Here is a 121,896-nt window from a genome sequence, read left to right on the forward strand (position 1 = left end):
CTGGGTGAAGGGACATTTGCTACTATTAGGGACTGGTTTGCAATCTCCAGGTTTAATTCCAGTTTTTCCAGTTTGTTGTTGGTGGTATTTGTTTGTTTGTTTGTTTACTTCCTATTGAGATAATCCAATCCTGGGGGTTCTTTTTAGTGTCAATGCGAGTTTCAAGCTTTAATCTGCTTTTCAGAGAGCCAATGAAAACTGAAAATCCAGAGGAATTATTACCTTGGTATTTTAACTTGTAGACTTTTCCTTGCCACTCCACTTCTGTCCATCTCACTAAAACAAAACACTGCTGAGAACAGGGAAATGTTAATAATCTAAGAAAATTGCAATGATCATGCCTAGAGCATTGGCCCATGGACTAAAGGTCCCCAGTTCCATTCTGATCAAGGGCACCTACCTTGGTTGCAGGCTCAATCCCCAACCCTGGTTGGGGTTTATGAGAGAGGCAACCAATCAGTGTATCCCTCTCCTCCTCTCATCCACTCTCTAAAATTCAATGGAAAAATATCCTCGAGTGAGTTTAACAACAACAAAAAAGTAACAGTGCTCCCCTCTTCTAAATATTGTCACTTAAATCTATTGCTCTTATATTTTAGACATATGAATATGAAAAAATACAGGTTTCTTTCATTACATTTATTAAACATATACACTGAGTGGCCAGATTATTATGACCACCTGGCGTTTGTAGGCAAATTAGTTATAATTTTGCTAGAGGGCCAGACCATTATAAATAGGGAAGCAGTTGCCGAAACCGGTTTGGCTCAGTGGATGGAGCGTCGGCCTGCGGACTGAAAGGTACCAGGTTCGATTCCGGTCAAGGGCATGTACCTGGGTTGCGGGCACATCCCCAGTAGGAGATGTGCAGGAGGCAGCTGATCGATGTTTCTCTCTCATCGATGTTTCTAACTCTCTATCTCTCTCCCTTCCTCTCTGTAAAAAAGTCAATAAAATATATTTAAAAAAAAAAAAAAATAGGGAAGCAGTTTGTTTACCACAACGGTAGAAGTGATTTTTTTTCTGAAGATATTGGTAAACAACGCGATTTAACAGCCTTTGAATGTGGGATATGTATATACATATAAATATACATATCCCACATTCAAAGGCTATTAAATCTTCAGAAGATATTGGTAAACAACGCGATTTAACAGCCTGTGAATGTGGGATATGATTATACATATATACATATACATATCCCACGTTCAAAGGCTATTAAATCTTCAGAAAAAAAATCACTTCTACCGTCGTGGTAAACAACCTGCTTCCCTATTTATAATGGTCAGTCCCTCTAGCAACTTCAGCGCGAAATTATAGCTAATTTGCCTACAAATGGCTGGTCAGGTGGTCATAATAATCTGGCCACTCAGTGTATATTGATGATGACAATAACAATATTTTAGAAGTTGACTCACCATTACCAAAGTTCAGAATCAACAAATAATCCTCTCCCTACACATATAGAAGGAAAGCAATCATTAGAAAAATAATAGCTGAATCAGAAATTACTGTCTAAGTTATTTGTATTTTCCAGGATCAGCTTGCCCTTCCAAAAACTGATCTATAACTTGCTGGCTTTGCGTTGGCTGTGAGAAACTTCCAGGACCAAGTCTCTATACTGATCCATACTCACCAGCTGCTGTTTCCAAAGTGCTTCCAACTGTTGACGTAAGAAACTTCCAAACCTGTAGAGAATCTTTATAAACATTTATTTGAGCCAAACTGACAACACTTACTGGGGAACAAGATTTTAACTGCTCCAGAGAATAACAGTTTTGTAGCTTCTTTTATGCATTTGAAATTAAGGAGGGGGGACATAAGAAAGATTGGAAAAAGCAAGATGGAAATTAGACTACAAAACAGTTAATAAGATTAAGTGCTCCTTTGAGGGTTAATACCCCTTTCTGTGGGTATTACTTCTGGTATTTCAGAGGTATGTTAACCAAGATGCACAAGAACAATGGATAGAGCTGGCTTAAAACCCTTCACTAAAGAAGCAATGGCACCCTAGCTATGTAATGTGCCCAATGGATAGAGCATCGACCTGCAGACTGAATGCTCTGGTGGAGTAGCCTAATATTTTATTGTGGTTATAAACACAACTCAGACTGAAGGATCCTGGGTTTGATTCTGGTCAAGGGCACATGCCCAGGTTTCTGGCTTGATCCCCAGTAGGGGGCGTGAGCAGTGATTCTCTCTCATCATTGATGTTTCTATCTCTCTCTCTCTCTCCCTTCCTCTCTGAAATCAATAAAAAAATATATCTTTTAAAAAAATATAATCATAACTATGAAAATAAACATAAGTTTTCAGGATGATGGGTTTTAGGATGCTATACTTTTACTGTGTTAATTAGAATGAGAGTAACTGAATGAGAGATACCTGTCTAAGGAATTTCAATTAAAAAAGACTCAAAAAGTCTGTTCTTCATTTCAGCTAATCCACTATAGGCATAGCTTGCTTTATTGTTCTATGCTTTGATGCCTGTCATGGATGTTGCTTTTTTTTTTTTTTTTTTTTTTTTTACAAATTGAAGGCAAGACCCCGCACCAGCAAAAGGATTACACCTCACTTTATTGGGATACTCACTTTATTGCAGTGGTCTGGAACTGTGCCCACTCTCTCCAAGGTATGCTTTCATAAAGTTTTCCTTTCAGCAATAGGATAGTGATCTCTTGATCTCTCTGTGTACCCCCCACCTCCTCAATTCACAGGCTCTCATTTTATTGATGGTATTAGCAGCTATTTCATAATTGGTAGTTAGAATTGCCATGCGGTGAAATGTAAGTGGTTGTTGAGATCTTTGTTGATTACAGATTTTTAAGTTAAATGCCAGTTTGGTATCTGGTGCTATTTGAAAGGGCCAATCTTCCACAGCAGGGATTTTAGTGGAAGAATGCCAAGCAGTGCTCACTTGGTGTCTTGTTTCCAACTCTCGCTAATGGTGCCAAGTTTATTATGGGTTAGAAACTGAACATGATCAAGTAGCCCATTTCTAAAATGTAATCATTTAATTTCCACATAATGTTATGAGGGAAGTTTAATTATTTTATAATTGCATAACCTGAACATGATATAATGCAAGGTCATAATGAACACACTATCTTGCAACCTGAAACATGGAAAAAGTTGTCAGCAAATCATATACAGAGATTCAATTAAAGTAATACATAATCTGTGTTGGCATCTCTTTCTCTCCTTTCCAGGTGGGCATTCACTCGGAGTTTTCCTGGGAATATAGTAATTCTGGTTTCTCTTAGTTCTTGAGCTTTCTAAAAACCTCTAAGACACTATTTATTGTGTGCTTTTCTTAAAGTGTAATAATGATACCCAACAGTGAGACAGAATAGCATCCATACATGAGAGGATCCTCTCAGTACCTGTCTGCTCCATTCTTATCAACGACATGCAAATAGAATAGGCTTAGATGCTGGGCAGTAAGCTGCATGGCCTCACACCATTTCTAAGTAATAAGAAAAACATGCCTATGTCAAAAAACATTTCTAGAATATATAGATTTCTAAATTAAAACTTCATGGGTTTTGCCCTGGCCAGGTAGTTCAGTTGGTTAGAGCATCATCCTAATACGCAAAGGTTTTGGGTTCGATCCCTGGTCAGGACATATACAAGAATCAACCAATGAATGCATAAAATAAGTGGAACAACAAATTGATGTCTCTCTCTCTCTCTCTCTCTCTCTCTCTCTCTCTCTCTTTCTCTTTCCCTCCCTCCCTCCCTCTCTGTCTCTCAAATTAAAAAAGAAAAAACTTCATGGGTTTTATGGATATAATAAGAGGCAAAAGGACATTTCACCTTATGAGATTACCTCAAACTCAGATAACTCTAAAGTACTAATAATTCCTTTTGTTATAGTTCTAATTCTCAGAGGGGTTTTTATGCTTCAGATACTAAAGAGAAGTTGACTGATAAGGATGAACATAAAAAGATATTTGTTCTTCATGATCTGGAATCCACAGTCTATAGTTATATTGTTTAAAGAGGCCATTTAACTGTGTGTTGTTGTTGTTGTTGTTTTCAAGGTGATAGGGTGATCCCTGTGTGTTAGGAATACAAGTGAGAGGAAGATGCATGGGCAGGTACTGGGAAGGACTGATATTATGGGCTCCTTTGGGAAAGAAATCAGGACTTCCTTAGACACCATGCTCTACAAGGAGAGACCTTAGTGAGAAAGTCAGTGGAGGAGAAGCTGACAACCTCAGTGCTGGGACTGTGGCACTGAGAGTCTACCTGAGGTGTCTGGACTGAACATAGGTGTTGGGGAGGCATAGACTGTCAGATTTGTATATCTATGAGCAGGAGTTGTCTGCATTGCTATCAGTTCTTCTACAAATTTTAGAGTTGTAAAATAGCTCAAAGACAATGAAAGGCCCAGTGGCCCTAGCAAATGATCTAATTCACGTAGTTTTCTACTCAAGTCATCCAGTAATCTTTTTGGTCCATTTCAAAGTCTTTCACAATTTTTCCCTACATTGGCAATCATGGAAATAAGCAATCGCTTTTAGATGCTCCACAAAGTCCTATTCATTACTAAATTCCTTCACAAATAATTCCACTTAGAAGTTTTTTCCGATCCCTTCAACTGATTGTGATCTCTCTCATAGCTCTACAATTCCACTGTGTCTCTCTTATGGCAGTACTGTACTTCATTTTACCATCAGTAATAGTTATATCTCAGCGATTTTTAACCGTTATGCCATGGCACACTAGTGTGCTGCAAGAATTTTTTATGTATATAAAGTATTTATTTTTATACACATATTTACCTACAAAATTTACAGAAAATAAAACAATGCAGAATACAGAGAATACCTTCTTAAGAATTCTTAGGAGCAGAGGGTTTTATTGCTACAGTTCAAAGAATAAAATCTGATGCATGTGAAAGCCAGGATGAACATGTCTCCATGAAATGGTAGCCTGGTTAAAAAGTTTTTGTCCTGTTACTGAATTTTCAGCTTTATGTCAAATGAAATTTAAAAGATTGCTCTTGAAATTATTTAAAACTTCTCAAAATCTTCTAATAAACTGGTAAAAGTCACCTCCAGTTCTTTAAAATATTTACAGCAATCCCAATAGTTTAATTTTAAGTTATTATAGTACCTGTGGCCAATATGCATACACAGTATGTCAGTAACACTCTCTGAACAGTGAGAATTGTAGACTCTCATTTGTGACCGCCCCCCCACCCCCCCAAGTTCTCCTTGTGATGGAGTGGATGATCTAGTGCACTGTACAATACTGGTGCAACGGCATGTTTATCACAGCATAAAATCCAATTATCTAAAATGATAACTGTCAAATTCCCAGACAATACAAAATTTATAACTAAACTGGAATTTTGAGAAGTCTCTGGAGTGTTCTTAAAATTAATTTAAAAATATAAAGTAAATTTAGCATTAAATGAAAACAATGAATAGGAAAATATCTCCCCAATAGTGGCTGAAGTTCACTCTCTGGTTTAACAAAAATTGTTTCTCAGAACATCTATGATTTCTTACAACATAATGAAGATGAGTTTTCCTCAGTCCGAGCCCAACCCGATGGATTCCTGCATTATGATTAAAAGAGAGGAGTGTAAGAACGAAAGGCACCGCTACACTTAACAGTAGGTTTTAAAGAGCTCTGGAGATGGCAAGCTCATGTTCCTGAAGAACTGGTGCAGGAGAACCAAGTCCACATAAGGCTTTCCTCTTTGACACTTGGCATTGATTTGCTATTTACAGTAGTTTGCAAAAATACATGATAAAAGCTGGATGAGTTTCTGTGCCTGTGCTTAACTTACTAACATACACACATACTTCATCTGCAACCATCTCTGCAGGATCTGAAGTCCTAAAGTGACACTAATACTGATACGCAAATAGCCCGCGGTACCAGCGCTGTTAATGTGAGTCGCCACCGCCAAGCTATCTGCGTAAATATTGCTCACGTCTTGGCGGCTGTTGCTCTGACCGTCCACATCCAACTGCACAGGGAATCCTGCTGGCTTCTGCTGCGCCACTTCCCTGAAGAAAGGCTGCGTTAGGTCCCACTACAGTGACTGCAGATTCTCACTGCACATGAGGCCTCGGTTTCAGCATCAGTTTTCCTGTGTCATCACAGGACATGCTGTACTCTGCTAACATAGTTCGACATCGAGCGGCTATCATGGATGGAGCAACGTCTCTCTTGTGTATTCTAGCAAAGAACAAGCCGATTAGAGTGATGTAACTACTGGTGGGAAATGGGTGATTCCATAAGGACGTGAGGAAGGACACCTTTTGTGTCTCGGGATCTATTAACCAGTTCCAGGCACCAGTAGCTGTACAGACAGATGCCACTATAAGAAGCATTCTCCAGCGTCCAGTCAGTGGCAGGTTGCAAACAAAGAATATATTCAGTAAGTCTCCTCTCCAAAGCCTTGAGATCTTTCTCCTGTTCCAGCGAGTTCACGTCACTGACGCGCTCCCGCCCGCATCGCAGCTTCGCGGGAGGTCACCACCGGCCTCCCCAAACACCCACTCCCACTTCTGCTGCAAGAATTTTTAAAACATGCATTATCTGGCTGTTTAGTCAGGGCCACTGACCTACTTTCCCTTAGATTGCCAAATAAAAAATGACAACAGCCAACACAACAATAGTTGTCCGGTATGAATGAATCAAAATTATACCTATTTTTTTGTCAGATTGGCAAAAATACTTTGTGTGGGTGTGCCACAGAATTTTAGTAATTAGTTTATGTGTGCCATGAGATGAAAAATGCTGAAAATTGCTGCTCTATCTTATTCCCCATAATGGATGACAAATTGAGTTTTAAAAATTCTGTGCAGTAACTATCAGAGGGCCTGCATATATAATGTGCCCAATAGATATGCCACATGAAGTTTAGTGTAATTCTTACATCCATTCAGCTACACCTAATTAGCTTTGTTTAAAAGTAAAGATGGCAGCTTCCTGCAAAGTAAGATCTGAGTAGCTGATGATCTCTGTATGGAATCATCTTTTACTTCATTAATATAAATTGAATAACTCTAGGCTTTGCTTGCTTCAGATCCAGTCTATTCCCAAATTTCTCTCTCTTGAACTACTGAGTGCCTAAAATAATTCCCACCATTGAATTTACTAGTGAATTTAGTGAATCTCTAAAGCAGTGGTCCTCAACCTTCCTAATGCCATGACCCTTTAATACAGTTCCTCATGTTGTGGTGACCCCCAACCATAAAATTATTTTCGTTGCTACTTCATAACTGTAATTTTGCTACTGTTATGAATCGTCATCTAAATATCTGATATGCAGGATGTATTTTCATTGTTACAAATTGAACATAATTAAAGCATAGTGATGAATCACAAAAACAATATGTAATTATATATGTGTTTTTTGATGGTCTTAGGCGACCCCTGTGAAAGGGTCGTTTGACCCCCAAAGGGGTCGAGACCCACAGGTTGGCGACCCACAGGTTGAGAACCGCTGCTCTAAAGGCTATTTTAGTACTCTGCTAGCCATTAGCTCCCATTGATAGATCAGCATGGAGTAGTTTACCAATTTGATAGGTCTCAAAAGAAACATAAGAAAAGGAAGGGTTTCTCCCCTCCTTATACACAGCAAATGAAGAAATAGAACATTGAGAGTTAGGAATATGCTGGGTCTATAATTATTAAAGATGAACAGATGTCTTTCATGGTCATCCTTGTGAAAAGACTTTACTGCTATTTGCTCCAGTGAAATTAGAAGTTTGGAAAAATATTTCCATGAAAAGTGTGAACAAAAAATGTTCTAAATTTTTAAAAACATTTTAAGGGTGCCTCTTAATTGTTGAAGTACAGGTTAGATCATGCTCACCAGCTGATATTTATGGGTTGGTATTACACTGAAATCTTCTTTATGTCATTGGGTATAGGAACACGTTGAGGAAGTTTAAAACACTGCCTTCAAAACTAGAAATGACTGTACTGGGACCCAGAAGAGTTGGCATCCTTGCATAAAAGACACTTGGTACCAATTATTTAGGCACTAAATGGGTGTAGAATTTCAGATTAAATTACCACCGTTTTGATTCAATTAGCTTTTGATTCAGTGCCTCTGTTTTTAATGACAAAGTTATTCCAGGAAGAGCTGAGCCGCAGAGAAATTTTACCCAGCTAAGTTTCCCAAAGGGAGGAAGTGACTCACACATTACTTGCATTGACAAATAAAACCATAGTGCATATCTGTTCCCTATGGATTTTAATTTGCAGCAACAATAAACTGCAAGTAATAGGCTTTAGGTTAAATGGTTGAATATGAAGTTCAAATCAGAATTAAGAGGACTTGTCTTGAAAAAGGCGAGGTAAATGTCATAGGCACAAGTCTGAGAAGCCTTATAGAAATGTCTCCCTTTTCACATCTCCATAGCTTGCCAAATAAAAAATAGAGCACCCTAGATATCTTTATTTGAATCTTTTCACTTTAATTTTTTTTAACTCAGGTTATACCTTGCACTTACAACACCCAGCGGAAAGGGACAGTGAATATGACCAGGAGAGAATTTTAATTTGTCAGAGCATGAATTTCCCAATTGAGGCTTTCCCTTTGAGAACACTTTCTTTTCCAAATACACGCTGCTTTTCTCCCTCGTCATTTATTCACCAATTTATTCTCTCGTGTTTATATTTATTTATTTATTTATTTATTTATGTTCATTTGTTCACTTCCTGAATAAATGAACACCGACTGAGAACCTCTGGTGTTTCTAAATGGAGATACTATTGGCATTTTGAGGGGGATAATACAGGACTGTCTAGTATATTGTCAAACAGTTGTTATCTTTAACAAATCCACAAAGCAGTTCTCAGTCCCTGAGCAACCTAGCCCACTCCTCATTTTCATTTTCAAACATTGCAGGAGAAGAACCCTGGGTATGATCCACTGCCAGAAAGTTATCAGGATAAATAAGACAAGGTTGTGGACCTTAAGAAGTTAGTAACCTTACAGAGAAAATAGACAAGTAAGTACAGTACAGTAATACATGCTATGAAAGAAATAAACACAAACTGATGACTCTTGGAGATATACAAGAAGTCTTCTCAGAGGTAGAAATGCTTAAGCCAAGTCTTCAAGCACAAATAAAAATTAGCTAGATGAAGAAGATTTCTAGGCATCAGAGGAAGTCCAAAGGGCATGCCAGAGTTTAGAAAAATGCTTTAGAAGAGCTGCAAGGAAATGCATGCAGGCTGGTGCATACAGCTGGAGTTGGGGAGGTGGTGATTAAGAAGATAGAAGGTGTGATTGTAAGGTCAGTGTCATAGGCCAGGGTAAAATATTTAAACTTTATTCCTAGGAATATGGGGGCATGGAAGTGACAGGATCAGATCTGAGTCACAGTAATTCAGAAGAGAAATGAAGGCTACTTCAATGAATTTCAGTGAATACTGAAATGGATACAGCAAGGAATGCTAACACTCTTTAGCCAAAAACCACCAGGAATACACCTTTAGTTGAACAAGTTGGTTTTGTTACTTTTTGCAAGAACACTGTGAGGAACAGACGGGTGTTTTACTAAGAGGGTGTTAGAAAGAACCTGTTCATCAGATTTGAGTTTTAGTTGGGTATTATTAGTTAAGTGGCATTGGTTTGAGTGAGTTTTATTTGTTTATATGTGAAGAGAGATTACTCGATCAAGTTAGTAAAATGAGGAAAAGCATTTAATAGAGAGTGAAATAGGAGGGGGGAGAATAATTAATGGAATTAGAATTCTGCAGACTTTGGAGACCACAATTTTTCATTTGTGCATTACAAATGATTGTTTGCTTTATTCTACTAACACCTACCAGGCAAGATGAAAGAAAGTAGAGAGAGAACATGTGTTAATTATTTCTATAGTATCTATTTCCCTCTTTTCAATAGCTACTAATCTCCACTTGGGATCCATGTGATCCTAGAGAAATTGATTCCATTCCAGCTTCAATATGGGAGCACAGAACTGAGTTTAAGCCCATCAGTTTTTCCAATTTATCTGGCCAGAGTGGTTGGTTCAATGGTGGGCCTGTCACCTAGTACTTTCACTCTGAATTCAGGGACACATATTTGCATTTTTCTGCTGGATATGAATGAAGAAAAATTATTTTGAAATTTTAGAATGCAAAGGCTTTTAATGAGGAAAAATAGGTCACATACCAAGGACTGGGAACAAGAATGGCATCAGAATTCTCAATAGCACTACTGAAAACCAGAAGGCAATGGAGCAATGCCTGGACTGAGAAAGAAACTGACCCTGAGGGAGGCAGAATAAAAAAGAAGCTTGGTCTTGCTCATATCATTTTAGCTGCAAGATCAAGCCCCATCTGAAGCCAGTTTTACCTTTGAATATGTTAGCCCAAATACCCTTTGTTATTTAAGCAAATGTATGTTCATCTTTCTGTTGTTTGTAATCTTGTCTCTAGTCTAACCAAAGTAAGGAGTGAAGAAGGCCAAGTTGACTGTAGGTTGATCTGGGGATGTGATTGAGTTCAGCATGTGCAACAAGAAGCTCAAGGGAATTAAATGTCTTGGCAAAAGAATGATTAAAATGATGGTGTTGGACTCAATAGGCACAAAAGTACCTGGTCTACCTCCACTAAAATTCTTCTTTTCTTTGACTTATCTTCTTAGGGCCACATGTGTATTTTCCATGCTGACTATTACCTAATCTAATACATTCAAATAGATTATTTGTAAGCATTGTACTGTGTTAAATTTTGTGAGACTGAAGTCTAGGTTTCTGTTTCTAATACCTGAGCTATATAACTAGGGAGCGCGCGCACACACATGCACACACGCACACACATCATTCTCCCATTCATTTATGAAACTCTTAAAAGGAAGACAAGTCAAAACAGGAGGAAGAGCTCAGGTGAATTTTACAGATGGCAAGTACAGTGGGATTTGAGAGGAACTGGAATGCAATCTGTGACATTCAGCTAATGTGGGGTGATTAGAGGAAGTTCCCCAAGGCTCTCTTTTCTCTCATTTAACCTGTTAGCATTAGGGCGGGCAGAAGGTTTAATAATCTGTTTCCTGATGTGAGAGATAAGGGATCTTGTTACTTGCTCTGTGACCTTGAGCAAGACAATTAACCCCTTTGGGTATCATCTTTTTCATTTTAAACTTTTTGGTAATAATTTGAGTCCCTACTTCTTTCTCAGTGTTGTTATGGCAAACCAAAGTACTAACGGGAAACAAAGGATATTAAAGTACCTTCTAAACTGGAAAGCACCAAAGAAAAGTAGGCAATGATAATAATAATAATAATAAATGGTGGCACACCCAGAGCTATCCCAACTTCCCTGTTTTTGTTTTTTTTTTGCTTTGCTTTGCATTTTTTTCATCAAAAATCTAAAATGTAATGTTGGAATTTTAGAAGATACAGAAGGAACAATAACAAAGAAGAAATAATTGTTATACAAGTCATTGCGTGCATACCTCTGATGATCCTCTCTATCATATTCATTTTGGGAAGGCTCATTGTGCAATTGTGTAAAATTTTAGAAAGTGCTTATTCAGTTACATTTTACTCACAGATGTAAAACTAGTGTCAAGATAGATGTAGAATAAAACTGGCCATTTCGGTTTGGGATCAAAGAAAAATTCCATTCATATCAAGTTGTTTGTGTGGTTCTGCTTTTGTAAACCTTGTAAATTAATTTCTTCATGTTATAACGTGAGTGAATTGGGTACAAGTCCCAATACCAACAAGGATCCCAACCCCTATATACATTTAGTAACAAGCAGTCACAAGGGTAATAGGGGAAATATTGACTATGGGGTCCTTAGAGATCCTGCCCTGGTTCTCTTCCTCGTTCTTCTTTCACTTAGGTTAAGACAATTTCTATATGTCTTCTTCTCCCCCCGCCCCGCCCCCCCCCCACCCCCGCCTGAAATAGATGTTTCATTTTTTTCTCGTGCTTTCTTCTCTGGTCATTTGTTTGTCCTCTTATCCATTCCTGATCTTATAATATAGGGTATTGTGAAGCCCTTTTCAACACCCTCCTTTTCAGAGCCCTTACTGAAGCTGTACATAATAGCAGAGGGTTTTCCAGGCAGTCTTCCTACCATCTAAGAACCCACATGGCCCTCTCCGTCCCTCTCCTAGAAGGTGTGAGGGAGAGCAGTACTCTATACCATTAGTGAGGTATAGAAGAAAAATCTATGTCCTGGACACAGAAGTCCACACCAGAGTTCGTTTTGTTTTGTTTTTGGTTTTTGTTTTTGTTTTTCAGGGATTTCAGGAGAACAAAAAAGTCAGAAGGTGAGGGCCATCAGTAATTGCAAGCTAGCACAGGCTTCAATTCTCTCGGCTTCTAGAGGTGACAAGGCAGCTATAATCAGGCTCATAGCAAGACATTCTTGAGGAGTATTGCATATCTATTTATTACTGTCTAGCGCTAGCCTGATATCGATTTCTTAGTGGCTTCAGTGTGCAGAGATATGTTTTAGAGTTGTTTATCACTCCTCAAAATCCCTCAGAAATTGAAGATATCCAATTGAGACTATCAAAATAAAAATCAGCCAGCTTTCAAAGCTGCAAACAACAGAGCCCACATTGCCTAGTTTAATAAAAAAAAAAAGGAATGTGTTAAAACGTTGGGCACCTTATCCAATCTCCAAGAGGGCTTTATAATCAGGTTTACAGTCTGCGTGGCCTGTAAATATTAGGCTGCTGGGCTTTCCAGTGAAGACTACCCTTTCCTCTTCTAGAGGAATGGAGCTTGCAATGTTGCATTGTCAACATTGTCAACTGCTAGGGCTTCTACCCTTGCTACCATTGGAATCGGGATGCCTTTAAAAAAAATTATTTCCATTTGTTTGCTTTTTAGAAAACTTTTTTTTTTGCAATAATTATAGATACCCAGGAAGTTGCAAACACCTTTCACCTAGTTTCTCCTCCTAGATACATTTTACGTAACAATAGCTCAAATTCAAAACAAATTGATATTGGTAACATCCATAGACCTTATTTCAGATTCAGATTCCACCACTTTTATATGTATTCATTTGTGTATGAGTGTGTATTTTTGTGTACAGGTCTGTGCAAATGTGTAGTTTCATGTAACCACCACTATAATCCAGATACAAAAATGGTCCATTCCCACAAAGATTTTTGTCATGCTGCCCTCTTATGGTTACACCTACTTCCTTCTGTCCCTAACCCCTCACAACCATTAATCTATCTCCGTCTCTATATTTTTGTCTTTTCAAGATGTTATGTAAATAAAATAATGTATGATCTTTTAAGAATGCCCCCCTCCCCACCACACACACACACACACACACACACACACATAGCATATTGCCCTTCAGGTCCTTCCAGAGCCCTTACTGAAGGGCTATTGTGTATACCAATAATTAGCTCTTTTTCATTGTTGGATAGTATTCCAAAGTAAGGATATTCCATGGCTTGTTTAACTGTTCACCTATTGAAGGACATTCTGGTTGTTTCTAGTCTGGGGCTATTACAAATAAGGTTACTGTGGCTATTCGTGTGCAGGTTCCCTGGTCAACTTTTGAACCAATGCCTTCCTCAGGCAAGTCTGCTTGGCCTGAGGAACAGAGCTCAGGCTAGAGTTCCTGTCCAGGCCTAACAGATCTTTCCTCTTCATTAGCCTTTACAGATCATTTTCAGTACAATTTTGAACATCCACAACATGGACAGATGTGTGAATGAACACCCATGTCCATCACTGAACTTTAACAATTATCATTCTGTCACTTTTTTATCCATCTATTCTCCCTTGATTATTTTAAAGCAAAACCTAGACAGTATAACTTTATCTGTGAATATTTCAATGTGTATTTCTGAAAATTAAGAACTCTTTTTTACAAACATAACTAAAATGTCAGTATCCCAATGTCACACTTTGGGTTCCTCCAGAATCTGATACTGAAACTAAGACTTGAGTGCAAATAGTCTATTTGAGAGGGGGTGAGGCTGGGGGAATTGAGACAGAAAAGGAAAGGTTGTAAGTTAGACGTTGGCAGAAGGCTCCTGCAGCAAGCATGAATTCCTCAGCACTTGCAGGCAGCCACATGAGTAGGCAAAGGGGATTTCAGCAAGCAGAGAAAGCCCTCGGGCAAAGATATGCAGGTGCTGGCAACTGAATTCCGGGTAACATGCACTGAAGTGGGAAGGGCAGGGACTGTGGGCCCTGGGGACTGACAGCATCGCCTACACATGCCTGAAAACAATTAACAAGGAACTAGTCAGTATTCAAATTTCTCCTAGTATATCATAATTTTTATTTTACAGTTTATATATCTAATTATGATCCAAATAAAGTTCATACGCTGTCATTGATGTTTTTAAGTCTCATTTCCTCCAACTTTTTATTTTTAAAATTTTAAACATACAACAAACATGGAAGAATTTTACTGTGAACTATGTATCCACCAAGATTACACCATTAACATTTTTAATATACTTGCTTTATCACATATCTATCATTTTTTTTATATTTTATTGATTTTTTACAGAGAGGAAGGGAGAGGGATAGAGAGCCAGAAACATCGATGAGAGAGAAACATTGATCAGCCGCCTCCTGCATACCCCCAACTAAGGATGTGCCCACAACCAAGGTACATGCCCTTGACCGGAATCGAACCCAGGACCCTTCAGTCTGTAGGCCAATGCTCTATCCACTGAGCCAAACCGGTCAGGGCCACATTTCTATCATTTATTGATCTCTTTATTCACATTATATTTCTCTTTTTAAATACATTTTTACTGATTTCAGAGAGGAAGGGAGACGGAAAGAGATAGAAATATCAATGATGAGAGAGAATCATTTATTGGCTGCCTCCTGCCTGCCTCCTACTGGGGATCCAGCCCACAACCCGGGCATGTGCCCTGACTGAGAATCGAACCATGACCTCCTGGTTCATGGGTTGATGCTCAACTACTGAGCCACACCGGCCGGGCTCAAATTATATTTCTTGATGCATTTTGTAGTATGCCAGCACCCATGAAACAATAGAGGCTAATTTGTTAGCTTTGCAAGTATGATACAATCTCAAACCTTGGAAATTGTTCACAGTTTTCATTTTTTTTCTTCCTGATAACTAACTATAGCAAGGGGTTCATCAATTTTGTTGATATTTTCAAAGAACAACTTTTAGCTTTGCTATATCTCTCTATTGTTTTTCTATATTCATTTTAATTGATTCCTGCTCTTGTCTCTATTATTATTTTCTTTCTTCTACCTATTTTGGATTTCCTTTCCTTTCTTTTTTCTAGCTTCTTAATGGGGAAACATTAGGTCATTGACTTTAGATGTCTCTTTACTAACAAGTATTTAAAGCTATAAATTTCTGTATATAAATCATGCACATTTTGATATGTTGTGTTTTTATTTTTATTTAGTATGAAATACTATCTAAGGTCCTTTGTGATTTCTTCTTTGACCCATGGATTATTTTAAATATCTTGTTTATTTTACGAAGAACTGGAGTTTTCCTAGATCTTATTTTTATTGATTTCTAATTTAGTTCCTTGTGATCAGAGAACATACTCTTCAATTTATTGAGTTGTTTTAAGATGCAGTATATGGTCTGTCTTGCTGAATGGACCATGTACACTTGAAAAGAGTATGCATTCTGCAGTCATTGGATGTGGGGATTTATAAATATAAATGGAGAGAGGGAAAGAGGGACAGAGAGACAGAGAAAACATAAGACATTGGCTCTTATATGATTATGGAGGCTGGTAAATTCCAATATCTGCAGTGGGCAAGCTGTAGACTCAGGAGAGCCAATGGTGTCCTTCCAGTTCCAGTCTGAAGGCCTAAGACCCAGGAGAGCAGATGGTGTGAGTTCCAGACTGAATGTTGCCGGCTTGAGACCCAGGAAGAGGTGATGTTCCAGTTCAAACTCAAAGGTAGGAAAAATTGCTACCTCAGCTCTGAGGCAGTCAGGCAGGAGCTCCCTCTTAGCTTTTTTGTTCTAATCAAGCCTCAGAGGATTCGCTGAGGTCCACCACATTAGGCAGGGCAATCTGCTATCTTCAGCCTATTGATGGAGATGTTAGTCTCATCCTCACAGAAACACCGCACAGAGCACCCAGAATAATGTTTGACCAAAAGTTTGGAAAACTGATGGCCCAGTCAAGTCAACACATAAAAACTAACCATTTCAGAGGTCTAAGTGGTTCAAATCACCTACAGACTTTCTAATTTTTTGTTTAATTGTTCTATCTAGTGTTGAAAGATGGGTTTTGAAAACCTCGTGCTATGATTATGGAATTGACTATTTCTCTTTTTAGTTCTGTCAATTTTTTCTTCCTATGTTTTGAAGCTTTATTATCTGTATCATACATATTTATGATTAGACACATACATTATTTGTTCCTGACAAATTTAACCTTATATCATTATTAAATATATTCTTCTGAAGTATGGTAGTAATCATCTCAGGTAGAAACTATAGTTTAACTTTAACCCTACTGTTTGGTTTCTGTACTTATTTTCTTGCTAAAATAATAGAAAAGTTATTTTAATTTCCTGAATTCTATAAATCACCCCATTCGATTAAATACCCTATTGATTGTAATGTGAATATCCCATTAGTTGTGGTCATACTGGTCTTAGAAAGCACATTTTCCTTTACCTGGGAAGGACAGCACAATTATCCCAAGGTCAGAGGGCTCCAGTTAACATGTCCCTGTTGACCCAGTGATCCGGAGACACAAAACTATAATTTAGATAACATGCTTAAGTAAACTGTTTCTGCTTCTGTAAACTGCTTTTTTGCAAATCAGGTTCCTCATTCCAAACCTTGGGATGTAATCAATACCTTTGTGATCTTTGCCTATATAAATCTGGTGTTGGGGCTGGGGCAGGCACTATGAGATCTGGGAGAGCGAAATGCCCCTTCTTAGTCCCGGATTTGCAATAAATGTGACTATTTATTTATTTATTTATTATTTATTTATTTATTATTTATTTATTTATTTATTTTTTGCTTAAAGCATTACAAAGGGTATTACATATGTGTCCTTTTTTCCCCCCCACCCTTGACAAGCCCCTGCCCTCCCTTACCCCCCAGTGTCTTATGTCCATTAGTTATGGTTATATGGATGCATACAAGTCCTTCGGTTGATCTCTTACTCCCCTCCCTCCTGTCCCCCAACCCTCCCTGGCCTTACCACTGAAGTCCGACAATCGGTTTGAGGCAGCTCTGCCACTGTATTTATTATTGTTCAAAAGTTTGTAATGGTCTTAATTATCCATGAAAGAATGAGATCATGTGGTATTTTTCCTTCATTGACTGGCTTGTTTCACTTAGCATAATGCTCTCCAGTTCCATCCATGCTGTTGCAAATGGTAAGAGTTCCTTCTTTTTAACAGCAGCATAGTATTCCATCGTGTAGATGTACCACAGTTTTCTAATCCATTCATCTACTGATGGGCACTTAGGCTGTTTCCAGATCTTAGCTATGGTGAATTGTGCTGCTATGAACATCTGGGTGCATATATCCTTTCTGATTGGTGTTTCTGGTTTCTTGGGATATATTCCTAGAAGTGGGATCACAGGGTCAAATGGGAGTTCCATTTCCAATTTTTTGAGGAACCTCCATGCTGCCTTCCATAGTGGCTGCACCAGTCTGCATTCCCACCAGCAGTGCACAAGTGTTCCTTTTTCTCCACATCCTCTCCAGCACTTGTCGTTTGTTGAATTGTTGATGATGGCCATTCTGACAGGTGTGAGATGGTACCTCATTGTTGTTTTGATTTGCATCTCTCGGATGATTAGTGACTTTGAGCATGTTTTCATGTGTCTCTTGGCTTTCTGAATGTCCTCTTTTGAAAGGTGTCTATTTAGATCCTTTGCCCATTTTTTGATTGGATTGTTTATCTTCTTTAATAAATGTGACTATTTAATTCGACTTCTTGAGGCGTCCTTGTGTGATTCACGGGGTACATTACAACACTTCTTTATCTTTAGTGATACTTTTTATTTCAAAGTCTGTTTTTCTGCTATAATAATAGTCTGCTTTATTATGTCCATGATATATCTTTTTCCATTCATTTACTTTTAATCTATCTGCCTCTTTATATTTAAAGTGAGTCTCTTTTAGACAACATATCCTTGGGTGTTTTTTTTAATTTATTTTATTGGTTTTTTTACAGAGAGGAAGGGATAGGGATAGAGAGTTAGAAACATCGATCAGCTGCCTCCTGCACATCCCCTGCTGGGGATGTGCCCACAACCAAGGTACATTCCCTTGATTGGAATCAAACCTGGGACCCTTTAGTCCGCAGGCTGACACTCTATCCACTGAGCCAAACTGGTTAGGGCTCCTTGGGTGTTTTTTAAAAAGTTCATTGGGCCGTAGCCGGTTTGGCTCAGTGGATAGCGCGTCGGCCTACGGACTGAAGGGTCCCAGGTTCGATTCTGGTCAAGGGCATGTACCTTGGTTGCAGGCACATCCCCAGTAGGAGGTGTGCAGGAGGCTGATTAATGTTTCTCTCTCATCGATGTTTCTGACTCTCTCTCTCTCCTTTTCTCTCTGTAAAATCAATAAAATATATTTTTAAAAAAATAAAAAGTTCATTGGGACAATCTCTGCCTTTCCATTGGAGTGTTTAGCACTTAATTACTTAATATGATTATTGATAAGGCTGTATTTATTTCTATCCTGTTATTATTTGTTTCATCAGATTTTTGTTACACTTTCTGGTTTCTTGCTTCTTTTGGATTATTTGAATCTTTTCTATAATTCTGTTTTAATTTATGTGTGGCTTTTTAGCTATACCTCTTTCCATTAGTATTTTTTACTAGCTGCTTTAGGAATCACAATATGTATTATTAGCTTTCCACAGTCTACTTGAGTTAGTATTGTACCAATTCACATAAAATACAAAAACCTTGCCTTTGTATAGGTCCATTTACCTACCCCACTTTGTCCTTTAGGCTATAGTTATCATTCGTGTTGTGTCTAAATTCATTATAAACTAAAAGGCAATGTCATAGTTTTTGCTTTGGAGTCATGTGTTTAAAAGTATTGATAGGAAAACAAACTTTTCTATGCACAGATTCTCATTATTTACAGTAGTTATGTTCTCTAAAGTCACTACAAACAACCAATTAGTAAAACTGAGCCATCACTCCTTGGGGGAAATACAAGGTTAGGTTCCTGTGAGCCTCTGGTCACAATATTGCCAACTGATCAACCTTGTTTTATGCATGTTTCTGTTTTAAGACACATTATTTAATTTAAATTATTGAATCATTAACATTGAACTGATGGCTGACAGCACTACAATTCATGCTTGAACAAAGCTTATCTAACACACATTTTCCCATAAAGCACTTTACAGCCTTCTTGGGCTTAGAAACTAGATATCACTTCAGCATTACATTTGAGGGCCATTTTAAAGAGAAAAATCATCAAGAAAGAGCATAGCCCTAACCTATTTGGCTCATTGGATATAGCGTCAGTCTGCGGACTCAAGGGTCCCTGTTTGATTCCGGTCAAGGGCATGTACCTTGGTTGTGGGCACATACCCAATGGGGAGTGTGCAGGAGGCAGCTGATTGATGTTTCTCTCTCATCGATGTTTCTAACTCTCTATCTCTCTCCCTTCCTCTCTGTGAAAATCAATAAAAATATATTTAAGAAAAAAAAGAAAGAGCATTGAAAGGGCGAGGGCTAGGCCTTCCACCTTGCCCCAGGGTAAAGGCTAGGCCCTCCACCTTGCCCCAGGGTAAAGGCTACACCCTCCATCTTGCCCCAGGGTAAGGGCTACGTCCTCCATCTTACCTTGGCCACGGTGCTTGGCAAGAAGGTTCTTCCCGGAAGTCTAAGACTCTGCTAGCCACACCCAGGAACAAGATATCGACTTGTGCCTGGCCAATCGGCAGAGCACAGTCCTTTCTCCTCCCCTTACTCCAACCCCCCCTTTAAAACCCGGCTCTAGGCGGGGTTCTGTCTCTCGGCCACTTGGTTTGCCGTTGTGTCGGTGAGTCTGGTGGAGGGGAGCTCAAGCTAGCTTGAAATACAGATTCTTATGCTTTTGCATCGGATTGGCTGGCTCCCTGATGTGGTTTCTTGGGAATCTGAAATCTGGGCATAACAAGCATAAATATGCACAAAATATGGCACTAGATTGACACAGAAAGACACCCGTTTACATTACAGGAGCTGAAACAAGAAGGCAGAGCATGGCCTTGTTTGAACTCAGCTGGGACTGGACTGGGAATCTGTGCACTGAGCAACTATAATTTTTCACTGTTCTGCACGTGTCCCTGAATAACTGCGAAAGCCCTGAGTATTGATTTGGGGGGTTACAAATAAATTTTAGCGAGTAGACGAATTCATGAATACAAAATCCGTGAAAAATGAGCATTGACTGTATTACCTTGAATATTTTCCATTTCTCATGTTCTTCCTTCCTTCCTGAAATTTTGAGTTCCCCTTTGGCAACATTCCCTTCAGGCCAAAGAACTTTCTTTAGCATTTTTATGAGGCAGTTCTGATGGGACTAATTCTCTTTGGGTTTTTTTTTTTTTTTCCCCTCTGAAAATAGCTTCATTTTGCCTTCATTATTGAGGAGCATATTCTGGATTGACAGTTTCATTCTTCAGCTCTTTAAAGATACTGATATCCTGCTTCACCAGATTTTTGTTACACTGTTTCTGGTTTCTTGCTTCCTTTGGATTACTTGAATTGGTGTGGCTCCATTGGTTGGGCAATTGTCTTGTGCACAAAAGGCTGCTGGTTCAATTCCCGTCAGAGCACATGCCGGGGTTGTGGGCTCAATTCCCAATTCAGGGGCCTGCAGAAGACAGTTGATCAATCTCTCTCACATTGATGTTTCTCTCTCTCCCTTCCTCTCTCTCTAAAAATCAATAAAAATATATATTTTTAAAAAACAAAACCTTTAAAGATATTAATATGCTGTCATCTTCTTAGTTTCTGATGTGAAATCCATAGGGTTTTGAATCATTCCATTTCTCTCTGAATGCTTCCAGGTTTTTCTTCATCTTCGCTTTTCAGCAATTTGACTATGATGTTTCTAGGCATACTTATCTTGGTATTTATCATGCCTAAGTTTTGCTGAGCTTCTTGGATCTGTTATTTTATGTCTCGCAGGATGTTGGCTTTCCTCAAATATGTGGTGATTCTTGGTTTTGTGATCATCTGTGTCTTTGAGATTCATTTGTTAAAAATTGCTTATAGAGGAGGCTATGTCTGGTTTACACTCTCCCTGAGGGGAGGAATAAGATCTGTTGCCACCACTGAATTCCTGTCATCAATGGAGGTATGGGGAAGGGTGTGGGGAAGGGTGCGGCGAAGGGTGTGGCCTGGTGCTGAACGGGAAGAACTAGTAGCTAGGATTCTGAGTATAAGAGTTTCCTGATTATTCCAGGTATCACCGCCACAGAGCACTGTACTTTATTCTACCTAGAGACAGATACAGATGCCTCTGTTGCTACTGTGGAATGGGGGATGAAGAAGCTTCAGTGGGCTCACTGCTCCTGCTGTGATACTCCAATTAATTTCTTTGTGGTTTAGTCTGGATTCCTTCCTGCTCCTAATAGCCACCTCTAGATGTGAAACCTTTCGGTGCTGCTACTATCTTTCATAGCAGCCTTGTCTTCTTTTTGTTTGGAACTGTCAATCCTTCCTTCTGACCCATCCAGCCTTCTATCCATCTTTCAGGAAATCCTCATACATTCTGTTCTGGACCATCAATAGCTAACCTTCTTATTTCCCAATGCATTTGTGAATTTAATTATTTTAAATATATATCTTCTACCAGGTCTAGGGATTTGAGGCATAGAGAGAAAGCTGCAGTATGTGTCCAGTCTGCCAATTTATTATTTATTTTTAAAATATATTTTTATTGACTTCAGAGAAGGAGAGACAGAAACATCAATGGTGAGAGAGAATCATCAATTGGCTGCCTCTTGCATGCCCCCCACTGGGGATTCAGCCTGCAACTACAACCAGGGCACATGCCCTGACCAGGAATTGAACCATAACCTCCTGCTTCATAGGTCGCCGCTCCAACACTGAGCCATGCCAGTTGGGCCAGTCTGCCAATTTAAATCAAACTTGTTTTTCTTTCTTTATTTTTAAGCAAGCAGTGGTGATAACAGTCTGTTTAATTATGCAGTTTGGTGTGGGGGTTCAGAACTAGTCACTCCAAGATGTGCCTCTGTGGTATACGGATTGTTTTGTGCTAAGGGCAACTTTACTAGTAGCTGCAGGCTTAAGAGAAACTTCTGCCTCTCCCTTAACTACCTAGAACTGTGGTCGGCAAACTGCGGCTCTCGAGCCACACGCGGCTCTTTGGCCCCTTGAGTGTGGCTCTTCCACAAAATATCACGTGCGGGCGTGCACGTACAGTGCGATTGAAACTTCGTGGACCATGCGCAGAAGTCGGTTTTTGGCCTGGGCGAGTCTATTTTGAAGAAGTACTGTTGATATTTGGCTCTGTTGACTAATGAGTTTGCTGACCACTAAGGTCCTAGAAGACCTTGAACTAGGGGCCTTGCTCATAATAAGAGATTATCAGAGATAACTTCTTTTGACCTTTCTGTAGGACAGGACAAACTTCTATTTTCTAAACATCTGCTCTTTATATGGCCTTGCAGTGACCCTTTGAAACCCCAAAGCACCTTACCTCATTCCTAGCTCAGAATGTCGTGTGTACCCATTTTTCCTTCCTGTTTCTTAACTTCTCCTGCATGTGGGGTCTCTGACTCTCATGTACTAGTATTTGGGTTTTATATATATGTATGTAATAAACTTGGTTGTTTTCTCTTCCTAATCTGTCTCATGTCTATTTGATTATTACAGCCAAAAGAACCATGAGGAGAAAGGCAAGTTTTCTCCTCACCCCACATAAGTAAGGAAGGAACACAAGCAATTCTAAGTAAGATTCTCAGTCACAGTCAAGGAGAGAGAGAGTTTGGTGAGTTCAGATTGTTCTGATTCTAAAAGCATGCTACCCTTACCAAATTCATAGGTTTGATTTCTTACAAGTTTTACTTGTTTCCTGTAGGCTTTGAATTTGCCTTGAATTTCTCCTCTGTTTGCCTTGAATTTTTAGATGTGTTGGTGGACTCTTGCTTTCAAGCTCGTACAGTTCTCAAGTTATATTCAAACACTGCCATCTTGTGGGTCATTCCTGGTGTCTTTCATCCCACCCCTCACAGGATCTCATGCAAATATATCCATCCAGAAGAATAGAGGTATGTCAACTTCTATTAAGTGCAAAGTGTTCTACTAAGAGCATTACAGATAGTCATCTCATTTAAACCTCATGAAAGAACTTTATGAAAGAAGTGTTACTGAAACGGGGACCTGGCCCTGAGCTGGCTGCCTAGGGCCAGCTGGTAGTGTGTGGGTTCTTGACTTCGTGCAGGAAAAATGTCACAATAGGAGTCCGGGTGAATTTTAGGGGACGTTTATTAAAGCTGGGGATATGAAACAAGAAAGGGCTGGGGAAATTAGCTTAGGATGGTCTGCTTTGGCTCACTAAGAAGTCAGAGGAAAGGCGGCCTTGGGGACAGGCTCAGAGGGTTTGTCCGGGATGAGCTGATGCTGCCCATTGCTACCCATTGCTGCCTTGATGGCACGCCTGTGGGGTCCATGCCTGTCGGGGAACGAAAAGGGGAAGTGTAAGGAGGAGGGAGAGCTTGCCCTGAGTCCTTTGTTTTGAGAGGTTTTAAAGTCTGGGCATTTAGAAGAGATTTTAGGGGACTTTATGCTGATGTACCAAAATGAGATTTATTCCCTTAATTTCATCTGTCCTTTGGTGTGGTTGGCAAATGGCACTAATTGGAATTCTGCTGTCTCCCTGAGTACGATGATTTAAACTATTTACCCGCTGGTTGGCGAGGAGAAGTATAAACCATTTACTCTCAAGTGTTCCTGGTTTAAGGAAGATAGGATTTACTAGATGGCTGCAAACTGCTGTTTAACTATCTGTCTCAGTTTCCCTATTCCGCTGGTCCTGGCTTATTGATCTGTCTCAGAAGTACTATTAATCCTATGTTAGAGATGAAGAAACTGAGGCCTCAGGGGTTGTGCAACTTGCCTGAGATTTCACAGCTAGTAAGGATAGAAGTATATTTTCTATCTAGGCAGTCTGCTTCCAAAGCCCTTGCTTTTACTACATTTATGTGAAACCCATAAATCTAAAAACAATATAGTGTGTAACAATAATATGAATAAGTTATAGAAGTAGTAGAGGGGAGGGGGCAACTGTTAAAAAAGGGCATCAGGAAGATTCAGTTTGGTGAGAAGGTGGTCTCCTCTAAGTGAGGATTTGGAAGATAATCATTATAGAGGAAGAATGCACCTGGGGGCATATCTCCTGGATCTAATAGTATAGAAACACCCAATACTTGTTTATTGTTTTGTCTGCCCTATTCCTGTCTTCTGTGGGTGAACTATTCTTTACTCTGCTTCAACCATATGACTCTAATAGAGATTGCCAATCATGATATCCTTGACGCATCACCAATATGAACCCATCCAGGGCTGCTGGAATTTCTGTGCTTGAGGCAGAGGGCTCAGTGATATCTTCCCTAATGGCAAAGTTCTGTATCAAAAAGCTATTACCAGCCAAGGTTTTTCATATGGGAGACAGTCTGGAGCAGAAGAGAATAAAGCCAAACAATAACATTTTAGTCCTCTCTAGGCCAACTGTACTACTAACCTTCCTGTAGTAATAGCCATTCTTGCAGAATCTAATCAGGTTTGGGTTTTGGTCTACTGAAACCATACAAGTTCTAATATTCTCTGTCACCAGTTGAAGTAGGGCCAACCCTGGCAACCTCTATACAACTTGAACCACAGCAAAATACATTTTGATTATAGATAGCCCTTTTTATTTATTTTGGAAAAAAGGCATTTAGGGAGTTTACTGCAAATGCTATGTGGCTTAAAACCAGTTCTGCAGTGCTCTACTCTGGCCTCTTCTCCAACTCCATGCCTGTTGCCTGGGCTATTCTTTTTTTATTTCTCCCTTTATAAATCATTGGAGTCGTTGAAAGCCATCTCTAGATTTATTTCTTTAAGTCTTTTTTAGAAATTCCAGTCAATTATTTTTCCAAATTTTGATTTTTTAAATCAATCAAGTAACATTTAATTATTGCCAACAATAATAAATTATAAAATTCAAAATGATAGGAACTAAGAATCATTGATACCTTCACACAGACATAATCATTGTTATTGGTATATTTATCTTCTATGTGTAAACACAAACAGAAATTTTTAAAAAGCCAAACAAAATCACTAATTTTAATGTCTTCCTCCCCTACCCACATTTACAGTGCATTTTTCATTTAATTGTATTTTGTTTGTACTATTTCCTAATCATTTCATATGATATTGTCCTGAAAATATCCAATATATTTGAAGGCACCTAATTTTCCAAGGAAATGGGGAATAATTAGACATCCTTTGGTCTGGAATGTTCTTTTCTTTCCTGCTTCATCCAGTTATCTCCTACTCATTCTTCAGATCTTAGTTCTTTGGGAACTTCTTTGGGAAATCAGATTAAATTTAGCATAATATTCTCTGAAGTCCTTGTAAAAGTTGCAATCTATTCTTTTTAAAAATTTATCTTGATTTTTGAAAGTATTACAGATGCTCCCCACCACTTTCCCCCAACTGACCCCTTCCACCCACAATCTATTCTTATTTGGGATTATCTGGGTCTATTTTCATTTTTGTTCACTATTGGATCCCCTGTGCTTACCACAGGAGTCTGACACCTAACAATTGTTAAAATGAATGAATGACTGGGATAATTCCACTGCTACTTCTTTAGTTATAAAAAGTAACATTTACTATTTATGATGTGTCATAATGTGGTAGGCACTCTACCAAGTGCTGTATATCTCTATCCATATAATCACATTTTCACAACTCCAAAATTCATTATTGCCCCTATTCTACAAATGAGGAAACTAAGGCTTCTGAAAAGCTAGTTAGGTGGGTGGAGGTATTAAGCAAAAAAGAAAAAAAGAGAGAGAGAACTTATGTACATGGACAACAGTATGGTGATTGTGGGGGGAGGTGGAAGAGGGCATAGAGAGGACAAAATAAAATAAATTTAAAAAAAAGAAAAGCTAATTAACTCGCCAGGATCCAAATAAGAGGCAGATAAAAGGTTGGAAGTTACATCAATGCATTTATTAACATTATTAGCTTTACTTGACATTATTGGCTTCTTTGTTCATGAATATAAAAGTCATTATACAGGGTGTGGCAAAAGTAGGTTTACAGTTGCTAGTACTCGAAACAGTTTATTCTTATATTATTATTAATTAATCGTTGTATTATTTATTGTTATTTTCTATACAAACAACCGTAAATCTACTTTTGCCACACCCTGTATTTATAGTTTATTTTCAAAGTCACTCAACTTGTACATTACACACTGGTTTTTGTTACATGTTAAAATGGGAAGTAGGGCACCTAGAATAAGGGGTGAAGAGCGAGAATATTGTATTGGAAAGGGCAACAGGAGAGCTAGTTATTCTCCCCAATCAGCCATATGGCTTTGGGCTTCCACAAGGAAGGCTACCAAAAAAAAAAAAAAAAAAAGTCAAGCTGAACAGGTTGCCCTTAAGACATCTAGTTCAACTCCTGCGTGTTATAGATGAGAGCCAACAGGGTTTGCATAATTGACAGCGTGGCAGAGCTGGATGGCCAACCAGCTGCTAGTGTTTGTTCTGAGTCACCCCCGCCCCCCCCGCCCCAGCCCCCCGTGAACAAACATTTACTGAGTGCCTACTGTGCGAGGCATTCCGCAGCGTTCCCATTCGGTCTCAGTATCGATTACTGGCTATTTTCTTTCCTCCCTAATTTTCTTTTTTCACTTTTAAAACGCTCCGTTGGGTGCAGTTAAAGGGGGAGTGCAAGCCTAGCGTCAGGCACTGAGGGGCGTGACCCGGGTTGGCAGCCGGTCAAGAGGGCAGTGACAGGGAGCGACTCCCCGGTAATCTACGTGCATGAGCAAGCCACGGAGGGCGAGGCCGCGTCTCCCCGGGACCACGCCTAGGGCTTTCCGTGACCCCACTAACAGGCCCACGGGAGGAACCGCTTCTGTGCAGGATCCCGGCCTTTGGCTTCTGCGGCGGTGGCCGGCTGCCCAGTCATTCAGCCAGGTCTCCAGAGCTGGCTCCCCCCGGGTTTATCCGGACTTCCGAGTCTCCAGCTGTCGGGAGAGCAGCGTTCCCACTCGGGCGACAGCAGACCCCGAAGGGGAATTTCCCCGCCCTCCGCCCCCCGGTTGGCCCCGAGCCCCGGCCACCGCCTTTCCCCGCCCCCGGCTCGCGCCCGCGGCCCCAAGGCCCGCAGGGTCACGCTCCCTTCGGGCTCCAGGGAAAGGCCACGGCTCAGGGGCTGCCACGCGAGGCCTGCTGGGCAGACGGCAGCCAATCCCCGCGAGGCATCCACGAGCCCCAGCCAATCAGCGCCCGTCTTATTCCTGGGTCCAACCCGCCCCGGCCTTTTCTCCTTGCCCCCTCCCCGGTGCCGGTAGTCGCGGCTGTAGGTGCAGCCGCCTCTGCATCTCCCCTGGTCCGGGGCCCGGTGGCCCCCTGGCGCCCTTGGGTTCCTCCCGTCGCCTTCACTGAGGATGTGTCCCTGCGCGGCCGTGTGCGCACCCCGCGGAGACCGCCGGCGCACTTTCATCTAGCGACTGGTGAGGGGGGCTCGGCCGGGCCGCGCGGAGCGGGCCGAGGCGGCTGCGTCCCTCCAGGCGGGGGGCGATGGGACGGCGTTCACTCTCCGGAGGGTGCGGGCGGGCCGCGGGGAGGGGGCCCGGCGGCGCCCAGGCTTCGGGCTTGGTGCGGGCCGGGCGGGAGCCCGGGTCCCCGGAACCGCCTTCCCGCCGCTGCTCTCCGCTATGAATGGTCCTTCTGGGCGGTGCGCTCTTGGAGACCTGCCCGCCACGCCCTCTTACGCTGTGGCTCTGCGAGTTTCAGATAGTTGTGCCGGGTCCCTTCCCCGGGAGCCCTGAGCCTAGAGTTTGAGGCCCTTCTCCCGGTGTTTTCCCCTTCCCGGGGCTGCCCAGTTTGAGCCCACCCCGCGGATGCTAATTCGGGAATTCAGTGTGAGCTGACTGCGCGAAAGGGAGCGGTTCCTTTTGCGGAGAAGGACCCAGAGGACTTTTGCTCTTGTATCCTGTTGTCAGGCCCTAAAGTAGCTTTGGGCCAGCGGTTCTCAACCTGTGGGTCGCAACCCCTTTGGGGGTCGAACGACCCTTTCACAGGGGTCGCCTAAGACCATCGGAAAACACGTATATAATTACATACTGTTTTTGTGATTCATCACTATGCTTTAATTATGTTCAATTTGTAACAATGGAAATACATCCAGCATATCAGATATTTACATGACGATTCATAACAGTAGCAAAATTAGTTATGAAGTAGCAACGAAAATAATTTTATGGCATTAGGGAGGTTGAGAACCACTGCTTTAGGCGGTGGGCACCCAACTCGGTGACTACAAGTAGGGGTAATTTTTTTCAACAGCAATATTCTACTTCTAAATCAAAGGTTTCGTAACTTCATGTGAAGAGAGTATTTTGGGAAGAGTAAACTAGGTAGAACCTAGAGTCCTCTTTGTGTGATTTTTTTTTTTCTGTGTGATTTTTATATGAGTTACTTCCACACCAATTTCCTCACTGTGAAATGGAGCTAATTGTATAGACAAGGGCAGTACTGGGGCTGAAAAGAGGATTGCATTAAGTTATGTAAAGCATTGTGCTTTTACACATGAACTTTTAAGAGCTGGTAGGTATTATGTTTGTAAGCCATGGGCAAGTTGGCAGCCCTGTAAAGGTTTGGTTGAAAAGCATTCCAAGCAGAAAGAACTCTAATATAGTTAGGCCATTTTCAATGGCCTGTATGTCAATATTTGTTAGATGCTTACATATGAATGAATTGTCTCATTCATTTTTCAGAAGGAGATAGTTTTTACCCCTCTTTAGTACTTAGGAAATGGTGTTTTTCCCAAGGTCATTTAGCTAGTTAGTGGTGTACCTGGGTTACCAGCTCAGGTGTTCTGAATTCAGAGTCTGAACTTTATATGCTCCATGGTCACCAGGCCTAGTTGGAATCCTCTTCCTGAAGTCACAAAGCTATTCTTAGGACATGAAATACAGGCATACCTTGTTTTATTGCCCTTCACAGTATTGCACTTCACCAATGTGTTTTTTACACATTGAAGGCAAGACCCTCCACTAACAAAAAGATTACCACTCACTTTATTGCGGTGGTCTGGAAGTGAACCCGTAGTTTCTCTGAGGTATGCCTGTGAAGATATTGGTTTATTTTGGTTGGATATGTCAGAGAAGAGCATGATCAGATTTGTGTTTTAGAAAGATAACTGAACTCTTAACCAAGTGTCAACGTAAAAAAAACCATTGAAACCTGTAAAGAATTTTTGTGAGTTTATTTGAACCAAACTGTCGACATATGCCGGGAAGCAGAACCTCAACGAATTGAGATAGTGCTCCAGAGAATGGCAGGGTTACACCCATATTTATACATGAAATTCATTGGTGACAGATTTAAGGAGGCGGGATTAAGCGAAGGGGGGGGGGGGGCGGAGGGGGACCTCTGTGATAGGATAAAAAGTAAAATGATGGACACATACTTAGGTGGGTCAGGAACAATTAACATGATGATGAAGGAATTTGTGGTATCTGTCCTGGGACCCAGCACACCTGGTTGTGCCCCAGGGGCTCCAGATAAAGGGAAGTCACAAGTTACCCAGACATCCCAAGGACATGTTATCTTAGATGCAAAAAGACAGACAGGCTCAGTTACGGTAAAGGTTGACCTTATCAGTGAAGATAGCGGCTTAGGACTGTAACTGCCCACCATAACTGCTTTTAGTTAAGGTTTAATTTCAGACCATCCTTTGTGGTTACTTTAGGCCTCCGAGTCTGCAAAACTGCCATGCAGGCCTTTCCTGAGCTTGTCAGGTCAGCATGCAGCCCCTTTCGTCCACACAAGCATAAGTAGAATTGTGAGCCATTGTGAGGGCTCAACCACCACTGGCTATAGTGGACCAGTCTTCAAGGTTGAACAATTGCCTGTAGCTATTCGCACTTCATATGCATCACATATAAAACAAATTTTCAGTTTTAATTTTTATTTATTCTTTTCTTTAAATTTTTTTGTTTTTTGGATTACCAAAGAATTTACATAATCAAGAATTTCTGTAATTAACCCAGAAACCTGGGAGTTATCACCACATCTTGTCAATTCAAGATCCTAAATTTGTCTCTGCATTGCTCATTTTTTTTATTCCTAAAAAAGGCAGATAAGGCTGTCTATTCTCTAGTTCTTTCTTGTGTATATATTAGGCCTCACTCATTTCTGTCTTCTGAATTACTTGGAATTTTCAGAATGGACCAGGATAATCCTAGTGCTTTTATATTTACTGGTCCCTCTGCCTCAAATGCCTACCCACCCTGAATTTCTCAGGCATATGTGCTTATCTTTTTTTGATTTTCCACAGAGAGGAAGAGAGAGGGACAGAGAGTTAGAAACATCGATGAAAGAGAAACATCGATCAGCTGCCTCTTGCACACCCCCCACTGGGGATATGCCTGCAGCCAAGGTACATGCCCCTGACCGGAATCGAACCTGGGACCCTTCAGTCCACAGGCCGACACTCTATCCACTGAGCTAAACCAGTCAGGGCATCATCTTTTTAAAAAAATATATTTTTATTGATTTCAGAGAGGAAGAGAGAGGGAGAGAGAGGTAGAAACATCAGTGATGAGAGAGAATCATTGAGCGGCTGCCTCCTTCGAGCTCCACACTGTGGACCCAGCCTGCAACCCAGGCTTCTGCCCTGACTGGGAATCAAACTGTGACACCCTCATTCATAGGTCCATGCTCAGTCACTGAGCCATGCCTGCCAGGCACATGTGCTCATTTTAAGTCTCAGTTTAAACATCTCCTGTAGGAAATCTTCCCTAGATCCCTCTTGTGCACTCCCCATTCCTATGAGTCATTTGCTTTATCTTCACCATAATAGGTTTATAATCATGATACATTTTTATTACCTGCTTAAATAAAATCAGACTCCTTTACCAAACTGCTATCCTTTAGTAGTTGAGACTGGTTAATAGATAATAAGTCTTGTTCAATCAATGCAGTTGTTAAATGAGCTATACTTTCATTTAAGTATTATCCTTGAACCTATGTTTATCATCTTATCTAAAATATTTAAGTCCTATTTATTTTTGTATTCCCATTACCCTGTGCCCTTTTGTGGATGCACTGGAGAAGCAGTGTAGTATTGTAGAAATAGCTTGGACTTGACTGTTAAACAGATCTGTATTTGAATTCTAACTCTTCTTCTACTGGTGGTATGATTTGGGTGGCTTACTTATCATCTTTGCAATGTAAAATACTCAGTATGTATTAGATGCTTAATATTTATTTCCTTTTCTTTGTCTTTAATAAGCATTTGTGTGAATGCATAAATAAGATTTACTAGGCATCCTGTATAATAAAAAGCTAATATGCAAATCGACTGAATGGCAGAATGGTCACTATGATGCGCACTGACCACTAGGGGGCAGGCGCTCAATGCAGGAGCTGCCCCCTGGTGGTCAGTGTGCCCCCACAGGGAGAGCACTGCTCAGCCAGAAGCCCTGAGCTGGGCTCACAGAAATGCTAAGTATGTCTGGCTGCCGGCTTAGGCCTGCTCCCTTAGGCCTAAGCCATCAGTTGGACATCCCCTGAGGGCTCCCGTACTGCGAGAGGGCGCAAGCCGGGCTGAGGGACCCCCCCCCCCTCCCCTGAGAGCACAAATTTTGTGCACCGGGCCTCTAGTTGGAAATATGGACCTGGAATTTAAAAGAGACATGAGGGCAGGAAACAGATTTGGGGATTATGAGCATGTAGGTTAAAGTCTAACATGAGAGATTGAACTTATTCAGGGAGAATACCAAGTAGAGAGGAAAGAAGACTGAAGATGAAATACTAAGAGAAGCCCAACATTTAAAGGTTAGGGCAGTGGTTGGAAACCGCGGCTCGCGAGCCACATGGGGCTCTTTGGCCCCTTGAGTGTGGCTCTTCCACAAAATAACACGTGCGGGCGAGCACGTACAGTGCGATTGAAACTGTGGCCCATGCGCAGAAGTCAGTTTTCAGAAAGGAGATAGATGAAACAAGTATTCAAGATGAGTGTGGATGGGAGAGTTGGAAGGGGTTGACCTCAGCGAACGTACCTCAATCAGATTGAGGACGTTTATAGCAAAGGAGTACCCTAATTAAGTTAATAGCAATGTACCTACCTATATAGTTTAAGTTTAAAAAATTTGGCTCTCAAAAGAAATTTCAGTCGTTGTACTGTTGATATTTGGCTCTGTTGACTAATGAGTTTGCCGACCACTGGGTTAGGGGAAGGGATGATAATGCCTTTGAAAGAAGTGATAGGAGAGATATCCTATGCTTTCAGCATCCCTTTCTAGATTCCTTAGGAGAATGTGGTGTTGATGACTCAAAAATAGGGAAGTCAAGTAAGATAAGAACTGAAAGTACCCAGAAGTATTTGGCAATTTGGAGGTCATCCGTTTCATGATTTCATTGTGGAAACCAGGTTGTGGAGGCACTGAAGCTCAAACATGGATTTTGGTATTAAAATGTGTTATCTTTTTGTTGCTGAAGAAATAATAGTAATAAAAACTACTGTTTCTTGAATGCGTATTTGGTGCCAGGCACCATGCTAAGCAGTTTTACTTATTACAGTAACTCTGAGGTTGGTGTTATTGTCTCCATTTCCAGATGAAGAAATGAGGGCTTGTAGAGATTATGTAATTTTTAGTTACATAATTGGTAACAGCTGGCATTGCTATATTTGAATCCAATATGTAGGACTCTAATAAACACTAACTATTAGTCACTTCTATGTTAATGTTCATAGTATTCTCTATGTGCTTCTCTCTCTCTCTCTCTCTCTCTCTCTCTCTCTCTCTCTCTCTATATATATATATACTAGCCATCAGTCAGACATCTTTAGTGCTGCCGCGGAGGCAGGAGAGGCTCCTGCTACTGCCACTGCACTTGCCAGCTGTGAGCCTGGCTTCTGGCTGAGCAGCGCTCCCCTGTGGGAGCGCACTGACCACCAGGGGGCAGCTCCTGCATTGAGCGTCTGCCCCCTGGTGATCAGTGTGGGTCATAGCGACCGATGTACTGCTGATTGGTCAATTTGCATATTAGCCTTTTATTATATAGTACTAGAGGCCCGGTGCACAAAAATTTGTGCACTCGGGAGGGGGGGGGCCCCCAGCCTGGCCTGTGCCCTCTCGCAGTCTGGGACCCCTCGGGCGATAACGACCTGCTGGCTTAGGCCTGCTTCTGGGTGGCAGAGGGCAGGCCCAATCCCTAGGTGCAGCCCCTGGTCAGGCTCAGAGCAGGGCCAATTGGGGAGTTGGGGCGCCGCCCCGTCATGCACAGAGCAGGGCAGATCAGGAGGTTGCGATGCCACCCTCAGTCACGCTCAGGGTAGAGCCGATTGAGGGGTTGGGGCACTGCCCCCTGTCACACTCAAGGCAGGGTCGATGGGGAGGTTGTGGTGCCACCCCCTGTCACGCACAGAGCAGGGCCAATCGGGGTTGGGGTGCTGCCCCCTGTCACCCACAGAGCAGGGCCGATCAGGGGGTTGAGGAGCTCCCCGCTGTCACTCACAGAGTAGGGCCGATAGGGGAGTTGGGGCACCGCTCCCTGTCACACACAGAGCAGGGCGGATCAGGGGGTTGGGGCGCTGCACCCTGTCACACTCAGGGCAGGGCCAATGGGGAGGTTATGGCTCTACCCTGTCACACACAGAGCAAGGCCCGTGGAGGGGGGTTGGGGCGCCACCCTCTATCACCCACAGAGCAGGGCCAATCAGGGGGTTGGGGCGCCGCCACTGTCACACTCAGGGCAGGGCCGAAGGAGAGGTTATGGCTCTACCCTGTCACACACAGAGCAGGGCCCGTGGGGGGGGGTTGGGACGCCGTACCCTGTCACACTCAGAGCCGCAAGGCGATCAGGGGGTTGGTGCGCTGCACCCTGTCAAACACAGAGCCGCAGGGCAATCAGGGGATTGGGGAGCTCCCCCCTATCAGGCACAGAGCAGGGCAGATAGGGAGGTTGTGGCCCCGCCCCCTGTCACACACAGAGCCGCAGGGCGATCAGGGGGTTTGGGCGCTGCCCCCTGTCACGCTGATCCCGGTGCCGGGAGCCTCGCTGCTCCGCTGATCCCAGTGCCGGGAGGCATATTACCCTTTTACTATATAGGATAGAGGGCTGGTGCATGGGTGGGGGCTGGCTGGTTTGCCCTGAAGGGTGTCCTGGATCAGGGTGGGGGTCCCCACTGGGGTGCCTGGCCAGTCTGGGTGAGGGGCTGAGGGCTGTTTTCCAGAAGCAAGTGACTGAAGCTTCCAACCGCTCCTTGTTTTTTTTTTTTATTCTGGGCCAGCTTTAGCTCTGAGGCCTCGCGGCAATACAATGTTGCTAAAGCCTGGCTGAATGAAAGCCGGTTTCTGGGGTTTTATCTTCTTATTTGCAACATAGTACATAGTTGCTTAGAGTTGTAGCTCAGAGGCCGGCAAGTAAGGCGGGGAACGTTGGAGTCCTCCTTCACTGCAGCAAGCAAGCCTCATGTTCGCTTCCAGCTGCCTGGCTGCCGGCCGCCATCTTGGCTGACAGTTAATTTGCATATACTCACTGATTAGCCAATGAAAAGGGTAGCAGTCGTACGCTAATTACCATGTTTCTCTTTTATTAGTGTAGATACTTTAGAATGGTACTGCTTTTATATTTAATATTTTTTTATATTCCCTTTAAATGTTTAAATTACATATCATAATAAATGGGAATTATTTTCTGCTGTATCTTAAATTCTTTCATGTAGGTTTGAGTGATTCACCAATAAGTAGTTCATTTCAGGTATTATGAAGATACTGAAAACAAAATGATGGCAAAATTTTAGAGCCTGAACGGATTGAGATTAACAACATTTGAATTTTGCCATATACTGTGTGTTCAAGTTTTAACATTTTTTTAAAAAATATATTTTTATTGATTACAGAGAGGAAGGGAGAGGGAGAGAGAGATAGAAACATCAATGATGAGAGTTATTGATCTGCTGCCTTCTGCACACCCCACACTGGGGATCTAGCTTACAACCTAGGCATGTGCCCTGACCTCGGGAATTGAACTGTGACCTCCTTGTTCATAGGTCGATGCTCAACCAATAAGCCACACCGGCTGGGCCATTTTTAACATTTTTAAACAGCTTGAGGCTTTGACACCTTTTCCTTTTTTGTCAACTAACTCCCAAACACTTTATTTCTGGTTCAAATCAGTACTTTAAGGGTGAATGATTTTTATAAGGACTGTCAAATTATAAAACTTATAGATTTAAAATGGAAATGGAGCTAGAAAGATAAGGAATCATCTAGTTCTATGCTATCATTTCCGAATGGGGAATCGAATAGTTAAAAACTAGTTAGATTTAGGGCTTCTGACTTTTTAGTGTACTTTGAAATAGGAGTAGACAATGCTGATTTGGGATGTTTCATATCTGTCTGACACATGGAAGTTTCCCCTGTACATATAGTAAACTCATTGATGTCCCTTCAAATAGTCATTCAGTAACTTTTTCTCTGTCATTTCAAGTATTATAAAAACAAAATGAAAAAAGTATTTTGGGGAATATAAGTATAATAGTTGATATCTTGGACAAGGGACTTAGCATAAATTTTTACTATAAAGCAATGATGGCGAACCTATGAAACGCGTGTCAGAGGTGACACGCGAACTCATTTTTTTGGTTGATTTTTCTTTGTTAAATGGCATTTAAATATATAAAATAAATATCAAAAATACGTCTTTGTTTTCTAATAGGAAGTTAAGAAACTGAAGAAAGTAGGTTATCAAATAGTTGACAAGTGATATTTCATTTCTCCAGCTCTGAATAGAACAAAGCAGATAGGGTAACATACTGGAAAAAAGGAAGCTTAGAGGCTCGTATATGATGGTTGAGTTTTCTATACGTTTTATGGTCTCTCCAATCAATATATTAGCATTTATATTTTTTAGACATTTATTTTTGAATAGGTATACATGCATATGGTAAAGCATTAAAATGGGGTTTATAGTAAAGAGTAAGTCAGTCTTACTTCCATTCCTATCTCCAACCATTGGTGCCCTTATTTAGAGCCACTATTAACCATTTTCTTGTGTATTCTGGACATCATTAATAAACCTGTACATACATATACATTTTTTTCTCACAAATAGTATTATAATTGCATCTCATTTTTAAAAAATCTATTTTTTAAATATATTTTTATTGATTTTAGGGAGGAAGGGAGAAGGAGAGACAGAAATATCAGTGATGAGAGAGAATCATCAGTTGGCTGCCTCCTGAATGCCCCCTACTGAAGATCCAGCCCACAGCCTGGGCATATGCCCTGACTGGGAATTGAACTGTGACTTCCTGGTTCATAGGTTGATGCTCCACCACGGAGCCACACCTGCTGGGCAAATGCATCTTGTTTTAAAATACATTTTACAATATATCTTGTAGATTATTTCATATCAGAAATTATATAGCTGTTTTATTTTTGATACATGAATAATATTCTGTTGCATGGACATACCATATTTCCTCTAAGTATTTAGGTTTTTTCCATCCTTTACTATTCTAAATAATGATGCAATGAATGTTCTTGTTCTTAGGCCATTTCACACATGAATGTATATATATATACACACACACACACACACACACACACATATGTATACATATGTATACTAGAGCAGCGGTAGTCAACCAGTGGTTCGCAGACCACTGGTGGTCCATGAGGTCTAAAAGGTTGGCGACTGCTGTACTAGAAGCCTGGTGCACAAATTCGTGCATGGGGGAGGTGAGGGGGGGAGGGACCATGGGAGGTTGGCGGGCGGGTGGGGAAGGGACCACGGGAGGTTGGCCGGTAGGCCCCTATTGGGTGATTGGGGCCAGCCGGCCAGGGGGAGGGACTGTGGAAGTTTGGCTGGCAGCGGGATGTTGGCTGTGGGAGCGCACTGACCACCAGGGGCAGCTCTTGCATTGAGTGTCTGCTCCCTGGTGGTCAGTGCATGTCATGGCGACCAGTCGTTCTGGTCGTTCTGTCATAACGGTCGCTTAGGCTTTTATATATAGATATATAGATATAGATATATATTTTTAAATTTATCTTTATAGTTGAAAGTATTACAGATGTCCACCTTGACCCCTTCTAGACCACACCTGTCCCCCTCACATGGATATATTTTTACAGGATAAATTCCTAGGAGTAAAATTGTTTGGGTCAGAAGGAATGTGTATTTTACACTTCGATAAATATTACTAAACTAGAGGCCCGGTGCACAAAAATTTGTGCACTGGAGGGGGGGGGGGGCGGGTCCCCCAGCCCGGCCTGTGCCTTCGCGCAGTCTGGGACCCCTTGGAAGATAACGACCTGCTGCCTTAGGCCTGCTCCTGGGTGGCAGAGGGCAGGCCCAATCCCTAGGTGCAGCCCCTGGTCAGGCTCAGAGCAGGGCCAATTGGGGAGTTGGGGCGCCGCCCCGTCATGCACAGAGCAGGGCGGATCGGGAGGTTGCGATGCCACCCTCAGTCACGCTCAGGGTAGGGCCGACTGGGGGGTTGGGGCACCGCCCCCTGTCACACTCAAGGCAGGGTCGATGGGGAGGTTGCGGCGCCACCCCTGTCACGCACAGAGCAGGGCCAATCGGGTTTCGGGCGCTGTCCCCTGTCACTCACAGAGCAGGGCCCATCAGGGGGTTGGGGCTCCGTACCCTGTCACACACAGAGCAGGGTCGATAAGGGGGTTGGGGAGCTCCTCCCTGTCACTCACAGAGTAGGGCCGATAGGGGAGCTGGAGCACCGCCCCCTGTCACACACAGAGCAGGGCGGATCAGGGGGTTGGGGTGCTGCACCCTGTCACACTCAGGGCAGGGCCAATGGGGAGGTTATGGCTCTACCCTGTCACACACAGAGCAAGGCCCGTGGAGGGGGGTTGGGGCGCCACCCTCTATCACCCACAGAGCAGGGCCAATCAGGGGGTTGGGGCGCCGCCACTGTCACACTCAGGGCAGGGCCGAAGGAGAGGTTATGGCTCTACCCTGTCACACACAGAGCAGGGCCCATGGGGAGTGGGGGGTTGGGGCACCGCACCCTGTCACACACAGAGCAGGGCCGATCAGGGGGTTGGTGTGCCGCACCCTGTCACACACAGAGCCGCAAGGCGATCAGGGGTTGGGGAGCTCCCCCCTATCAGGCACAGAGCAGGGCTGATCAGGGGGTTGGGGCGCCTTCCCCTGTCACGAACAGAGCAGGGCGGATAGGGAGGTTGTGGCTCCGCCCCCTGTCACACACGGAGCCGCAGGGCGATCAGGGGGTTTGGGCGCTGCCCTCTGTCACACTGATCCTGTGCCAGGAGGCCTCGCGGCTCTGCTGATCCCGGTGCTGGGAGGCATATTACCCTTTTACTATATAGGATAGAGGCCTGGGGGCTGGCTGGTTTGCCCTAAAGGGCGTCCTGGATCAGGGTGGGGGTCCCCACTGGGGTGCCTGGCCAGTCTGGGTGAGGGGCTGAGGGCTGCTTTCAGGCTGGCGGTTTTGACTGAAGCTCCCAACCACTCCTTTTTTCTTTTTTTTTTTTTTATTCTGGGCCAGCTTTAGCTCTGGCTCTAGCTCTGAGGCTTCCGCTGGTTTGTTTGCGTTCTATAATCGAAACAATGTATAACTTCAGCTCTGAGATCCTGGCCGTTTGTTTAGCTTCTATATTTGTTAGAATGTTTCAAACTGCCGGCTCAGAGGCCGGCAAGGCAGGCGGGGAACGTTGGAGTCCTCCTTCACTGCAGCAAGCAAGCCTCATGTTCGCTTCCAGCTGCCTGGCTGCCGGCCGCCATCTTGGCTGACAGTTAATTTGCATATACTCACTGATTAGCCAATGAAAAGGGTAGCGGTCGTAGGCCAATTACCATGTTTCTCTTTTATTAGTGTAGATTGTTCTCCATAGAGGTGGTACTAATTTATACTCCAGCCATAGTGTAGAGTTCCTATTTTCCCATAACTTTATCAATACATAGTAATATCAACCTTTTTAATCTTTGCCACTCTGATAGATAAAAAAAAATGGTAGCTCAAAGTTTTAATTTGAATTTCTTTTGTGTGAAGTAAGCCTCTTTTTTTTTTTAAATTAATCCTCACCTGAGGATATTTTTTTCTTTGATTTTAAGAGAGAGTGAAAGGGAGGAAGGGAGAGATAAATAGATAGATAGAAAGATAAACATTGATGTGAAAGAGACACATCCATTAGTTGCCTCCTACACCAGGACTTGGGATCGAACCTGCAACCCAAGTACATGTCCTTGACCAGGAATCAAATCCTAGACCAGGGGTGGGCAACCTTTTTGTGAGTGCGTGCCAAAACCAGCAAAATCTCTGACTCAAAATTCTTCTGCGTGCCAACGCTAATTTTTTGAGAACATGTTACGCCTACTTGATATCTCTTAAGGTGTACGTATGTGAAGAACCTTGAAGAAATAATAAAATTCATTCGAGCGACAAAAACACAGTATATGAGGATGAAAAATACATTTATTTTTTAATATATACATGTACACTGATAGTCCGATAGAAAACTTTATGACTCCGTTTGGTATTATCAGTGGGACTTTTGCTGCTGCATCATTGATGACAGAAATTTTACATCAGGTTTATATTTAGTGACCTTCAGAGATATGCACGAGCTACTACTTTCATCCGTCAGGCTACTCCTATTACGAGACTTAACAAAATTCATCACTGAGAACGAAGATTCACAAGCGTATGTGGATGAAACCAAAACACTGGTCGGATCTAGGAAGGCAGGGAGAGTTAAGGCAGAGGCATAGAAATTGCTCTTCCCCTGTTTTGTCAATCGATGTCTATGGTCTTTAAGATAACTTGTTATGTAAAACTGGAGGCCCGATGCACAAAAATATGTGCACTGGTGGGGAAGAGGGAGGTGGGGGGGTGTTCCTCAGCCCCACTTGTGCCTTCTCAAAGTCTGGGACACCTCGGGAGATAACCACCTGCTGGCTTAGGCCCGCTCCCCGGGTGGCAGATGGCAGGCCCGATCCCTCGGTGCCTGCCCCGCCTCCCCGGGTCGGGCACACGGCCGGGCCAATCAGGGGGTTGGGGCGCCGCCCCAGGTCGGGTAGCACACGGGACGTTCCGGGTGGGCTGGCGATCGCTGCTGCACCACCCAGCTGCCCCGGGTCGGATTGCACATGGACACCCACCGCCCTGGGTCACAGATAGCAGGCCCAGATGGCGGCAGGGCAGGCGGGATGGTGCTGTCCCACCCTGCCTGCAGTATGCAAATTAGCCGCCATCTTTGTTGGCAGTTAATTTACATATCATGCTGATTAGCCAATGGGGGTGTAGCGAAGGTACGGTCAATTACCATGTTTGTCTATTATTAGATAGGATTATTTATTTATCTAAGATGCACCTACACTGAATTTATCTGAAAAATAAAAAAGTCAATATTCAGAAAAAAATTGTAAATGGAAGATTATAAGAGAGGGTTTCGTGTGCCAGCAAAAGTTACTGGCGTGCCATGTTTGGCACGCGTGCCAGGGGTTGCCCACCCCTGCCCTAGACCCTTCAGTACATGGGCTGACGCTCTAATTACTGAACAACACAGGTCAGGATCCTCTTTTCTTTTTAAAAATCCATTTAAATTTTCTCTTTTTAGAGAAATGTGGTCATGTTTTTTGACTTTTATTCTGCTGGTTTCCTAATGATTTGTAGAGACTATAAAGGAAGATTTTCCTCCTTTTTTTGTCTTTAAAATGTTTTTCCTGTAGGTTTTAAACTGATTGCATTTATTAATTTTTTGTTTATAACTTTTATTTTTTCCCCATCACTATTTATCCCCCTTACACCCTCCTCCACCTCCACCCATCCTCCCCCACCCCAAATCACCACACTGTTATCCATGAGTTCTCCTTTTTTTCCTTTTTTGCTCAATCCCTCCCCCCCTCCATCAGAGCTGTCTGCCTGCTCTCTATCTATGAGTCTGTCTCTATTTTACTTGTTAGTTCAGTTCATTAAATTCCAAATATGAGTGAAATCATATGGTACTTGTTTTTTTCTGACAGGCTTATTTCACTTGGCATAGTGTTCTCTAGGTCCATCCATGCTGTCATAAAGGGTAAAATTTTCTTCCCTTTTACAGCGGAGTAGTAGTCCCATTGTGTAAATGTACCAATAGCTGTTTTAGCCACTCATCTACTAATGAACACTTGGGCTGCTTCCAAATCTTGGCTATTATAAATAATGCTGCAATGAACATAGGGGTACATATATTCTTTTGAATTAGTGTTTGGGGTTTCCTCAGATAAATTCCTAGACATGGAATTGTTGGGTCATAAGGCAGTTCAATTTGAATTGTTTGAGGTAACTCCATACTGCTTTCCACAGTGGCTTTACCAGTCTGCATTCCCACCAACAGTGTACCAGGGTTCCCTTTTCTCCACATCCTCACCAATACTTGTTTTTGTTGATTTATTGATGATAGCAATTCTGACAGGTTTGAAGTGATAATCTCATTATGGTTTTAATTTGCATTTCTCTGATGACTAGTGAGGTTGAGCATCATTTCATATGTCTCTTGGCCGTATGAAGAAGTAACTATTCAGATCCTTTGCCCATTTTTTAATTGGATTGTTTATTTTTTTAGTGTTGAGTTGTATAAGTTCTTTATAAATTTTGGATATTAACCCCTTATCAGATGTATCATTGGCGAATACGTTCTCCCATTTAGTGGGCTGTCTTTTCATATTTTGATGGTTTCATTTAGTTTGATGAAGTCCCATTTGTTTATTTTTTTCTTTTGTTTCTCTTGCTGGAGGAGATATATCAGAAAAAATATTGCTGAGAAATGTGTGAGATTTTACTTTGGATCATACTTAGAAAGTCATTTTTTACTTTGAGATTATAAAAAAGTCTTCTCTATTTCCATCTAGTTCTTTTATGTCATTATTATGTTTGTCTTTGAGCCATCTAGAATTTATATTAGTTTAAGGTACAAAGTAAATATTTAAAATTATTTTTTTCCATATAGCTCTCTAGTTGTTTTGATACCTATTCTGTAATTATTATCTCCTGTGTTGAAGAACTTAGTAGAGAAAACGTTCATTAGCATAGTGCCTGGGACTTTAGAAACTAAATGATGAGAGTGTTGGTTATTGTGGTGGTGGTAGTTTTTCAGTTTTAAGGGGAAAAGGTTTGGGATGAGATTCCTATAAAGGTGGTAGATAGAAGTGCGTTTATAGCTTGTGGAGACATCGCCAGAATAGTGTAAAAATATAGGAGTGAAGGAATGACAGTTTCGTAAGGCAAAAGGTGAACTCCAGAGTGTGGACTAGAGGTTAGCCTTAATTGGAAAAAAGAAGGACTAGACTGGAAAAAAGAAGGTGAGGATGACTGAAGTAGGTATAGAATACTATAGATGTGAAGGTGAAAATTGTTAGACTTTAAGAAAAAAGTAATTAAAGGCACTTAAATATGATGGTAGATGTATTGTAAAATACTTGAGGAGAGTGAGAGATTTTGTATGTTCACTTTCTCTTCCTTCTCCCTTCTCTTACAGGTCACCCTTGCAATTATGGATATTTAAAAGAATCAGACAGTGTGGAGGGGGAGTCCCCCTCCTCACTCCCCCTTGGTGCTTGACTCCAGGAATAATATATAAACTGTGGAAACTTACTTTTAAAAAAACGAACTTGTATTTAATATAAATTTTATAGCGCTATTTATAATTTTTTGATTAAGTGCCAAAACCAATTGTACAAAGATTTATAGTTTTATATTGTTGCCATTAGGGTTTAAATTATAATCCTAAGCAGGCCATTCTCTATAAATTTTTCTGAGTAGCACCTTTGTGCCCTGTTTTTCATTTTAAAAAATTAGTTTTATCTAAAGAAATAGCAGTATAAAAACAATTAGGATGAATTCTTCCATCCCTGACTGCACATTAAAGTGTCGATCCCTGAAGCATGCTTTCGATGTCCTTTCTGTGGTAACCAAAGGGAGTGAAAACCAGATTAAGGCCTTTCTCTCCAGTCATTGTTATAACGCTGCGACTATCAAGGATGACTTTGGCAGAAATGCCCTCCACCTTGTTTCCTCCTGTGGGAAGAAAGGAGTATTAGAATGGCTTATTGAGAAAGGAGTGGATCCATTGGTCAAAGACAAGGAGTCAGGATGGACAGCGTTGCACAGAAGCATCTTTTATGGACATATTGACTGTGTTTGGTCTCTGTTGAAGGTAAGTGTAATTTGTTTATTTAAAACTATTATGTTTTTCTTGAAAGAAGGAGAGTAGAATACATCCCTATTCTATCCCATTAGAAATTATTTAGTTTCAAGATATTCTTTTTAATCCTAACTTTTTTGGTAATATATGGGCAGCAGTAGCCAGATAGCCATATTAAAGTAATTCAACTTAGCTCATAAGCAGTTTGGAAATATTAATAAATCTGGCACTTCTGCTGAAAACAATTCATGTCATCTTGGCCTCTCTTATTCCAGCCACAGCCATGGTGACCAGTTGTGCACAGGCTTCTAGCAGCTTTGTGTAGGTGTAATCTGCATTTCGTTTCTGGCATGTATTGCATGCCTCTGATTTTATGCCCAGGGCTTTGCAAATGCATGACCAGGTAAAAGTTTGAGTGAGTTAAAATCCCTGTAAGAGCAGCTCTCCATTAATGAAGAATGGGAACCTGGGAACCAGTGGTAAATACTTCCTTCCTCCTTTTGTTCCTTGATAGGACAGTTATTCTGTGGTATATTTTATAAGGTCCTGGTAGGATCATGCACTAGCCTCCTTAACAGTGGCCTATTCGGTAACACATCCTTGTATTGTTTTTTCATCTTCTGTCCTTGATTTACTCTCCTGGTCTCGGTACTGCTTTCTAGGATGTCTTCCCAAGGAAATTACCTGTGTGCCAGTCTAGCTTATGCTTTGCTTTGGGGAAGACAGTAAAAACAAACCATTTCCAGTAGTGTTACTAGTGGAATAGATGTATCTAAAGTCCATTTGCTCCTTTAGGGCATTGGCATGAAATGCTCAGGCTTATAAACCTGGTATATACTTAGATGCTTTTTATTATGCTAATGGATTTATCTACTGTTTTGGGGCTCTTTAAAGAGTTGTTTTTTAATCCTTACCAGAAGGTGTGTTTTTATTGATTTTAGAAAGGGGGGGGGGGGTGGGGCTGGTGATAAAGAGAGAAACTTCGATGTGAGAAAGAAACATTGATTGGTGGCCTCCTATATGCATCCTGACCAGGAATTGAACCCGCTACCTTTTGGTGCAGGAGATGAAGCTCCAACCAACTGAGCCACACTGGCCAGGGCAAGAGTTGATTTTTGAAGAAATGGGATAGAGTACACACTGGTCGTCCTGCTACTTTTAGAATTTAAGATAAGCATGTTAAAGTTTCAGAGCCCACCATTTCTAAAGCCAAAAAAATGTCCCTAGTCCTTTATGTAGGTTGGGCTACTTAGGGTAACGCAGTATATGTAGTCTTACTAGTGTTCAGTTGGTATAAGTAAAGTTTAGAACAAATTGACAAAACTTTCAAAATAAACTCTCCAGGCATCTAAGTCTCTGGGATCCCATTTGTCATTCATAGCTTGCAACACTCTGCCCTAGAATCTACCTGCCATACTCTGAAAAAGGCCAAGCTTAGTTCCCATATGGATTTATTGTGTCTAATTTTTTTGAAAGCAGTAAGCAACATAGTTTTAAATTTGTTATGATCTTGGATCACTTCTGATTTTTGTTTTACTTATTTTCTCACTAACTTGAATGTTTTTTGTTCATTGACAGTCCTTGTGAAATCAGGTATAACAACCATCTGGAACATAATAAAGTTCCAGATGGTTATAATTGATTTTAGTTTATAGAATCCATTGTTACGAGGTAATAGGGGATTTCTCTTTCCTGAGTAACCCAAAACCAAGCATGCCAACACGTTACAGAGTTTAAAAACTTCATGGTTCATCTCAGCCTATAACTATCCAGACAAACTCTGTGTGTGGACACGCAGTGATGATTCGCACCAGTTAAAATAGAGGTGTTAGTAATTGCTTAATGCAGCAGTTCTCAACCTGTGGGTTGAAACCCCTTTGGCGGTCGAACAACCCTTTCACAGGGGTCGCCTAAGACCATCCTGCATATCAGATATTTACTTTATGATTCCTAACAGTAGCAACATTACAGTTATGAAGTAGCAATGAAAATAATTTTATGGTTGGGTCACAACATGAAGAACTGTATTTAAAGGGTCAGAAGGTTGAGAACCACTGGTTTAATGTCTTATAAAAATACCAAAAAATATTAGAAGTTATTCTTTAATTTTTTAAAACTATATATTTTTAGTGATCAGAGAGAAAGGGAGAGGGAGATGGAAACAATGATGAGGAAAAATCATTGATTTGTTGTCTCCTGCACGCCCCCTACCGGGGATCAAGCCACAACCTGCCTATGTGCCCTGACTGGGAATCAACTGTGACCTCCTAGTTAATAGGTTGACACTCAACCACTGAGTTACACAGGCCGGGCAGAAGTTATTTTTGAAAAGGAGTACATTTTATATTTTATTTATTTATTTATTTATTTAAAACATATTTTTATTGATGTCAGAGAAGAAGGGAGAGGGAGATAGAAATAAATATCAATGAGATAAATTGATTGGCTGACTCCTGCATGCCCCCTACTGGGGATTGAGCCTGAAAACCGTGCTTATGCCCTAACAAGGAATCAAACCCTGACTTCCTGGTTCATAGGTCAATGCTCAACCACTGAGCCACACCGGCTGGGCATACATTTTACATTTAAGAAACTGTAATGAAGTAACAGTAATATGATTTGAACATAGCTCTCTATCACCCCTTACCCTCATTATGATTTAAAAGACAGAAAGTGTGGTGATAGGAAAAGGGTGTTCTATTTCATGTTTGAATTTTAATTGTAGAGATATAAAACTATATAGATTACTTTAAATTCACCCTTAAACACACACACACGAAACCAAAATTAAACAATGCTACAAATTTAAGGAAAAACATGAAAACACATCACAAAAATAGAAATACAAGAATATAATTGTCTCAATGTCAATAATAGATACAATATTATTCAAGGCAAAAAAATATGGAACATAGTTGATCACATTATGTTTATGTACAGAAAATCCTATAAATATTTTTCTGCCATTGCCTTGATATCTTTTTTTTTTAAATTCTCACCTGAGGATATTTTTTCCATTGACTTTTAGAGAGAGTAGAAGGGAGGGGGAGAGACAGAGAGAAACATCGACGTGAGAAAGACATACTGATTGGTTGCCTCCCACTTACGCCCCAACTGGGCCAGAGATGAGCCTGCAACTGAGGTATGTGCCCTTGACCTGCATTGAACGTGGGACCCTTCAGTCCATGGGCTAACACTCTAACCAGCAAGTCACACTGGCCAGGGCTCATTTTGATTTGAAATGTTACTTATTTCTTCATATTTTCTGTCGTTCCTTAGTCCACAAGAATTGGATATTTGATTTCTTTTAGTTCTCTATGTGAGAAAAATAATGTGTTTGGTCATAGGAGATCCTTGTTATTCAATGTTTATTTTTTAAATGTTTTTATGAGCCTAATCTGTATTTTTGATAAGAATAAAATTAATGATTATAGGTAAATGGTTAAAAATACATGCATACAAATATGTGTGTGTGTGTGTGTGTATATATATCTAAATATATATATATACACAAACACATATTTTTTTCTTTTCTCTCTTTTTTTTTTTTTTTTTTAGCATGGTGTTAGTCTGTATACCCAAGATAAAGAAGGCTTGTCAGCTTTGGATCTTGTAATGAAGGATAGACCAAATCATGTAGTATTCAGAAATACTGGTAAGAAAATTCCACACATATATATTCCATTAAGGTGCAGCTTAGAAAACTTTAATGACATTTTTTTCTTGTTAAATATCTGAGGAAATTTGTGTTTATATCTCTGCAAAGAACTTCTACTTTGGTAAATGTGGATTGATAATTTTGGTTCTCCAGAACACTTCTATTTTGCATTTTTCAATTTTAATCTATTTTATGTCTATACAAGTAAAAACAGCCTACAAGAGGAAAGGCATTTAGAATTTTAGCTACTGTAAAGTCATTAGTGTGCATCTAGAAAATAGCATCAACATTTAAGGTAGAGGGAAATAGGAAATGATTTGTCCACCTACACATTCTTCTAATTCTACTTATCCCTCCAATTTGCCCTTTGAGCTCTGGAAGTAGAAATTGGCTGAAAAAAAAAGATTTTAATGGGGCACTCTATAATTTTCATTTAACTAGTAATCAAGCTAAGAAAGGACTCATTCTTCATTTTATTTCTACCTTGGATACTATATTATAAAGGAATTATATGAGCCTTCTAAAATAAAAGTGAAGATTCATATCATAAACTTAGCTATGATTAAGTTTTATCCTAGTTTAATGGGTACCTTAATCAATACAGACAGTACTCGGGTTACGTCGGACTCGACGTATGTCTTTTCATGGTTGTCGCCATCTCCCATTTATTTATTAAAAAAAAAAAAAGTTCCGTCATTTTGACGTATGTACATATGTGCTTTATGTTTTTTAATTATTTATTTACCACAAGTAAAGGTCGGGAATTGTTATCTTTCTTTTCATTTTTTTTTACTGTTTCACTTCATTACTGCTGTGTATGTGCTCCACGTGATGGGTTCCCACTTATGGTGAAAAAATCGCGTTATGTTGTGCAGTAGTAACGGATCTCCGAGGTAACCCGAGGACCTACTGTAGTTTTATTTACATCAATAAGGAGCAAGCTATTGAAAGTTAATATTTATAGCCTGGCTGGGCATGGCTCAGTGGCTGAACCAGGAGGTCATGATTTGATCAGGGAACAAGTCCTGTTTGCAAGCTAGATCCTTAGTAGGGGGCGTGTAGGAGGCAGCCAATCAATGATTCTCTCTCATTGATGTTTCTCTCCCTCCTTCACCCTTCCCCTCTGAAGTTAATAAAAATATATTTAAAAAAAGAAAGTTAATGTTTCTGTAGGAATAGTAATTAATATCACATTTGCTTTATTTAGTACCTTTATATATATGTGTGTTAACATTTTATGTTTTAAGTATTATTTTCATGGAGACTAAGTGGTTATGGCAGGTGCTGTTTTACTCATTTGGCAGTTAAACTTTAAACTTTAGTTAAACTTTAGAAACAAAGAACAAATATTAGATTGCTTACATTGAGGCAGGCCTATGCTGATTTGGATTTTCTGATTTCTGTTCTTAGAATTATATAATATATTAGTAGATTCATAATTTGAAAGAGAATGTTGGCAACATCTTTTTAAATATGGTGGTTAAATTTCTGTAAAGAGTTGTGTGAGAGGTAAAATGATTAGTGGAATATATCTATAATTTAACTACACTAATATTTGTTTTAAAATATAAAAGTATAAAATTAATTTTCTTTTTAGATCCTACAGATGTCTACACTTGGGGAGATAATACAAATTTCACCCTGGGTCACGGAAGCCAGAATAGCAAACATCATCCAGAGTTGGTGGATCTGTTCTCCAGGAGCGGGGTTTATATTAAACAGGTATTTTGAAGTACAATCTAAGTACTTTTAGAATTAAAAAGTACTTTGTATTTGATAGCTCATCTTTTCATTTAACTTATGTTAACTTTGTTGAAGGTGTGATAATCTATTTGAATGAAGGAATCAATCAACAAATTTACTAATTTATTTTAGATTTTGTTAGCCTTAATCATATCTATACTGTGTAAAATAGTGTAAAACTGAGATCTTTTTCGAGCACTGTTAGAAATTCGAAGGCACTATACAGATATTAATTTAATTTTAAAAAGGTAGAGCTTCTGTTGATTTTGTAGCTTTTGTTTCTGTGTAACATAAAATTAGAATTTTTCAAGTTGTTTCTCAAGTGAATTCATTGTTGAAGCTCAGTATTACTAGTTTTAGATAAGTGAACCTGAGTTCTTAAATATAAGTAATTACAAAATTAATTGATATAATTGTAAAGATTTTATCTTGAGTCTTTTATCATTATGCTGGATCTTATCTTTCACTTCCATGGATTTTACTACTGTTAACATATTCATCTTTCTCTTACCACTTTGTGTGTGTGTTTATATCTCTCACTCTCCCTTTCTCTCTCTAAAATCAATTAAAAAATATAAATGCAAATAATTTTTAAAAATAAGAAAAAAGATTATTAAGTGGTATTAACATAAAATAAGTATGCTGCACATTAGATGCACTGAAAATATCAGTGTGGCCTGGGGGTTATGTATGTAAGTACATGCATATTTGAAACTTCTATTGGTTTCTAGTTATTGCCTTCTGCTGATGCAGTTCAACCATTTCAGTACTCTTGTCTTCTGGTAAGAATGTGTTGATATGTAAGTGTCCTATTAAAGATATATTAGACAAAATTAGAGAAATAAAAAGGACATACTGTCTACCCCACATTCCCCATGTATAGCTGATGTTTTAAGAAATACTTTTACCTTAAAACATTTCCATAATTTAATAACATATATCACTATTTGATGATCTTTATGCTTCATATTGCACTCTGCTCAGTTCTTGCTGTTTGGGAAACAACTGGCTACTACTTTTTGTAGTTGAAGACTTAAGATTTGCATTTTTCTTTGTTTAGTCTCTTCTATGGGTAACCCGTGCTAATTTCTTCTTTGTTCTTTTTTTTTATATGTCTTTTTTTAGACATAGTTTTAAAATAAAATATGTATATTTGTAATTTTTATTACAGAAAACTTGAAACATGTACAAAGTAGAGAGAATACTCTGAATACCAATGTACCCATCGTCCAGCTTAAACAGTTAGCAATAATCTATTATTAATTTTAAATAAAATTAAGGATGTTTTATTTGGAGAATTTTAATAATATCCTCTTGTTGTCCCACAGGTGGTGCTTTGTAAATTTCACTCAGTATTTCTGTCTCAGAAGGGGCAGGTCTATACCTGTGGTCATGGTCCTGGAGGACGATTAGGCCATGGAGATGAACAGACATGCTTGGTAATTGATATATTTAGGTAACTTTAGTAAAATTTTGATAAACTGAAAGCTTGCATTAACCAAAAAAATTTTTTAGCCAAATACCAGTATAAGGAGAAAATAATGTACCAATTAGTAATAGATTTTTAAAAAATATATTTTTATTGATTTCAGAGAGGAAGGTAGAGGGAGAGAGATAGAAATATCAAGGATGAGAGAGAATCATTGATCGTCTGCCTCCTGCACGTTCCCCATTGGGAATTGAGCCTGCAACCCAGGCATGTGCCCTGAACAGGAATTGAACCTGTTTCATAGGTTGACACTCAGCCACTGAGCCACACCGGCCAGGCCCCAGTTTGTAATAGATTTTTAACAATCGATGATTTTTCTAGTATATCATGTTCAAATTAGATATGATGCAAAATTGTGAAGCATCAAGGAAAAATTTTCTTTTTATAGCAAATATTGGGAAGGGACTACTGGTATGTTTACTGTCGATTAAAGGGTACTTTAAAAAGGAGAGAGAGCCCTAGCCATTTTGGCTCAGTGGATAGAGCGATGGCCTGAGGACTGAAAGGCCTCAGGTTCGATTCTGGTCAAGGGCACATGCCTGGGTTTTGGGTTTGATCCCCAGTGGGGGCTGGGAGGGGCATGCAAGAGGCAGCTGATCAATGATTCTTATCATTAATGTTTCTAACTTTCCATCTCCCTTCCTCTCTGAAATTAATAAAAATATATTTTTTTTAAAAGGAGAGAGAGTTATTATCATAGCTCCCCCCCCACCCCCCCATTTATTTTTAGAGAGAGTGGAAGGGGGAGAGACAGAGAGAAACATCAGTGTGAGAGAGATACATCAATAGGTTGCCTCCCCCATGCACCATAACTGGGGCCGGGGATCAAGCCTGCAACCTCGGTATGTGCCCTTCACTGGAATTGAAACCTTCAGTCTGCAAGCTGACATTCCAACCACTGAGCCAAAACGGCTAGAGTGTAGCTTCCTTTTTTGGGGGGAGTTTATTATATAGTTTATTCTGTTAAGGAATTGTCATAAAGCCTTAACAGCCCTGTGAGTTATAGGCATTATTATCCTCATTTTATATACAATGACAATAGTAATAATAGCAATCATTTATTGGTTGCTTATTCTGTGCCAGAGACTGTAGTGTTATATACTTAACAACTTATCTACTTCTAAGACCAATCCAGTTATCATCTAAAATACTATTATGGCCCAGTTGGGATGGTTGAACGTGACCTATGAACTAGAAGGTCATAGTTCAATTCCCAGTCAGGACACATGCCCTGGTTTCGGGGTAATCCCTAGTGGGGGAAGTGCAGGAGGCAGCCGATCAATGATTCTCTCTCATCATTGATGTTTCTATCTCTCTCTCCCTTCTCTTAAGTCAATAAAAATTAATAAATAAAATGCTATTACAATTTTGTGTTCAGGTGAAGAAAATGAACTACTGAGAAGTTGAGATTTGATTTTCAAATAGCTAGCAAATGTCTCATGGAAGGGATGCATTGTTTCCTGTATATTTATTTTTTCAATATACCAATGAGTTCTTTGGCTGAAGAGCTCCCTTTATACCAAACAAATTTGTACTTGGTGTATACTAAGCGCTCAAAAATTATTTTTTGCGTTAAATTATTTTGTTTAAGTGTCTTACTAGGGGTTTTGTGTTTTACTAATAATTCCTTGCTGAATTGTAGAATTTATCATGATAGAGCAATGTACCAGTCATGTCATTTTACTAGACATAGTATTATCACATTCTATTTGTATATCTATATAAATGCTTATTAAACTAAAGTTAATTTTATTTTGTAGGTCCCTAGGCTTGTGGAAGGGCTGAGTGGTCATAATTGTTCCCAAGTGGCAGCTGCTGAGGATCATACTATTGTATTAACTGAAGATGGATGTATTTATACATTTGGTCGAAATACTTTTCATCAATTAGGAATTATTCCTCCACCTTCCAGTTGTAATGTACCCAGACAGGTAAACTTCTCTTTTTTTAAACAATAAGGTGGCTATTTGCTATAAAACCTGTATGGACAAAAGGATGGAAGGTATTGACAGAGCAACTTACTTTACTTACACTGAGTGGCCAGATTATTATGACCACCTGACATTTGTAGGCAAATTAGCTATAATTTTCACGCTGAAGTTGCTAGAGGGCCAGACCATTATAAATAGGGAAGCAAGTTGTTTACCACGACAGTAGAAGTGATTTTTTTCTGAAGATATGGCTAAACAATGCGATTTAACAACCTTTGAACATGGGATATATTTGAACGTGAGTGGCCAGGTTATTATGACCACCTGATGTTTGTAGGCAAATTAGCCATACACTGCATCGCATGGGATATGGAAGCCGAAGGCCTGTTCGAACACCTTTGCTGCCTGCAGTTACCAAGATAAAACATCTCCAATTCGCACAGGAACACAAGGATTGGACAGTCGAGCATTGGAAAAAAGTCATGTGGTCCGATGAATCACGTTTCCAGTTGCATCATACAGATGGCAGAGTGAGAATTTGGCGGAAACAGCATGAAAGCATGCACCCCACATGCATGAGTACAACCCTTCAAGCCGGTGGGGCAGTGTTATGGTTTGGGGCATGTTTTCCTGGCATGATTTGGGCCCTTTAATTCGTGTGGAACAACGTCTGAATATCACAACATACCTAAGTATCGTTGCTGATCAACTTCATTCTATCATGTTGATGGCTTATCCCAATGGAGATGGCTTCTTCCAATAAGACAATGTGCCATGCCACGCTGCTCGTATTGTGCAGGAGTGGTTTCAAGAACATGAGGGAGACTTTACCTTGCTTAGGTAGCCTCCACAATCACCAGATCTCAATCCAATTGAGCATTTGTGGGACGAAGTTAGAAGAGCCATCAGGCAGCTGGTTCCACAACCATCAAATCTCACAGAACTGGACAGTGCTATTCATCAGGCATGGTGTCAGATTCCTCGCATCACCTTTCAACATCTCGTGGAGTCAATGCCAAGGAAAATCGCCGAAGTATTGAAGGCAAAAGGTGGTGGCCCAACGAAGTACTGATGGGGTGGTCATACTAATCTGGCCACTCACGTTCAAATATATCCCATGTTCAAAGGCTGTTAAATCACATTGTTTACCCATATCTTCAGAAAAAAATCACTTCTACTGTCGTGGTAAACAACCTGCTTCCCTATTTATAATGGTCTGGCCCTCTAGCAACTTCAGCGCGAAATTATAGCTAATTTGCCTACAAACATCAGGTGGTCATAATAATCTGGTCACTCAGTGTATATTCAGTGATATATATTTTTCACAGGAGAAATTAAACATGGTACAAATTAACATTTTTTTTGGAGTAAGAAAGAAAGCACTTGGTAAATTGGGCACCAAACTGCCTTAAACTTCTAAGTATTCATAAACCAAGGGGGACCCAGATTTTGGGGGTTTAAGGCCCTCCTTATAAAAACAAACAAACAAATAGCCCTGGCCTCTGTTAGAGCATCAGCCCACACACTGAAAGTGTCCCTGGTTCCATTCCCAGTCGAGAGTACCTGGTCCCGGTTGGGGTTTGTGCGGGAGGCAACCAATCGATGTGTCTCCTACATTGATGTTCCTCCCTCCCTCTCCCTCTCCCTCCCTTTTTTCCTCCCCCTCCCCCTCTCCTACTCTTTTTAAAAATCAATGGAAAAAATAATCCTCAGGTGAGGATTAACAACAATAACAAAAAACAATTTAAATAATAAAAACACCAAGTTTATAAATACAAAATGGGCTATGCAAGTGAGGCACCTAGAAGCCTAAGCATATTGGCTTCATGATAAATCTACCTCTGCCCAGAAATCACACCTGGCAAGCTGATGTGATGGAATATAGATAAAAACGCCACTGTTCTTTGTTCTACTTTCCCCCTCCAATTTGTACAGCTACCACCAGAAAGTACTCTTTCCTCAACTCAGGGACCTAGTACACAGAAGTGGGACTGATGTTCTAAATTAATGTTACTGGAATCATCACCCATAATAAATGTGTTTTCAACTCACAATATTATATATTTCAAATGTCAAATCTCTTCACTGGATTTAATCCTCTGGAATTAAAGTTATTATTAGATACACGTTTGTAATAAGCTTTAAATCCAATGATTTCCCATTTGGGATGATTAATGAATCAATAAGAATTAACCCAAAATAATTGGAGGTAGTTTTCAATCTGTGGTACTTCTTTTTTTTTCCCAATCCTCACCCGAGGATATATTAGAGAGAGTAAGAGAGAAAGAGAGGCAGGCATTGAAGCAAGAGAATCATGGATCGGTTGCCTCCTGTACGCACCCCGACCAGGGATCAAACCCACAACCTAGTGCTTTGACCAGGAATTGAACATGCAACCCTTTGGTGCACTGGACAGCACTCCAACCAACGGAGCCACCCGGCAGGCACATCTAATGTGTGGTACTTTTTAAAAGATCGTATTCTTCCCACTGCAATCTGTGGATATTTAATCATTTTGTAAGACTTCTTTAGGAATGGTAGACACTTCCATTTGTATTCTCATTGTCGGAGCTCTAGGTTGATAGGACCATATCTGAGTATTCTCAAGTGGGGGCAGTTTTGTTCCCCAGGAGCTATTTGGGGGACATTTTCAGTTACAACTGGGGGCAGGAATGGGAGTGGTGCTACTGGCATCTAGGAATGCCTTAGAGTCTAGGGATGCTGCCAAATCTTCTACAATGCCTAAGACAGTCTCCAACAGCAAAGAATCATCTGGCCCAAAATGTTATTAGTGCCATGGATGAGAGACCCTGGATATATCAAATTTAAAAGCACCATATTTTCTAGCAAGAATGAATATGCCTGTTTTGTATATTGCTTTTTATATATTAAAACTGCTGACATAAAGTGGCTGCATCAGAATGTCTTACATTCTGAGAAGAGTTGGGGTGTTAGTGCTAACATTTGTTAGGGACAATTGCCACGAGCACTTGAGGGAGCACTGGTAGCACATATGCCATATATTTGCTCTGTTTTACTAGATCTTTGCAAAATTGTACTAGTTAATAGATGTATAGTAAACTGCAGTCTTATTTGTCTTTTGTAATAGATGCAGGCAAAATATCTGAAAGGAAGGACAATCATTGGAGTAGCAGCAGGCAGGTTTCATACAGTGCTATGGACTAAAGAAGCTGTTTACACTATGGGACTAAATGGTGGACAACTGGGTAAGAAATCTTTGATGACACTATCTGAAAAGTAAATTGGATTCTTAAAATGGATATTTTGTGACTTGTATGTTTGTGTAACTTTTTAGGTTATTTGCTAGATCCCAATGGAGAGAAGTGTGTAACTGCTCCTCGTCAAGTCTCTGCCCTTCATCATAAGGACATCACTCTGTCTTTGGTTGCTGCAAGTGATGGGGCCACAGTCTGTGTTACTACAAGGGGAGATATTTATTTACTTACAGACTATCAGTGCAAGAAGATGGCTTCCAAGTATGTGTATTTCTCTGAAAGAAACATAATTCTTGGTTTGTGATACAATCATCATTGGTTCATGTGTAGTCTTGTTTATATTGTGCACTTATTTATTTTAAAAAGATGTTAATCATATATCATGGACCCAGTCCAAGTGTTTTTACCTGACTGGTATATTTTTAATCTTTGTATAGCCAGCCTATTATTATCTGAAAGCATGTTATAGTAGCATTCAGTAAACTAGCAGTTGGCCAATCAAAATGCCAGTTAAAGTGGAGAATCATAACATGAAGGTTTTAAGTATGGATGGGTCCACCAATTAGAGTTCCCTGTGTTTCCTGCATAAGTCATACTTACTAGTTTAATGTGTCATCTATGATTTCATTTTGAATGATTTAAGGAACAAGTGCTTAGAAACAATTGTGAAGTAAGTTAAGTGCAGAATCCTATAATATTCAAACATTTTCAATCTTTTACAGTTTATTAATCCATATCTGATATAACAACAGCTTTTTTTTTTGCTACTGATATTTATCATGTCATTCCTAAGTATTTAACTTTTATAGAGAACATTCTTTCAGACTAATATCTTATTAGTTTACATAATATTTCTTTATATGCTATAATAATAACAACAATAATAATAAAAAATACAAGTAGAGAAATAGATCTTTGACCCTGGAAGAGTATAGCTCAATTAGTGGAAGCTGTAGTGTGCAGGAATTCTAGAGAGTAGCCATCTAACTTAAAAAGTAATCAGGCATTGAAATTGAAATACAATGAAATGTGCTTTTGCTAATATAAATAAAATGGTAACTTTATAAATAGATATCATCCCTGAAATTAACTCATGAGCAGAAAATGTCAATCATCAATTTGTTACAACTTCTGTGTATAACAATTGAAAGGTTATCTATTGTAGGTTATATTTGTTACAGAAACCTGAAAATGTGAGCATACATGTTCCTTAGAACTGACTAGGTTTTTTGTCAGTATGAGGTGATTTGTGGAATATTAAGTTTTAGTTAACACTTATAAAACTTGCCCTGATGACATTAAATTACATAAGTATATTATAGCCAAGTTTTCACTAAGAAAATTCTTTTGTTGCAGATAGTTACAACATAGTAATTTTGAAATGAAAAAAATCTTAAATGCAGATAGAATATCTTAGAGGGAGGATAATCATAGGAGTAATAACAGGTTTCACACAATACTATAGGCATATCCCATGTGCAGACATAATGAAATGTGTGGTTAGTGGGTGAGTTATTAAATTAATAATATTGATAATTTTCATGGTTTCTGTATCTATTTAGGGTTGTCCATATTTGAAACTAAGGATTTCTATTTTGTTTTGAGGTTTAAAATTTTTCTTTTCTGTTAAAATGCAAATACACTTAGGAACTTTTAGCGTTATCAGTTATTTAAACTAGAATGAATGTGTGCATTAGCAAGCTGGGCATTAGGTATTCAATGTGTGTATCTGTATGGGGAGAGGCTTTTGGGAGAAAAGGATTGCCATAGGAAAAAACAGCTGTTGTATAGGGGAAACTTACAGAAAGAGAGGGACTAAGAATACCAAAGGCTAAATCATCTTCCCTCCCTTTCACAATATCGCCCTAAGTTATTATTTGAATAGTAATTTCTTAAAAATTGAGCATGTGTATTTTAGAGAACATAATGTAGATTTTTTTTTCCCCTAGACAGCTAAACTTGAAAAAGGTTCTTGTATCTGGGGGGCGTCTGGAATACAAGGTTGATCCTGAACATTTGAAAGAAAATGAGGGTGAAAAAATTTGTATTCTTGCAATGGATGGAGCTGGAAGGGTGAGTATATATTTATGCAAAAGTGTAGTAATCTTAATGTCAGTTGATAGCTGTCGAGGACCTGATAATATGTAAACGTATTTCCATGATAGTGATGACTTCTATTGACTTTGTTTCTCAATTTGTTTTGACATTCAGTACTAATTAGTATGGAGCTGGTATTTTAAAGAAAGTAAGGTGACGTTTAATGTTGCATAGTACTGCTTTGTTGAACTGTAGTTTAACATATCATTTACTGTGCTTAAAATGGAAATAAGTAAGGGATTTTGATGGGTTGTTTTATATGTACACAGTATTGATAAATGGAATATTAAACCCTAATGTTCCATTTATCAATACTGTGTAAATGAATTACATAGATATGAGCTATGTTATGTAACTACTCTTTAAAAAAAGTAAAGCAGGCAATATTAAAAATTTGTTGCATAATTGAAATTTTTTTCCACAGATTCAGTTTTAAACAAATGTATACATAATCTATATATGCAGATATTATAACTATCGTATATAAAAGATAATGCATTTCTAGATCACTATATAAAGAATCTTTTTTCTTTTCATTGAAGTAAATACTATAGAGTTTTAAGTTTAGTTCCCTTTGTAAACATACCAGTATATTTCTTTAATAAAACTGTTAATTAAAAAATATATATTATACATTAGTACACTGAAAAAATTTTACACTGACTAGAAAAACACAGATTGCTTTCGGCTTTTTGCTATAAAACAAATCATACAATTAGAATGTTTTTCTGATGTTTATAAAGTGCTGTGAATTTTGACATTTTAGAATTTGAAGAATTAAAATCATAAGGCTTCACCTACAGGTACACTACAGGCATAAACCTATTGTAGTTGATCATTTTAATAGAGGGAACTACTCTAATTTGTAGATGGAAGGGAGCAGAGGCATGGGATTGCATAAAATTTTGAGTATAAAAAACTTACTTTGACTTTGGGGTGTGTTTCATTTATATTAATATGACTTATACTTCTGGATATTTACTTGCTTACAATTAGTCTTACATTAAAAACCAAACTGTGAAGGAATCAATATAGTCTTTTTGTGTGTGCATAACTTTTGAGTAATTTTGGTAGATATCATTTTGTGCTTTACTTTCTTAGTTATGAGAGGATTGCACTTTTAAAATCAGCACTGTTAAAATATTTCAAATGAAATCTTATTTGAAATGCTAATCTATGAAGCAGATAAAAGGGTAGCTGTTCTGGATAAAGCTGTGTTGGGAAGCCCAGCATCTCATCTCTTTATTTTCAATATCCTTGAGCAGCAGCCCTTAAGCCATTTCTCACAAATACTACGGTTTGCAGAACCACTAGGAAGCCATTAAACCAAGCATGTCAAACTCTATGATGATTATTTCTGTCTCTAAAGTTTTGTGTTAGTAATATAATTTAGTTATACTTTTGTTTTCTTTAGAATCAAGTTTAGATTTTCACAGGATGCTTTTCATTCTTCTTGTAAACAGATAGTACTACAGCAAGTTTGATACCTAAGTTTTACCTGTAAGATTTTTGTGTTTCTTTAGTATTATAGCAGTTCTATATGCCCAAAACAAACAATACTGAAAATTAATTAAGAGAAATGTCTTTGAAGGATATTTAATACTTACTGTTTGCTTGATGTACTTTTTCTGAAAGACATTTCTTAAAAACCATCTTGACCTTTTTTTTTTTTAAATCATATATGACAGTTTATTTCAGTATTGCCGGCAGTATGGGAGAGCAGCAGGTCATCCACAAAAATCTGCTCTGCAGACCCCCATAAGCCAGCTGCTTATATAGACTAGGACAAAGATCACATGGGAAAGTAGGAGGCTGGAGTGGGAATCCATTGTTGGGCAACAAGGTTGTTAATCTTTCCATGATAATAGGCAGTTCTTGAATGAGAATGGTTCCAAGGTTGATTCCAGGTCCAAGGTTGACTCCCAGGTCCTAGGTTGTCTCCCAGGTCCTGGAAGGCGTACAACTCCCAGCCAGGTCAGAATGTCTTTACTTTAACCAACACAAGGCAATTATGGTTTACAGCATGATTAATATTTCCCCTAATCATAGCTAGTCCCCAATATTCTATTTTTGCTCCTAACATTTCCCCACTGCTATTTCTATCATCTCATATCTATGAGATTAGTATTAGATGAAAAAGTCTCATCCTGCTGGACTGCATTTGCTTCTGCCTTGAAAGCAGGACCCAGGGATGGAATACACCAAATGCAGGATCTTGGATATATTTTCTATTTACTGAGAATTGTCAGAAAGATTAAAACCGTACATTCCTTTAAATTTCTCACAACCATGATTATGCTGCAACAGCAAATAATCTATTGATGCCTGATTTTCTAGAACTGCCTCCCTGACCTGGCTCAGCTCTTGATTTATACCATGTATAACCCTGGAGGTAACATTCAGGGTTTTTATTATGCTACAAGCCAGCCGGGTCACTTCCTACATTAAGGGAGCCTACCATTACCAGCATAACAAAAATGATCAAAGCAATATATGCAGCAGGGCTCCACCGGTGGAGATCGTCATTGCAGTCCAGTGCCACGGCCTTGAGAAAGTCTCTTTTGGTTCAGAACCTGTGATATTTCTGAGACATAAAGACAGTCATTCGTACTAAGGAACAGGGCCCTCCGATGCTGTTACCCCAGATATCAGAAAGCAACCAGCCAGCAGCTTAGTATGTCCATTACTATAAGGGAAGGTGAAATTATCAGAACAATTCGTATTGTAGTTATTAGATACTGAAAGACAATAACTAGAACACTTAGTAACGGTCAGACATTTGCTACAGGGAACTACTATAGTAACCTTGCATCCTTTTCCCAGACAGTGGGTCCCAACATATAAAGGTCCCTGTGTATGACTTCCAAAATGAATGGAATAGTTCTGTATATTATCAGTACGTGTCCCAACTACTCAGCAAAATGTAAAGGTCAGATCTACACAGATTCCTCCACTACCAGCTTCAGAGCAATTGGAGTGGTGAGAAGCACACCTCAGGATCTAGTCCATTTCTCCCCTAGTTGGCCATTGTCCTTGCTCTGCTCAGATCTGTCTAACTGCCTACCACATTCCCAGGGACCTTGGCTCAGTACTTTCAGAGAAAAGGGACACAGGGTCTCTTGTGTAACTATTTCGTGCTGAGTAGGGACGAAGTTTTTCCTTCAGAGCCAAGAGATCCTTACTCTCTGTCAGAGGGACGATGAGGCCTGGGCACAGAAGGAGGTGGCAATGGTGCCTAGAGGTGGTATTCCCAGAGTCTGAGTAGGGCTTGTAACCTGAGAAGACTGCCATGAACCATGTGACCAATCAAGGTACCAGGCTTTCTCCAAGGTGCTCTCATTGGCTTCATTCCTTAAAGCTTTCTGGTGACATCCAGAGTCTGGGCATGTCTCTCTCAGACATGACATTCCAGTCAAAGTCTTGGTTAGTATAGCCACAGTTGGAAACAGGTATTACTGAATTCATGCAAAGAAACATACTGCCACTTATTAAAAGTTCTGCAGAAGAAACATTGAAACATATTATTCGGAACTTTATTTTAGAAACATTACCTCTTGATTTCAGTTTTTGGTTGATCACATGCTATAGTGTTTTATATTCCAACTAGAGGCCCGGTGCATGAATTTGTACATGGGTGGGGTCCAGCTGGCCTGCCCTGATTGAGGGGACATGGGAGGTTGGCCGGCTGGCCCCAACCCCAATTGGGGTGGGGGGACAATCGGCGGGGCCAGCTGGGGGGAGGGGCCTTGGGCGGTTGGCCAGCCAGCCCTGCCCCCTGGTTGAACTCCCGGTTGAGGGGACAATTTGCATTTTAGCCTTTTATTATATAGGATGTAATTTGGTTTATTTTAGGTATTTTGCTGGAGATCAGTCAGCAGTTCTCTGAAGCAGTGTCGGTGGGCTTATCCACGCCAAGTCTTCATTTCTGATATTGCTTTAAATAGGAATGAAATTTTATTTGTCACCCAGGATGGAGAAGGATTTAGAGGGAAATGGTTTGATGAAAAAAGAAAGAGTTCTGAAAAGAAAGGTCAGTTCATATATGTGAATGGCACATAAAGGTTCCTTTCAGGTAACCTTTAATTTCATAAGATTTACCCTTATCTCTCTTTTGATTTTGGTTTGTGTATGTGCAGGTAAGCAGAAGGAATTTGATTTACTTAAATTGGAGTTTTCAACTTTTCATCTATCTCAGCATACCCTGAGGTCATGGTACATTCTCATCAGTAATAGTGGCTCACTATTACTAATTGCTAGACTTTACTTTAGGGCTAGGGAAGTGTAAAGTTAAAAAATAAACAAGCAAACAAAAAACAACTCCCCAGATGGTTGTGAACCATCTTCTAAGCTCACTTTTCTGTCTTTCTCCCCAAAATGAGAATTTAGTAACTTATGCTTTTTGGTTTTTTTACATACTTATTAGTGTGTGTGTGTGTGTGTGTGTGTGTGTGTGTGTATACACACACACACACACACACACACACACACTAGAGGCCCAGTGCATGGGATTTGTGCACTGGTGGGGGGTGTGGCCTGCTGGGATCAGCCCGCTGTGAGAGCACCGCTCATCCCCGTCAGCCGAGCAGCACTCCCATTGTGGGAACGCACTGACCACCAGGGGCAGCTCCTGCATTGAGTGTCTGCCTCCTGGTGGTCAGTGCACATCATAGTGACTGGTTGACCGGGTGTTCTGGTCGTTCTGCTGTTCAGTTACTGGACTTTTATTATATAGGATAAAATTAAAGTTTCAAAAGGTATGTTACATGACTTAGAGAAAAATCATAGGAAAAATAAAGTTTTTATGTTCATTGAGAATTTTAAAAAGTACATCTTTTTAAAGCAATTGCTGAATAATTAAAAAATTTTTTTTTCATTTTTTGATTAATATAAAGGATAGTTTTAAGCTGCCACCAGTGGAAGTAGAAATTTTTTATTATACAGTTCATTCTTTTTTTTTTTTTTTAAATATATTTTTATTGATTTCAGAGAGGAAGGGAGAGGGAGAACGAGATAGAAACATCAATGAGAGAGACACATTGATTGGCTGCCTCCTGCACGCTCACCACTGGGGATTGAGCTCGCAACCCAAGCTGTGCCCTGACCGGATATCAAACCTGGGACCTCTTGGTCCATGGGCTGATGCTGAATTCACTAAGCCATTCCATCAGGGCTGTATAGTTCATTCTTAATTACCTGATTACTATAAATTTATAATCTTGTCAGTTAATTGCATTGTTTTTTTAACTTAGGTTAGTGACTTTTTCTTTCATCCATAATTAATAATCAGTTGATTTTTTTTTTTCTCCCAGAAAAACTAGAATTTATTTACCTCTTCATATCTCATTGCTCCCACCCTAGCCCAAGTCACATGGACTACTGAAAAAATAATTTTCTTATTTCCACTCTTGTTTCCTTTTATCTATTCTCAAGTGATTACTAGAGTGAGCTTTTAAGATCAGATCCTAATATGCCTGTGTTTAAAAACTCTTTAATGGTTTGCTCATTACCAACACATGGCCTGTTAGGCACCTGCCCTGACTCTTGGAATTTCTTCCTTTTACCTCTCCAGTCACGCTGACCTTGAGGGTTTCAGTCTTGTCCAGTTGTGATTAGTCCCAGGGCCTTTCCTAATTTTTTACATCTCAGCTTCATTTAGACTTCATCAAAAATATTTTTTACTGATTCCTCAATCTAAACTGAGTTACCCAGTTTCACTTATTATATTCCCTTTGTATTTTCATCATGCAGCTTATTTTTACTTGTTTTTATGTATTTATCTTTGCAATTACTTTTTAAATACGTGTCTCCTATTAGACTATAAAATGGCAAAGACCATGTCTGTTCTATATTCTTAGCATTCAGCATATTTTCTGGCACATAGACATTGTCTGTAGAATGAACAAATCAGTTATTGTATGCTAAAAATGTATAAATTACATTTGTAATTATATAAATATATTTTTCAAAATTACAAAGCCACAAAAGAATGATTTTGGGATAATTATTTGTTTTCATTTCCTTATAAATTAGTCAATTCTGTTGACATTTACTATATGCCAGATATAGGGCCAGGTTTTAATAATACTAAAATATATAAGATGGGTCCTTGTTTTGAGACACTCATAAATTTGTAGGGGCATAGTCATGTATATAAATATTTGCAGTCATGGAGACAAATACTGATACTTATTTGAGAATGTAGAAATTGGAATAACTGTGTGTTGGGGGAATATTAGTAAATCCCTGAGACTGAAATAGAGTGAATTTGAGAGAGTAACCAGAATTCAGGTTTGACTTATAAATGTTGAAGTCCTTAAAATGGTGTCTTACTTACATCATATTTAGTGGTCTAAAACTGAACTCAAACACCCACATCTACTTTTCAGTGTTTCAATTTAAGTAAATGGTTATTTTGACACCCCATATTCCCTTACCTGCTGTATCCAATTGTCACCAAGTTTCTTCACTTTTGTCTCAATATTTCTGAAATCTTAATACTTTTCTACAGTTTCATCTCTACATCCTCTATAACATTTATTTTTTCAGGACTAATCTCTGTCTTTGGTTTCATATACTTTAAATATACTTCATACTGTAGGCAGAATCATTTTTTTAATGCAAATATCATACTTTTATAGCCTTAGTATGACTTGTAATGATGTTATCATTGTTTAATGTTTGTCTTTTCTGCTAGAAGTGTATTCAAGATGGTAGGGACATGCCTTGTTCACTACTGTATCACTATGGATAGACTCATGATCACTGCATTACTAGTATAGTAGCATAGTGTAATCACTCTGATATTTGCTGAATAAGTGGAAGAAAGGGGGAGGGAAGAAAGGAACAAATGAGCAATCAATTATGAAGATGCCAAGTTTATATATTTGTAATGCAAACAGGAATTTTAAAATCCTGTTTAACACTAGATTTGCTTTTTAGAAAGATAGCTTTGGTTGCAAGTGGAGGATTTTTGTCAAAAGGGAGAAATTCATGGATAATTGAGAATTGACCCACCAAAATTTCATGTATAACACAACCAATATATAGGGTGCAAATTGTGTTTAAGAGAAAGAGGATGTAATTTTTCAAATGGACTTAATACATATGAAAGATATTTTTGTATTCTAATTGTTTTTCTGTTTTATTCCTAAATCATTTTAATAAAACCTTAATTAATTGGAATTTTTTTCTTTTTAGCAGAGATTTTATCAAACCTTCATAATTCCTCATCAGATGTGTCTTGTGTCTCTGATACAAATAGTGTATATGAAAGAATTCGACTTGAGAAACTTACATTTGCCCACAGAGCTGTTAGCGTCAGCACAGATCCAAGTGGATGCAACTTTGCAATCCTGCAGTCAGATCCTAAAACAAGGTATACTTGTGTATATATTACATTTCGTTTTTAGAAGGAACAGTCACTGGAGTTTTTTGTTTGTTTGTTTTCCATAGCTCCTAGACCAAATTTAATTGAAGAGCTGTTGCCATGTCTTGTAGAGACTTTAGACATAGAATCATGCTACCAGGATAACTCACAGGTAGAATTTGTTATACTGGTAATGATGAAATGTTCCTTTTAGTTTGAAAACTGATATTTATTGAAAATATTGAAGATGTATACATATATGTTTATGTATATACTAGAAGACCAGTGCACGGATTCGTGCACTGGTGGTGTTCCTCAGCCTGGCTTGCGGGGATCGGGCCAAAACTGGCTCTCTAACATCCCCCGAGCGGTCCGGGATTGTGAGAGGGTGCAGGCCAGGCTGAGGGACCCCAGCGGTACACGATCAGGGCTGGAGAGGGACCGCAGGAGGGCTCTAGGGCGTGTCCGGCCTGTCTTGCCCAGTCCCAGTCAGCTGGACCCCAGCAGCGAGCTAACCTACTGGTCGCAGTGTCTACCCCTGGTGGTCAGTGTGCGTCATAGTGACTGGTCGAATGGCCAAACGAACAGTCGGACACTTAGCATATTAGGCTTTTATTATATAGATAGGCACACAAATTTATTTATATCTTTAGAACTTTGTGATGTACTCTAAGGTCCCAGATCCTGAAAAATATAAATATTTGTTATGTAGTTTGCAACAATTTCTGACCCTTGAATATGATGAGAATTGATAATAGAAGTAGTGTAGAGTCACCTATAGGGTAGTGTGAATCTCTGTACAAATCTTCTAAGTCACATTAGTAGAGAGATGACAGATTAAGGTAAATATGAAGTATTGAAAAGGAAAGAAGTCCTAGAAGGAGGGTGACCATCCTGTTTTGCCCATGCCTTTTCTGTATTTAGCACTGAAAGTTTCATCTCCTAGGAGACCCCTCTGTCTCAGGCAAACCAAAAGGGTTGGTCCTCCAGACCTGGAAGGATAAAATGTAGATTGGGTAGGTGTGATAGCATTCTTAAAGTACTAAAAGACTCAGGGTTACAGACCAATTGTGTGTGTTTATTTTTACTTTCTTGAGTTTCTGACCTATTCTAGGATCTGGGACCCAAAGTATTTACTCAATTCTTTATATATTTTTCTTTACTTGTAAAATAAATGGACATAAAGGAGGAAGAGGTTAGGAACTGTATCCTTTTGTGAATATTTCTAGTTATTTTTATCATTTAAAAATTTTCTGTGAAATAGTCATTTGAAATTTATATTTTAGTGTTTCTTTGTAGAAAGAGAAAACACTGCTTTCAAAGGAAAACTTAATTCTTATTATTTTAGTTTAGGAGAAAAAGGAATAGAAAAAATTTAAAGGTTGATACAATATCTAAGACTGTGCAATATTCTTATATTTTAGGAAATGCCAAATGTAAAGTTTTCTAAGGTTAGCAAATAAAAAAGAAATTGCACTTTAAATGGAGAATTAGCTAGGGATGTTTCAATTTTTTTTTTTTTTTTTTTTTTATTGATTCCAGAGAGAGGAAGGGAGAGGGAGAGAGAGATAGAAGCATCAATGATGAGAGAGAATATTGATCCACTGCCTCCTAGACACCCCCTACTGGGGATTGAGCTGGCAACCCGGGTATGTGTCCTGACCAGGAATCAAACCGTGACCTCCTGGTTCATGGGTCGATGCTCAAGCACGGAGCCACACCAGCCGGGTTAGGGATGCTTTTTAAAAGTTTTTTCTTAAAAGTAAAAATGATTTTTTGTTTCATTTCTAGCCTTTATGAAATTCCAGCTGTGTCTTCATCATCCTTTCTTGAAGAGTTGGGCAAACTCTTGAGGGAAGCAAATGAAATGGACAGCATCCATGATGTGACATTTCAAGTTGGCAACAGAATCTTCCCTGCTCATAAATATATTTTGGCAATGCGTTCTGACTTTTTCCAGAAATTGTTCCTTTCAGATGGTACTTCTTTAGACTTTACAGATGTTTACCGGAAAGACGAAGATTCTGTAGGATGCCCTCTCTTTGTGGTAGAGAAGGTCCATCCTGACTTGTTTGAATACCTTTTACAATTTATATACACAGATACTTGTGACTTTTTAACTCATGGCTTCAAACCAAGAATTATCTTAAACAAAAAACCAGAAGAATATCAGGGTACTCTGAATCCTCATTTGAATAAAATGAATTCCCATGAAGATAATCAGAAGTCAGCATTTGAAGTTTATAAAAGTAATCAAGCACATACAATTAGTGAAAAACAGAGAAGCAAACTCAAATCTTCCAAAAAAGTAAAAAGTGTTGGGGAAGATGATCCTGTAAGAATGTTGCAAAATGTTGCAAAGAAATTTGGTTTCAGTAATTTGTATAGTAGGTATGGCTCCTTTATATCTATTCTTGTATTTTATGTCCTCCTTTTAAAAATTATCTTTTCCTTTGCTGTTCTTCTCTTCTATTCCTCCCTCCCCACTCCCTGTTTTGTGGGCAGGTACGTGTTTGTTTGTTTGTTTTCTCCATTTTCTGCTAAAGCTACCTTTATGGGATTCCCTGGAATAAAACATTCACATATGGGAAGACTGTTACTGGGTTTGAACTCTCTATGGTGTTTGTGTAATAGAGATCTAGAATGGCAGGCAGTGTGGTTGCTGGAAAGAGTACTCTCTTTGGAGTTACAAAGACCTCTGTATGTCTCTTAGCTTTACTATAACTAGCTGGGTCAGATTTCTTAGTTTCTTTGAATTTTAATTTCTCAGTATACAAAATGGGAGGGATAATACCGACTTCATATTGTTTGTGTAGTTTTGTCATATAACATGTAAAGAGGCTAACAGTATTTGTCATACTACAAATCAGACTTTTTGGAATTCTCTATTTTTTAAGGTATTTATATTGCCTATGGCAATGTAACCTTAGTTGTGGGGTGGGAGCTGGAGAGGAGTGCATATTTTCTATTTAAAAACAATGAAGGGCTTTATACCATACCTTCGATTTTTTAAAAAATTATTATTTTTTGGTCAGTAGTGATATTTTAATACATTTTGAATTCTAAGTAAAATTGAAAGAGAATGTATGGTTATTTCTTTACCACAGGGTGGGAGTTCTTTGAGATATTTTTGTAGGTGATACAAATTATATAATCATGTTCAGATTTGATTTGTTGGATTTTTGTTGCTTGTTTGTTTTGGTAAGGGAATATATACACTGTTAATTTTTATCTATTCTTGTTGATAGATTAGATGGAGTCAGATTTGAAAATGAAAAAATTAACGTTATTGCCAAGAAAACTGGTAACAAACCAAAGCTAAATCAGAAAAAATGGTAAGTTAGGAAATGAAAGTAAACTTTTTATGTCTAGATTTTGGGACCTAAGTGTGGAAATAGAACTCTTCTTACATATGAAGCAAAATGTATAGGAAGATACACTTTTACCTTTACTAATATTCTTCATTTTTGGAAATAGTGGAGAATTGTTGAAGTAAATGGATAAAATACTGTTTAATAGACATTGGTACAATTCATTTTTCTGATTACTTTCTAATTAAGAAAGGAATTTTTAATTATTTTTTTCTTGCCTACATTTTGTGTTTTTTGGATCAACAGGAAATGATGTTAACTCCAAAACCAAACTGATTATGCCTCTTCATCATTATGATGATTCCTTTGTAAATCTTTTCAGTGATGAATATACTATACTGTTAGTATATTATTAAATATTTTGTTTTTAGGTATTTACTCTTTATAGGTGAAGTTTTTAGAGAAAGAGAAACTGGAGATATCTGGATTATGCTTAGAATAGAATGGGTTGTACAAATAAGTGAATTAAAGACCTTTGACTGTGCTGTCACTTCCCATTATATTATTGGCCAGTAATTAAAAAAGAAAAGTGAGAGTAAATATTTTTGAATATTTATCTGAATTCAGTTTCCTTTTTAAATATTTTTATTGTAAGGCCCTTATTGTCTTCCTTAAAATGGAAGGAGATGAAGTACTTCATTGTATACCCTCATGTTGTTTATTCTCTGCTGCCTTTAATGAAAAGAAAGTCAAAAGCCAAGCCAAATTCTATAAAGAATTTTCTTATTTGCTAAACAAGTAAAGAAATTGCTCTTGGTTTAATTAAACATTTTTCTTGCAGTTCATTTGTGTATGATGTGACCATGAAATCAGTGGATGGAAAGGAATTTCCTTGTCATAAATGTGTTCTTTGTGCTAGACTTGGTAGGTACACTTTTTCTTAGTTGCTGATTTATTTGTTTCAGTATTGTTTCACTATTCTTACTGATTTTTTTTTTCTTTCAGATTATTTTCATAGTATGCTAAGTAGCTCATGGATCGAGGTAAGATTTAAGTAGAAACCAATGAGGCTGGTTAACAAAACTTCTTTCGATTTTGAGGAGGTTATATACTAAAGAGAATAAAAATGGGAACCTGATATTTTAACTCAGTTTTTCTTTTGTACTAAACTTTATGCATAAGCCTGCTGGAAAATAGCAATACTTAGAAATGAAAATTAGTGTAGAAAAGCTACTTAAATAAAAAATTCCCCATTATTTGGAAATTTAGAATGCAGTGTGTTTTTTATCTAAATTTGTCTTGATCCTTTTTCATGCCTATTTCAAGGCAATTTAAAATTAAAACTATCTTATGTTAGCTTTGTGTTTTATAAATGTTATATTCTTTTGCATTTGATACAATTCCTCTTCAAAATTTTTGTACCAATCTCAATCAGTATATAGTTGTATTTTGTAGTTTAAATTGTTTTGTTTTATTTTATTTTTATTTAGGCTTCCAGTTGTGCAGCTCTGGAAATGCCAATACAGTCTGACATACTGAAAGTTATTTTGGACTACCTCTATACTGATGAAGCTGTGTTGATAAAAGGTATTAATAAGAGTTAGGGTATTTTAAATCTTTAAGATATAATTGAATAATCTTAAAAACATGAATCTTAATTTCTACTCTTAATTGAAATAAGTCTTCAATGCAGGCTTAATTTAGAATTAGAAATAGGGATGATTACTAACAGTAAAGACATAGAAAAAGCAAGTTTTCCTTACCTATGTGAAAATGAACTCTGTAAGAATTGTATTTAATGGTTGAGATTGGATTTAAAACTTCAGACATAACTACTTCTGTGACTGAGATGAATTGACAACAGAAAGTATAGTTTTGACCAAGACTAAAAAAATTCTGTCTTGCCTGCTTTTCCCCTTGTTTAAAGTACAGATATGTCTTCAAGATCCTGATTTCAATTCCTTAGGCTAAATACCCAAAAATAGTATTGCTGTATCATTTCTATTTTTAATATTTTGAGGAACCTCCATATTGTTTTCCATAGTGGCTGCACCAATTTAATGCCCAACAGTGCACAAGTGATCCTTCTATATCCTCATCAGTACTTTCTGTTTTTTGATAGTAGCCATCCTAACAGGTGTAAGGTGACATCTCATTGTGGTTTTGATTTGCATTTCCCTCCTGATTATATACTAGTGACATTGAGTACCTTTTCATATACCTCGTTGACCATTTGTATGTCTTTGTATATTATCTGTTCAGGTCTTTTGCCCATTTTTTAACTGAGTAATTTATTTTTTACTCTTAAGTTTTAGGAGTTCTTATGTATTTTGCATATTAACCCCTTTTCAGATATGGTTTGCAGATTATTTTCTCCCATTCCAAAGGTTGTCTTTTCATCTTGTTGATTGTTTCCTTTTGCTGTGCAGAAGCCACCCCCCCACACATACTTTCTTTTTTTTTTTTTTTTTTTTTTTTTTTGCTGTGCAGAAGCTTTTTAGTTTCATGTAATCCCACTTGTTTCTTTTTGCTTTTGTAGTATGTGGCTTTGGTGTCATGTCTGAAAATTTTCACCAAGATCAATGTTTAGGGTTGTGTTTTTTTTCATGTTTTCTTCTAGGATATTTATGGTTTCAGGTCTCACCTTGAAGTCTTTAATCCATTTTGAGTTGATTTTTGTGTATGGGTTCACTTTCATTCTCTTGCATGCAAACATTTAATTTTCCTAACACTCTATTGAAGAGACTGTCCTTTCCCCATTTTGTATTCTTGACCCCTTTGTTGACTGTGAAGGTTTATTTTTGGGCTCTCTAATTCTGTTTCACTAGTCTATGTGTTTGTGTTTATACTAATACATTACCATTTTGATTACTATAGCTTTGTAATAGAGTTTAAAATCAGAAGTGCCATGCCTCCATTTTTTTTTTTCTTCAAGATTGCTTTGGATATTCAGGGATTTTTTGTGATTCCATATGAATTTTAGGATTGCTTTTGAATTAATTAATATTATTATTTAAATAATTCTTTATTGTTGAAAGTATTACACATGTCCCCATTTATACCCCCATAACCCCCTCCAGCCCACACCAGTGCCCCTCTTTGCCCCCCTTCCCCCCTCCAGCACCCTATTGTCTGTGTCCATGGGTTATGCATATATGCATACAAGGTCTTTGGTTGATTAACTTCCACCCACCCACCCTCCCCTGCCTTCCCTCGGAGATTCCTTACTCTGTTCCATGCTTCCATCTCTTTGAATCCACTGTGTCGACAGTTTATTTTGTTACTTCTACATGAGTATGATCATGTGATACTTGTCGTTCTCTGACTGACTTATTTCACTTAGCATGATACTCTCCAGGTCCCTCCATGCTGCTTTTTATTTTATCTTTTTATTTCCGTGAAAATGCCATTGGAATTTTGATGGGGTTTTATTGAATCTGTAGATTGCTTTGGGTAGAATGGACATTTTAACAATATCAGTTCTTCCAGTCCATGAACATAGTATTTCTTTCCATTTATTTGTGTCTTCTTCTATATCTTAGTCCTCAGTGTTGTGTATTTTCTAGCATACAGATCATTCATCTTCCTGGTTAAATTTATTCCTATATTTTATATTGATGTAATTGTAAATGGGATTTTTTTCTTTATTACTTTTAAGGATAGTTCATTAGGCATAGAAAAGCAACTGATTTATTTTTATGTTGGTTTTGTATCCATCAACTTGACTGAATTTGTTTATTTTCATAGCTTTTTAGTGGAATCTTTAGGGTTTCTGTATATAGGATCTTGTCATCTGCAAATAGAGACAGTTCAATTTTTTCCTTTCCAATTTGGATGCCATTTATTTATTTTTCTTGCCTGATTCCTCTGGTCAGGAGTTCTAATACTGTGGTGAATAGATATTCCTGATTTTAGGGTGATTATCTTTCATATTTTTACTGTTGAGTATTATGTTATATTCATATATGGCCTTTATTGTGTTGTGGTACATTCCTTTTATACCTAATTTTGTTGAGAATTTTTATCATGAATGGATATTGAATTGTTTCATATGCACTTTCTGCATCTACTGAGATGACCACATAATTTTTATCCTTTATTCAGTTAATGTAGTGTATCATATTTATTGATTTGCATGTATTTAAGCTTTGCATCTCAGACATAAATCCCACTTAATCATGGTTGTGTAATACTTTTATATGCTGTAAATTTGAAGTACTAATATTTTATTAAGGATTTTTGCTTGTATATTAATCAGGGATATTGTTCTGTAATTTTTTTGTAGTGTCATGTGTGCCTTTGGTATCAGGATAATACTGACCTCATAAAATGACTTTGGAAGTGTTTCTTTTCATTTTTTGGACAAGTTTGAGAAGGATTGGTGTTAATTTTTCTTTTAAATGTTTTGTGAAATTCACTTGTGAAGCTATCTAATCTTTTTGGGAAGAGTTTTGATTACTGATTCAGTCTTTTTACTATTTAATTGGTCTGTTCAGATCGTCATGATTCAGGCATGGTATGTTGTACACTTGTTGAAATTCACTCATTTATTCTAGATTGTCAATTCATTGGCATATAATTGTTCGTAAAAAGTAGTCACGTATCAGTTGTAATTTCTCTTCTTTCATTTATGATTTTATTGGAGTCCTCTCTTTCTTTATTCCTTATTCTACTTAAATGTTTGTTAATTTTGTTTATCTGTTCAAACCAACTCTTAAATTTGGTGTTCATTTTTCAGTATCGTGTTCATTGATTTCTGCTGTAATTTTTTTTTTCTTCTAACTATGGGCTTCATTTGTTATTTTTCTTGTTCTTGTGCAAAAAATTTAAGGTTATTCCTTTGAATTTTTTTTTGTTAAGGCATTTATCTGTATAAACTTTCTTGTTAGAACTTTTTTTTTGCTTCATTCGATCAGTTCTAGTATGTTGTGTTTCCATTTTCATTTGTCTCAAAAGATATTTTTTGCTTTCTCTTTTACTTCTTTTTTTAACTTACTGGTTGTTTAGGACTGTGTTGATTAATTTCCACCTATGTGAATATTCTAATTTTTCTCCTGTTATTCTAGTTTTCTACCTTTTTATTAGGAGAAGATACTTGGTATGATTTTATCTTTTTAAATTGCTGAACCTTGTGGTGGCCTAACATATGATCTCTTCTGTAGAATGTTTTGTGTGCACTTGAGAGAAATGCATATTTGCTTCGTTTGGATGGAATGCTCTGCATGTGTCTGTTGGGTCCATTTGATCTATAGTGTTGGTCAGGTCTGCTGTTTCTGTACTGATTTTCCCATCTGGATGATCTATCCATACTTTGAATATGAAGCCATACTTTATTATTATATATTGATGTCTATTTCTTTTTAAAAAATATATGTATTTTTATTGATTTCAGAGAGGAAGGGAGAGAAAGAGAGAGATAGAAACATCAACAATGAGGGAGAATCATTGATTGGCTGCCTCCTGCACGCCCCACACTGAGGACTGAGCCCACAACCCAGGCATGTACCCTTGACCGGAATCGAACACTGGACCCTTCAGTCTGCAGGCTGACACTCTATCCACTGAGCCAAACCAGCTAGGGCTATTGATGTCTATTTCTGCCTTTCGTTCTGTTAATAGTTCCATTATATATTTAGGTTCAATGTTGTTTGCATATATCTTTATAATTGTCATATCCTATTGCTGTATTGACCCCTTTTCCTAGCTATTGAAGTGTTTTTTTAATTTTATGTTTCTTGTTTGCTCCATCCTTTATCATTGTCTCAGTCAGATTCAGTGTGAGACAATTACTGATGATTGTTTTTAATAAATGCCCCCAAGGAAGAGGCTATTCACATTGAGCAACTTTGAGTAGGTCCATTAAAGACAAGCCCTGCTAGTGAGTGGGGTTTCCAGGGAATAGACAGACATGTCAATGACTTAAAAAAAAAATAATGTTGCTCCACAATAGTTCTGTCTCCTCCAGTGGCTGTAGTTGTTCATTTCCACTGTAATTGCATGATTGTTGGTTTTAAGACTACTGTGAAAGAGGGGAGAGGAGGATATAAGAAGGAAAAGCTGCAATGTCCCAAAGCTCACTGTCTTACCAAGGTTTAGCTAAATTTCTTTGAGTCAGCACTCCCCGGATCATTACAAGTATTTGGCTAATTTTTAGAATTCTGAAAAAGTTGATTTTTGACAAATTTTTTGCAGTATTCTCATTGCCTTGTTGGAGGAGAGAAATTTTGGAAATAGTCCTTAGTTTGCCATTCCCAATGACTTAATTTCTCCTTCATTTTCTTCTTCTTAACCATTTCTCCCCCTTTCTTTCTTTTTTTTTTTTTTTTCCTACATATGTTGTTATTCTGGCAGTGGCTCAGGGGCATAGCTTACGGCCATTAATATGTTGGACCAATAAGGTTATTTTAAATTAAGGAATTTCTGTAGTTTAAAAAAATTGTACTCTTAGATAACCAGTTTTATGTTGTTTGTTTTTAAATATATTTTTATTGATTTCAGAGAGGAAGGGAGAGGGAGAGAGATATAGAAACATCAGTGATGAGAGAGAATCATTGATCGGCTGCCTCCTGCACACCCCCTACTGGGGATTGAGCCCGCAACCCAGGCATGTGGCCTTGACTGAGAGACTGAGAATTGGACTTGGGACCCTGCAGTCTGCAGGCCGATGGTCTATCCACTAAGCCAAACCAGCTACAGCATCAGATTTGTTTTAAATAAGGGAGCCTAAGAGCATTATTTATCCTTAAACCCCTCCCTCCCCTCATATATATACATAGATGTATATTTGTATGTTAACACATACCTATATTAAACTTGAGGTCGAGATTTTACTTTTCCTCCTATTTATTAATTTGAGAAATGTCTGTTTAACAACATGGGAGATTTTAAATAAGTCAGGCATTGTAGTAGCTCTCTCCACTAAAAAGATTAACTCAGGTTGCCCATTTTATGGTCTTAGCGTGAACCAGGGTATTAGGGTGTGTTTCTTTCTAAGTAGAAGTATTTTTATATTATTACTATTTATCATAGTTACAATTCCAACATTGATAAAATAATCAGTGGAATTCTCTTTTACTGTCTTAATTACTTTAACTTGTTTTTTCTAGGTGTTTATAAAGCAATGAAGAGTAATGCTTATTTCCTTTTTTTTCCTTTTAGAATCTCAAAATGTGGATTTTATTTGTAGTGTTCTTGTGGTGGCTGATCAGCTTCTCATAACTAGATTGAAAGAAATTTGTGAAGTAGCATTAACTGAAAAACGTGAGTATTTTTGAATTAGGATATTAGTATGTTTTCAAGTTGGTCTAGGATTGCTGTATTTTATTGATTTTTGATGCCATTTATGGTAAAATGTACCAATATTTTTTGTATCATGAAAAATGTGAAAACATTTACATTATTTCATGTCATCATTTGTAAGCATATCTGTTTCAGAGATGTTAGTATGTGAAAATATGTACATTATAATTGAAGTATATTATTTTTTTAAATGTCACAAAAATTTGAATAATAAAGATGGTGTGATACTTAATTTGGAATTTCAAGGGTGAGTTTGGAAACAGAAACTTTTTACCCTTTTCCTGGTGTTGACTGTAGGTCTATGTTTAGCTACCCATTTCCTACTATTTGATGGAATGTTTATGTAACCATTCCATTAATATATTTGAGCAAAACCCATCTTTTTTCTCTTAAACTTTTATTTCTTTCTCTATTCATTATTTCAATTAATTGCATGGCTTTTCTCCTGAACACTCAACTTTGAAACTGCAAGTTTTTTTGGTTATTTTTTGTTCTGAGTACCAGATTCTTTTAGTTGTCAAAACTGAATCATCTTAACTGTGTTGATCACATTTCTCCCACCTTTTTATTCTCTCTGTGATCATGCTCATTTGAATTCACTGTTACCCATCTCTTCTGTGTAATGTCACAGTAGTCTTTTAAGTCCCCTTTCTCTCTTCTAACTTCTCTTTAATCTTTCTGTAGGAAGTAATTATGTCTTCCCCTGTTTAGATATTTTTAATTGCTTATCCTAGGATAAAGGTTAAATTTCCTTAGCCTGATATAAAAGTTTTATGACTTTCTAATCTAATATTTGTTCTCCTTCATTGCCACTTGAGGGAGTGTGAAGTGATTTCCTGTCAAGTTTTTCTAATTTGTAAATGCTAGTAGTTTGTCTTAGCTTTAGTGTCTTATTTATATTTTTCTTGAGCTCTATGGAGTATCTTCTCCTGGGTTATCAGAAAGAGAACAATAGCTCTGATTTTGTAAGCAAGAAAGGGAAATATATATAAAATAAAGGATGCAACCTGCAACAGGCATAAAGTATACATATAGAAGACATTGTTAGTTGTTCAATTCACTTTCCTGGGATCCCTTGGATATTTTTTTCTTGGCCCTTGCTGCACATTTGCCTTGATTAATGAATCTCTAGATCTTCCTAGAACCTAGCAAGAGAATGGTTTGGTCTTCATTTACTGGGCAGTCCTTATTCCCAACTGAACAATTCCAAAATTTTTATATGATCCATTTTGATGTCTTTGAAATAGGAAACTCTGCATTCATTATTCATTAGTTGAAACTAGGTTAGTCAGAAGTGAGACAGAGATGATTATTGCTTGCTTGCAGTTACAACTTTTGACAGAGTTACAAGGGAGAAAGAAAAAGGAAATGGTGGAAGCTTGGCATAGAAGATAGTTCTGTTTCTCTGGGACTCAGAGTAAATAAGAAAAAGAATGGAGAGGTTTGAGAAGGCAGAGTTACATGCTAGTATATATGAAGTATGTTTTGCTAGAAGACTGTCCCAGAATATCCTACTTCATATATAAAGTAGTGTATATTTTGTTACTGGCATTTTAACAAAATCCAGAATCTCTTGTATGGAATGCCAGGTTCTGCACTGGCCTGAACAATATGTTAAGGTATAGATATATTTATATTCCAAAATATATAGTGTATGTGTTTATATATGCCAATATACCCACATAAATTGATATTTTACTCAACATATATTTGATAGATATTAAATATATTTCTTTTTTTTTTTAATATATTTTATTGATTTTTTACAGAGAGGAAGGGAGAGAGATAGAGAGTTAGAAACATTGATGAGAGAGAAACATCGATCAGCAGCCTCCTGCACATCTCCTACTGGGGATGTGCCCGCAACCCAGGTACATGCCCTTGACTGGAATAGAACCTGGGACCTTTCAGTCCGCAGGCCGACGCTCTATCCACTGAGCCAAACCGGTTTCGGCGATATTAAATATATTTCATAATTTTCTCTTAGTCTTAAGAATAGCTTTAGTTTTATAGGAGAGAGAATGACTTCTGTGCTATATAAATGAAAAGGAAAGCTGGTTATCAATTAAAGTAAAAAATATTCTAAAAATATTAGGTGGAAGATTATTGATTCTTATGTGTTTGCTTTTAGGTGACTATTATGCACTTTCTGTATTTTCGCTGCTTAAATTTATTTTATGTGTGCTTATTTTTTCTCATAACCAATCATTTAAAATCACTTTGGCATATTAGGATGAAAAGTGAATTCTTCCCAGTTGGTGTGGCTCAGTGGATGAGCATTGACCTATGAACCAGGAGATCACAGTTCGATTTCCAGTTAGGGCACATGTCTGAGTTGTGGGCTCAATCTCCAGTACTGGGTGTGCAGGAGGCAGCCCATCAATGATTCTCTCTCATCATTGATGTTTCTCTCATTGATGTTTTTCTCTCTCCCTCTTCTTTACCCTCTGAAATCAATAAACATGTATTTTAAGAAAAGTGAGTTCTATATTTGTCTCTGTATAAGTTATTTTTGTCAAGAAACTAACAATTTTCCTTGTTCTAAATGTTCAAACCTGACAACTTTAGAAGTGTATTTTATTTTCTGTAGTAACATGCCTTTTATCTCATTTTGCATGCATTTTCTTCCTTTGTAGTTACCCTCAAGAATGCTGCTATGCTACTAGAATTTGCAGCAATGTATAATGCTGAGCAATTGAAACTGTCTTGTTTACAGTTTATAGGACTGAATATGGCAGCTTTACTAGAAGCAAGGTAGGTTGGGTGTATACATTATATGATCATTGCAAAAGCAATTATTTAGAAATAATAGCAGTTATATTAGTAATTTAAAAGTAAATAATGATAAATTCTGGTTTTGTAGAAAAAATGAAATGTAAGCAGATTTAATGATTCCATGAACAATGGCTACTTATATACTAATCATTGATAAGATACAACAATGAACAAAATAGACAAAATCCTCAGTAAAGCTTACATTCTGGTTGCAAAGTTGTGAAACAATATTATCACAAATATATTTTTTATATGTATGCATCTCTCTGCTTGTTTCGGTTGCTTTGTAACTGTAATTGTGACCTTGGCTTTTGGACACTATCTGTAATACTAGTACTTAATTTACATGTAAGCATGCATAAAATTTGGTTGATTTCTATTTTTGTATGTATTTATTCTCTTTAAGACATTTCTTGTCCAACTTAGGCTGCAAGGAATGGTGTGAAAATTTTATTTTCTCTAGTTTGTTGCAAGCCGATAGGTGTGTGGAAGGCTTTATGTAGGAATCAATGAGTAATGAAATGCTTCTTATGAAAAATGTCTCATTTTACATAAAAAGTCAGCTAAATTTATATACCCTGTTTTATAAATTAATATTTCATATTATGAGGATTACCTGGATGGAAATTATTTGATGTTAATGATTTAAGTCATAGGCATTTTAGAATTAGAGGGATCTTGGTAATATCATACTATTTTCAATTGTTTTAGCAGTGGAATTTTTTAATGAAATAAATTTACATATTTCTTTTTAATAAAGTCAAAATTTTATTACATTTATTCATTATAAAGTCATTGGTGAGAAAAATGAGTGTTTGGTGAACACAAATTTGAGATTAGAGATCTTGGTCAGTTTGATTTTTTTTACAGAGAGGAAAGGAGAGGGATAGAGAGTTAGAAACATCGATGAGAGATAAACATCGGATCAGCTGCCTCCTGCACACTCCCCACAGGGGATGTGCCCGCAACCAAGGTACTTGCCCTTGACCAGAATCGAACCTGGGACCCTTGAGTCTGCAGGCCGACGCTCTATCCGCTGAGGCAAACCCGTTAGGGCTATATCTTCATATTAAAGCTGAGGAAACCCAGAAAACTTTTTTGGTAAATAATCAAATCTTAACCTACATAATTTATTATAAATCATAACAGTTTTTGATAACTGACCTTTCAAAGTCAGGATAATCTTTAATGAAAATAATTCCAAAACTGATTGAAATAAAAGTGTTTTGTTAACAGATTTTTAATAATTGCCTCTTAGGGTTCAATTTAGAGGAAATAATATTTTGGCAATTTAATGCTTTGTTATTTTGTAAACAATGCTTTTCTAGCACAAATTAATGTTATGGAATATTAGACAACGTCATTTGAAAATTTCTCTTGAATGTTAGTGTGAGAGACTAGAATTGCAGAAGAATAAAGTTAATTGCTGACATTACATTAGTAATTCTAATCACAGCAATTATTAATCAAAGTAAGCCCATTCAGTTTGTCAGATAGGAATTAACCAAAATGTAGAATAAGCACAAAACCTATCTAAAATATATTGGAAAATAATGAGTCATACTACTATTACTCAGTTATTATGTTGTGACAAGTATCAGCTGAACTATTCATATTAAGGATGGCACAAGTGTCTACTGGTGTAATTTTACATGAGTAGCCATATATAACTTGCATTAAAACAAAGATTTGTACAGATTTGACCATTCCTAATCAAATACATGTTTGCTAGAAAAAGTGCAAATAAATATGCACAGAAAAAAAAAAGGCACACCAATGAGGACATAGTAGCACAAGTTACTTATCTTCAAAATATTAAAACTGGTATGGTACACATTTGAATATGCACATTGTTTTGGATTAGTTTTAAAAATACTTTAAAGTATATTTCAAAGTGTAAATTGATTTAAATTTTCACTGGTGTCTTAAAGTACATCTTTGGAACCTGAGAGTTCCTTAATACTATTGATGTAGTCTGAATGTCATTTTACACAGGAAGATACTAAAGCACAGAAAGATAATATGAGTTGCTCAAGGTCATGAAGTTAGTTGGTAGCAATGATAATTCTAGATAAAATTTAAGTATCCTAATAGTTAGGCAATTGTTCTATCAATATAAGCACTCCTTCTATAGTTAAAGATTATAATTTGTGGATAATGAAAGTTGAAAAATGAATATATACTTGCTATTTCATTACAATCCTATATAATAAAAGGCTAATATGCAGATTGTCCGGGACGCTGTCACAGTAACAGTAATGACCGAACAGCTGTGTGGGGCGACAAGGCCAGCAGGTAGGTTAGTAAGGGACGACTAAACAACTGAAGCAGGGGGGTTAAGTGAGGGACAACCAAACGACTGAACAGCAGGCTGTGTGGGGCAACCAGGCTGACGGGGGGGGGGGGCAGTTGAGGGTGACCAGGCAGGCAGGCAGAGGCAGTTAGGGGTGATTACGCAGGCAGGCAGGTTAGCAGTTAGGAGCCAGCGGTCCCAGATTGTGAGAGGGACATTCTACTGGTGGCAGTCGAATATTCCCTGAGGGGTCCCGGATTGGAGAGGGTGCAGGTTGGGCTGAAGGGACACACACACACACACACACACACACACACACACACACACACACGTGCACAAATTTCATGCACGGGGCCTCTAGTAGAAAATATTTTTCTATCATTTATAAGAGTTATTTGAGTTTTACATAAGATATTTTCTAGTGTGTTCATGATGTTCATCGAAATATATAACTATGCATGCTTCCTAAAAGAATATGTAGCAGCTAGATATCAATGTTTTAAAAATAACTATTATTTATTCAGCAATATAAAATTTCTCCACATATTTGAAAACCTTGACAGGTATTAAGTTACTTAAGTATTAAGATAAAATTTTGTATCTTACTTGTTAGGTCTCTTGATGTTTTAAGTGTTGGTGTTTTGAAGGATCTTTCTGCATTTTACCGAAAAATGGTAAGGTTTATATTCTTTTGATATTATCATCTAAAGCATTATATTAGCTCAGACATCTCAATGGAATAATTTCCTAATGAATTCTAATATTTTAGGATCTTTTAGAAAACAGGACCTAGTATTTCTTTCTATATACATATACTTTTTAAACCTTTATTATTGAGAGTGTTACATATATCCCCTCTTTTCCCCAATTGACCTCTTCTATTCTTTACAGATTCCATAGATAAATAGGATAATTGATATTGAAAATATTTAATAAGATTAGTATTTTTTAATTTCTTCATAAATGAAAGTTACTGAAAGCTTCAGGGTCTTTCATTATTATATACCAAACAAAGGTCAGGACAGTGCAAAAACATGGATTTACATGATTCCTATAACAAATAGATTAATTTGCATTTTTAAAAAATATTTTTATTGATTTCAGAGAGGAAGGGAGAGCGAGAGATAGAAACATCAATGATGAGAGAGAATCTTTGATCGGCTGCCTCCCGCATACCCCCTCCTGGGGATTGAGCCTGAAAATCAGGCATGTGCCCTTGACCGGTAATCGAACCTGGGACCCTTCAGGGCTAGTTTGTATTTTTAATAAAGGGATGCTTTTCTGTCAAGGTTGTTTTTTTTTTTTTTTGTCCCCCATGCCTTAATGGAATAATCTTTTAATTGAATCAACCATTTGATTTAAATTTAGAAAACCATTAGGCCTTCTAGACTTTTTCTAGTTAATGTCACCATATATTAAAACAAATGGGATATTACATCAAGATTTAAAGAGATCTTTGTAAATTTTGTATTTAAAAGGTGACATTTTTTTTTTTTTTTTTTTTTGTAGATTCCAGCAATGGATAAAAGAGTCATTACACCATATCAGGATGGACCAGATATTAGCTATTTGGAACTAGAAGATGGAGATATTTTTTTTAAAGAAGAAATAAATATGGAACAAAATAATTCGTAAGCTCTGTTTCCTTTTTTTTCTCTTCCCCACCCCCCCCCCCCCCATTCCAAATCTTGGACACTTTCATGTTGACATTGAAAGAAAAAAATTGAGATACCTGAAATAAGACATGCATTTATGCTCATTCTTAGCCTTAGTGTAGTACAAAGTAAATGAATACTTTATATTTGCAGATATAACAAAATTACCTGTAAATATGAAAGGAATGTAGCCTTCAGATTAAACATGTTGGGTTGAATTAGCGCATTTATTTTAACTACCTTCCTAAGCCCTGCTGCAGTTAAAGAAACACAAAAGGCATAATGCACTAAAGCCCAGAGAGCAGGATAGGGGAAGACAGCAGTCAAGAGATGATCACAGCTTTGGAAGTTGGAAAGAGGTTGCTGAGCAGTAATGACAGAACAGAAAAAAAACTAAAACAAAATTCTGGAAAGACATAAGAATTAGAGGTACCAGGTTTATGAAGACGAGAGTGAAAAAAAAAAAAAAGATCAGAGCAAGTGGTTGGATTTGGAAAAGAGCATTGATTTCTTTCTGAACCCCATTCAACTAAGTGATTGCCCCTCCCCCATGTTGGAATGAAGATTAGATTTATAGAGAACCTAACTGGTTCAAGAGATATGGCCTGCAATGACTTAACATTAGGGAGTCCTCCAGCAAAGAATTCCAGATTCTAGATAATATCCAGTACTACGCCTGCCATATGACTAGCCCTGGTTATAATTTCCAATTCATGTTTTAGGCTCCCTTATCAACTGCTAACAGAATTAGTTCTACTTGGTAAATGATTTAAAATCTTTGGTTGTTCAAGTCATTTACTACATATATGCAATGTATTATGTGTGTATGTGTAGTAGCCCACTATGTAGCTCATTGAAAACTGCTATTGGGTTCTGATATATTCATTTTTCTTTTTTTTAAAATATATTTTATTGATTTTTTTACAGAGAGGAAGAGAGAGGGATAGAGAGTTAGAAACATCGATGATGAGAGAGAAACATCGATCAGCTGCCTACTGCACACTCCCTACTGGAGATGTGCCCGCAACCATGGTACATGCTCTTGACCGGAATCGAACCCGGGACCTTTCAGTCCGCAGGCCGACGCTCCATCCACTGAGCCAAACCGGTTACGGCTCTTTTTCTTTTTTAATCCCTTTTCTAGAGTTTGTTAGCATTTAGGATACTTGGCAGTTTGTAGATATCTGATGTAGATGTATGACATGTTATTATATTAAAACTTATACTAAAATTATTAGCATTGACATCTTATCCTTCACAAAATAATAGTATTTATAGCAGACCTGTATAACTGTTGAAATTATAGAATGAAATCTGTAATTTTTAGTGAAAGGTAGTTGTAGCCCTCATAGATAATTTTATTTTTCCTTTCCTGATTAATAATACTTAATTTAGGGAATTAAGTATTTCTTTAAATGCTTTAAATTATCAGCAGATATTTCTTATTCAAGATTATAGTTTATAATAGCTTTTATATGAACATGTGCAGTATTTTACTTTTCAAAGGATTTTCTCCTATACCATCTTCTAACTTTCACAGAAATGCTAGGGTTAGAGTAAGTAATAGTAACACACGGAAGTTCAGTGAAATTGAGGAATTTGCTCTAGATCACATAAATGTGACTGCAGCATGCATATCCTTAATGTTTTCTTTTTTAATATAGGGAGAGGGAAAGAGAGTCATGGATCGGCTGTCTCCTGCACTCCCCTTACTGGGGATATGTATCTTGACCTCCTGGTTCATGGGTCGATGCTCAACCACTGAGCGACACCAGGCAGGCCTTACGTGTTTTTTCAACATGCATAGTTCTTTTGTTTCATTTTAATTTATTTTTTAAAAGTGACTTTTATGTTTGCTATTTCCTAGGGAAAGTATGTTCAAGAAGGCCAAAACAAAAGCAAAAAAGAAGCCACGTAAACGTTCAGATAGTTCTGGAGGTTATAACCTTTCAGATATTATTCAGAGCCTACCATCTACAGGTTAGTGGAAAGTATTTTAGGATGTATTTCCGGATTTAATCTTTCATGTCTCTATTCTTTACCTAATTCATTTGACATGTATTAAATACTATTATGTGCTATTTGCTGGGGCTACTGAAATAGAAAATTGTCAAAAAAAAGGAAATTGTCTTAGGGTTAGGGTGGTTACAGAAAGTGACAGTACTTGTGACAAGTACTCTGAAGTTGCTGTGGGACACAGAAACTAGTCTGAGAAGATAGGATCTCTTAGAGCCGTGGTTCTCAACCTTCCTGATGCCGCGACCCTTTAATACCAGCAGTTGCCAACCTGTGGGTCGCGACCCCTTTGGAGGTCGAACGACCCTTTCACAGGGGTCGCCTAAGACCATCCTGCATATCAGATATTTACATTACGATTCATAACAGTAGCAACATTACAGTTATGAAGTAGCAACGAAAATAATTTTATGGTTGGGTCACAACATGAGGAACTGTATTTAAAGGGCCAAAAGGTTGAGAACCACTGCTTTAATACAGTTCCTCTTGTGGTGACCCCCAATTTCATTGTTACAGATTGAACATAATTAAAGCATAGTGATTAATCACAAAAACAATATGTAATTATATATGTGTTTTCCGATGGTCTTAGGTGACCCCTGTGAAAGGGTCGTTCGACTCCCCAAGGAGTCGCGACCCACAGGTTGAGAACCGCTGTCTTAGAGGAAAGCGATACTTGAGCTGGATCCTGAAGAATGTAGTTAAGAAAAGGAGGCAGATGGACCTACTAAGAGAAGGGGGTAATATGTTTCCAAGCCTAGAGGCAATAGAAAGAACTGCACATTTCTTGTGCATATAGTTTAGCATGGCCCAGCCATACAGGTTGTGTGCAGATAGGAGATGGGTTAGAGAGGGTCATATTTTGGAAGGTATTGCATATTTCATGCCAAATTAAGGTATTTGGATTTTATTCTGAAGACTGTGGTTAGCTATGAATGGATTTTTAAGGCAGAGTGTGACTGGATAAAATTTATGTTTTTAGAAAAACCACTCTGTCCAGTGGCATGGAAGGTTAGCAGAGGTGGGCAAAACGTTACAGAGATACTGTTATTACATGGATTCAGTTCATATATATCGGTGCTCTAAGGGAGATGCCATTCCTGTGCATAAGAAGGTATATAATCTGATAGTAGAATATAACACATTCTCCATGCAGGCATTATGTTAACCTGTTTGAAAGTAAAGGTTATGACGTTTTTTAAAAATTATTTTCCTGTTTTTAATTTTGAAAATATTTAACTTATTGAAAAGATGGAAGAAAAACACCATGAACACCTTATACCATTCATCTACATTTATTGTTAACCTGTAACCACTTTTGCTTTTTCTTGTAGTCTTCCCTCATCCTCCAAACACACTTTTATTTTAACTGATCCACTTGGGAGTAAGTTATAGACATGCTATTTCTCCCCAAACTTTTATATGAATCTCCTAAGAATAAGAATATTCTCCTACACAACCACAATACCATTATTATATCTAAGACAATTACATTAATCCATTAATATTATCTAGTAATAGTCTATACTAGTATCCAATTGTCCAAATTGTCCAAAAATGTTTTTATAGCCTTGTTTTGCTTTAGCCTTTAAAAAAAACCTAGTATCTTATCAAGATTGACTTTGCCTTTTTTAAAAAAAATATATATATACATATATATATTTATTAATTTTAGAGAGGAAAGGAGAGGTAGAGAGAGAAACATTGATTGGCTGCCTCCTGCATGCCCCCTAGTGGGGATTGAGCCTATAGCCCGGGCATGTGCCCTGACCAGGAATGGAACGATGACCTCCTGGTTCATAGGTCCATCTCAACCACTGAGTCTCAATGGTCTGGCATGCCTTTTCTTATTAATCTCTCTTTGAGTATCTTTTAACTAAGAGTAGCACCCCTCATACCATTTTATTTTGCTTTGTTTTGAAAAATGGTATTAGAGACTATCCCACATTATAGATTAATCTGGTTAGATTCAGATTGCATTTTATCTAAATCTTAATGGTTTCTTTAGATAAAAATATGAAGTGGGTCTATAATAAGATTACAGTATAGTTTTTGAAAACAGTAGATATGTCTATGGCAGCAAGATATAACCTGATATAACTTCTATCAGCATATTTTCATAGTCGATCTTACATAAGTAACTGAAGAATACAACTGCACATGGTTTTGCTTTCCTGTGGAAAAAATAGCTGTAATTCAGGTGCAAAGAAAGCATATCTTTTATGTTTAATAAAATACTACAAATGAGGTGCTTGACATGCTTGGTAAAGATCAAAGGAATAAATAATGTAAGGAACAGTTATTTTAGATAACACAAAAGGTAAGTACTGAAGAGTGATTTCCCATTTACCACATCTCTTGATTCCTGATTTAGGACTTTTAAGTGTCAAAGTTTGTGATTTTGTGCTGTGTTGTCTGAATTGCTTCTGGTCCTGAGAAGGAGGCTTGGGTGTATTGATGGAAGGATGAATAAGTGGATAGACAGTTGTAAAACTATTGATTTTCCAGTTACCTTAAAAGACTTAGGAAAAGTAGGTACTTGGTTTGTTTTAAATAATGTTATTAGAACACTAAAGGCCCAGTGCACGAAATTTGTGCATGGTCGGGGGGGAGGGGGGTGTCCCTCAGCCCAGCCTGCACCCTCTCCAATCTGGGACCCCTCGAGGGATGTCCAACTGCCCATTTAGGCCCAATCCCTAAACGGGCAGTCGGACATCCCTCTCACAATCCCAACTGCTCTCCTGCCTGCCTGCCTGCCTGATTGCCCCTAACTGCTTCAGCCTGCCAGCCTGATCACCCCCTAACCACTCCCATGCCAGCCCAATTGCCCCCAACTACCCTCCCCTGCCGGCCTAGTCGCCCCCAACTGCCCTCCCCTGCCAGCCTGGTTGCCCCCAACTGCCCTCCCCTGCTGCCCTCCCCTGCCAGCCTGGTTCCTCCCAACTGCCCTCCTCTGCCGGCTCAGTCACCCCTGACTGCCCTCCCCTGCAGGCCATCTTGTGTCCACATGATGGTCAATTTGCATATTACTCTTTTATTAGATAGGATGTGTTAGTCTTAGCATTTCAGAGTTGGAAGATACATTAGTAATGAACTAATATACATCCCTTCCTTTAAATTTGAGATAGTGATCGACAAATAGATTTAGTTTTTTATTCTAGTTTTATATCCTGGTTGCTGTACCACTCTTTCTGTAGCCAAAAGAAAAAAAACGATTGAAAGGTTAAATTTAATTGGGGGCCAAAAACACCTATTTTGGAAAAAAATTTGAGTATGAGGCAAATTTTATCAAGGACAGTTGTGCAAAGGCTTAACATTTATTTGCTTTGATCTTTAAAGTTAGACAAAAAACATTCTGTGAAAATATTTTTTTCCGAAAACAATTGTTGGCTACTTTAATCATTCTCTTTATTTATTAGATTTATTTCTGATTGACTTTTAGGAACATTTCAGTATTAAAAAATGCTCTCTTAGATAAAAATTTTTGCCTCCGTTAAAAATATTTAAAATATTGTAGTAAAAAAAACAAAACCTTGAATGTTATTTCTGAACTCTGTTTTAGCAGTGATTACCATAAGAAAAGGCATATATATGATCAAAGTGATTCACTTTAAAAAGAATAACACCTATTTGAATATATGAGTTGCTATCTTTTATTTGCTTTTAAATCAATTGTATAACTTTTAGTTACAGCCCATATAATGTGTTTATTTTGGTTATTTTGCTACTTCATTTAGATTATACTAAATTTGAAATACAAACTGAAGCAAAATTTACTTTTTACTCTATTTATGTTTGCTATGACTCTGACCAGCTAATGAATCTGGATACCAGGTATGGTAGGGAAACAAGTATTTAGCCTGCTTAAGAGAAGAAATGACATATACATTTCATAACAGCTCTTCCTTTAGGTAATAAGCTAACTAAAAATAGCTCTTAATTCACAGATTTTTTTCTTTTTTTTTTTTTTTTTTAATGTGGAAGAAAACCCTCAAACAGACCATAGTTGGCTTCAGCAAAGCCTCTACTACTGGGCCAATCTGGTGGCTAGCTCCCCCCATACAGCCAGTCCTCCTCTGTGAGGGTGCAGATACCTCCATACAGAGAGATAGATGTGAAAGGGAAAGGGCAGGGGACTGAAGTTTATTAATTTTGTCTTCTTTATTTTTATTTGGAAAAATAAAGTTCTGAATTGCTTTCTTTCTTTCTTTCTTTTTGTTAATCCTCATCTGTGGATATTTTTCATTGATTCTTAGAGGAGGAGGAAGGGAGGGAGAGAAACATCCATGTGAAAGAGACACATTGATTGGTTACTTTCAGTAAATGCCCCGACTAGGGGCAGGGATCTAGTCTACAACTGAGGTACGTGCCCTTGATTCGAAACGAACCCAGGACCCTTCAGTCTGCAAGCCAATGCTCTGTCTACTGAACCATACCAGCCAGGGCCTGAATTGCTTTTTAAAGCAGATCGCAAAGAACTGTCTTCCTTGGGATTATTGCATAATTGGTATATAATTAGAACTATTGTTTAAAAATGTAGATTTTCTTTTTTTTAGCTTGAATTATTAAGATTTTGGTAGAGTGGCTATAATTTAAATGTTAAGTCTGGATAAGTGGAAGTTTTTGGCTTTGTTTGGTTTATTGATGTAATACATATATATTTTTTAAATTTACCTTTTAGGATTATTAAAGTCTGGTAAGACCAATTCTGTGGAATCTCTTCCAGAACTGTTGACATCAGACTCTGAAGGAAGCTATGCAGGAGTGGGTAGTCCTAGAGATTTACAGTCCCCTGATTTCACAACAGCATTTCATTCAGATAAAATTGAGGTTTGTTTTTACTTGTCTATTAATGTACTCTTTTCTTAACTTCAAAATTTAGGCGTATAGACAGTTTATCTTTATATTTTATTATATAGATCAACCAGGACAGTGTTTTGAAGTAAAAATAACAAAAGCCTAATTAATGACAATATATGCAGTTAGTTTCCTCAAATTTGCATAGTGTTTCTAGTTTTAAAGATTTTAATGGCAGTTTTGAGCACTGTTTGATGTTTTATTTCTAATCTTTCTGCAACTAAAACCCATGTTGATATAAAAATATAGAAACACTGTATAGACATATTGGAAAATATAGCTAAGTTATTTGGAAATTATTTTGTGTAATGCCAGTTAACACCACCTAAAAATTGTCAAAGGAAAATGATTTGAATGTAAGCTTCCATTTAAATCCTGCAGTCTCTTCTCTATGGTGTTAACTGAAGCAATACTCTCGAATGGAGTTCTCCTAATCTAGCACAATTCACAGTAAGCTGCAGTAGTTCATTTTCTTCACCTGAACACAAAATTATAATAGCATTTTATTTTATTAATTTTTATTGACTTAAGAGAGGAAGGGAGAGAGAGAGAGAAACCTCAATGATGAGAGAGAATCATTGATTGGCTGCCTCCTGCATGCCCACTTTGGGGATCGAACCTGCAACCTGGGCATGTGCCCTGACTGGGAATTGAACTATGACCTTCTGGTTCATAGGTCAGTGTTCAACTACTGAGCCTTGCAGGCCAGGCTAATTTTCTATTTTAATCCTCACCTGAGAATATGTTCTTTTATTGATTTTTAGAGAGAGAGAAACATCAATCAGTTGCCTCCCATACACTCTCCTACTGGGGATCAAATTGCAACCTAGGTATGTGCCTTAACTAGGAATTGAATCTCAACCTTTTAGTGTATGGGAAGATGCTCCAATTAACTGAACCACCTGGCCAGGGCTATGGACTTTAATTTTTAAGTTACTGCTTCATATATTAACATTTTTGCTTAATTCTCATGTAAATAGGGATTTAATATGTAAACTTGTTTTCCTAAAAATTATTCCCAAAGTTCACAGTAATTGGGTTATAGTCACTGATTTGTTTTGAGAATTGGTTAAGGCACTAAACTGTGGAAGAACTGAATTGAAAATGCTAGATGATTGTCATACTAGAGGTCCGGTACACGAAATTCGTGCACTGGGGGTGGGGGTGCCCTCAGTCTGGCCTACGCCCTCTCACAGTTCGGGAGCCCTTGGGGGATGTCTGCCTGCCGGCTTAGGTCCAGCCTAAGCAGGCAGGTGGGACCCCTGTTCTCTGCTCCTTGCTGCTCCTTACTGCTCGGCTCGCTGCTCCTTAGTGCTGCCACGGAGGCAGGAGAGGCTTCTGCCACCACCACTGTGCTCACTAGCGGTGAGCCTGGCTTCTGGCTGAGTGGCGCTCCCCCTGTGGGAGCGCACTGACCACCAGGGGGTAGCTCCTATGTTGAGTGTTTGCCCACTGGAGGTCAATGCACATCATAGAGACTGGTTGTTCCACCGTAATGGTTGCTTAGGCTTTTATTATATATAGATGATTTTACTCTTTAATATAATTTATTTAAGTGCCAACAATATTAGCTGCTCTGCTAGGAGCTTGCTTTTTTATTCACCTTTTAAATGTTTTTTTTACTCCCAGGGGAAAAAGAAACCATATGTTAATGGTACACCTCCTACATATTTCAGGGAAGATTTAAAACCATGGGAAAAATCACCAATACTTAAAGTATCTGCTCCACAGCCCATTCCAAGTAACAGAATTGATAGTTCAAGCTCTTCTAGTTGGGCTGCTGGCTCTTTCAGGTAGGATATTCATTTTTTTGCCATAGTCTGAAAAATATAATAATTCATTTTTAGTCAAATGAATATTTTTAATGAAGCATATTTAAAAATATGAATGCAGTCACACCTCGTTTCTAGACCATGTTGTTCACAGAAAAAATGTTTCAGTTTGCTACCTGACAGTCCATTCATGCTGATGCCTCAGCATGACAAAAACCACCTCTCTGGCAACAATCTGAAGATTAGCTTTTGTTGGTGGCAAAATCGAAGATTAGCACAATTTTAAAACATAAAGAGGCCATCAAGAATGCTAATGTTGCTAAGGGTGTGAAAGTGCTCATAAAACAATTACATGCAATTGAAGAGGTAGAAAACCTGTTGTTGATTTAAATAAATTAAAAGCAGGTAGCTGGTGGCAGCAGGCAGTGGTATGTGAAAAAGCATAGATGCCACAAACTGACCTCCTGAAAGACAGCCCTGTAAAGAATGCTGAAAATGATTCCTTTAAGGCTAGTAGAGGGTGATTTGATAAATTTAAGAAAAGAAGTGTTTATAGATTAAAAAGTATATGAGATATATACTGTATAAAGAAAGGTTAAGACGGGGGATCGTTTGTGGGTCTGGAATGGATTAATTCAGTTTACATTATTTCTAACGGGAAAAAATGATGTTTTCAAAAAAATTGCTTCTCGAACACCCTTCTGGAACAAATTTAATTTGAGAACCGAGGTTTCACTGTATAGATTTCTAATATAATACACAGAAAATTACCTTAATGCATACAAATTACTAACCAGCTAAAATAGGCTCCTTTTTTCCAGACAATTACCTTTATGTTGTCATCAGTGAATATTAGTAAATACTATTACACACATAATATTGACTTGATATCACCTTTTTATGGGGTGAGGGTGTAGGGGGAGGATAGTATATATTAAAAATCCCACTCAGGAAGACCATTTTGTCATTTGTAGGCTTACTTTATCTTTTTTTTTTTTTTTTTAGCACATTAAGGGTTATCTAAGATCTCACAAAATGTATTGTTATCATAGTTAATTTTTAGAGGATATTCACTTAATGTTATACTGTGCTTTTAACTTAACCTATATTTTTTAAATTTAGAAAAGTCAGTTTTTAAAACTGAAGGAGTAGATATTAAAATACAGTATTCTTTTTCAGTGTTTATTGAACTGTGCTTCATCTTTATATATCGACTGTGGTATATAATATTCTAAAACTGTTAATTAACTTAACAATTATCTGGGTGATATCTGTAATTACTTTGAAATATACTGTATTTTGCACAGTTGGAACATAGATTATTATGTCCCAGTGTATGTTGCTTCATGGTCTAAGGATAGTTCAGAAATTAGTCTCAAATGTTTTTGTCTAAGTAAACATATTTGTAAGAATATATAGAAGCATCTTCTAATTACTAATGTTAGACTACCTTTTATTAAAATTTTTTAAAAATATGTTTTTATTGATTTCAGAAGAGGAAGGGAGAAGAGGAGAGAGAGAAATATCAATGGGCTGCCTTTGCACGCTCCCTATTGGGGGTCAAGCCTACAACAAGGGCATGTTGCCCTGACTAGGCGCTCCTGGGTCATGGGTTGATGCTCAACCACTGAACCATACTGGCTGTGCTAGACTATTTTTAAAACATGTTTTATGAATAGTTAGGTGTAAAGTCAGAAAAATATATTGGCTATTTCTGAAGACTAGAATTTTTTTCTCATTATGGTGTCAGATAAGTTATGTATCTTTCTATTGCTTGGCATTTTTTTTTCTTTCAGAGTTCGTTATATTACTTACCATTATGACTTTGGATGCATTTAAGTAGTTATTTATGTATGTATAAAATTAGCTTTCATTCAAAATACCTTTTTTGAAGTTTCCACAGCTGATAAAACCAACCTAAATTATCCTCTCATTATAAATCTTAAATATAATTTATAGTTTTGGTGAAGTTTGGAGGTAAGACTTTATGGATAAATGAATGCATTGTAAAGTAACATTTATGTCTTTTAGTCCTGTCAGCCCTCCTATCATGGATCTCAGAACCATCATGCAAATTGAAGAAAATAGACAAAAATGTGGAGCTACGCCAAAGACAAATTTGGGGTTTGTTTAAAAAAATCATTTAAAAAAAAAGTCTGTATTGTGTTGTAGTTCTGCACTAAAGAATTGGAAAGCCCTACAGGACTTTCCCTATTATTTTTCTTCATTTTATATTAAAGTTCATTTTAAGCTCTTTCCTAGGTAGCTTAGCCTCCAATACATATTTCTTAAATATGTGCTAAAGATTTATTTGGGTTAATAGTCCAACTTTGGTGAAATACAGTATTAAATGCCAGAAACTTGCCCTTAAAACAATCATTGTGGTTCTAATGCAAGTGTGTGTATTAGTAAGTGGAAAGCTCATATGTAGGTATTACTTGATCATTAGTAGTATAAACTGATATTGTCACTGTTGATTCTTGTGGTCATTTTGATCCAGTAGTAGTAAAACCACATCAGATAAAGAGAAAGCAATATAATTACCTATAACCTTCATTAAGCAGAAATTAATGTTAATTGGTTTAATTTAATTTGTAGCAAAATTATTTCTTATGGAATTAACTTTCTCAGAGGTAGTGAAACTAATTAATTTAACTTAATTTCTAGCAAAGTGATTTCTCCTGGAGTCAAACTTTCTCAGAAACAACGAAAAATGATCGCAATGACTACCAAAGAAAATAATTCAGGAGTGAATAGCACAGAAACAGCTTTAACTGCTCCTTCAAAAACCTCAAAACCAGCACATGCATGGTATGGTCTAATTTTTAATAAGCATAGGTTTGTTCATTATTAGCTTTTAAAGTAGTTCTTGGCTTCTAGGTCTTATTTCCCCATCTTTTTAAATATTTCATTTTCCTCTTTGTTTTTAGTTAAAAACTGTTCCTTGGGAAATAAAGACAAGTGTTTTTTTTTTTGTTTTGACAGTACATCATAGTTTTCAAAAGTTTTTTTGTATTTTAACTAGTGTTTATTGCGAAAGCATTTTAAAGGAGCATTCTGATTTTTTTCATTTTTTATAAGAAATAATATACAGGGGTGGTTAAAAGGAGGTTTACAGTTGTGAGTATGCAAAACAGATTTTATTCTTATATTTTTAAATTATTTATTTTAGCACGTATGAGATTGTACCTAAGTGCTTTGTGACATTCTTTTGAATTAATAAAGCTATTTTAACAATCAGAACCCTCATGTCTTTTTCCATATGAACAGCTGTAAATCTACTTTTGCCAACACCTATATATTATAGAAAAATTTGATTAGAGCAAACTTTTTTTACCACCTTAATTTCTTCATCCTCTGTGTGCATCATAAATATCTTTATTATATAAGCAAAACTTATTATTTTTAAGCAGGGCCATTTACATAACTACGTAACATTGAATAAGTTTTCTTCATTAGAATTTACCCCAAATGGCAGCATTAATAGGAATAATCTTCCAGAAGGTTAGATAGCAATTTTGAGATGTGTAAAATGAGGTTGTACTTTCTGCTCTCCTCTCTTTTCTTTGTAACTGATTAGAATTGATTGTCAATCACGATGAAGAAAAGTATGGGTAGTGTGAAGGGCAAGAAGGAAATCAGAACCCTGTTTCTCACAAGCATTGAAAAGGATCTTGGAGGCTACCTTTGTTTTGGGGAAATTCCTTCACTGCCTTTAAAGCCATATTTTTTGTTTGTGAGAGGAAATATTTTCCCCAATTAAAGTGTAAATTATTTTGAGGGAGACAACTCTTTATTTTGAATGCCACCAAGGGCCTAAATCGATGTCTTATAGCCACTAGTAGATCTAAAGCATGATCCCAGAAAAAGAAAGCCCAAGTAAAAAAGAAAAGAGCATGTAAAACTTTAGAGAATGGGTTTAATTCTCTCAAATCATAACATATTTAGTATCTAGAGAACTCTTTTTTTTGTCTTTTTCATACTCTTGATTAGGGAAAACACTTGTTTTAACTGCTACCCCCATAAACCCTACAGAGGCAGTGACCAAATCAGTCTTATACATTGCCTAACCACCAAAAACAAGAACGGTGCCTTGCATGTAGAAGGTACACAGCAAATACAAACAAGGGAAATTCCTAGAATGACAGTTAAGGGAAGTCTAAAGATAACATAAAGTCACATTTTCCTGCTACCAGGATAAAGAAGGTGCAGTCTTCTAAGCAGGGAGAATAGGGAAAATATCTGATATTCCCTACCATTCCACAAGTAAACTGAACTATTTTTCTTGTTTACGTCCTCATGCCTACTTTAGGATTTGATACATAAGTGAGTCCAATATTTGAGCCTTTTCAAGGTTTTGGGTTTTTATACTGTATCACCACTTGATGGCAATTAGGTTTCCTTTATGTCTACTACATCAGTGATCCTTCTAGCTCTTTTCCATCCTCCAAAACTAGTACTAGTTTTAGTTTACTATTGTCTTATTGCTTTATTCTTTTTGCCTTTCTGACATACCTGTTCACTGTATGTGGGATTTCAGGGAAAAGGATTAAAGTAGTCATTTATCTGAAACTTCAGAGTTTGATTTCAAATTTAGGAAAAAATTTCTCCAGTAATTATTAGCAACATGAGGTCAGACTCCCATGTTGAAGAGACTAAGTTTCAAAAGAAATTTATTATGGCATATTAAAGAAAATTCTAAAAACATGGGCAAAAAGATGCCAAAAAATTTGGCCCAAATGTAATCAGATTATTTTTCCTTAAAAATTAATTTGGTGACTATGACATGTAAGTAATGTTTATACATTTATTTGAGGAAAATGTGATTGGAACATTTAAATACAAACAAATGAATAATGGGTTTTAGGGTACCAAAAAATTTATCTAACTGACCAATTATAGATAATTTAGTTCTGCATTATCAAAGTGAGAAGTATCTGAATTGCCATAAAATTTATGCCCTTTTTATGATTTCTTGCAACCATAGTTTTGGTATCTGAAGAATCTTTTAAAGTTCATTTCTCATAAATTCTTTTGAAACTGTGTACTGCTTTTATTTATACTCTTTAACAGTGGGCTGAGTGAGGTAACTTAATAAAAAATATATATGTAAGATATATGTCAATATATATATAAACAATATATATATATAAAGGATACATACATATAATTTATTGTTGGTTATGGAAATTTTATCCTAAGTTAATGGCACAGATGAGAAAACATTTGTTAGAAATTTTAAGAACGCATTTATATAAAATGATTGATTGGTATTCCTGCAGTTTGGTTTATATTTAGTATAAATGGAAATACTATCATTAGGTTAATTTTCTCGAATTCTTAGAGTGCTACAAGTTTAGTATATCACTTGATTTTTAATACATTTAGTGTAAATACATGTAATATATGCTTGAAGAAATTAAAAATGGAGATTTGTTTTCCTGACAATATTCCTTGTAAATGTTGGTCTAAACAAAGTTGTCAGAATTTAAACTGCTCTGCTTTTAAAAAGTAGAAAATTAATCTGAAATTAGCATTTTTATCTGATTTATAGATTGTATTTATAGAATATATTCATTACTGTAGTGATTTATCATCCATTTAACAATACTTCTCAAAAGAACATCCTCCTGATGGATTATCTAATGCGATTTTATTTTTTTAGAAGATTTTTTTATACTCTGGATATTTTAATATTAAGGTTAATTTACAATTCATTAGCAAATCACAAGTTAGCCTTCTGCATCTGCCTCTGGTTGTAATAAGGAGTTTTACTAGTTTGTTCAAACATTCATTCACCTAGTTGATGACTCCCAGCATATAGTTGTACTCCTGCTGTTTGCAGTTAGATGTGACAGTAAGTATTAAAAGTAACTGGTTCTTGATCTAGAATGAAGTTCTAGCCAATTGAATTTTAAATCTAATGTGAAAACACCAAGTATATATGGGAGTTGGCCAGTTTGCATTATCCAGTGTTTTACTTGGAGAAATCTTCAGTGGAAGAAGTCTTTATGGCCTGGCTTGATTTCTGACTGTAAATTATTCCAAATTCCATTTAGAGCTAGCCTATAAGTTATAATAGACTAATTTCAGTTATTTAACTTTTTAGAGCTAGGAATTTTGTTCATTAAAGCAAAATTTTTAGGGCTGCTTTAGCTGAAAAACAAATCTTGATTAAATTTTTGAGTGGATACAAATATCTACAAATGTTTCTCTGTGAAGTTCCTAGCCTATGAGTTAGGAAAGTAAAATCATAGGAAATTAGACAGTCTTTTAAAGTATGGCATGATCAGTGGAAAGAATAATAGAACTCATTTGAGAAAACCTGCGTAAGACATTTTATAGGTAACTACTGTGCATGATTAATGAATTTGTAAGTTTGTTCTTTTGTAAATACTGTTACCTATATTTACTCTTAAGGAGATGTTATAACTAACTTTAAAAAAAAAAGCTTTTAGGGTACAGATCACCACATCTAGAAGTCCCTGAATTACCTCTAGGGTGACTCTAACAACTTATGCTTTTTATACATATCATTGTGAAGTTTCTGTGTTTAGAGACGTGAATTGCTTACAGGAGATATTCAGCAGATTTTCTGGCAAGAGTGTTTGCCAGCATGTTCCCAAATGACTAATGATACAGTACTTTACACCATAGTTACCCTGTTTACCAGTAGAAACCTTCAGGTGTGTGTGCTTTTGGGAGGAGAAAGATATTGGTAAAGAAATGGGGAGTGGTTATTTTGTATATATATACTTTTTTTAATGTTCTGTGTATATACATATTTTGGGGAAATTTTAAAGTCAAAGTCAGGTAAATTTCTTTTGAAGTATTTTTAGTAGGCCATGTTGCTGATACACATCTATAGAGAAAATTTCTGTCATAATGAGCTAAGATTTTACTTAGGATAAATGACTTAAATGTGGATACAGCAGTAGAGTATAGTGATTAGGCTGGGGTTCTGAAGTGAGCCTTGCCTGACTTTATTGGTAGATCTATTACTTGGTAGCATTGTGAACTTAGATCAGTTATTTAACTTTTCTCTGTCCTACTTTTCTTGTTCATAAATAGAGCTAAAAATAGTTTCTATTTTACAGGAGGTAATATATGGAACATTTAACATGGCACCATCAATATTATATAAACAAATAGTAACTTAATTTGTAATATGGTCACATGATTAACTGATTTCCTTAACGTATTGAATTTTTAATGACTTTTTTAAAAAAAGAAAAATCTTATGTGAAGCATTTGTGTTCATTCAATCTTTATTGAGTAAATAGAAATTTGGTAAAAATTTTTTAGCTAATTTTGTTATGGATGTTTACCTCATATGTTAATAAAGCAAAGTGTGAATCATTATTTTCCTGCCATCTTTGGCAGTTAATAAGGAATGTTGTCTTGATTTCTTATTGAAGGGAGTGGTAGTCTAGATGACAAAGTATGAGTTTTGTTGTCATTAAGAATTGTGTTTCGCTCCCAGTTCTGCCTTATCTCTGGTGATTTTACGATTGTTGAGATCACTGAACTTTGGTTGTACTTATTGTGGTGATGAAAAAATACTTCTCTGTCAGGATTGTTATTGTAAGGATTAAATGAGATGATGCATGTAAAAAAAAGTCTTTTGCAAATATGGTTTGGTCAGAGGCAGGTACAAATGAGTTATTCAAACAAGATACAGAAATTTAGAAGGCCTTGTTTTATGGGGTACCCCAGATACAGAGTAGGGCAATAGTAGGTTTATAGTTGTGAGTACATGAAAGTTTATTCTTGTAGTAGTATTTTCCACATGAACAACCATAAACCTACTTTTTGCCCTACCCTGTAATTTATTAACTTAATCTGGATGTGGATTTTATGGTATCTTAAAAGTATGAATTTAACTTTTTTGGGGAATTATCTGGTTAACATTTTGTTTGCTTAACATGGTCATTTTATTTTCTGAATAAATAAAAATGGGAAAAAATTAAAATTAGACTAGGAAATTGCTTACATTATTATTGTTCATAATTTTGACTTTCTAATGTTATAGGTTCTGAAAATGACGCTAAGGGTACAGTGTAGTTCTAGTGTACAAAATAATAACTAAAGTTTCTTTTTGAATTAATTTTTTCCAAGTCAGACTTTAGGAAGGAAAGAGATACTAAGCCTATAAACCGATTATATTTATTCATGTCAGAACTTCTGTGTTTTCATTTTCTTTTAAATAAAAATAAGTTTTGTTAAATGTGAAAATTATGGATAGTAGAAGATTTATATAGCATTTCTCTGAGTCAGATACTGTTTAAAATACATAAATTAATAGTTGATCCTCAGAACTGTTATGATGGAGATGGTATTAGTATAACTATGTTATTGATGAGGAAACTGAAGCATCTAGAGCAGTGGTTCTCAACCTTCCTCATGCCGCGACCCTTTAATACAGTTCCTCATGTTGTGGTGACCCCCAACCATAAAATTATTTTCGTTGCTACTTTATAACTGTAATTTTGCTACTGTAAACAATATGTGATTATATACGTGTTTTCTGATGGTCTTAGGCGACCCCTGTGAAAGGGTAGTTCAACCCCCAAAGGGGTCGCGACCCACAGGTTGAGAACCGCTGATCTAGAGGTTGAGTAACCTCCCAAGGTCAAAGCTGGTGTATGACAGAGCCAAGATTTGAACTCAAGTCTAGCAACAGAGCCTGTGTCCCTAATCCTGACTGCCACCCTGTAAATCCTTTTTACATTCTTTTTTTTTTTTTTTTTTTAAATATATTTTATTGATTTTTTACAGAGAGGAAGAGAGAGGGATAGAGGGTTAGAAACATCGATGAGAGAGAAACATCAACCAGCTGCCTCCTGCACATCTCCCACTGGGGGTGTGCCCGCAACCAACGTACATGCCCTTGACCGGAATCGAACCTGGGACCCTTCAGTCCGCAGGCCGACGCTCCATCCACTGAGCCAAACCGGTTTCGGCTCCTTTTTACATTCTTAACGGTAAAGTAAAACACTGATTGGTTGATAAAAAGATTCTGATACCATAAATAAGTATGAAATCTTTGGAAGCTAAAATAATCTGTATAGGTAATTTTTAATGTTTTGCCTTTTTTGATTAACTAATACTCAAAGTATTACACCTATGTTGGGTATAATTTATTTTATGTTTTAGATCAACTTACATTTTATTTCCTCTATTCTGTCCATGTAAACTTAGGTTTATATTTTAAATGACTTTTTATTGAAACATATATACACTTAGAAGTGTATGGGTTGATGAGGTTTCACAAACCAATCTTGTGCAATTAGCAAATCAGATCAAGAAATAAAACTATCAGCATTATTTAGCAGAAGTAATGAATGTTTTCTCTGCTGAGCTTAATTATTTAATTTAGTGAGCACAGTTTTTGTTGTTACCTGAGATATAGTTGTAATAGCTGTTATTAATATCACTTATTCATTCTTATCACATAATTTTGATTAGTTCACCACAGTTAATAGCAAAAAATTCCAACATTGCATTAAAAACTTTAATGTATACAACTATAAAATTTTTGGTCTATATTCTCACCTGTGCCTTTAAGCAATGAGCTTTTTAAAAAGTGAATATTTTAACATAACCTCTGTTGTCTTTTATAGGGGATCTTCTCTACATTCATTTTCATCCAAATCATTCCGGGATTTTTTAGTAGAAGAAAAAAAATCTGTAACTGGGCATAGTGCAGGAGATCATGTCAAAAAAGTTTGTTTTAAAGGAATTGAAAATCCCCAGGCTCCAAAAGTTGCAAGGTAATAAACTTACACATTTTCTTCCTTAAAATCTTCTATGGTAGTTTTATATTCTGAAATAATCTTTAAATATTTAAGAGGCAGATTTTTATACATTTGGAATTAACATGTCTATTTTTAGAAGCTTTATTTTGGTATAATTGGTTAATAATAAACTGTATATATTTAAAGTACTATATAATTGGAAGTTTTGGCATGCGAATACACCCATTAAACCATTATCACCCATTATCACCAACCACGCTGACGACAGTGAATATAACTCATTCCCAGAAATTTTTTCATTCCCCTTGGTAATCCCTTCCTCCCTCCCATGTAATTACTAACCTCTTCTGTCAGTATAGACTAGCTTGTATGTTCTGGAGTTTTGTGTCGATGGATTCATTCAGTATGTACGTTTTTAAAAAATCGTTTTTTACTCAGCATCTATTTTGAGATTCATTCAAGTTGCTATGTGTATTAATGGTTCATTACATTTTATTGCTGAGTAGTATTTCATTTTATGGATGGAAAACAGTCTGCATCTATTGATGGACATTTGGGTGTTTCCAGTTTTTTTGTCTAGCTAGCTATTTTTGATCCTGTTTTTTTAAGTCCTGTATGCTTTTAAAAGATGTTTCAAATTTTAAATGCATACATGTAATCTCTTAAATGTTTGCCTAACTACATTTGAGTGCCACTTGTACACATACACAGGTATTTTGTATGTTACATACATGATTATAAATGTTTTAAAATAGACCTGTCCTCAGAAAATTTTAAGACATTCAAGAAAGAAATCAAATAAGATTAGTAATAAATGGAGGCATATACTATACTCATGGATAGGAAGAATTAATATGATTAAAATGTTCATACTACCCAAAGCAATCTATAGAATCAACACAACTCCTATCAAAATACCAATGGAGTATTTTACAGAACAGGAACAAATAATTCAAAAATTTGTATGAAAACACGAAAGAAATCTTAAAAGAACAAAGTGGGAGATATTACACTATTTGATATCAAACTATACTATAATACTATAGTAATAAAAAAAGTATGGTGCTGGTATTAAAACAGACACATAGATCAATGGAACTGAATAGAGAACCCAGAAATGAACCCAGGCCTATACAGTCAATTAATCTACGATGAAGGAAGCAAGAACATTCAATGGGGTAAAAGACAGTTTATTCAGTAAATGGTGTTGGGAATATTGGAAACATACATGCACAAAAGTGAAACTAAACCATCTTATTACACTCTATCCTATATCCTATATAATAAAAGGGTAATATGCAACCGAACAACGGAACGACCGGTCGCTATGATGCGCACTGACCACCAGGGGGCAAACACTCAACGCAGGAGCTGCCCCCTGGTGGTCAGTGTGCTCCCACAGTGGGAGCGCCGCTTAGCCAGAAACTGGGCTCATGGCTGGCAAGCGCAGCAGCGGTGGTGGGAGCCTCTCCTGCCTCCGCAGCAGCGCTAAGGATGTCTAACTGATGGCTTAGGCCTGCTCCCCCTGGGCTTCCAGACTATAAGAGGGCACACACCGGGCTGAAGGACTCCCCTCCCCACCCCCTGAGTGCACGAATTTCGTGCACCAGGCCTCTAGTACAAGAATAAAGTCAAAATGGATTAAAGACTTAAATGTAAAATCTGAAACCATAAAACTAGAAGAAATCATAGGCAGTAAAATTACTGACATTTCTCTTAGCAACATTTTTTCTGACATATCTTCTTGGGCAAGGGAAACAAAAGAAAAATAAACAAATGGGACTACATCAGACTAAAAAGGTTTTGCACAGCAAAACGAGAAGGCAACATATTGAGTGGGAGAAGATATTTTCCAATGATACATCTAATAAGGTGTTAATATCCAACCGTCAACAAAACGAGAAGGCAACATATTGAGTGGGAGAAGATATTTTCCAATGATACATCTAATAAGGTGTTAATATCCAAAATGTATAAAAAACTCAGATAACACCAGAAAAACAACCCTATTAAAAAGTGGGCAGAAGACCTGAGTAGACATTTCTCCAAAGGAAACATACAGATGGCCAATAGACATAAAATGATGCTCAATATAACTAATCATCAAAAAAATGCAAATCAAAACCACAATGAGATAATACCTCACACCTGTCAGAATAGCTATCATCTGTAAATCAACAAAGAAGTGTTGGCAAGAATGTGGAGAAAAGGGATCCCTAGTGCACTGTTGATGGGAATGCAGATTGGTGCAGCCACTATGAAAAACAGTGTGGAGGTTCCCCAAAAAATAAATGGAATTGCCTTATGATCCATCAATTCCACTTCTGGGAATATATCCAAGAAACACTAATTTGAAAGAATATATACAACCCTATGCTCATTTCAATGTTATTTATAATAGCCAAGCTATAGAAGCAACCCAAGTGCCATCAATAGATAAGTGGATAATAAAGCAGTGGTACATGTAAATAATGGAATGCTACTAGGCCATAAAAAAGAATGAAATCAGAGACAGGAAAATACCATATTATTTCACTTCTATATGAATCTAAGAACAAAACAAATAGACTTAGATACATAGAACAGACTGTTGACAGAGGGCAGGGTTGAGGTGCTACATGAAAAAGGTGAAGGGATTATGGAGTACAAATTGGTAGTTGCAGAATAATCATAGAGATGTAAATTACAGTATAGGCAATATAGTTAATCCTATATAATAAAGAGGTAATATGCAAATTGATCCTCACTCCATCACACCACAAGATGGCTGCGCCCACAGTGGAGGTGGGGATCCCGTAATGAGCGATCAGGGACCTGAGGCTGTGTGGCGCCGGGCTAGGGTGGGGGACCTGAGGCTGTGTACCCTGCCCAGTGGGACTTGACAGGGGACCTCAGGCTGCGCCCCCTACCCCGACGCCGGGCCATCTGAGGGTGTGTCAGGGTCCTGAGGCTGCGCCCCCCACCCAGCGGGGCTTGACGGGGGACCTGAGCCTGTGCCTCCCCGCCCGGCAGGGCTTGATCGGGGTGGAGCCAGCCGGGTCTGGGTCTCATGCAATTTTGAGGTGCACACAGGTGGGCGGGGACTTGACTCTGGGTCCTGGGCGGGGACTTGACTCTGGGTCCTGTGACATGCCCCAGACTCTGACAGGAGGAAGATTTTCATAAACATTTTACTAATTTTCTTTCATCTCTGACACTTCTATTATAGAGAAAGGGCAAATAGTAATATTAATATATTTCCTCTAATTCCCTTTTAATGTGCATGAATTTTGTGCACCCGGCCACTAGTGTTATAATAACTATATACTGGGCCAGCAGGAGGACCACTCTGTAAAGTACATGATTTTCTAACCACTATGCTATATATCTGAAACTAATACAAAATAATATTGACTGTAAACTGTAATAGAAAATTTTAAAAATAGTCATTTAAAAATATCTCATTAAGTACATCTATTCCAGACAAGATTTTTAATTAGAAAATTATTTTAAATTTGGTTATTATCCTCTGAATGTAATATATAGTATTTTTTGTATAAGAAAAACTTAAGAATATCATTGGTTTTGTAAGATGTGTAATGACTGATATCCTGTAGACTGTGTTTTCAAATAGACAGAAATGCAAACTTCTTTATTTTCCTACTGTGAGATACACAAATCTGCCTCTATTTATATTCATCTTATCCTCCTTTTTTGTTTTGAAGTAGAAGAGTTATCCTTTCCATCTAAGGCTAATACTTATACCTTTGCTTGTATCTTAACCCCTTTACACTTCAAAATCCTTAAACTATGAATTAAGCCTCTCTTTTCTTGTGGATATTCAGCCTTTTCCCTTTAAGTAGGTTCTTCCCATCTGGTTTTGAATATGCTCAGGACTCTCATGTGGTCTGGGTAAGGTAATCAGTCCCTCGCTCAACCCCCACACTATCTTCTGGCACTTGTCCTATCATTACCAATCCCCTACTCCCTTCACAGCCAGATTTCTCCAAAGAGCTGTCGGCTCCCACTCACTTCATAATATATTCTGGCTTCCAGTCCCATTACTAAACAAACAGTTCAGACTAAGTTTATCAGTGACCTCCATGTTGCTAACCACATAGACTTTTATGTGACTCATTGTACTTGAAGTTCAATTACAGGTCATTTTCTCATATCACTTTACTAGAGGCCCAGTGCATGGACCCCCAAGGGGTCCCAGATTGCAAGAGGGCACAGGCCGGGCCAAGAGAACCCACTGGTGCACAATCGGGGCCAGGGAGGGACCGCAGGAAGGCTCCAGGGCATGTCCGGCTTGTCTCGCCCAGTCCCCATCGGCCAGACCCCAGCAGCAAGCTAACCTGCAATCGGAATGTCTGTCCCCTCTGGTGGTCAGTGTGTGTCATAGCAACTGGTCGAACTGTTGGACACTTAGCATATTAGGCTTTTATTATATAGGCTATTCTTTCTATACCATCTATTTCATGAGATTATGCTCAGTTATCAGCTACTCAACGTTTATATTGCTTGCCCACATCTATCATCTGAGCTTCAGACTTAGTTATCCAACTGCCTTCTTGATATCTCTGTCCCATTTGGATGTTCAGAAACACCTTAAACTGTATGTTCAAATTCAAACTTAATATTTTCCTCATACCTCTCATAAAACCAAAATCAAACAAATATATAGAGAAGACATTAAACAGCCTATTTTTCTTCCTTAATAAATGGCATTTGACATATCCATCTTCCTCACCAATGTCCAGTGTGTCACTGGGACATGCCATTTTTATCTCTTAAATATTTTTTAAATCCATATACTAAACTTTATCTCTACTGTTATCACCCCCATTCAGACTTGTGATATTTTACCTGGTCACCTGAGTAGGCCTCCTAACTGGTCCTGCCATAGCCTTTCTTCCTATCCTTCAATATATTGAGCCAGTAGGTTCTCTTTAAAATGCAGATTTGAGTTCTCTTAGAATAAAAGCTAGAATTCTTATATGGCCTTCAGGGCCTACCTAACCTGGCTCCTGCCACCCTCTTTAGCTTTATCTTTTAATGTGATCTCTGTATTTTAGCCATCTTGGCCTTTTCTTAGTTTCTCAAATGCCAATTCTTTTTTTAAAAATATATTTTTATTTCAGAGAGGAAGGGAGAAGGAGAGAAACATCAATAATGAGAGAGAATCATTGACGGGCTGCCTCCTACATACCCCACACAGGATCAAGCCCACAACCCCAGCATGTGCCGTGACTGGGAATCGAACCATCACCTCTTGTTTCATAGGTCGACGCTCAACCACTGAGTCATTTAGGCCGGGCCATTTCCTTCTTTCTACCTACCTACCCCTTGACTAGTCGACTCTGACTTTCTTTCAGTCTCTATTCAGTCATATTCTTTGGAAAAGTCTGACTTCCCTTTTTGGGTTAGGTTCCTGTTATGTATGTCCTCAGTGCACTTCTCACTCATCACACTTCTCAGTTATACTTTTTTTTTTTTTTTTTTTTTTAAATATTTTATTGATTTTTTACAGAGAGGAAGGGAGAGAGATAGAGAGCTAGAAACATCGATGAGAGAGAAACATCGATCAGCTGCCTCCTGCACACTCCCCACTGGAGATGTGCTCGCAACCCAGGTACATGCCCTTGACCGGAATCGAACCCAGGACCCCTCGGTTCCCAGGCCAACGCTCTATCCACTGAGCCAAACCGGTTTCGGCTCAGTTATACTTTTTATTAGTAGGATTCTTTAATGTTTTCTGCTACAAATATTTAATGTCTGTATATTCAACTCCATAGTTCAGTGACAGCAAAGAAGATTGATCTCTTTGCTCATCACCAATACTCAGAGTGTTCCCTAGCATTAGTAGGTGCTCAGTGAGCATTTTTTGAATGACAGGATAAATAAGTGAAATAAAATTATAGCTCTGCCTCAGGTAACGTTTGTAATATAGCAAGTGATATTGTATTCCTTAGATATATGAAGTATTACATTCATTTTTTAAATATTTTAAATATAAATATACATTAAAATTTATTATTTTCTTCGGATAAATAAATGTTTTAAAAATGTGCTTTGATTTGAGAGAGGAATGTTAAAAATCCATTGGTTGCCTCCTGTATGTACCCCAATTGGGGACTGAACCTGGATTTGTGCTCTGACTTGGAACCGAATCTGCAACCTTTTGGTGCACGGGACAGTGCTCAACTGACACATCAGCCAGGGCAGGGATACATAATTTTATTTTTATGGAACTCTACAATTTTAAGGACATGTGGTTTCATAGTTGATCACTAGAGTGTGCTATAACATCAGGGCTCTTAATTGTGAATGGTGTTATGTGCTATTGTACTATTTTGGAAATTTTAGTGACAGGAGTATATGATAGTATTATGCCATCCATACGTTGGGTAGAAGTGGAAGTTGGTGTTTTAAATAGCAATGTGTTATCATTTGATCACTGGGAAAGAAAACAGCTTGAGTTTTCAATTTTAATTTCACCATAGGTCATAATGTAATCATAAGTGAGTTTTTAAAAGGAAATGATAAACCATAACAAAGTAAAATATTTATTAATTCACTGAATTATGGGACACCTGATATATGGACAAAATTCTGCTGGCCTCTTGGGTATATGTAAAATTATAATACATGGGCCTAGCCTTAAATGTGTTTGAAATGTATTCAGTAAGTCTAAATATGCACACACAGAAGTTAAATGACAGAACGAGAATGGAATTGCCATACAGTTTAATAGTATTAAAGAAGTCATAGAGCAATATCTGACTAAGTGCCAAATGAGTGGTTCAGAGAAGGAAAAAAAATGACTGGGCCACAGTTGTATTATTTCATAAATACTTTCATGTATTCAATCCCAAATATTTGATCATTATCTTTATGGCCATATAAGTAATAATAGAAAAAATATTAATACGTTTCATTGCCCAAGTTTTTGAACATAAAATGGAATTTTTAAAAGAAGAGAGAAGGGACAGTGTAAACAGAGGAAATGGTGGGAATTAAAGCAAGAAGATGGGAATCCTTATAGTCCTTGAGGGAATTGGGCCCAGGGGATGAGGATAGGGGCAGAGATTAGGGGACTTATCTCAAGAAATTCTACCTATCACACGTTCTTGTTTTAATTGTTAAAAATGTGAGTCCCCCCCTCCCCACCTCAAGGCCAGTGAAATCCAAGAATGGCAATGTTATTTGGGGATGTAAAAATGTAGTAAAGAGAGATTTATGCAATTTCTGTTTATTATTACTTATGTGTTCTTTTTCATTTTAAAATGTTTTCTTTCATTTTCCTTTCACTTAAATACCTCCTTGTGTAATTCTGAGCAGAACATGTGATCTTGTGTTTTTAATTAGTAAGAAAAACTACTTATGAGACAAGAATTGTTTTATCAGCTCTAATCTTATTTGTAGTTAAGCTAGTATAAAATTCTTTTTTAAAAAGTCAACTGTGTGAGCAAGAAGTAATTTGGTTTTCTCTTAAAGTCTAAATTCAGCAAGATTAATGGTCTTAAGTTTGAACAAATATTTGAAAGATTTTGCTGGAAAGTTGTTTTTCTCTTCAGAAGACTAAATTTTATACACATTGTTTATTGGAACAATGTGTTTCAAATACCTTAAGCTTAATAATGCTATATTATCTGAAATTTTAGAATTTTTTTATACTTGCTTAATCATATGTCTATTTTTTTATTTTTAACAATTTCACTTCATTCTAAGATGAAATGTTTCCTGGTCACCATGGCTCAGTGTTTGAGTGTGGACCTATGAACCAGAAAGTCAAGGTTTGATTTCTGGTCAGGACACATGCCCGGGTTGCAGGCTCAACCTCCAGTAGGGGGCATACAGGAGGCAGCCAATCAATGGATCAATGCTTCTCTCTCATCATTGATGTTTCTGTCTCTCTCCTTTCTTCTCTGAAATCAATAAAAATATATATGTAGTTTTAAAAAGATGAAATGTTGATAGACTTCAAGTTGTTTGGATGATTTTATAATTAATGAGATTATCCCCTGAAAAATTATTAGAAAGAATTCTGGGATTATAATTTTATGAAACAGATTTGAGTTTTAGTCTAATGCTTACAATAGGCCTCTGTGAACTTTCCTGAACCTCACCTTCATCATATATGAAATAAAAATAGTAATGCCTATCCTGTAGGTTTATTATAAGACTTACTAATGTATATGACAGAACTTTATAAATTACAAAATGTTTCATAGATAATTGTTATACTTAAGCTCTGATTGCTTAACTTTGATTTAACAAGGCCTACATAAGATACTTTAGTCCTAATATTCAATTCTGTTAGCCAGTGACATACCATTTTCTAAGAGAGCTTGTAGCTGCTGCTTCTTAACAATTAAATAATAATTGGTCCTACATTATTATTTTTTCCATTTCTTTGAAAGTTTCAAAACACTTTAGCTGATCTCTGGACACCAGGATGATTTTTGATCACCATTAAGTCACTATGTTAGGCCTGTTATCTCCAGCTTTAGACTGACTTTTAGGTCCTTTCACAGAACTTAAGGGAATTTGCATTTAGTCTCTAAGGTAGTTATCTATTCCATCAGAATGTAGAATTTTAAAATTTATTTTACAGCCATTTTAATCTAGATTTTCATCATCTCATATGTTTATCCCAGCAGCTTTCTAGATCATATTTTTGGCTTTTTTTTCCTCCTGTTTTTTTATTTCATCCTGGAGACTTTGGATATCATAGGTTAGATATCCAGTAGATATAAAATCATAGAACTTCATTAAAACTAACCTGTAACTATACCTATTTGAACTTCATCACCTACATCTGGAAGAAAAAAGTTACAGTAATCCAAAGGAATAAAGAACTTTAAAACAAACACACACACACACATCCTCTGGTTTTAAATATACATTTAAATATTTGTATATTTATATATATATTTATATATATATATACACACACGTATATTTATATATATATACATGTATATATGTTTATATACATATATGTACATATATGTATATATTTATTGATTTCAGAGGAAGAGAGAGAAATATCAGTGATGAGAGAGAATCATTGATCGGCTGCCTTCTGCACGCACCCTACCGGGGATTGAGCCTGGGTATGTGCCTTGACTGAGAATCCAACCATGACCTCCTAGTTCATAGGTCAACGCTCAATCACTGAGCTCACTGGCTAGGCCCTCTGCTTTTAATCTTTTGGCTTTCTGCTTCAAGCAATTTATTCTGTAATTACTTTTTCATAAACAGCTATGTTCCAGGTGTTTTTCTAGACACTGAGATACAAAGATGAGTGAGACACGGTCCTATACCTTGAGAGACTAGTCTAGTAGTAAAACAGAATTATAAACAATAATAATACAGCATGTGAAGCTGTATAAGAGTAATTTTGTTGTAGGAGCAGAGAGGAGGTGATATTTGAGGCAGTCCTTAAAGAATGAGAAGACATTTGTCGTGGAATGTATTCTAGACTAAGGGGAATACTAGAAATAACGATAGCTTTGTGATAATGGAACACACTGTACTCTGGAAAAGGCCTGGATTTGAGTTTGGTCTCTGCCACTTACCCAATTTGTGAATCAGGCAAATTACATAATGCTCTGAGTCTTAGTTTCCTCATCAGTATAAGGGAAATAATACATGCTTTCTTCCCAGAGTATTGCAAAGATTAAATAAGTATACGGAAATATTCTCAGTAGCTTTGCCCACACGTAAGGTCTAAACATTCTAGCTTTTAGTGCATTTTGCATTCTGGCTCCTCTGTTTCATTGTAACTTTATTTCCCTTTTAATCTCTTCCATACTCTTCTGTCTATTGAAGAGAACAGCTTACTTTTACTTAAAGCCACCAAAATCTTTTACCTGTCCATGTATTTGTATGACCAAAACCTTTGTCACTCTCCTCAGTTTTAATGTCATTTCCTCAGTGAAGCCAACAGCATATGTCCTCTTCCCTATTAATTTCAGCTGTGAATCCATTGTTTTTTGTACATATTGGTATAGATATCAATTACAGTATTCTCATGTTTTATCATTGCTTAAATAAATTTTAAAATTTCCCTACCAAAATTCTTTCTGAGTTTTAATCAACTTGATTTTCAGCACCATAGTGCTGCCACACCCCCAGTAGATGTACATAAATGAATCAGGAAGTTAATATTTCAGGCCCTGTTTGCTCACTCTCAGACTTTGTTGTTAAACCCATCTAGGTCTATGTTTGCTCATTGCTGAAAGAGGGCACTTGATTAATCTAGATAATCTCTAGGTACCTTTCTCACTCTAAAATTCCACAATTAGGCCCATCTCTGTGGTACCTTTGTTAATTTCCCCCATACAGGAATGCTTCCTATTCTCCTCATCCCACACCCCTTTCTGTTCGGGACCCTCTCAAATAACCAAATCTTTTTTATATAGGTCCTTATGGTCTCTACACCACAGTTTGTTAGACACTGTCTTAAATTCTTTTCTGTTGTATTATATGTCATTTTATATGTTGTTTCTTCATGAAAGTAGAGATCATATATTTCTTTTCTATCTATAGTCCCTAGCTTGTCAAAGTATTTACTATATTTTAGTCGCTCACAAAATTTAGATGCTAATTATCTTGTTTTTATATACAAGTAAGTGCTCTTTTAATGTCATTGATAGGTTCTTCAACTTTAAGAGAAAAGAGGTATAATGAAACTAATTTCACCCTAGACTAATTGATAAAAATATGAGTTAAGTGCCTACTGTATCTCAATCAACATTATAACTAAATGATGTTTGGAACTTAGTGCAAATTTATCACTTTTTAGTCAAAATATTGATGTAAAACATTCTTCACAAAGTTGTTTTGCATTTCTTAATGTATGTTTTATTACAATAAATGGCTCCATGAATATATTCCCTTATGATGTATTATATATAAGATTTTATAAGTACATATAGATTTTTTTTTGCTGATAATTTAAAGGTAAGTCTAACTGCACACATTAATCTGTCCCTGGTTTGGGAGTACATTCTTCCTCTGGATTCCTGTTAATAAGCAGTGTTACTAACGTTACTAGAAGTTTTAATCTTCTGTTTGGCATTTGTTTTGCAGATGCTCTACTCATGGCACCCCAGGACCAGAAGGCAGCCACATTTCAGATGCACCCCTTCTGGAGAATCACAAGTGAGGTTTTTGATTAGCTTTGGGACCTCCAAGGATAGGCCATTGCTTAGCACTGACAGAGAATATTAGGATATTGGGGATAATATGATATTGAATAGAATGTATTTTCTGAGTACGCTGTGCTACACAGTTTGAATTACCTTTCTGTTGTTATATTGCTTCTGCCCCATCCCACTTTTTGGAGTTTTCCAAAGTTTTCTCTACAGCACTAATCCAAATAAAATATTAGTTCTTTTTTTTTCTGTTTCTCACCTCATCATTCTGTTAACTAAATGCAAAAGTTCCCAGGTCCCTTATGTTGTAGGTCACTGGGAAAAAAATGTAACACTGTTAGAGTATTTCAAAGGAGGTACTGTGTGCAGAATTTCAGGAAGATGAATGAAAACTCATTATTATTATTCTTTCAGTCCCTGGTTATCTTCTTCACTGACTGCTCCTCCTGTGGTAGCCCCAGTCACTTTCGCATCTATTGTAGAAGAGGAACTACAACAGGAAGCAGCACTTATCAGAAGTCGAGAAAAACCCTTGGCTTTGATTCAGGTAAAGAATATGCCTAAATGTGTTTAATTTAGGGAAGTTCTACACTACATTTTATCCTTAGATCTCAAGAAATTATGTTTGTTTGCTTTGTGTAGGTGCATATGTTTATAGATTAAAATGCAAATCCTATATAATAAAAGGCTAATATGCACATTGTCCCCTCGACCCGGAGTTCGACCAGGGACAGGGCCAGCTGGCCCCCACCATGCACGAATTCGTGCACTGGGCCTCTAGTGCAATATAAAAGTAAACTGAGATTCAGCAATTTAAGTATTGACATATTCAGGATAACTAATTTAGAACTAATAAATTGTGATAATGCTAACATTTTTAGCACTGGTGATTCTTTGAACTGTTTTAAGAGTGACCTGTAGAGAATTTGGCATTATCTAGCATATTACACCTGCCTTGGAAGTTCACTAACAATCATTGAATTCTTGAAGCAACACATACCAATTCTGGTTTACTTAAGGAAAAGAAAATTTATTTGAGGGATATTAAGATTCCATAGACTTAAGCTGAAAGACCAAAGAGCCAGGCTTGGAAACAAAGACCCGCAGTTGCCCTAGAGATCTGAGAAGCAAAAGTTCAAAGACCTATAAAATAACAGAAATTATCTCACAATGAATGGATTTTAACTATTTTCAGTTTCTTTTTCTTCTACTCAACATTAAAATTCAAGGAAAGGTGTGTATCTAATTATCCTAGCTGAGATCTCAAGGCTTCTCCTTGCCAAGGGGATAGTAGGATGCCTAATTTTAATTCCACTATGTTGTATTCACAGACAGTGGTAATTCCACAGAAGGAAAATGGAACGCTAACATCCTCCTCCTCAGTTGGCAATTAAAGGAGTAAAACAAGTCTTCTCTCTTTTTTTCTTCTTCCCTCCTTTCAGATTGAGGAGCATGCAATACAAGATTTATTGGTTTTCTACGAGGCACTTGGCAACCCTGATGAGTTTGTCATTGTTGAAAGGACACCGCAGGGACCACTGGCAGTACCTATGTGGAATAAGCATGGATGCTAGTTTACTGTGGAATTGAGATGTGTTTTTCATAAATTGTGATTGTCATACAAAAAAGCTGTGGAAAAGAGTTTTCACAAATTTGGTAACAAGATCATTCTAGATAGAGTAAGAAAGATCTCATTTCTATACTGCAGTTTAAGCTTATATTTGAGTGATTAAAAAATTCCTTAGACTCGAGATTTTAGTAATTTTCTTTAAAAGTGTGTCATAGGAAAAACTAGATTAAGTTTAAATAGAATAGTTTCTTCTGGATAGGTCTAAAAAGGAAAACGTGAGTGATTGAAGTATAAAATTTGAGTGATGCATTAAAAATAACTTCCCATTTGAAAACTTGGGATAATTTAGAAGATTTTTGCCAAATAGCTGTTGTCATTTCTTTTTTTCTATAATGTTGATTATCTTAAAGTAGGAGTATTAGTCATTACTTTTTTGCTCCATTAATGGCCAAAATTTTGTGTTTACCATAGTAATTTTCCATTCTTGTGTTTTTTTTTGTTCATCAAGCTATGAACATTCTAGTCTGTTTAAAGTTTGATCTGCTCAAATGCCATATTATTCAGCTTGGATAGTATATTCTCCATTTGCATTAAACTATGGAGTCCAGTGGAAAGGAAATAGGAACACTACTGAACAGCTTAATCTACAATAATAGTTCCTTAATGAGATTTGGAGTCATTGGGGTTGTTTCTTAGTGTGAGGGGAGACCTTATAAAAGCTTAATTGTGAGAGAATCAGTTTTCCAAAGTGTTAAAATTTTCTGAAATCAATGCTTAATTATACATTAAAAGAATTAAATAATTTAGAAGAAGATGGGTTTATAATATTACGTTATCAGAAATTCTCTGAGCCTGGATTATATGAAGACATACACATTGTTTTCTTTACAGTATGCTGTTTGTTTTTGAGTGGTTACAATTTTAGGAAATGTTGTCTATGCTCCAGTACCTAGACAGATAGGGAAGGCTAGTGTTCTATTTTCTGAGACATGAGCCTAGGGGAACATGCAAGAAATTCACTGCTGTAATTCAGATGATGGAAGAATTGCTGAAACTAAAAAAATTAGCTCTATCTGAAAGAAGCAAACTTATAAGCAAATGTGCAATAAAAATTCATTTTGATCACTGCTAATGTGTTTGATATTTTGTACTATGTTGTCATCTATTATAGGAGGAATTACTAGTTATTATAGTCAGTATTTAAGTGAATGCTGTATTCATTACTTGACTTCTTAGAAAAGGGCAGTTTCCCTAAAATGCACCTGTGAAAAAGTTTTATGTGTTTGAGTAAATTGAGATGTTTTATTGATGTTGCAGTAAAGAGGCCTTCTGAGTAATTTATTTGAAACTTTGATTCTCACATGTACATTGACATCTTTAATACATAACAACGCTATGGATTTCTATGTGTGCTTCATGCTGCCTGGGCACCACCTAAAGGGCCTTTGTTGGATGAGATCTGAAGTAGGGACAAGGGCTGATCCAATCTGTGGGGCTTTAGGCCTCAACAAACCCCAGTCAGCAGTTGCATTTTATGGCCTGTGTTATACTGTAGGGTATCCTATTAAATTTCATTGAAAGAAGAGTTATTTTGCTGGTAAGATGAAAAATAAGCACTGCTAGAAACTATAATTCATAAGCAGTTCCATGAAGATAGCACCAAAAGGCCCAGGAAACTGATGTGTTCTTTCCCTAACAATGACATTCAGCCTGCAATTATTAGTTCATCTTTAATCCCATGACTTCAAGAAAGACATAATAGAATTGAAGAAATTCTAGCAAAAGGCAACTTAAAGGATCAGTGGAATGGACAGGATTGGTTTTTTTAAGATTAAGCAAAACAATCATGGAACTATTTAGCCTGGAATGGGGATGGGTAGGTAGGGAAGTAGGGGGGTTAGGGGAAGGAAGTAGGTGTCAGAGCAGGATATGCTTAAAATTTGCAAAATCAAGAAGTCTACCAGTCAGATAAAGTCAAATTTGTTGACAGAATATAAGATTCAGGCCTTCTCTTAAAATTCTAAAGTGGTGGCTTTTACAATAAATTTAACAATAGTCTTCGTTTACATAGGAGCAATAACAGACGCAGTTAATTGAGAAAGGTATTGCTGGGTAATATCTGGGTTGGTTCTGTAGCTCTTGGAGGCTGGGGGATATGTGTGTGTTCATGATAAGGGGTTGATAGCTGTTTCATAAAATTTTAGTTCTGAAGAAGCCTTACAGATTATCTTTGCACATTCCCCTTTATTTTATAAATTGAACAATGTGAACTCCAGAGAAAGTGAGTAATGATAATGAGGTTTTCAGTCTTTTGTCTGGTTCTCCTACAACTACACCAGACTGCCACTAAGAAAATATTTTTAAAAGCACTTGGTAAAAATAATGTAACCCAGAAGCTTCTAGAATTTGTGGTATAAGCGATTGTTTTCAGAACAAACAACAAGAATCCTCCAACAAGAAATTGGAGACAAGTGATCCAAGAAACCAAAACAGCCTGGTCTTTCCTGCACATATGATCATCAGCTGTATCTCAGCCTTTATATATTTCATTTTCATCTATGTCTCTACTTGGCTTGGCTGACATTTTATATGTCAAAACATAATTCTTTTTAATTTCCTTATCTCTTAATCTGTTATTCTCCCAAATCATTCAGGCTGAACTTTTATTCTTTGTGTCCTTTCCCATTTTGCCCCTAAAATTATATCAGTTCTTTGAGTTATCTTTTATTTAATCTTTACCATTTCATTTTTATTACTACTATGCTTATAAAGTCCTTGATTATTTCCAGAAGTTCTCAAACTGTTTGATTTCAGGACCCCTTTATATGGATAAAATTACTGAGGACCCCAAGTAACCTTTATATATATGGGTAACATTTTTCCAAATTTAATGTATTCAAAATTAGAACAAACTTGGCCCAGCTGGCGTGGCTCAGTGTTTGAGCTTCACCCCATGAATCAGGAGGTCATGGTTCGATTCCAGGTCAGGGCACATGCCCGGGTTGTGGGCTCGATCCCCATAGGGGGCATGTAGGAGGCAGCTGATCAATGATTCTCTCATCATTGATATTTCTCCTCCCGCTCAAATAAAAACAAAATGAGAACTTTAAAAAAATTTAATTCATAAAAAAATCATAAACAATATGTTAATGTAAATAACATTTTAATGAAACTATTTTACAAAACAATAGCAAGAAGAATGAGATATTTTTATATGTAAAAATATATAACTCATTCCTTTAGGTGTAGGTCTTATTGCCTGGTTTAATAGAGGACTCTTAGATTCTCATATCTGCCTCTGCATTCACTGTCTTATGATATTACATGTCATGTAGCATCTGGAAACTTGAAAAACTGAAACGGCAAATAACATGTTATGAAAATAGTTTTGATCTCACCAACAACTGAAAGGTTGAGAAAGTGGTTGAGAACCATTGCATTCTCAACCTGCTCTGAAAATTTAAATTACTTCTCTACACTTTAAGTAAGTTCATATCTTCAGCTTGGCCTTCAAGTGCTTTTTTTTTTTAAATCTATACATGTAGTGGTAGAGTCAAACCTGACCTTATGTTTCTCCCTTTAAATACACTTCAAGCTTTGTTCATGCAAATCTCTACCTAAGTTTTTCTTTATTTTACCTATTCATGATTAAGGCAACCCAAACTATATTTCCTTTATAAAGTTTTTCTTGTCTTTTTCTTCTCATGTCCCCTCAAAAATAAAATAAAAACAGTTATATATATAAGTCAGTTAGGTTATTTCCTCTTAACACTTTATACCTTTTAGAGTACTTGTCATATTCTGCCATTTTTATTTTTTCTATTTATCTTTTACTAAATTAGTTATAATTTTAAGGCATGGACTAGTCATTCTTTTATTTCTTGCATGTGTGTATTTAAATCTATAAATCTTGAACCATAAGTGGCCAAGACAAAAATATCCACTCAGTACTTTACCAATAGGTCAAGAAATGGACCCTTAACAGCACTGCAGAAAGGGGCTTGATTTGGTTTACTACTTACTATTTCATTAAGGATTTTTACTATAATTCATGAGGGATATTGGTCTGTGGTTTTCTTTTGCTGTCTTTTCCTGGCTTTGGAATCAGCTTAATAATGACCTCATAGAATGAGTTGAGAAATATTCCAATCTCTATTTTCTAGAAGTGTTTATAAATGATTGGTATTATTTCTTACTTAAATGTTTGAAGAATTAACCAGTGAAGCAGTCTAGGTATGGGTTTTTTTCCCCAATTACAATAGACATACAATATTATATGTTTCAGTGTACAACATAGTAATAAGTAATATAACTTTATGAAGTGATCACTCTAATAAGTCTAGTACCCATCTGACACCTATATGGGCTTTCTTTATGGAAACATTTTTAATTATTCAATTTATTCATATTTCTTTACATATTACGGGTCTATCGAGTTTTCTATATTTTTCAGTCAGTTTCAATAATTTCTATCTCTAGGAATTTTTTCAGTTTATCTAAATTGTCTATTTTGTTGGCATAAAGTTATTCATAGTGTTTTCTTTAAATATATTTTATTGATTTTTACAGAGAAGAAGGGAGAGGGATAGAGAGAAACATCAATGAGAAACATCGATCAGCTGCCTCCTGCACACTCTCTACTGGGTATGTGCCCGCAACCAAGGTACATGCCCTTGACTGGAATCAAACCTGGGACCCTTGAGTCCTCGGGCCGATGCTCTATCCACTGAGCCAAACCAGTTAGGGCTGTTCATAGTGTTTTCATCTAATCCTTTTAATTTCTGTGAGGTTGGTATTGAGGTCCCCACTTTCACTTTTGATTTTGGTAATCTGTTTTCTCTCCCTTCCCCTTAAGCTTATCAATTTTGTTTTCCTGCTTTCTTTTCCATTGGTTTCAATCTTGATCTTTATTATTTTCTTTTTTTCTGCTTGTTTTCGTTTTCATTTGCAGTTTTAACTTCTAAGCTCTGCAAGTGTATTACTTTGATAGTAATTTAAAAATTGTAAAATTAACTATAAGCTCAAAAATTTAGTAAGTAGATAGATGGCTTTATAGAAGAGGGAACTAAACATAATTTTTGCTTAGTATATTGATTTAGCTTGTGTTTAATATTAAAATTTGGGACAGTCTAAAATAAGTACCCTGAACTTGGTTAACACGTGAAAGCTCCAATTATTAAGCCGGGTTTCCTTCATAAAATCAGACTCAGTTTAATAAAATGTATAAGAATGAAGTCTCTATCTTCACTCTAGACTATAACTGTCAGATATTTTAAGGCAAAATCTGGTGGAGTGTTAACGAGCATTTAAATTATTTATATATATTAAATTTTGTTTCATAACCTGAAAATAAGTACTTTTTAGACTTGTTAAAATAAAAGTAAACTTTTGAATCCTATAATTATCTATGACATGAAGAGACAAGTAAATTGTGTATTCTGATATTACCAATATATACCATATAGTTATAGCAGTAGATAAACATTTGAATAAACCATTTTCGAATGAACATATTAATTGCTGGGTCTTCCTATATGGACCATCAGTCAGTAAAGAACATAAAAACAAAGCAGGAAGTTAACAAAATATGTTAAATTTTATGAATGCTTGGGGTTGATTTCTATTAAACATTTTTTAAATTGGTTTTAATTTTAAGTCTCAGGAATCACTATTTTGAGGCTTGCATTTTAAGAACATGTGAATTCTAATTTCTAATTCCCAAATTAGAAATTAGAGCTTTTTTATGGGTTACTGGGAGTTCACAAGTCCAAATTGCCTGGTTTTAATGTAATGAAAGTCTCCAAATGAGGCACTATCTTTCAGATTCATAGCAACAGATGGCATTAGTTTAGAATATTAAGTTGTGAACTGTATCACAATTGTTAGCTTAAGAACTGAAAAGGTAACAGTTTTGTGTTCTATATGAAGACATTTGAAGTTGCTAGGTGGATAAACATTTAAACAGTTTCACAAAATGCGTTTATCGATTTATTTTTCTTTGTTTCATTTTATTGTGAGTCAAGCTTAAAAGTCAGAGGCAAAATAAAGTTGGGTTGTTTTGTAAGTCATGAACTTCTAATCAAGCTAAATTTTGCTCCACTGCAGAGTTTAGCTTACTCTAATGACCCAGGCTTAAAGTTGTGGGAAACAGTATGTTCTGGAATATTATAAAAGTGTCTTTTGTATACTTTTAGTAGCTTAGGACAAAGAGGAAGTAATATCCACCCTCATGGGAAATAATTAAAAGAAAATCAAAGTATCTTAAGTTCAATTCATGACAATTTATGCCTGACACTATTAGATGTCTTAGCTCAGACCCTTGTGAAGTATTCTATAGGGGAAAATCACAGATGGTTCTATTAAAAATAATCAAGGTATTGTATTAGTTATTGTAACTCTCAATTCTTCATTTCTTGCATAACATGTAGAGGAAATAAAACTTATTTTCATTTTAATTTAAATTAGTTTTTAGGGACAATGAATTTATTACTATTGTATCTTTAAACCGCTTTTTGTTATGTATGTCACTGACTTAAGTCATTTAAAGATTTTAAAATAATTTTGAAACAAATTACTAATTGCACTTATCAACAAAAACAGCAAAACATTTGAGTTTTATAACTCTAATATTCCTTTTATTTTTAATCCCAGCAGAATGGAAAAAAAGAAAAAACAGCAAGCTGGAATGAAAAGATAATTTTCCTTTACCTTCTAAGAGCAACATAACAGTGGCCAGCCTGGGCTGGCGCGTTGCTCTGATGCTGTTACTATTAAAGAGTGTATTGGAGTCATTTTGCCAACATTACAAAAGGAAAACTTTTAGAAAAAGAGGCATTTAGTATGATTTCATGTTAGATGTATGCCCATAATGATGTATCTAAGACTGTTACCATCAACATCACACTCATCACCAAGAATTTGTTTAAATAGTTACTATATAAGAGGGTAGAACTCCGGGACAGGGAATAGAAAGTGTAGTTCCTCCTGACATTTGAGCTGAGTGGCAGAAAATAATATAAAATAGTATTTTCTAAGAGCCTATAAGAAGAGAGCCTTTAATAAGTACTCAAATTAAAGATAGTGACTCAGATAAAAAAAATAGATGTATTCTTTGGTTGTATGTTAACATTTTTTTGATTAGTTAAATAGAGTTCCTCCAATAAACTTATATTTTTATCTTAAACATGCTAATAGTGCAGCATTTAAGAGGGACACCAGGCTTATTAGGAAGGAGATTTATGTTTATCATTTGCTCTCAGAGTTGTTGATATAAACTTGCTACTCCTCTAGGGTTATCTTTAGAAACCAAAGGCATATGCAGAATATATAATTTCACCAAGTTTGCCATAGGATTATTACTTTCATCAGTAAGATGCTATCATGCCATTACGTTATTTATAGAGTTCCTGTGAAACTGGAGCAGTTTGGCATCACTTGTATTAGGATTAGATAGCACAGAAATATCAAGCATTTTCAAACAGGGCAGAACATATGCTGAGTACAAGGTTCCCTAAAATGTTTTCTGAGGAATGCCAGTTCTGAACAGGGCTGATAATGTTCTAGTATGTGTAAAAAGCCCGTGGTTAATTTGGAAAATGCTGGGTTAAAGACTACAGGACTTCTCAGAACCTTTGATTTGCTAATATACATTGCAAACTCTGAAGAAGGGCTTTTAAAAAATGTCTGTTAAATTTGTTTGACCAATAATTTTTTTTAAGTAATATTCCTAGGGATTGGAGTTCCATGGAGGATATTCTGGATCACATTGACAACAAAGTTAGATATAAAAGCTCTGCAATTAGACAAACTATCAAGTCATTTTACCTCTCTTAGCCCTCGGTTCTCACCTATACATTAAGACTAATAATTCCTGCCCTAGCCGGTTTGGCTCAGTGGATAGAGCGTTGGCCCAGGAACTGAAGGATCCTGACTTTGATTCCTGTCAAGGGCAGGCTCAATCTCTGGTCCTGTTTGGGGCCGTGCGGGAAGCAACCAGTCAATGTCTCTCTCTCACATCAATGTTTCTGTCTCTCCCTCTCCTTTCCACTCTCTCCAAAAATCAATGGAAAAATACCCTTGGGTAGGGATTAACAAAATAAAAAGACTAATAATTCCTAGCTAATGATAATTTCAGAGATTGTTAATTGGTGTAAAGAACATAGCTTATTATAAGCATTAGAAATGCTTATCACAACAGCATTTATTGGAGAAGCAGAGATCACAAATGCAGCAATTATAGCTCCCCAGCAGAATGTCACAAGCCGAGAAAAACTGAGCAGTATGTCACCAAAGACGACTGTGAAGCAATAGGAAATATTGAAGCTGTTTTATATTAAAATATAAATTTTGCTTTGGTTCATGGTTTTAATTCAATCCTATAATTGATTCATTATTTCTTAAATTGAGTATTTTCACATACATTATCTCATTTAATCTTCATTAAAAGTCCTGGGGTATTTTGTCTATTTTTACATTTAATTTTATGGATGAGGAAACTGAAGTAACATGACTTTTTCAAACTCCAACAACCAATCTATGGAGCCTGTATTGAAACTCTGATCTGACTCA

The 121,896-nt window shown here is 37.2% G+C and overlaps 1 protein-coding gene and 1 pseudogene across 4 annotated transcripts; one reads left to right on the forward strand and one right to left on the reverse strand.

Moving 5' to 3' along the window:
- Positions 1-6,071: 6,071 nt before the first annotated feature.
- LOC139012857 (nuclear envelope phosphatase-regulatory subunit 1-like) lies at positions 6,072-6,907 on the reverse strand (annotated as a pseudogene).
- A 20,581-nt stretch (positions 6,908-27,488) lies between these two features.
- Positions 27,489-114,460, forward strand: IBTK (inhibitor of Bruton tyrosine kinase). 4 transcript variants are annotated; one of them, XM_070418182.1, is made up of 29 exons: positions 27,489-27,683; positions 42,690-43,367; positions 46,914-47,010; positions 48,611-48,735; positions 50,085-50,195; positions 52,006-52,176; positions 55,286-55,403; positions 55,493-55,673; positions 57,362-57,485; positions 61,362-61,539; positions 64,707-64,884; positions 66,667-67,266; positions 68,124-68,210; positions 69,028-69,110; positions 69,192-69,229; positions 69,677-69,773; positions 75,345-75,446; positions 78,122-78,239; positions 81,167-81,227; positions 82,063-82,184; positions 84,076-84,188; positions 88,906-89,054; positions 90,711-90,874; positions 92,885-92,977; positions 93,521-93,664; positions 100,477-100,626; positions 111,694-111,765; positions 112,173-112,305; positions 113,201-114,460. In XM_070418182.1, exons 2-29 carry the CDS (start codon positions 43,047-43,049, stop codon positions 113,330-113,332), a joined length of 4,062 nt encoding a protein of 1,353 aa, XP_070274283.1. In that variant the 5' UTR covers positions 27,489-27,683; positions 42,690-43,046; the 3' UTR covers positions 113,333-114,460. The 4 variants fall into 4 exon arrangements, with proteins under 4 accessions (XP_070274283.1, XP_070274286.1, XP_070274285.1 ...); XM_070418185.1 differs by having other exon boundaries at positions 88,951-89,054; XM_070418184.1 differs by having other exon boundaries at positions 64,710-64,884.
- The last annotated feature ends 7,436 nt before the right edge of the window (positions 114,461-121,896 follow it).

The sequence above is a fragment of the Myotis yumanensis genome, unplaced genomic scaffold (genome assembly GCF_028538775.1).
Source record: "Myotis yumanensis isolate MYYU_CA2020_CCGP unplaced genomic scaffold, mMyoYum1.0.hap1 SCAF_6, whole genome shotgun sequence".
Lineage (NCBI taxonomy): Eukaryota > Metazoa > Chordata > Mammalia > Chiroptera > Vespertilionidae > Myotis > Myotis yumanensis.

Coding starts and splice junctions, on each gene's coding strand:
- IBTK (XM_070418182.1), top strand. CDS start 43,047: ATGAATTCTTCCATCCCTGACTGCACATTAAAGTGTCGATCCCTGAAG. Junction 68,211..69,027: donor AAGCTAAATCAGAAAAAATG/GTAAGTTAGGAA, acceptor TTTTTCTTGCAG/TTCATTTGTGTATGATGTGA. Junction 111,766..112,172: donor CCCCTTCTGGAGAATCACAA/GTGAGGTTTTTG, acceptor TTATTCTTTCAG/TCCCTGGTTATCTTCTTCAC.